The sequence below is a fragment of the Procambarus clarkii genome, chromosome 52, assembly GCF_040958095.1.
Source record: "Procambarus clarkii isolate CNS0578487 chromosome 52, FALCON_Pclarkii_2.0, whole genome shotgun sequence".
Classification (NCBI taxonomy): domain Eukaryota; kingdom Metazoa; phylum Arthropoda; class Malacostraca; order Decapoda; family Cambaridae; genus Procambarus; species Procambarus clarkii.
Genome location: NC_091201.1, coordinates 31,173,590 through 31,297,358, shown reverse-complemented (window position 1 = coordinate 31,297,358; position 123,769 = coordinate 31,173,590). Strand labels below are relative to the sequence as shown.

The 123,769-nt window shown below is 41.5% G+C and overlaps 3 protein-coding genes and 1 long non-coding RNA gene across 4 annotated transcripts; 2 read left to right on the top strand and 2 right to left on the bottom strand.

Annotated features, from left to right (window-relative positions):
• Positions 1–2,533: 2,533 nt before the first annotated feature.
• LOC123763526 (F-box only protein 21) lies at positions 2,534–48,032 on the bottom strand. The gene is made up of 9 exons (XM_045750660.2): positions 47,818–48,032; positions 43,556–43,822; positions 24,978–25,158; positions 23,646–23,828; positions 19,894–20,084; positions 14,576–14,851; positions 7,158–7,404; positions 6,867–6,973; positions 2,534–6,714 (listed from the first exon to the last, which is right to left on the bottom strand). The coding sequence occupies exons 1-9, from the start codon at positions 47,988–47,990 to the stop codon at positions 6,531–6,533; spliced, it is 1,809 nt and encodes a 602-aa protein (XP_045606616.1). The 5' UTR covers positions 47,991–48,032; the 3' UTR covers positions 2,534–6,530.
• A 348-nt stretch (positions 48,033–48,380) lies between these two features.
• LOC123763525 (leucine-rich repeat-containing protein 57) lies at positions 48,381–64,945 on the top strand. The gene is made up of 6 exons (XM_045750658.2): positions 48,381–48,663; positions 55,085–55,217; positions 59,313–59,436; positions 59,656–59,800; positions 59,976–60,161; positions 61,672–64,945. Exons 1-6 carry the CDS (start codon positions 48,571–48,573, stop codon positions 61,711–61,713), a joined length of 723 nt encoding a protein of 240 aa, XP_045606614.1. The 5' UTR covers positions 48,381–48,570; the 3' UTR covers positions 61,714–64,945.
• A 10,777-nt stretch (positions 64,946–75,722) lies between these two features.
• LOC123764149 (methyltransferase-like protein 27) lies at positions 75,723–115,843 on the top strand. The gene is made up of 3 exons (XM_069304204.1): positions 75,723–75,855; positions 98,615–98,727; positions 115,181–115,843. The coding sequence occupies exons 1-3, from the start codon at positions 75,753–75,755 to the stop codon at positions 115,256–115,258; spliced, it is 294 nt and encodes a 97-aa protein (XP_069160305.1). The 5' UTR covers positions 75,723–75,752; the 3' UTR covers positions 115,259–115,843.
• On the bottom strand, positions 94,283–96,612 carry LOC138352030 (uncharacterized). The gene is made up of 3 exons (XR_011222691.1): positions 95,873–96,612; positions 94,869–94,995; positions 94,283–94,488 (listed from the first exon to the last, which is right to left on the bottom strand). It is a non-coding gene; the product is annotated as an uncharacterized lncRNA (long non-coding RNA).
• Positions 115,844–123,769: the final 7,926 nt, after the last annotated feature.

Sequence of the window (123,769 nt, the reverse complement as noted above, 5' to 3'; positions counted from 1 at the left end):
TGGCCATTGTCACCCACAGGCGCATAAAAAAAAAAATCTTCTAACCCTGTTAATTTGTGTTCCCTGATCATGGAAAAAATAATAAAAACATTGTAGGTGGCATATTTTGCCCACTATAGGGAGGGGGAAGTCTGGCAAAAAGGAGTGTGGCATGCTGGCTGACACAGCGTGCGTCCGAGGCAGTCTGTCCAGCCCCAGCTGTCAGGCAGGAGTGGTCACAGAGAGATAATTACCTAATTGTTTCAATGTCCAATTTTTTTTTTTTTTTTTTTGCTGTAATATTATTCAAGTGTGTAGTGTAATATATTTATATAATAAAATGTGTGAATCATCGCTGTACTCAAAATTATGGTGTGCATATTATTGATTCAATTATTGGGTTCATAAAACAATAAACAAATACTTTGTCGGTTATTACACTATATACACAGGTCATATATACGTATCTGCACGTTTTGTTCACCATAACAAACCACTAAATTGGTATGCCGAGTGGCAGTGGCAGCCCGCCACTGACTGTCACTCCCTAACCTCACCTAACTCGCCACCCTTCTCCTCCCACCATATTGTTTTTGCTTTTATTCACTATATACAGACATTATATACAAGTATCTGCATGTTTTGTTCACCATAGTGAACAACTAAGCTGGTATAGTGAGTCCAGACAGTAAAAGGTGGTCACACAGAGTCGGGCAGATCATGCTACATCCCTCCCCACCAAGATTACTCCTCCCACTACAGCGCTAATTATCACAACAATCCTACTGTTATCAGAAACATGGTCATTTTTATCAAAGTAAAGGGGGTCTTCTGTAATACTATCATCGCTAAATAATAGCATTTACATAATATATTACGGCATTTTTAGACGATGCTGTGGTCACAAGCTGAACAGCAGTGCTGTGAGCTCATGCTACGTGCGCCAGCCTTGGTGGCTCACTCGGTACTGAGAAACTCACACCCGGGAATGTGGCCCATGATTTTTTTTTTAAATGGCATCTGTTTACAAGAGCCCTGATGAAGGTGAGGTGAACCCCATGTATCCGCGGGCCGTTTAAATCTTGCGTAGTACTCCAACATCTCATATGACGTGATGTGCAATTTATAGCAAGTTAATCAATATGTCATATGACGTGTTGTGTAGTTTTAGGGTTAAACCTCTTGGAAGAAGGCAGAAGCAAAAGGTGTTGTAGTAACCACCAAAGTTTGTGTCCTTTCAGGTGATGTGGTAGCCACCACTGGGAACTTGGAGGTCAAACCTGCCAAGGAAGACAATCCAAAGGGGTAACTAAAATCAAAGCCTGGTCTGGGTGCACCACAGTCAGAGCTATGGAGCCTGATCTTTCAACACAGTTTGACTTTGGGTCCTAGTCACAAACCCCATGAGTCCGAGGAGAAATCTGGGCAGAATTAAGCACAGTGAAATTAGACTTTGCTGCCCTGCACCCACCAGAGCCTAATAAGGGGAGGCACAAGTACGAGTACAACCTCAGGGGTAACTGGAACAGTATACATTGGTCACCATTGAAGGGTCCAAATGGTATCCCAGAGATACAACCCCACAATGGCCACCTGACCCGATGTCTAATTAGACAATTGATTCACGTGGGCCACACTGAACTTCCTGTTTTACCCCAGTCCCTCCACCAAAGCAATATGTTACCCCCAAGGGAGTACACCCCTTAGTAGGCTAAACTACCAGATGAGGGAACAGAGGAATGTACGAGTCACCATGCATGGCTAACACAAAGGAGGGCAATTTGCTTGTGCACCACCACATTAGGCTGGAGAGAGGAGCTAGAGTCACGCCCCACTTACCCGTGGGCGGTGCACAATTCTCCCCCCTACCTAAAATGTCAAACAAAATTCTCCAACAGTTCATTTTATGTGGGGATCTAGATCACACAAAATCTAAAGTGTGTGAACCAAGACACAATCATTCACTAGAACATTGCATCTTATAGTGAAAATTCAGCCATTTAGAGATAGATCTAAACTAATGTTGTATGAATAGCACATCACTTTATTGTTAACAATATAATAACTTCAATTCTTACACTGTATCCACATTTTCCCTTACTACGTACAATCAGAGCCAACTCTGACACACTATAAACAGCAATACTTTTGTTACCTTGTAATATCTAATGCTGAAAAGTATGTAAACATATTGCCTAAATGCCTTAGCTTACATGTGTAATAATATGATGAGTATGGAGAGCACAAACTGGCCCTCACTGGCTGCAACAATTAAAATAATAAAGTTCATACAGTGGAGAAAACTACTGACTTGCAGATTATGTGGATGACATAATTTACCTGCTTTATACCATCATTAAGGTAAGAATTTGAGTTAAATTGACAGACTGATGAATGCCTGGCCACTGGATATTCAAAACAAATATGCAATACCAAATACTGCAAGTCTGTCTTAATGGTATATTGAATCAAATGTCTGTACGGTAAGCATGTTGGGAACAAATGTAAGTACCACAGAACATTATTAACAAGGAAAAAATGAAAAATCAGTATATATATTTATATACATATAAATTTTCATAAACAGTAGCTTAAAAATGTACAAGGTTGAATTTATATTGTTACAGAGTAAACACACACATACACACATGGTCAGTTTCTGGACAAAATTATATACTGTATTATGTTTTTATAAACAAACATTATGACAGTAAAAATGATACAGGTTGAAAACCCTGTATATTGCAGGAAGCAAGTTATTTCAAACAGTAGTAATACACTACCAAATGCTTATTATTCAGATGACTGCATCACAAAGGCAGAACTGCTAATTCACTGAACCAATGACATAAGTTATGGTAGCTTATTGAAACATGAACTTGGGATACAGGCAATAAATCACATTCCAATAACAAAAGTATGGTAACAAATCATTGTAAAGAATGTATAGCATTTTTTCACTTGAAAATGTCCTACTCTTGATACCTATTCTAACCTAAGGTGACTAGACACTGATAAAACATCAGTATGATTGCCATCATGACAGCCAACCTCTTTCACTCTTACACAGAAACATTATGTAATTACTGTATCTAATTCATTGCAGAATGGTCAGTTTTAACTGACTAAACTTATTCACTGAAAGAATCTGAGAGAACTCATCACAGATGCAATGAACTTACTGGGAAGTTCAACCAATACCCAACATGAGGCAATTAATTAAGCTATCTTTAACAAAAAAAGGGACTAGTCCATAATTTTTAAATTGAGCCATTTTAATTAAACCATTAACACTGTTTCAAACGCATCTTGATATGTAAAACTATTGATACTAAACTTGCAACATACTTGACAACCTTTGGCCATACATACATATTAATAATAAATAAAATACTATAAGCAACTGGGTGGGGGTACTATTACTGTAACTGATAAAACAGATTTCCTGTTCTTATTTGTTTAAATTTTCTCTGAATATTTACTCAATTTCAGCACACTTATAATTTATATTAAATAAATGGTCTTAAAAAGGTAAAATTTTAGAATACTTTGAAGTATAAACAGCAAAATAACAAAAATTCTGAAGAAACAAATGGCCAAGTGATGAAGGCAGATGCTAAGTAATTGTAACTGTTGGCCAGTTGCTCCACCTCCACACACTTCTCAGTTTTTATTACACTGAATGCACCAACCATGAGCCGGGTAGCAACTTGCTTCTCTTATAATGTAAGACATCAACTTCACAGTAATAGTCTACTGGTTTATCAGTGGCATCCAAGACATGAAATACACAAACAAAATATCACATGACATTCATATGCAAGTGGCAAAGGTCCAGTTCTTTATTTTCCCACGTTGTACAGAACAATACCTATTTATATCATAGACTGGAGAAACCTCCACAAAACTTATTTTCTGGTATTTGAAACTTAAATAACAACATCTGGAATATTTGAAGGCTTATCATTGATATTTCAATAACAAGAAACCCTTATATATGTTATAAAATGAAGACACCCCTTTACATACATTTGTACAGTTTTGCCCATAATGCCTTCACCCAGAGAATGTACCTTTGCATTCCAAGCATCTGAATAGTATCAAAGCTATCATTCATTATGCCTTGTTCCCCCTAGAAACACCATTTTCTAGAGCCTTATTTTGAGTCTTCTCCATTCTTTTCAGGCAGTGTTCAACATATTTGTCTAATTATCATGTAAGTGAAGAAGTTGCCAACTGCTTGTACTGCGGTAACCACAAATTTGCACTGCTAAGCAAGAATATGTAAAAGGATTTCCTTTAGGAAGCATATAATACACATGAGAAAGTCTTTAGTGGGAAAAGCTAGAAGGACAAAATGAGAATAACTGGAAGAAAAAGCATGATACAATTAATAAAATGCAGTGCAGGATAAGATAGAACTGCATAGATAAGAAATTTTGACTGGAAGGCACAAGTGGGGTAGCACCAACAGGTGGACGGCAACTAATATTTATTGGTCTACCTACATGACACAGATGATTCGTTTCTATTTTCTTTCCCACTGAAGACAGGCTAGATCACTTCTACAATGTGTGTCCCTTTAACCTTCACAGAACAAGACTAGAAATTTACTTCTCAGCTTAAAAATGGTTATATTGGTACTGTAAACAAGAGCACATTAACCTCTAGGTTCTGGGGACAGACAGCTTCCCCCCCCCCCCCCCAACACACAAAGATCCAAACTTGACATCTTGTAGTTCCTTATTACAATAAGTTTTCTTGTTTATTACAAATCTTCATATATAGCTGTGCTACTAAATCCATTAATTTGGGCACAGGCTTATATGCAATATAAGCACCTTCTGCTGCCGTGATTAGTGCCTTAACACAACCCTCCTCACAAGTGAGACTGACTTATGTTCAAGCTATGGCCAGGGAGGAACAATTGGGCATAGTTTCTTCAATGTGTACTCCTATTTACCCAGCAGTGACTGAACACCTGGTTGTGAATCAATCAATGGATCAAGTTTTTGGGAAACTAATAGGGCTAGGCTTCACTAAGTTATGGGAAAGAGTGCTTAGTTGTGAATAAAAAGTCAGGAAGCCTGTACTCCTGTAACCTCTAGTAGTAACAAATCTGTGAGCACAATTTGTGTACAAACTAAGTACATTCAAAATGAAATACAGCTGTATATCAAAATTAATTACATTTTACAACTGTGCCCTTGCTCAGACAAACATTTTTTCACTATGATAACTGCTGTAAAGCTGTCATTCATAGCTAGATTATTCATTGCACATCTCATGTGTATACGAGTTGATATGCCATTGCAATGGTGGCAGTTGAAAAAGTAATACACAAGTTATACTTTTCATTGTCTGCCTACAGTACTACCTCCAGCTGCTATTTTTACACTCATTTACTATCCTTGTGCTCATCTATATTATGATGTGCCTTAATAATTTCATGCTTCTAAATTTTTACTTTCTGGCAGCATTAATGAATGATGAATCGACCATAAAATTGACCATAAATTGACTTTCTGATTGACCATAAAAGATGAACCCCGTAATGAACCTTCTGCATGATTATACAAGAAATATTTCAATTCCAAACATTTAAATTCTAAAATTATTAGTAAACAAATTTCTTTGGTACTGAAAGACAAGTGATTACATTCCAATATATTTTAGATAAGATTTTCCTTATCCCACATTGATTTCATAATTTAGATATTACTCCTAGAAACTAATGCCAAACATAAGGAGAGTATTTAGTCATCCGATTAAGGAATTGTCTTGAGTATTATACACAGCAAATGCTAGACCAGTCCTAGAAATTGCAACATCAGCATGAAACCCCCTCCGTGTGTAGGATAAGAACAAAACTTGAGAATCCGGAGAACTGCTACAATACCAACACCAGAGACAAAAGAACTGAACTCTGAGGACAGGCTTAAGAGGACTCTTCTAATAACACTAAAAGAAGAACCCAAGGGAATACATGAACAACATATAGGATGCAGAGGGAAACAGAAGTGGATATAGAAAGTCTGTTCCAGTTAAGGGCAGGCAAGGTAGGGTAACACACAAATAAGTTCAAAACACAAATTAGTCGTGTTGTGGATTGAGACACGCAAACCGAGACAGACAATCCTAAAGACAGAGACGAAGACAAAAATGCATGTCAACATGCAAAACTATGAAAATAATAACCCCCTATTTTGAAAACACGAGGAAATGTAGACTGATATCTATTTCCTCATGTTTTCAAAATATTGGGTTATTATTTCCCTTGATTAGTGCACTTCATTCTCATGCAAAACTATATTTACACAATGTTAAATTTATGGTTACATCATTTATTAATTATCAGTACTGTATTTGTATAAACCATTTATACAAGATGTTTACACCTCAACAAGATTATGCTAAATACAGCTAAGTCTTAGTTCAAGTACACTGTGGCTACAGTTTATAATACAATGCATAATTAATCTCTCTCAGTAAAATTGTATAAAATTATAGCATTGGTATGCTGTATTCTACTATTTTGTACTGAAGAGATGCTACAAGAGTCCTCTCGCTCTCAAGATCACATTTCTCACAGCCTCATCTTCTGGATATTCCTTTAACAGTTCAGCATTAGGTATGTAGTGCGTGCCTGTAAACACCTTAAAATACTTACCAACATCTGCATGAGTAACAGGTGTTGGTTGTAGTGCCACTTCTAAATTCTCCTGAGCTGCATACCTGGGGAATATCATGGCAATACATATATTTTGTCATAATCATATATTGTGGAACTGTACTTCAACCCAAGTGGAAAATATATTGCTGAGCATTCATAATTACAGTAGTTATGACAGACGTTGAGCACAAAGTACATAATTTCAGAAGCGTACCTGTGTGAGCCGTCATAGACAAGAACATTATAGAAGGGCTGCTTGGTCTTGTATTGAAGATTATGCACACCCATCCGATGGACCCACTCAGGTGGCATCTTGCACTCCTATAAGAGTTGTCACTCATAAAAAATGTTTCATCATTAAATAATGACTATTTCAATGTCATAATAACTAAATTTAAAAAAAATATGGGACATGAATTAAGAAAATTTTACTTGAACACTTACAGTAAGTGCACATTCAAATATTTTCTACAAAAAGGGGCATTAGAGAGAGAATTCCACTCACCTTATCCCATCCAAATATTACACAAGTATAGTTATAACGCTTGTGCTGCATCACTAGTCCTGTGGCATAAGCAATTTCTTTGCTTCTAAAATTTGGCTCAATGGGTTTTGGTGCTACACTCTGATTTTTCAATATCTGCTCACATTCTGACAACATTTCTTCATATATTGGAGAGGCATCTTGAGCCAGCAGACGTCGACACCCAGTCACAATGCGATCATAGTGAACCTCTAATGAGTAGTATATCCTATAAGCAAATAAAACCAGCATTGAATGTAATGAAACACCATTTTCTGGGCAAGCCCCGGAGGCTCCCAGAAGCTAAATGAACTGACATACGCTATATTAGTTTGGGGTCATCAGTCACAGGAGTCTTTATGCATACTGGGAACCACGAGTCAGAACCTGGACCCCTCAGAGAGGCGCAGGGAGCAATGGTCTACGAACACTTTACATTTAAAGTATGTCATAATTGGCATCAACCAGGAAAGCATTCAGAAACATAGGTAAAACAAAACAGACCACAATCTGGTGAAAATTGCGACCTACGTCTGAAAAGAGCAAAAGAACTCCCTCAGGAAGAAAACAAACAAGCAACACTTCATCCAACTAGCACTCCTGCTCATTAGTTCTTCCCCCACCAAAAGGGAAAGAGGGAGTCAGCAGCGCACCACTCTAGTTCTTGAATGATGAAAGAAGACCACCAACTAGAGGGAGGGAGGGTGTCAAGTGCCTCCTGGGCTCGCCCAGAGAATAGCGTTTAATTACATTCAACGCTGGTTTTTCTGTGGGGAGCCCTGTCGGCTTCCTGAAGCTAACTACCTGGCCCTCCAGTATTTTCCATGTGTATATTATTTGGTATCTCTCTCGTCTCCTTTCTAGAGAGTTTACTTGTGGAGAGCTTTGAGATGATCCCAATAATTTAGGTGTTTTATCTCGTCTATGCGTGCCGTATATGTTCTCTGTATTTCCTCTATTTCAGCAATCTCTCCTGCTCTGAAGAGGGAAGTGAGTACTGAGCAGTACTCGAGACGGGACAACACAAGTAACTAAGAGTACATCCATTGTGATGGGATCCCTGGATTTGAAAGTTCTCGTAATCCATCTGATCATTTTTCTGGCTGACGCGATATTTGCTTGGTTATGCTCCCTAAACGTTAGATCGTCAGACATCATTATTCCCAAATCCTTGACATGCTGTTTTTCTACTATGGGAAGATTCGATTGTGTTTTGTACCCTGTATTATGTTTCAGATCCTCATTTTTGCCGTACCTGAGTACCTGAAATTTATCACTGTTAAACATCATGTTATTTTCTGCTGCCCAATCAAAAACTTTGACATCTGCTTGTAGTTTTTCAATGTCTTCAGCAGAGGTAATTTTCATGCTGATTTTTGTGTCATCTGCAAAGGACGACACGAAGCTGTGACGTGTATTTTTGTCTATATCAGATATGAGAATAAGGAACAGTAGCGGTGCAAGGACTGTACCTTGAGGTACAGAGCTTTTAGCATCGCTTGGACTCGATATTATCTGATTGACTGTTACTCTTTGTGTTCTGTTCGACAGGAAATTGAGTATCCAGCATCCTACTTTTCCAGTTATTCCCATTGACCTCATTTTGTGAGCTATCACCCCATGGTCACATTTGTCGAACGCCTCTGCAAAGTCTGTGTATACAACATCTGCATTTTGCTTTTCTTCTAGGGCTTCTGTGATTTTGTCATAGTGGTTGAGTAACTGTGACAGACAGGATCTTCCTGCTCTAAATCCATGTTGTCCTGGAATGTGCAATTGTCCAATTGTCCAATTGTGCAAGGTCCAGGGGAAATCATCCCAGTGCCCAGCTCGAGAAGAAGCCAAACCTGGGACAACGTGGTCATCCGAAAGGAGGGGCAAGGAATCAACTAGTTCAGACGAGACAAGTCCAGAAAAACCCACGATCCGCACGGGCCCATTTCAGAATTGGAAACGGGCAGAAAACTCACGTGAGAGACGAGGTTGCTTCAACCACTCCCAAGCAAAGCTACTCCAAGACGACCCAACAGAGGGACGGGGAAGAAGCCTGACCCACGAGACCCGACACTCCTGATAGGAAAAAGGTCCGCCCAACGTCCCCAAAGGCTAGAAGAGACGACCCGAAAAGCTCATGAGTCGTGGGACCAAGCACAGGCAAAAAGAACCAGCCTCCCTTCCATTACCCCGCCAACAGGGCAACCTGCAAAAGAGCCGACGCTGACCCCAAGAAGCCAATCGCAGCACAGAGCAAGCACTGCGCTGACCAGATGAAGAAGGCCCTGGGGAACACACTGACGAAGAAACTGGCACCAAAGGCGTACCCTGACCAAAAGACACCAGAGCCCTGGCACGACCCAAATGAGAGGGCCTGGAATGACCCCCCCTCCCCCCGGAGTACAAGAAGTCTGATATGGAAAGACAGCAACTTGCTTAACCCACTGACAAAAATGGGGCAACTCCGTCCTCGGGGAACAACAAAGGACAGAATGGTGAAGAAGACTGCAGAGCCAGGGGCTCAAGCCGAATCCAAAGAGAGAGAGCAAGGACAGCCTGCCAACATGCAAGACGAGAGGTGAAAAACATAGAAACCGATCGGATCAGCGCAAAAAACTTCAGCAGGGCAGACGATGCCACTGCAGCAGCCAAAACCAGAACCCCATCCAAAGGTCCCTCACTCGATGCCCCCACATCCTCCGAAAGCCAATCTGAAGACAGCTCCAGAAGACCGAGATCAAATGACCCGAGTCTGAAGGTTATCAGCCAACAAAGTAGCTGAAAGAGTGGGGACCTGAACATGCAACTGAACCAGACCCACATCACGAAAAAGTGGAGGGGTGAAGAGGCACTCATTGAGGAACTCAAGCAAGCCCCTCCCCCCAAAAAATATACCTGCAACATAAGAGAGAGACCTCTTGTCACTCAAGCGTGCGGGTACAACAAAAGCCGCACCAATAGAGAAAAAGGAGCAGTCTGCCAGTCAAGTAGACTCTGGAACCTCATAATGCACCCAATATGGGAAAGAAGAACTGAACTCAAATAAAGCTGGATCCATCACAGAGGCGTAAACCAGGTCTCGCAGGAGGTACGCACCAAGGGCCTCTTGAACCTCCCCAGGAAAAATCCAAGAGGAAGGAGAATTCTGGAAGGACGAATCTGAATAAGCCTCCGGGGCCTCCAACCAGGCCACCAACCTGGCCCATTGCAACAAGGAAAATCAAGCATGCAATGCAGCCACTGCCTGATCCATGAAAGGATCAGACGAGGAATGGGTAAATAGAAGCACAAGCTGGGAACAAGTCCCGCAAGACTCCAGGTCATAGGTGTCACTGACCCAACAGGCAGCATGATGGAGGCAGTAAGAATGATTGTCTCCCTGAGGCAGGGGCAACGAACAACCTTCAACTTTGCACAAGGTAAGAAAAGACTGAACACACATCCATGAACCCCCCTGCCCCATCACTGGGGTTTTCCAGGGCCCATAGGGTGAGTAAGCCCTATGGAAAGCACAGGCACTGGGGGTAGCTAAGCCGGTTGTACCCTGTCAGTCAGCAGGCAAACCGACCACAAGCAGGAGCCGTGAAACCTCGGGGGCAACAGAGCAGGAACACCAAAACAACCAAGGTTTGCCTAATAATAAGCTAGGCAGACCACTTCCGTTAACAAAAAGCAAAAATGCTTGAAAAGAAAAAGAAAACCCCCGAAGACACAAAAACAAACTGGCAGCCAGACAGCATTGTCAGCCGCTGCATGTGCAAGTTGCACCAGCTACAGTGTGCCCCACTCAGCAATAACACTCCCCATGCGGGGCAAGATGGAAAGTCCGAGCCCCCCAACGTACACCAAGGGCGAAAGCAATGCCAAGCGACAAAGTCCTCAAATGGGAGCGAGTCCCGAACGCCCCACGGAAGTTAACCTTGAAACGCAAGGGTAGTATTTATGGAGCACCTAGGGAAGATCACCCTAGGCACATGCTGCTCCGCGTACAAGAAGACACCTGGCCACCATACCACACGCCAAACGACGCCAAAATTATGAGAAGGATTAAGACAGAGGAGGACAGCTTGAGGCTTCAAGAAGACCTGGACAAGCTGCAGGAATGGTCGAACAAATGGCTGTTAGAGTTTAATCCAAGCAAATGTAATGTAATGAAGATAGGGGTAGGAAGCAGGAGACCAGATACAAGGTATCACTTGGGAGATGAAATACTTCAAGAGTCCGAGAGGGAGAACCTGGGGGTTGATATCACGCCAGACCTGTCCCCTGAAGCTCATATCAAGAGGATAACAGCAGAAGCATATGCCAGGTTGGCTAACATAAGAACGGCCTTTAAAAACTTGTGTAAGGAATCTTTCAGAACGTTATATACCACATATGTCAGACCAATCCTGGAGTATGCGGCACCAGCATGGAGTCCATATCTAGTCAAGCATAAGACTAAAATGGAAAAGGTTCAAAGGTATGCCACCAGACTAGTACCCGAGCTGAGAGGTATGAGCTACGAGGAGAGACTACGGGAATTAAACCTCACTTCGCTGGAAGACAGAAGAGTTAGGGGGGACATGATCACCACATTCAAGATCCCCAAGGGAATCGACAGGGTTGATAAAGACAGGCTGTTTAACATAAGGGGCACACGCACTAGGGGACACAGGTGGAAACTGAGTGCCCAAATGAGCCACAGAGATATTAGAAAGAACTTTTTTAGTGTCAGAGTGGTTGACAAATGGAATGCATTAGGAAGTGATGTGGTGGAGGCTGACTCCATACACAGTTTCAAGTGTAGATATGATAGAGCCCTATAGGCTCAGGAACCTGTACACCAGTTGATTGACAGTTGAGAGGCAGGACCAAAGAGCCAGAGCTCAACCCCCGCAAGCACAACTAGGTGAGTACACACACACTGCTGGTACAGCTACACAGGGAAAAATCCAGAACAGGAAATTGAGGCCAGAAGAAACCAAGCTGACCCCAGCATATTCGATCAAGAACTGGCATGCTGGGCTGAGCCGGCTCCCCCTCCCTCCTTGGTTGGGGTGCACTAACGAGCGGGAGTGCTAGTCGGATGAAGTGCTGCTTTTTCTTCCTGGGAGAGTTCTTTTGCCCTTTTCGGACGTACAGTAGGTCGCAATTTTCACCAGATTGAGGTCTGTTTTGTTTTGCCTATCTTTCTGGGTGCTTCCCTGGTCGATGATAATTATGACATTTTAAATGTAAAGTGCTTGTAGGCCATTGGTCCCTGCGCTTCTCTGAGGGGACCAGGTTCTGACTCGTGGTTCCCAGTAGGCATAGGACTCCTGTGACTAATGACTCCAAACTAATATAGCGTATGAGTTCGGTTAGGTTCTGGGAGCCGACCGGGCTCCCCACAGAAAAATTTTGTTTATATACTTTGCAATTCAATACTGTATTTGATTATTACATAAAATCAGCTGCTATCCAAAGATAAGACTTTGTTGATACTCACGTCAACATTTTATAATTCAGCACTCTTACAACTCTCACAAAAACAATTCCAGCTTCTCCCAAAACAATGAATAGTGCAGGAACTGGGATCAATACAATTCCATGCACAAGAATCATCACATGTTGCTTCCCTTCTTTCTTTAAGGCTTTGTTTAAATTCACCATATAAATTTCTATTTAATAATAATAATAATAATAACAGGAAGCATTTATAATGACATTTGATAATCAAATCAAATAAGACCAGTTCAATCAATGTTTACATCTGAGCAAGTGAATTGTCCTTGCAAATCATGTATTTTCTCTAATTTAATTTACAAACATTTCTTAACATATTATTCAATGGTATCAGCATATAGGAATGATTATAATGTTTTACAATATAATTCAATAATTGTAAAGAGTATGCTTTTGTTTCCAAATATTCTAGTATCTGGCAATACCTATCATTCAGTAAAACAAAATGGAGTATGAAATAAGTGAACCCAAGTTACATTCAGTCAAAAAATTAGTGTACAGTACAACCTCAATTTAACTAAATGTATGGAACCAAATCCAATGCATTGCAACCAGAGATGCTTCCAGAATGCATTTTCCACTTCCTATGAGCTAATTTCACTTGGCAAAATTTTAATTTCAACCCATAACATAATAGACCAACCCGTCCTCCTAAAAATAACGTCACTTTTCGCCCGTATGCGCGCTATGGCCAAATTTGGACGTAATTTGAAATGAAATCGACTCACAAAAGTGACGTACTGTCCCGTTTTATGTTTGAGTCGTCCGGCTTACTCAGTAAGGTTAGGAGCGGAAACTTTCAATTAACGTTTTTCATAACGCTTTGAAACTTTATGAGAATTTCCTGCCCACCTAACCTACCAGAGGATCCATAACTTACTGTTGTCGAAAAAAAAAAATCCAAAATTTATTTTCATTTTTTTTTCATTTTCAAATTACGTCCACTTTCGGCCATACTGGTAAATGGCCAAAAGCGACATTAGTTTTAGGAGGACAGGTTGAATAGACAACTAACAAATGAACAGGTCTGCAAAAAATTTTAACCACATCTATCTTATTCCTTATGTCCCCCAGCCTCAAACTCATTTTCAAAAGGAAGCCGTGCTATACCTGAGAGAACAAAAACCTTGTGAACTCAAAATGAAAATATACCATAGAATTTGGTTTTAAATACAGTGGCACCTCGACATACGATTGCCCCTACTTACGATAATTTTGAGTTACTGCTACTGCTAACCGTTAGGCTCAAACTACCAAGAGAACTGCTAAAAATTGAACCCCTGTGATGTGTGCAATCACGGGGGCCTAGCAGAGGAACACTGATACAACAGAAGGTAGATCAGAACCAAGGGGGCAAATCCCCACCAGGCAAAAGAAACAAAAAGAAAAAGAAAACCCTGCCAAAGCACAACGTCCCTAGAAGGAACAGAACCGGTCGCTGTGTATAATGGGAGATAAGCTGCACAGTACCTACCAGCAATGACACCACCTCTTAGCCAAAGTCAAACAATGGCGATGAACACCCCAACAGTCCCCAAGGGTGGGCAATTGCCGTCCAGCCCCCTTCCCTTCCTTTCTGTTCGGTTTTCAGTAGCAATAAAAAAAATTTTTGTACCATGTGGGGTTTGTTTTGTTATGCCTACCTTTCTGGGTGCCAAACCCCAGTCGATGGCAGACATGGAATGCTTCCAAATACATGGGGGGGTTTCCATAGGCCCTTGCTTCATGTACCTCTCTGAGGGGGGTCAGGTTCTGGCTCATGATTCCCGGTAGGTAAGAACTCCAATCGACTGATGCCATGGTCTAATACATACTGTACACATCAGCTTGGTAAGCTCCGGGGAACCGTAATGGCTCCCCACACAAAAAATCTATGAACTCCTAAAGACATACATTGTACAACTATTATCAAAACGTACCTCAGTAATAATCCTTGGACACTACGATCAGCAGGGATCAGTAGACTCATCAGCTCTGTAGCAGGACAAAAAAGTTCAATATGTTCAAAGATATGACCTTGCATCTGGGCAACACTCATAATGTTTCTGATCATCCGATGAAATACTTGCATTGGCCCACATGATGTCAGGGGCATCTGATCTAGTCCAACACCTTCTGGCATCTCTCCCCGAAGCACTTTAGCAATAGGGCGTTGGCCCTTATTGAATGCATCTATATATTCATACTCATATGTTCTGTGAAACAGCAAAGAGATGAAATATTAATTTTGTAGGAAAATAACAATTCATCATACAAATTGTAAACACTTAAAAAGTAAATATCAACTTCCCTCCATTGTATTCCAGCTTCTTGTCCTCATATTTCTTCTCAGCTATATATATCTGGCTTAGCACTTTCTCCTCATAATTACTTTATTTAAATATTACAAAATGAGATTAAATACAAAAATGCATCAACTATAGAAAGGTGATGTGGCAATAATACAAAATTAAATAATTTGTTTCATGTGCACACAACAAGTCAAATCAACCAAACTGGAAATGAGACCTGCTAGATCCTTATTGTTTCAACTGCTGTTTAACCTTTCCACTGCTAAGGGGGTCTTGAGGACATTTACACCCCTGTGCGCAAGAAAAAAAAATCTAAAAAATTATTTCGTCTTCTAAAAATGTTAATTTGTGTTCCTTGAGCACGGGAAATATAAAAAAAAAATCGTAGGTGACATATTTTGGGCGCAATAGACTGAGGAAGTCTGGCAAAAAGTAGGCGTTGACAGAGCGGTCGTCAGAGCCGGTCAGCGTCACTTTAACTGACAGGTGGGAGTTGCCACAAAGATATTATCACCTAATTATTTCAATGTCTCTGATTGATTTTTTCTTAGCTTTTTTGCAGTAATATTATTCAATAGTGTGTATTGTAATATATTTATATAATAAAAGTGGTGAATAATTGCTATACTCAAAAGTATGGTGTGCATATTAGTGATTCAATTATTATGTTCATAAAACAATAAACAAATAGTTTTGCTGCTATTACACTCTATACACACGTTATATATAAGTATCTGCATGGTTTGTTCACAATAACGAACCACTAAGTTGGTATTATGAGTCAACAAGGAGTGACCACCACACACCAGCCGGCCACTCGTTGCCACTCCCTCAACAACGCCTCACTCGCCCACTTTCTCCCCCCACCATCCTGTTTTATATTTTATTCACAATATACAGACATTATATATAAGAATCTATATGTTTTTTCACCACAACTGTACAACTAAGCTGATATAGTTAGTTCTGGCACTAAGAGTCGTCGCTACACACAGTCAGCTGGCGGCTCCCTCACTCATTCAAGGTCACACGCACTAAACTTTTTCCCCCAATAATACTGTTTGCAGTGTTATTACACTATACACACAAACATTATATATAAGTACAGTATCTACATGTTGTATGCACTGTAACTGTACACCTAAGCTTGTAGAGTGCCCAAAGAGCACAGTGGCCACCCTCTACACCAGGGGTCTCCAAACTTTTCAATGTAAGGGCCACATTATATATTTCCCATATTTATGCGGGCCGGAGGAACAAAAAATGAAATTGCTATTTTGTATAACTAAGATAAAGGCATTGTCAAAGTACAGAGAAAAGAATATTGTACAGTGTTTGTGCTCCCTGAAACGGAAGCAGCGAAGCCCCACTCGCCCTCCATCCCCACAATATACAGTTATACACAACTGATTGGTTGTAATGCACAACACATACCTACCAGTATTAGTATCTGTGCGTCACACTATCGAGAGAGAGGAAAACTGACTCGGGTTGAGTGCCACCAGTCAGCAGCCCCAGCTTTGAATAATTCTGCGATGCCATTCGTACGATAATTATTTTTTCAAGGCCACCACACAGGGATTTGTTTGGAGGGCCGGATGAAATTATGTGGCGGGCCGGATGTGGCCCGCGGGCCATAGTTTAGAGACCCCTGCTCTACACAGCCAGACAAATCATACAGACGACGCCACCTCTGTCACCCAAATGGCTCCTCCCAGCATAATCCTTTTGCTGTTATTACAGCAAATAACATTATATATAAGTATCTACATTTGTGTTCACCATAGAAAACCACTGAGCTGGTATGGTGAATGCAGACAATAACAAGTGGGCCACACAATCAGCAAACGATGCAATCTCCCTCCGTCCCTCAGCATCACTCCTCCCACAGCGCTAATTATTACAACAATCCTGCTATTATCACAACCCTGGTTATTTTTATCACAGTCAGGGGTCATCTGTAATATTGTCATCACTAAATACAGTAAAAGCAATTATATATTTATTTTGACATTTTTCGGCGATGCTGTGGTCACAAGCTGAACAGCAATGCTGTTCGTTCATCCTGCGTGCGCCAGCCTTGGTTGCTCCAACAGTACTGTGGCTCTCACACCTGAGAATATTACCCACGATTTTATTTTTTAAATGGCGTCTGTTGACAAGAGCCCTGAGGAAGCTAATGTGAACCCCGTGTAGCCGCGGGCCATTTCAATCGTGCCTGGCACCCTATGGCGTATATATACGCCATGCGCACCGTGGGACATGTTACTCATGGCGTATATATACGCCATGCACAGTTTAAGGGTTAAAATATCATTTTCCTTTAAGCATCAAGGGGGCCTGACAGCTGAGTGGACAGTGCTTCAGAGTCGTAGTCCTGAGGTTCCGGGTTCAATCCTCGGTGGAGGCGGACACAAATGGGTAGAGTTTCATTCACCCCGATGCCCCTGTTACCTAGCAATATATAGGTACCTGGGCGTTAGACAGCTGTTAGGGCTGCTTCCTGGGGGGGTGGTGCAAAAAGGAGGCCTGGTCAAGGACCAGGCCGCGGGGACACTAAGCCCCAAAATCATCTCAAGATAACCTCCATGTCAGAAGTCTCCCTATCACCCCTCCAGCATATTCCAGTTTCCAGAACACCCTCTTGTGTGGGACTCTCTCAAAAGCCTTTTTTAGGTCTAGACAAACGCAGTCAACCAACCATCTCTTTCCTGTAGTATCTCTGTGGCTCTATCATAAAAACAAAGAGTTGTTACACAGGATCTTCCTGTTCGAAAACCATACTCTCTGTCTGTCATTATGTCATTACTTTCTAGGTGTTCAACCCATTTGTCTTTAACTATTTTTTTCTAGTGTTTTGACTAACACTATTCTGTTGTTCTAACGGACTAACACTCATGCTGGCTGTGTGGCGCACACGAGCCTCAACCTCGCCCCTTAACTCAACAGCCAATATTTCTTTGACACGTTTGTATTTCCAGCTTTCATTTATACAGTTTTGTCTACATTTCAATTAAAATAAACTATCCCTATCCACTTTGAGGATTGTGGTGGAGGAGGAAGGAGGAGGAAAATGAAAGGAGCAGGAGGAGAAAGGAAGGAGAAGGATGAGGAGGAAGAGAGGAGCAGGAAGTAAAGAGCAGGAAGAGAGGTGGTGGGTGAGGAGGAGGAAATGATATGGAGGTAATATCTATCAGTACTTACCTATCAGTGTCTACAAGGGAGAGGTCTAGCTAGTTCTTTATACCCTACCTATTAGTGTGCTGTACCTGTTGCATCACAATTGAACTGTTCCGACATTCAAATTCCTTATTGAATCTGGCCATAAATTGTGGATAGAGGTGGTGTCTACATCTACTACTTTCAGTGTGGGAAGGTGGTGCAAAAGAGGAGGTTGTAGGGGTGGGAGTGTACTGAGGTAGTCTCTTAACCTGATCTTACTTCCTCAGTCATACCACACCTTGTCCACTGATCACTTTCACCCACCATGAAACTCTTTTATCTTGATACATTAATGTTTTATTTGTGTCCCCTTCTGTTTGCTTTTTTATTTAAGCATTTGTGGAACATGTAAAGAAATCTTGGGAAAACTATTAATCCTTCCCCAGCCTCCACCTGTGATGGTCACATCAGATGGTGGGCAGTGTGGCGAGTGAGCACTTGCCACATTCGGTTACCAATCTACAGCATACACCTTAACTAATCAAAACACAAGATTTCTTTTTAACTTGGTTAGTTTCAATAATATAAATCCCCTTGACTTAGTGATAAAATGCTCGCCTGGCATTTCGCGAGCGTTTTGTCATGGCTTTGTATCCTGGCTGGGGAGGATTTACTGGGCACAAATCTTTAACTGTAGCCTATGTTTAATCCAACAGTAAAACAGGTACCTGGTTGTTAAAGGATTTGGTGGGGTCGTATCCTGGGAAACATAGGATTAAGGATTTGCCCAAAATGCTATGCGTGCTAGTGGCTGTACAAGAATGTAAGAACTCTTGTATATATATATATATATATATATAAATATATAAATATATAAATAAATAAATAAATAAATAAATAAATAAATAAATAAATAAATAAATATATAAAAATACAAAATTTATTCCCTGCCACCTAGAAATGTAGCCACAACTGGCTCGTGGGTAAAAATTAAGATTTACCTTCCTATTTCATTTTGTCTACAATAGTGATTCCAGCAACAGTAAATGAGTTGACTGAAGAAAAAGTGAAAATCAAATTGTAAAAATAAGTCTTGGCAATAAGTGCAAGCTCAGAAGAACTCTAAGAACAGATAGTAGTGGAAGGCACTTCCAGTCACAGTGTCAAGATCAAATACAACAATGAGCTTCAATGCACCAGCTCAGGTAGCTAGGAGATGGGGCCAAAGAGCTAGATCTCATCCCAGGTAACCATTATTTTAGATCAGCATCAGAATCAAGTACCTCATTCGTTTGATGATTCAGAAAGACTGTGAGGAATCTGTGATTGGACATACAGTAATACAAATTTTCTCCACTCCAGCCACATGCTCAAACTCTAAAGCAAGAGATTGTTGACGAGGCTCCACAGAGTTATGACCCACTAGACAATTCACAACCTAATGTCTACTCTCTTAAGAATATTTACAACGTGAAACTTTATTTAATTCATTTAGACCTCTTGCTAAACTGTTGTACACAAGTGTTTACAATACAGATAGCAAATTCATACATAAAAGTATCTCCCTGCCACTATTGTATAAATTTATAATGAAAGTCATCTTTATGACATCCTGCAAGCTAAACTGCAGGTACAAACAACCCAACTAACAGTAGTATGACTGCCTTACATTATCCACAAATTTGCCATAAATCTGGTTTTACAGACAAAGCAGCCTTAAAAGAATTTAAAGAAAACATTTGAATAAGATATATTCTTACACACCTGTCCAGAATGACACTTACCCTGGTATTTTCCATCTGATGACAAAATGAGAAGGATAGTTAACAGGCTCCAAATGCAGGCCCAGTCGATGACATACAGCCATGTATATTATGCACATGGTGATAGGAATTCCTTTTTTTGTACTAAGTACTTCATTTATGAGAGAGTTTTTGAGGTTGTAATAATCTTCACTGTTTCCAGTCATTTTCATCTACGGAAAAAAGAGAAAAAAGCTTATGCTATGTACTTCTGACAAAAGGTAATTAAATTTGACTTCATTACTGAATGAGGCAATGAGTGGAATAAGAGAAATGCCTTGCAACCAAAAATAATGTTTGTGATTAGAAGAATTGGTAAGTATAAGGAAAAGAATCACTCCTTAAGAGGGACCCTAAATGAAGCGAAACAAATGATGGAAGGGAGACAGGAATGCCAGAAAATTACAAAGTGACTAAGATGGGCACAATGGGTTTTAGGAAGTGACCAACAAAAACAAGGTTTAGGGACAGAGTGGGAAATACCTGCCTGGTTGACAGGTGGAAATAAGAATTTTATTCAATAAAATTTGCCCAAAGAGCATGGCCAAATCAGGTAATGAATGGCAATGCTGTAATATTGCTCAGATTGTATTTTTAAAACATTTCAGTAGATAGGTGCAACATTAGGAAAGATAGCTGGTATTGGAAACCCATCAAGAATATAGAATAATAAAAAAAATTTGAGTTTCTTTTTATTTGGAGTTGGTATAGTTTTTGGTTCACTTTGGTATGGACTGGGCTACCTTTGTAAAACATTGTTCAGAGCATTGGGCATGATACATAATCTAGACAAGGTGAATCTCCCTACAAACTTTTTTTTCCTGGTAGATATCCATTATATTGAAGTTAAAACTTTGTTCAATAAAATTGCCCACTGTGGGAAAAATTAGGATATGATGGGACAATATTGCTCTGAGGATATGAATAGTACACTCCCCAACCTTGCTATCAGACCTCGATCATTCGTTTGAGATCCAGCCCCGGAGAGGCCTATGTAGTTCCATGGCCGGCCACAAAGTTGCCGATGGCGCCGCTGTTTGTGTTTACCTGCAGCGGACAAAACCCTCCCTCTCTCTCTCTCTCTCTGTTTTATATCTCTGCATATTTTTTGCATCCTACTACTAGTGCATCTGGAAATGCAAGAAATATGTTGTTAAAGACTTCAACACGCAGTGAAGTTAAGAGAAAACATATTGCTATGATCTATTATCAAAGCATTCAGTTTATAAAGGAAGATGAATCTGGGATGTCTCCTGTGTGGTGGACAGACGTGCAGAGGAATGTGTCCAAATTTGAGATTGTGATTCACTTTCTCCTGAGCAAATTTATAATGCCAATGAAATAAGTTTGAACTGGCATATGTTAACACTATCACTCGCTTTAGACATCGCTCACGTCCACTTTTTTCTCGAGTCCTAGCCCTGGACAGCGCTTGCGTCAAATACAAAAATATTTGTGTAAAATTCATTTTTTATCCGATCGACTTCGGGATAGTTTCAAAATAAGCGCATTTAGATTGAGCACAATTTGATACCAAAATGAAAGATGTAACACGAAACTTGATGTTAGAACACTTGAAAGATTATAAATACGTTTTTGGTCAAAATTTTAAAATATTTGTTAAAATTCTATTTAATGTGCTAGCATTATGGGATTAGTTTTAAAATGCGCGCCTTTACATTGCGAACAATTTGATACCAAAAATGAAAGATGTAACGCAAAAATTTATGTCACAACACTGGAAAGATATAAATAATTTTGTGATGATGAGCATCCAAAATTAAAATATTTGTTCAAATTCCAGTTATTGCTTTATTATTATGGGACTAGTTTTAAAATACGCACCTTTATATTGCAAACAATTTGATACCAAAACGAGCGACGTAACACGAAAATTGATGTTATCAAACTGAACGAGTATACACATTAGGTTGCGGGTGTGATAATTGGTTCTCGTTCACGGGTAAATTTAGGCTTTGCTAAGGGGAGTCACGCTGGGCTTTTGGACAATATATGCACATACACCTGCAGGGAATTTATTTGCGAACACATTGATACCAAAATGAACGACGTAGCATGAGAATTAAAGTGAGAAAACTGAAACGATTATGGACATTTTACTGATTTTGTGCGCTCATGGATAACTTTTGCTGACATTAGGTTTTGCTGTGGGGAGTCAGGCTTGGCTGTTGGACCTTATATGCATATACACCTGTAGGGAATTCTATTGTGAACACAATGATACCAAAACGAGCAACGTAGCACGAGAATTATCATGGGCTACTTCATGCATATGCGCGGAGCGCACGCTTGGGGCGCGATAGTGTTAACCTAGCTAAACCCAACTATACCTAACCAAAGCTAACCTAATCAAAGCTACCCAAAACCAACCAAACCTAGCCAAACCAATCCTAACCAAAGCTACCTAAACCTAACCAAAAGAAAGCTAACCAAAGCAAACCTGACCTAACCTAACCAAATCTAGCCAAGCTAACAAAACCAAAGCTAACTAAACCAAACTTAACCTAACCTAACCATGCACAGGGCCTGACAGCTGAGTGGACAGTGCTTCGGATTTGTAGTCCTGAGGTTCCGGGTTCGATCCCCGGTGATGGTAGAAATAAAATGGTCAGTTTCTTTCACCCTGATGCCCCTGTTCACCTAGCAGTAAATAGGTACCTGGGAATTAGACACCTGCTACAGGCTACTTCCTGAGGGTGTGTAACAAAAAGGAGGCCTGGTTGAGGACCGGGCCACGGAAACGCTAAACCCTGAAATCATCTCAAGATAACCAAAGCTAACTAAACATAACCTAACCTAACCAAACAAAAACTCAACCCTAAGTTAACACCACCATATTCACACATTATTCCAAGATCATAATTATGAATTATTATTATTATATGGAGAGAAACATGTGGACACTTAGTGGGTATGTATATTTATTGTTGCTGTATTACCAGTATTCTATGGCATTTGGTTTAAAGTATTTAGTGAAACAACAATGTATTGTTACATACTTTTGTACATAGTTATTATTTTTCGTGTTGGGGGAGGGGGGGAAGGGGGAATTTGACTACTTATCGCATATCTAATCGCACTTGGGCCCCGAGGTGTCCGGAAGGGAGGATGTTGAGTACTCGCCTAGTTGTGCTTGTGGCTGATTGAGCTCTGGCTCTTTGGTCCTGCTTCTGAACTGTCAATCAACTGGTGTACAGATTCATGAGCCTACTGGGCTCTATCATATCTACATTTGAAACTGTGTACGTAGTCAGCCTACACCACATCACTGCCTAATGCATTCCATCTGTTAACTACTCTGACAATGAAAAGGTCTTTCTAACATCCCTGTGGCTCATTTGGGTACTCAGTTTCCACCTGTGTTCCACCTTGTTCGCGTACGACCTGTGTTAAACCATTGAGTGTCGTTGATACCATTAGTGCTACTTTGAATACATTTATAAAAAAAAAAAAAAACATTCATAGATATGTGCAACTTTAAAAGATAAACTTGGTGCCTGTTATGTATAGTTATAAAAAAAATTATATTTTGTTTTAATTATTAAGTTAAAATTAAGAATTTGGACAAATTTTGTTATACTGGTAAATAGGCAAAAATGGACATCAGGATGTAATGCAACTCCAAATTGGGTTTGAACTGATGTACATACAGTTATATGAAAATGGAAAGTCCACTGTCTAGTATCACAATTTAAATCCATTATTGTGCTTACCTGAGTAAACAACACATGGTTGATGCACTTGAAGAGTTGTCTACACCTCTCTGGTGACCATTTGGATTCTTGTAGGATTTGGCTGGGCAGAATTAGTGCAGCCGAGAGCATTGGATGGTCCGAGTGATTGACACGAAGCTCCTTAAGACATTCCTTTGCTATATCATCAATCTGACTTGTCACCTGTAATTTTTAACTCATCAGAAAGAACTTACACAAGAATATTAATTTCTAATAAAAACTTCATTAAAACTAAAGACAAATGATTCAGGACATTAACTGTAACTATGAAAAAATAAGTTTTCAAGTTAAAAAGAAAATCTTTTTTCTCTGCAGAATAATTTAGCTGATCCCCAAGGGTCCACCCATTATTGAGACATAAATGAAAAATACAATACAAATGGAACACATTTGAAACAAAGAAAGATTGTCATAATGGAGCAGCCTACCCGACAAACACTGAACGAACCTTTATGGCATTTATCCGTTTTTCAAATTGTTTCAACTGTTTTTTTATTTTTCGTTTTTTTTAAGAAACATGGAGCAGCCTACCTGCCGAACACCGAACGAACCTTTTTGACATTTGTTCTGTTTTCAAAATTTTTCATTTTTTTGTTATTTAAGAAACATGGAGCAACCTACCTCGCGAACACCAAACGAATCTTTTACTATAACAAAAATGAAAAAAAAAAAATATTGAACAAATTTGAAGACAGAAAAATGTCAAAGGTTTGTTCAGTGTATGTAAGGTAGGCTGCTCCAGTATTTAAAACATCGAATATCATATTGATGTTTTTCGGTGGTAGAACGAATTAATTTGATTTCCATTACTGACAATGAGGAAATTCGTTTTGTATGACATCCGTTTCACATGACGAGCACGGTGCCAGAACAGATTAAATTAGTTATTCGAGGTTTCACTGTATATATTTTGACATTACTCAGTATTAGGCGATACTGTGGCCACAAGCTGAACAGCAGTGCTGTGAGCCAATGCTGCGTGCGCCAGCCTTGGTCGCTCACTCAGTACTGAGGCTTTCACACCCGGGAACATTGCCCACGATTTTTTTTTTTTAAATGGTGTCTGTTTAGAAAAGCCCTGAGGAAGCTGATGTGAACCCAGTGTAGCCGTGGGAGTTTTGGATCATACACTAAAAATATAAGATCCCGGAGGTGCATTGCACACCCCCTCCCCCCCTGTTTAGGGCCTGCAGGTGCATTGCGCAGTTTAGTGGTTAATAAATCCATGAATTTTAACTACCTAAAATCTATAAACAAATTTTTACACACACAAAGTTATATACAATCATGAGAGTACTTGAACTGCCATACCTGCTTTACGCTAACATCTGCATGTGGTTGGAACCATCTTGCCATAAGTATTGCACCTGTTTCCAAAGACTGCTGAGCTGGTGGCCGTGCCATAAACTCCTCCCATTCACGTATGCATATTCCTTGATGAACATGACTCATTACCTTTAAAGCATAGTACTTCTCCGTCATGTTTTCATATCTGAACAGCAAAGAATAAGGTACAATTAGGAATGTGATATGGACCCAGGCATTGTATCTGATTAAATTAATCTATATATTTGCCGGCATACAAGACGCACTTTTTTATTTTTAAATGTATCAAAAAACCAGTATTGAATGTAATGAAACGCCATTTTTTGGGCGAGACCCGGAGGCTCCCTGGAGCTGTCGGGATAATATGTGATACATTAGACCGGGGCATTAGTCTCTGGAGTTCAGCCTACTGGGGACCATGAGCCAGATCCTTGCCCTCTCAGAGATGCAGGGAGCAATGGCCCTGGAAAAAGCCCCCTTTGGTTGGGAGGGGTTTTCCTTATCTGCCATCGACCAGGGTTGGGCACCCAGAAAGGTAGGCATAACAAAACAAACCCCACATGCTAAGAAAATTAAAAACCAAATAGAGGCAGAACTCCCTCTATTCCTAAGAAAACAAGGAAACGTCACACTCCACTGCCGCACGGCTCATCCGCACAGCCCTCCCTTCCCTGAGAGGAAGAGGGGGAAAGCCCCGGACCAGCTACCTAGCACTCCAGTTCGGAAGCTAAGCATCAAACAATGCGAATAACCGCCGACTGTGAGGGAGGGAGGGTTGCCAGGGAGCCTCTGGGGCTCACCCAGAAAATGGCACTTCATTACATTCAACGCTGGCTTTCTGTGGGGATCTCCTACGGCTCCCTGGGGCTACATAACCAAAGATAAGGAAAAGAGAGACTTGCCTGAGAGACGGCCGCCACATATGCCTCAATGCAAAATCGAGACAACTGGCTGCAACCTGCGACCCAAAGTAACACAGGAACGCCTAGGAGCAGGAACATTAACCAAATAATGGGCGACCATGGCCCTGTTCGACCTCCAAAAATCCCCGCAACCGAATATCAGCCCAGGACATGTCGCCAAACATGGCAGCCAACACAGCAAATGTCCTAACGTCATGGACACGAGGATAGACTGCAGGCTGGCTAGACTTAATAACCCTGCGGATGACCTGGGAGACCTGAGCCCTGGAACAGGGAACAAGGGAAACTGGATCAACCCAAAGCGCATACCCAGCCACTGAAGCCGAAGTGTGCAGATAACGGTGAAGAGCTGCAACTGGACACAACACACGATGCACCCGTGGCCTGACCAACCAAGCATCAATGACCAAAGGACCCCTCTGGAAAGCAGCAGTCTTGACCCCTCTGGAAAGCAGCAGTCTTGTTCTTCTCCAGAAAAGGAGGAGAAGACTGCAACTGAACAAACCGACCACCAGGACTGAAAGAGCATGAAGCTCACTGAACCTGCCTCCAGAGGCCAATGCCAACAGAAAAAGAGCTTTGGAAAAACAATCTTGAACTGATAGGACCACCATAAACCGAGGAGAGGAAAAATAGGAGAGCACCCTGTCCAAGAACCAGGACAGCTCAGGTGGTGCATGAGCAGGCCGGAGGTGAAATAAAGCACGAGAAAGCCTTCAGAACGGGGCAGTGACATCCACCCTGAATGCAAGCTGGAGCGGCTCACCAGCACCGCATGATATGAGGCGACAGTATTAGGTATCAAATGACGGTCCTAAAACAGCCAAGACAGACAGGACAAGACAACCCAATCAGAAATAGAAGACAACCTACGAAGAGAGAAAATGGCGGAAAGAACAGAAAACTTCATACTGTCGCCAAGACAAAGCTCTCAGGTGCAACACAATCAATGAAGCCACCTGATCACCATACAAATGGAGATAAACCCACTTCAAAAAGACCAGACGTGAAGAGAGGAGGAGAAGACCAAACCAGCCGTGTATACCGGATGGTCTGACCTGCTGGAAGAGACGGAGCTGCAAAAAACATCTCGGGTTCTCACACCGAGCAAGCTTAAAACTTAATTTTAACAAAACTTAACCTGGAACCAAGGCTGGGCCAGCCACCAAGGGGCCATGATGACTACTCTCCCTTGGTAGGACTCCAACAGAGCCAGAACCCAAAGCAATAGCTGGATCGAGGGGAAAAGGTACAGGTAACTCACCTTGACCAGTCCTTTTGAAAGGTATCCAACTCAACAGCCTTGCAGTCAGGAAAGGGCGCCACATAGTTCAGGAGACGCCGAGACCACACCGATGCGAAGAGGTCCATGTTTAGGAGTCCATACATCTGGCAGAACCAACGGAAGGAGTCGGTGTCGACCGTCCATTCCTTGGACAGGGTAATGGACCGACACAGACCATCCGCCAGGACACTGGACACTCCCCGAATATGAATCACAGAGCCAAACCTTGAAAAGCCAGCAGACAAGCCACTCAAAGCAACCAGCCCCAAGAAGGCACGGACCGAAGAGAACCCCTGCGGTTCAGGCAATGAACCACTGGAGAACAGTCCGAATGGAATCGGATAGTCGAACCCCGAGCGACCCGAACCCTGCGAAGAGAAAGCCAAACTGCCGCGAACTCCCACATCGTGCTGTGAGCCCGACGGAAAGATGGACCCTATGGCCAGCCTGGTGAGCACTGGTCACAAAACCCCAGCCAAGAGACGACGTGTCCATGAACACATCGAGCGAGGGCTCGGGTAGGCAACAAGGCACTGGAACCCCGAAAATGAGGAAGCCGGTGACGCAGCAACCGACGCAAGGCCCCCCAGAGTACGAACCCAGCGATCGCAAGATGGATGAGAAATGGGCATCCCTTCCACTTCTTTCGCAATTGCTGTGTTCGTACTCCGGGGCAAAACAGATGCTGAAGCCAAACCCGACCCAGCGGGTAGACCAGCGCAGCGAAGTTCAAATTCCCGCACAACTACTCGAGCAACCGCGGAGCGACCAGGGACACCCCTCCAGAAACAGCTGAAGGCATGACCGCAGCTTCAGCACCTCCAGAGGGAGAGACATGGAAGCAATTTGAGAATCCCAAACAAGACCCAGCCAGGTCCGAACCTGGGATGGAACCCGATGGGACTTCCTCCAGTTCACCAGGAACCCGAAACCGGAGAGCTGGGAAAGAACCACACCCCTGGCAAGCAGACAAGCGGACTGACTGGGAGCCCACACCAGCTAGTCGTCGAGGTAGGCCAGGAACCGAACCCCTAGCAGACGCAGATGAGTCACAATGACCTGAGTAAGATGCGTGAATAAGCGAGGTCCCAGATTCAAGCCAAATTGAAGGCAACAAAATCGGTAAGCCTGACGCCCCACCACGAAACTTAACCAGTATCCTGTGCCCCGGATGAATAAGAACGTGCCAAATACGCGTCCTTGAAGTCCAGGGACACCATCCAGGCACCTGGCTCAAAAAGAAGCCGGACCTGAGATAGAGTGGTCATCAGAAAGGAGGGGCAAGGTAATCCAGGGGCTCAGATGGGACAAGTCCAGAATGAACCTCAGATCCGCACAGTCCCGTTTCTGCACTGGAAACAGGCAGGAAACCCACCTGAGGGATGGGGTCGCTTCGACCACACCCAAGCGCACCCACTCCGAGATGACTTGACAAAGCGCAGGGGAAAAAGTTTGCCCCGGCAGCCCCGAACTCTCCAAAGTGAAAGGAGCCGCCCAATGCCACAACAGGCCGGATGACACGACCAAAAATGGAAACGAATCGTGGGACCAAGCACGAGCAAACAGAGTGAGCCTCCCCCCCCCCCCCATCAACAAGGCGAACCCTGAAAGGGCCGATGCCCCTTACAAGAAGCCAGCTGATGAACATCGTGCTAAGCAGATGACTCTGGCTCCGTAGACAACGTCCGCTCAGAAGCTGGCACCAATGGCCCATCTCAACCAGCGGAACCCCAAGCCTTGACATGATCGATCCTTGAAGGAAGGCCGAGAAGGCCAAGAACAGCTGCCATGGATAACCAACAAGTCCGACATAGGCCGAGAACGGCTGCCCTGGAGAGCCAACATTTCCAACATAGGACGACAACTATAGGAAGCGGCCTGCAGAAACTGAGTGACAGTAGATTCCACAAACAGCAATGGACAAAATGGCAATGAAAACCTAAGAGCCAGGGCCCAAGTGAATTCCAAAGAGAGAGCAAACACAGCCTGATGGCATGAGAGGCAAGAAGCAAAGAACAAACACAGCCTGATGGCATGAGAGGCGAGAAGCAAAGAACAAACACACAACACCGCCTCCTTCAGGATTGGTGCAAACAGCTTCAACAGTGTGGCTGATGCCCGAGCTGCCGAGGACAGTACACCAGAAGAAGGCCTTTCACTAAATGCCTCCACATCCTCCTCGAGCCAGGCCGAAGACAGCTCCAGCAGGGAAAAGAAGTGCAAGACCGAAGCCAAATGCCCACAGGCGCGCAAATCCTCAGCAACCAGGGACACTGAAAGGGAGGGAACCTGCACGTGAAGCTGTACCTGGCGGACATTGTGAGGATGCACAGGGAAGACCTGACAAACCTGAACGACCGTAGTCAACTCACACCATTCAAGCGTGCAGGTCCGATAAAACGAATACCATGCCCCCAATGAAAAGAAAGGGCAGTCTGCCAGCCAGGAAGACTACGGCACATCGTAACTCACCCAGTAAGGAAAAGAGGAGCCAAACTCAAAAGAAGAAGGATCCATTTTCGAGGCATAATCCGGGTCTCGCAGGATATAAGCCGCAATGGCCTCTGATCCTCCTTAGGCGGGATGCGGGAAGACGAAAACCTCTGGAAGGAGGAAACCGAAGAACACAAAGGAACCTGGAACCAAACCCGGGGAGGAGCAGAACTCATATCAAACTCGCACAGGGAGATACAAAAACCCATTCCCCTGTAACAACACTTCCCACGCCAAGGGTACCAAAATCCAAGCGGAGGTCAAATGTGGCCCAAGTCCCCCCAAGTCAACTCCTCCCCCAGCCTTGAGATCCTCTGGGGCAGAGCCATCCTCCAAACCCTCTGCCTTTGGTCGATGGACCGGGGAAGGTCCATTGGAAAAGCAGGGAAGGAGGAGGGTCCACTGGCATGACCTGAAAGCCCCGGCAGGAAGAACAGGCTTGAATGCCTCCGCCACCGATCTGAAAGGGGCAGTCCCCGAAGCTGCCTGAGTCTCACCACAAAGAAAGCCCTGCCCTGACCCAGAAACCCTCAGACGTTTGTGATCCGGGAGCAAGGGGGGAGGCGGAGGGCCAGCAGGGAAAAGACAAGGCAACGCGGATGAAACCAAAGTCGTGGTGACTAACGCCCCAAATCCGGGTACCTATAACCCAAGTGGGGCAGCCGCGAGGCATCCGGAAAGGCAACCAACCTAGCATGTTGCAGCAACCTAAACCTCACATGCAACGCGGAAGCTGCCTGCACCGGAATATCATTATCAGAGGACTGGGTGAACTGGAGTACAAGCATGGAACACCACTCACAGGACTGGTGTCAAAAATATCATTGACCCAACAGGCAGCATGGCAGAGGCAAAGACGGTGAGTGTCACCCTGAGACAAGGGGGGGGGGGGGGAACAGAGCAACCTTCAAACTCGCAGGAAGTGATATGGGACTCGGAGAACACATCAATTGGTCCAATGAGCCCCAAATGGGGTTTTCTAGGGTGCTTAGGCTGACTGCTATGGGAAGCCCAGGCAAGGTACTGCTAACCAGTTAACCCAAAACTACCAAGAGAAGAAACAAAAGCTGAACCTCTGCAACATGTGCAATCACAGGGACCTAGTGGAGGGCCACCAAAATAATACAAGTAGTCCTACAGCCACATCAGGCAGACCCCCACCAGGCAAACAAAAGAAAAAAAAAAGAAACACCTTGCAAAGGCACAACATCTCCAAGATAAACAGAATAATATAATACGCTATGCGTATTATAAGACGGCTCCACAGTACCTCATGCCCCAGCCAGCAACGATAATACCTCCTACCAAACAGTGTTGAGAAAAACCCCAGCTGACCCCAAGGGCAGTCAATCACCCAGCAGCAAAGAGAGCCCTGTGGAGGTAGTTCCCAAACAGTTCGTGGAAGGTAACCCCAAACTGCAAGGGCAGTACTTACAGGGCACCTAGGGAAGGTGACCCTAGTCACATGCTGCCCCAGGACTTCTTGAATTACACCTGGCTCGCACACCACCACACAGGAGAGGAGCACCGTTAAACACGGCACTGCTCAAAGGATGGAGCCAGTCGACTGACCGCCACTCAACACAACAGCCTCAGAACCGAGGTTGGGTAGTCGGCACAGGAGGTCTGGGCTGGTCTGTGCAGCTGTGGTGACATCATGCTTGTTTGCTTGTTTTCTGATTGGGGAGTTCTGCTTACTTGCTCAACTTTCAGTTTGCAATTCTTAATCAGCTGTAATTTGTTTTGGGATTCCTACCTTTCTGGGTTCTTGTCCTGGTAGATAGCAGACAGACTGCTTCCAACTACAACTACATGGGGGTGTCTATAGGCCATTGATCCTCGAGCCTCTCTGAGGGGGCCAAGGTTCTGGCTCATGGTCCCCGGTAGGCTAGCATTCCCTCGATTGACTGTTGCCACGGTCTAATATATTCACATCAGCCCGGTATGGCTCCAGGGAGCCGAAGGGGCTCTCCACATAAAATCTTTCAATAAATGTATGATGAAACATACTAAAATATTTTTTCCACAAAATATCCTTGTAAAATAGCGGTGCGTCTTATGTGAGGGTGCGTCTTTTATGCCGGCAAATATGGTGATACCATTCAATAACTACACAGCACACAACAATGAAAATGTTTGTGATATGTTTGGTGTGGGAACCATGACAATGGTTCTAATACGAGTCCCTCAAATCTTGTCACCTTACCAATTTATCATATCCTCACCCAAAAAGTTTAAATGTCCTGTAAATTACTCTATCTGACTATGCAAAATTAGTGAGGAATGCTAGTTATTGTTCATGGTCAATGGTAATGTGGTTAAATGTCTGTCTAACCAATTTCAATTGAAATTTCTGCTACATCACTGGTTATAATATTACAGTACGTGTATATGGAAACCTTTCAAAATCAGGGTTAATAAAAACATCTTTCAAAATAAATACAGGTCATGTGTTATGCAGCATTGGTTTACAAGCTTATTTTGATTTACTAACCAGAATCAATCCATGCATGCAAACTCTTGGTTATTCATACAAATGGCAAGGAGAGACCTTAATGATTACAGCAGCAAACATTTTCATGGTATCTAAAGATAAAATTTCCATTAAACTGTACACACATTCATTAGTTACATGGACAGAGAGAGAGCGAGCTACTGTATAAACCATTGTTTGAGTATCAGCTATCACTGCTGCAGAGTGGAGAGGGACCACACACAGGGTGACAAGCAGCAACGAATGTTTACAAGTTGCACTAACCATTACTGCCACAGTAATTGCTCATTATGAGTAATTTGTAAAAAGAGTATTTGTATTAAGAGTACAGTATTAGATTTAATTACAGCGGCATTATATTTTGCTATTTGAATCTGCTAGAAAAGCAAGAAAAGCAATAGTGAATTTTTTTTAATGATATTAAGAAATGCAGATTGCAACAAAGACAGGATTCACCATCGAGTCATAAGCTGGCATTACAAGTTATTCTTGGAGGGTGGGGGTGGGGGCATGTCAATTTAAGTCATTTTTGTTGGTATGTTGTTCATTTTATTACAGTATATTACCATTTTATTGCCTAGATTATTAGCTACATTTTGACCTTTATTTGAAAAAATCAGTCAACTAAGTATTTAAGATTTTTTAGTTGGAAGAAAAACGTGCAATAATGACGCGTTACCAACTAATATATTGTTTTGGATAATTTTTGGTGGGCTATGAAAACAAATTTAGGTCATATTAAGTAAATATAAGTACAGTAATTGGAAAGTATTTATGTGACGATGTCGACGCCATTTGTTGAGCGCACCCAACCCCATTTTCTGTTTCCCCAATGGAAGGCTGTGATCTTATTGACACCTGTGTAGTTTCCTTCTTACTATTCACCTTTCACTCCTCAGAAGTGATGTGGGTGGTACCTTGGTCAACAAGCATTAGTTCACCCAGGGCAATCCTGAACTCGAGACAAGTTCCAGTGGGAACAAGTAGGCCGAGTCGGTGTAGACTGTGATTTGTCTGTGATACCCAGCCAAGTATTGGTGATTGGACCAATGCATCCCGGGATGGCCAAGTTGAGTTACGAGATGGAATTAATGTCCGTCTGTTAAGGCTTGTTATAGTTAAAGCCTGTGTGGAAGCCAGACAGTGTGTTGCTGAAGAGTAGAATTCTTGTTTTGATACTGTGACGATATTGTAGAGGACTGACCCATGATTTATTGTGAAAGATAGACTCACTGGCATGAGCATTATAGATGACAGACTCAGGGAGGGGTACCTTTAGTGTTGAACAACATATTTATTTATTTATTTATTAATTTATTTATTTATTTACAAGAAGGTACATTGGGTTTGTGAGAATACATAGCATAGTATTTACAATCTTGTAAAGCCACTAGTACGCGCAGCATTTCGGGCAGGTCCTTAATCTAACAAATAATTTTAAGTAGGTAAATTCTAGCAGAATTAATAAAATGATAACAGATGCATTGCAAGAAAAAAAATGATATGAGAGAGATTAGTAGGTATATTAAAGCACATTAGTATATTAAAGCTCTGATTGATTGCATTGACAGCTTGATTGGTAATTTAAACAAAGATTAATAGGCACCATACAGCAAATTGATAGCACATAAGACAGCAATGATCACAATGGTTAAGTTGTTTGGATTGGGTACATAAAGATTAGGAGATTAGGTAGCACTAGATACAGTGCAATTTTAAAGCAACAAGGTAGAAAACTATGAAGATGAAATTAGGTACTTTTTAGTTTTGTTTTTGAATGACGCAAAAGTTTATATTTAAGAAGTACACGTAGTGACGGTATGGTTTCAGTGTTGTTTACCCCACCCCTTCATTCTTGTTGGATTGACTATTACCTCCAGTTCTGAATAACTTTCTTATGACTTTGGGTTGAATCTAATAAGAAGAGGCACTAAGGGCCCCATAGAAAATTTGATAAAAGTTTGAAATGAAAAGAACCCTTAACTGGCTAAGTGAGGCCGTAACAATTTACAAATTTGTATAATTAAAATGGACATTGTTGAGGATTAGTCTTGATACATTTTTATCTGGAAAATTCCAATATCAAAACCTCCAACTTTTACATTTTCTGTTTCAGTTTGTTAGTTTTCGTCCAATTTTGTTAACATTTTCAAATAATACACAACTCGGCTGGTTTCACATTTGTATCCGAGCTTTTTTGAATTTTTTTCTTTATTAAAGTTTTTTATACAAAAATCAAAACACCAGATTCACAATTTTTATTATTATTAGGAGACATTAATTAGATATTTCCTCTAGCACAACTATCAACTATAGAACTGTGTCTGGTCTTTCCAATGGCATCATCAAAATTTTTAAGTATGAAATAGATTAGCAACAAAATTATTTAAGATACTGCTTATTATTAATATTATTTTTTAATTTAGCTTTTAGTAACCACACTTGTTATAAATTAAGGCAAAGAAATGTATCAATCAATCAAAGAAATGTAACTCTAAACATCATTCTAAAGTTGACTTGGACACACAGACATCCAGAATGAGGAATGGCACCACAAAAACCTGTGGTTACACAGACGTTAACAGAAACAATAACGTCATTCAGAAAGTAGGGCATTGCCTATGTAAACAACCCATTTAACTTCAAAATTTAAAGAAAAATTACAACAAAGTACAGTACAGCCACACAAACTTATTGTAATAAATATTAGTGTCCAGCAAACCCACCAGCTTCCATTGCCTGGTTCACTTCAAAGGTGGTGGTGGTGGTGGCAATGGGCACTTGCCAGGATGCAAGTGGGCTAACATATTTTCATAGTTTTGCAACTCACACTGGCCAATACTGATTATAATGTCTACAATTTATTTTAGTAATGGATAAAGAAGACATCCATATTAATGAAAAAAAATCCACAATTCCAATATTATCGCATGCAACCCCCCTTATAGCATGACGGGATGAGGTCAACACTGGCAACACCCGCTGCCAATTAGGTCTTGGCTGAATAGCCTGCTGCTGCTGCTGCTGTTCTTGTGGATCGGACCTTGATGGTTCCCACGGGTGTCTTTCTCAATACAGGAGTTTTTAGTTAACTTGAAATGGTGAAAGCTATTCATATTTATTGATCTTACTAAGATCTGTACAGTACTACATTGTTTAAGGTAATTATGATATTGTACAAGTAGAGATAAATGGTAGAATACCTCAAAAGTGACATCATAATAGACATGCAGATTTGTTTTCAAACTGGAAGGTCACATGCAACAAATTTACTCAGTTTATATAGCAGGGTCACAGAAATCTTACAGGACTGATACAGTTAAGACATATGGTATCATCTGGACCAAAGAAAGGCACCACAAAGTCTCGCATAGAAGAATGTTCTGGAAGCTGAAAACCAGCAGATTAGCATGGATGAATAATTTCCAAATAGAAAGATGAGAGAAGTGGTAGAGACTTTGAAACAAACTGGAGGAATATCAGTAGTGGAGTCTCACAAGGCTAGGTACTAGCACCAGTAATGCTTATTTTCTGTATATATGATCTACATGAAGGAATATGGAGGCAGGTGAACATTAATAATAATAATAATATTTTATTTAGGAAAAGTACATACATAGATGCAGAGTTACAAACATACTGTTGGATTTATAGAGCTAGCACATACAATACCTAAAAGCCACTAATACGCATAGCGTTTCGGGCAAGGTGTGGAGGAAAAACACTTGGACTAAAACTTAATAGTAATTGGAAGTAAAGTATAAATTGTGTCGGGGGAGGGGGGAGGGGGGGAAACATGGTAAAAATCAACAATTGTACAAGTTGGTCAACAAACAGCATTGTTAAGAATAGCAAGACATGGGTTGACATTTAGGGGGTAAGGTAGGTTACAGGGAGTTAATTAGGTAGTACTTAGTTCTACTCTTAAAAACTGGTTGAGAGGTACAGCCTTTGACATGATTAGGGAGGTCATTCCACATTCTGGGTCCCTAGAGTTGTAGATCATTTCTAGTTTAAGTCACACTCTTGGAATATCAAAGTTGGTATTTGTTTTTGGTGTGGTGGTAACATGGGTTTTGTTACAACCTTCTAGGAAACTTTTAAGGTCAGGATTGATATTGCAGTTCAGAGATTTAAATATATAGAGTACACATGAGAGGATGTGTAGTGACTTAAAATCTAACATATTCAAAGATTTGAGTAAGGATACCGAGTGCTGTCTGGGGCCAGAGTTAGATATTGTTCTAATAACAGCTTTGTGTTGAGTAATTAGAGGACGTAAATGATTTTGTATAGTAGAACCTCAAGCACAAACACCATAATTGAGGTAAGGATATATTTATTTAAGGATAGATATATTTTGATATATTTAGAATGTGTCCCTGGAAATTCAGCTTGTTATCGATGAGAACACGAAGGAATTTGCCATCTACTCTATTACTAATTTGGATATTGTTTATTCTTAGATTAATTTGCTTTGAGGATTTATTACCCAACAAAATATAGGAAGTTTTGTCAATGTTAAGGGTGAGTTTGTTAGCAGTTAGCCAAAGATGGACTTTATTTAGTTCAGTATTCACTATGACACAACTTTCATTTTCTCCAGTCCTGACCCTCTTGCAAGAGGGTCAGGACTGGAGAAAATGAAAGTTGTGTCATCAGTAAATAGACTTAGTTTGAGGTGTTGAGAGGCATGTGGAAGGTCATTAATGTATATGAGAAAGAGGAGAGGGCCAAGTATGCTGCCCTGAGGAACACCAATGTTGATGAGTAGGGTGGGAGAAATGGAATTATTCACAGAAACATACTGGAGCCTGTCAGTAAGGTAAGACTGAAAATATTGGAGGGAGTGACCTCTGACTTCATAATGATGTAATTTAAGGTTTTGGTGGTTGACAGTGTCAAAAGCCTTACGTAGGTCAACAAATAATCCAACAGGAAACTCATTTTTATCAAGAGCTGCATGTATCAAGTTAATCATACTAATAAGTGCATCGTTAGTGATTTTTTGAGGTCTGAAGCCATATTGGCAAGAGCTAAGTATATTGTGTTTGTCTAGATAAGAGTAAAGCTTCTTGTAGATTATTTGTAGATGATGTTAAACTACTGGAAATAGAAAACACATATCTCATACCAAAGATAGCATAACTACCAAATTAACATTACCTTGCAGCAGACTGAAGGACCTTAGAATCAAAATCCAGCCTTCACCGAAAGTTGCATAAGTGGGAGCAGCAGAAAAAAACTAACCAAACCCTAGGAATACTGAAGGGAACCTTTGACTTTAAGGAAAAAAGGTAGTTATTCAACTGCGTATATATATATCTCTGGTGCACCCCACTTGGATTACTGTATTCAAACATGGAGACCTCATCTTCAGAAAGACAGCTGCTTAAGAGAACATTCAACACCAGGCAACAAAAATCATTCTAGAACCAAGTTGACTTTCCTTACCATGAACAGTTAAGGGCCACAGAGCTAACAACACTGCAAACTAGACATGACAGGGCATATCTCTTCAAAATTTTAAAATACTGAACAGTTTGGAGAATATTGATCCAAACAACTTCAAAATGTCAGATATAAAACAAACAAGGAGCAATGGTTTCAAGCTCAACAAGCCACAATGTAGGACAGAATACAGGAGATGCCTTTTTACCCAGAGCATTATAAACCCATAGAACTGCCTGTCCACTGTAGACAAAGGCCAAAACATTGCTGAATTTTAAAATCCAGATTGAAAAAAACATCAGGGCAAATGGGGGAACCTCTGACAACCCATCAGCTTTCTGTCCTCATCGAGGCCACTAGTGTTAGTCGCCCTCAGGTAAATTCAGGTAAGTACCCTTCAAAATGACAAAATAAGCACATGATGCTTATGATGGGATAAAAACACTTCCCTGGCATAGCAAATGGAATCCAATGGGATAAATACCACATAATGGACAGCAGAATAAGTAAAACTAAGCCATATTCGACCTACAAAGTACTGCATGTGAAAAGACCTTAACCCTTTAACTGCGCAATGCACTTGCAGGCCCACGTCTGGGGTGTACCTCCGGGTATTTGTATTTTTCACATTCCATTCAAAACGCCCGTGGCTACATGGGGTTCACATCAGCTTCCTCAGGGCTCTTGTAAACAGACACCATCTTTAAAAAAAATCATGGTCCATATTCCCGGGTGTGAGAGCCTCAGTAGTGAGTGAGCAACCAAGGCCGGCACACGCAGCATGAGCTCACAGCACTGCTGTTCAGCTTATGACCACAGCATGGCCTAATAATGTCAAAATAACTTGTATTATTTAGTCATGATAGTATTATAGAAGAGCCCGAGTGTGATAATGACTGTGTACAATGTTCAAATATTAGTGATTCAATGCTGTTCACGATGTTCACAGTGCTAGCCACAGCACTACGGCATTATTTTGTCCATCTAGGAATCTTCAAATGACTTCTTAGGTTCCTTTACAAAATAAACTTGTGGTCAATTATGTATTTACAGGATTTAGTGACCAGTATTGTGATAACAGCAGGATTGTGGTGATAATAAACACTGTGCGTAGTATTGTGGGAGGAGTAATTGTGGTGAGGGAGCGAGGGAGAGATTGAAGTAGCCTCACTGTGTGGCAGCCATTCTTGTTTTGCTCATCATACTAGCTTAGTGGTTCTCTATGGTGAACACATTTGTACATGGATATATACAATGTGTGTATATAGTGTAGTAACAGCAACAGGAGTATGTTGGGAGGAGCTATTTTGGTGAGGGAGGTGACGTAATAGTAGCGTCGTCTGCTGGCTGCTGTGTGATTTTTCATGCAGTGTATGGTGGCCACTGTAAAGTTTGGACACAATACCGGCTTACTTGCATATTTCTGGTGAATAAAACATGTAGATAGGTATACATAACATGTGTAAATAGTGTAATACAAACAATAACAGTATGGTGGGAGGAGCAATGTTGGCGAGTAAGATGTTGGAGGAGTGAGGGTGTGGTAGCTGACACTCGCATAGTTCTGAATGTGTACATGGTGAATGTATATAGTGTGTGATAGTGTGTAAATATACTGTATGTATACATAAATTAGCATAATACAATGGAAATATGTGCCAGATATGTGTACACTTGTGTCATGCACGTAACACAGTGTCTTCGGACAGTACGGATGTTCTACTGCCATAATATAGTGTTCGTGTTCATTATACATAGGATTGGCAGGTAAAAGCATATAAAATGTATTTGGAACTGTGCGCAGAAAATGAACAAAAATATATTCGCAGCAACTCGTGCATCCTGCCCCGAGCGCCCTACCGGCCCTCGGGGCGTATGCCACGGGCGACCAGGGAATGATGACATCACGCACAAATTTACGGACCCCATAGCAGCTAAAGTACTTACAATTATGACCTTCTGTTACTATACCCTTCCTTAGGGAAGGGTTTTTGACACTTTAAAAACAGAAAAGAATTTTTTCCAGATAGTTTATTTCCTGTGCACTGGGGGGTGGGTATCATGTTTGGAGGCTGTGGAGTTAAGGGGTTAAAATATCTCTGGCAAGGAAAGAGATATGAGGGTGGTCCTGAATAGTAAACTAATACCAATGCTCATATCATAGAGAGAAGTACTGTATATGCCAGCATACAAGTCGACATTTGAAGCCTTAAAAAATAAAGCAGCTTTGAATGTAATGAAATGCCATTTTCTAGGTGAGCCCGGGAGGCTCCCTGAAGCTATCTGAACTGATATGTGCTATATTAGTTTGGGGTCGTCAGTCACAGGGGTTCTTATGCCTACCGGGGACCACGAGCCAGAACCTGTTCCCCTCAGAGAGGTGCACTTCAGTTCTTGAACGATGAAAACTGCCAAACGAAGGGAAGGAAGGAAAGTATCAAGGAGCCTCCAGGGATCACTCAGAAACTGGTGTTTCATTACATTCAATGCTGTTTTTCTGTGGAACGCCCTGTTGGCTCCCTGAGGCTAACTACCCACATAGAAGGAAAACAGGGAAGAACCCTGGAGGTGGCAACTCCGCCAATCACAATTCGACAAAGGCAGCCGTCCGCTACAGAAGCTGCAGAGGGCCTGGTTGCCAGGACCGTGCAACCCGTTCTCGCAAATTTAATAAGTCAATATTGACTTATTAGTTGCGTGCATAGGTGACATACTAAACATAATAGTTTCCCTTGAAAAGCTTCATAGAAAACACCGACCTTACCTAACCTACTTAGTATGTTAAAATAAGCATCTTATAGCTTCGTAATTACAATTGTTACTTAACCTATTATAGGTATAGGTTAGGTAATAATTGTAATTACGAAGCAATAAGATGCTTATCTTAACAAACTAAGTAGGTTAGGTAAGGTCAGTGTTTTCTATAAAGCTTTTCAAGCGAAACTATTATGTTAAGTATGTCACCTATGCACATATTTAATAAGTCAATATTGACTTATTAAATTTGCGAGAACGGGTTGGACCGTGACCAAACTCCATAACCCGAGCCTGAAAACCAATCAAAGACAGTCGAAAGAGCAGCACACTTCCTAACATTATGGGCACGAGGATAAACCACAAGCCAGTTAAACATAATGACACTGCGGACAACCTCAGACACACGAGCCCTGGAACAGGGAACCAGGGAAACCGGATCAACCTACAGAACGTCCACCGACACAGAACTGGTGGCACGCTGGTAACAGCGTAAAGTGGCCACAGGACACCGCACGTGAGGCATCACGGCCTAACCAAGCATCCACAACCAACCTTACACCTTCGGAAGCCCGTCATCTCATTCGTTGCCAGAAAAGAAGGTGATGGCTGCAAACAAACAAAACAACTACCAGGACCAAAGGAACAAAACCCCTGGTGCCACAGAAGAGCATGAAGCTCCTCAGCCCAATTCCCAGGGCCAACAAAAATCATGTCAAACCAAAGGGGCCACCACAAACCGAGGTGAAAAAGGAAAGGAAAGAATCTAGTCCAAAGACCTAGAAGGCAGATCAGAGATGAAAAAATGCACGAATAAGCTTGCACAATGGAGCAGAAGTGATATCCACCCTAAACACAAGTTGCAGTGGCTCCGCCAATGCTAGCACGATAAGAAGCGTCAATATTCGGCATGAGATGCTGATCCAGGAAAAGCCAAGAGAGAAAGGACAAGACAACCACCATCCGGCATCGACAAAACCCAACAATGAGAAAAAAAATGGGGGAAAGCCCGAGAAGAATTTTCATATTGTCACTGAGAAGACCGCAGGTGGGACAACTTCAAAGAAGCCATTTGTCACCATTCATATGGGGATATACACACACATGCATCAGAAATACCTGACATGTATTGTGGAGCACTAAGTTGAAGCACCTAGTCCTAGAATCCTACACAAGGCCAACCAACTGGGACTTCCGCCAGTTTGCCAGGAACCCAGACCCGGAGAGCTGGGAAAGAATCCCTGGCTGCAGACAACCAGACCGACGACAACCAGCACCAGTCGTCGAGATAGGCCAAAACCCAAAGACCTAGCACACGAAGACGGGTCACCACGACCAGAGTCAAATGCATAAAAATGTGAGGTGCCCGATTCAGTCCAAAAGGGAGACATGGAAGCAGAAAGCCTGTTGCCCCACCACAAAACCTAACCAATCCCTGAACCCTGGATGGATAGGGATTTTTTCACCAGGGAAGTCATCGGACCTGGGACAACGCAGTCATCCGAAAGGAGAGGCAAGGAATCAACTGGTTCAAAAGAGATGAGTCCAGAATGTACCGGAGATCCACACAGTCCCGTTTTGGAACCGGAGACGGGTGGGAAACCCACCTGAGAGATTAAGTTGTTTCGACCACGCTCATGCGAACCCACTCAGAGAGGACCTGAGCAAATGGACGGGGAAGAGGCCTGATCCCCCCCCCCCCAGACCCGATCCCCCAAAAATAGGAAGGTCTGCCCAATGCCACTGAAGGCCACAAGAAACGGCCTAGAAGGCCAACGAATCGTGGAACCAAGTGCAGGCAAAAAGAGCCAGCCTCCCCCCCATCAATGAGGCAACCTACGAAAAGGGCCGACATGAACCCCGCGAGCCTTACCTCCATGCAGAGCAAACACCGTGCCAACCAGATGAAGAAGACACCGGGGACACCACCGACTCAGAAACTGGCACACAGGTTAATCGTTATACTTATTATATTATATAATTGTAGTTTCAAAGTGTTATAAGACAAAGAGTGTTGGGTAGACGGGACACCACGAGCGTAGCTTTCATCCTGTAACTACACTTACACTTAGGTAATTACACTTGGGTAATTACAGGCCTACCTCAACCCCACATAGCCTTGGTCCGTCCCTTCCGAGAGGGCTGGGAACAACACACCCCCTTCCCCAGAAAATCAATAAGTCAGAAATAGGCTGACAACTAGTTGAAGCTGCCAATAAAAGCCAAGACAGTCCTCAGAGAAAAAAAAAAAGAGAACAAAATGGCAGGGGGGAACTGGGAGGGTGGGGTTGTTAGGCAAACAATGCCCATCTGGGAAGGAAATGGAGGCACAGACTGAACCAAGGCCCAAGCTACCAACACCCCCAAATCCAAGTCCCTAAAACCCAAGCAGGGCAGCTCCGGGGCTTCCAAACATGCAACCAACCTGACCCGTTGCCATAGAGAACTGTTGTTGCAATGCAGCAGCTGCCTGATCACGAAGAATATCAGATAAGGGATGAGTAAATTGGAGCACTCGCCTAGTTGTGCATGCAGGGGTTGAGCTTTGGCTCTTTGGTCCTACCTCTCAACTGTCAATCAACTGGTGTACAGATTCCTAAGCCTACTTGGCTCTATCATATCTACTTTGAAACTGTGCATGGAGTCTGCCTGCACCACTTCACTGCCAAATGCATTCCATCTGTTAACTAAATCTGTTAACTAATCTGATAACCACAAACCGAGGTGAAATGTCCCTAAATGCATGCAGCTCCAGTACCCAGGAACTCGTGGCAAGCACACACCACGAGTGCAGGAACAGCCGTACAAGGCAAAAATCCCAAAACAAGAAATTGATGGCTGAGGCGACGTCTGACTGCCAGAACTTCTTCCTGCGGGGGTTCTTTTGCTCTTTTGAGGACATAGGTTGCATTTTTCAACCAGACAGTGGTCTGTTTCATTTTGCCTACCTTCCTGGGTGTCTTCCCTGGTCAATGGCAAGTATGATATACTTTAATGTATAGGATTCATAGGCCACTGCTCCCTACATACATACATACATACATTACATACATACATTACATACATACATACATACATATATATATTAGAATACTGTATATGGAAAATGTATGGATGGAATACACGTTTGAAATATGCAATGGTTAAACAAGAAAATACTTACTGTTCTCCATCTTCTACAATCATTCTTAATGCATTAAGAACATAATAGGGAGCATAGTTGGTTGATGCAACAAGTGCATCCACTTCATTGTAGACAGGTGTAGTAAGATGTAAGTTTGCCGTGAGGTGCAAGTCTTGGTACAGACGAGGGCTCAGGCCAGAAACTAATTTTCGTACTTGTTTACTAAAGCACATCAATTGTTTCACTTCATCATGCCAGTCGACGACTTCGTGTTTACATGGGAGTTCGTCCCATACTTTAGGCCAGCTGTAATAATGAGTTTGAATGATGATTATTGTATAGGGGACCATAAAATTTACAATAATAATTTAAAATAACATAATAAATTTAATTATACCTCATCTGTTAATAATATTAATATCCTTTGATTTATTCAATAGGAATTTTCCCCCTTTGAACGTGTTTTGTACAGGTCTACCTTCCCCAATCTACCCACAGCCAAGACTCTTGTATATTCCCCAGGACAAGATCACAAGGTCCCTGGTGCAACAGGGAATTTTTCTAACATCTCTGTCGGGTCATACTATTATTAGGAGGGGACTGGAGAATAGCTCTATTCAGCTCATAATGACTACTGAAATTCTCTCATTAATACTCAAATGTTAAGTAATATTATAATTCATTTTTGTTGGGGACAGGAAGCATGTATTCACCTAGTTGTGTTTGTGGGGGGTTGAGCTTTGCTCTTTCGACCCGCCTCTCAACTGTCAATCAACTGTACTAACTACTTTTTTTTCACACCACACACACACACACACACACACCAGGAAGCAGCCCATGACAGCTGACTAACTCCCAGGTACCTATTTACTGCTAGGTAACAGGGGCATTCAGGGTGAAAGAAACTTTGCCCATTTGTTTCTGCCTGGTGCGGGAATCGAACCCACGCCACAGAATTACGAGTCCTGCGTGCTATCCCTCAGGCTACCAGGCCCCCTATATACATACCATGTATGTAGGTATGTGTGCATGCATGCATGTAATTACCTAAATGTAGTTACAGGATGAGAGCTACGCTCGTGGTGTCCCGTCTACCCAGCAGTCTTTGTCTTATAACGCTTTGAAACTACAGACGGTTTTGGCCTCCACCACCTTCTCACTTAACTTATTCCAAATGTCTACCACTGTTTGCGAAAGCAAATTTTTTCATATTTCTTCGGCATCTTTGTTTAATTATTTTAAATCTATGAGCTCTTGTTCTTGAAGTTCCAGGTCTCAGGAAATCTTCCCTGTTGATTTTATCAATTCCTGTTACTATTTTGTACATAGTGATCATATCACCTCTTTTTCCTGTCTTCTAGTTTTGGCATATTTAATGCCTCTAACCTCTCCTCGTAGCTCTTGCCCTTCAGTTCTGGGAGCCACTTAGTAGCATGTCTTAGCACCTTTTCCAGTTTGTTGATGTGCTTCTTAAAATATGTATGCATGCATGCATGCATGCATGTATGTATGTATGTATGTATGTATGTATGTATGTATGTATGTATGTATGTATGTATGTATGCATGTACTCACTATTTGTACTCACCTATTTGTGCTTGTGGGGGTTGAGCTTTGGCTCTTTGGTCCCGCCTCTTGACTGTCAATCAACTGGTGTACAGATTCCTGAGCCTACTGGGCTCTATCATATCTACATTTAAAACTGTGCATGGAGTCAGCCTCCACCACATTGCTTCCTAATGCATTCCACCTGTTAACTACTCTGACACTAAAAAAGTTCTTTCTAACATCCCTGTGGCTCATTTGGGTACTCGGTTTCCACCTGTGTCCCCTTGTTCGCGTACCACCAGTGGTGAATACATATGTATGTATGTATGCATGTATATGACCAGGTCGTGGTTTAGTTGACTAGGGTGTATGTGTTGAGGTTATCTTGAGATGATTTCTGGGATTAGCGTTCCCGCTACCAAGTCCTCAACCAGGACTCCTTTTTGTTACACACCCACAGGAAGCAGCACGTAGCAGCTGTTATTCCCAGGTACCTATTTACTGCTAGGTGAACAAGATCATCAGGGTTAAAGAAACTCTGCCCATTTGCTTCCGCCTCCACCGGGGATCAAACTCGGAACCTTAGGACTACGCGTCTCAAGTGCTGTCCACTCAGCTGTCAGGCCCTGGGGGGAAAACCCACTGCATAGGTTCGAACTCTCATCATGGCTCCTATGGATTTTCTCATAATATAAATAATAATACCTGTATTATCATCAATAATAATAATAATAATAATACAGTGGTACCTCAGTTTACGAATGCCCCTCTTTAAGAACTTTTCGGATTACGAGCCCGATTTTCTTCGGAAAATTGGAATCTGGTTACGAACTTTACCTCGGAATACGAGTTTGCTGATACCCGTATGACCGATCTAGCGTGCGGTGGCAAGGCAATCGCGCCTCAGTTTCCCAGTGCCTCCCGCCTAGTGACTATCCCACCTGAATTCTTTGCACGGATTTACATTTTTTGGGGGGATTTTTGACTATTTGAACATAAAAGTTGTTGTTATATATCTCGCCATGGGCCCCAAGAAAGCCAGTGGTAAGGTTCAAGGCAAGAAAACACACGTGAGAATGAAAAAGGAAACATTGAGGAAAAACAAGAGATCATTCGTAAACATGAAAATGGTACACGTGTTGTTGAACTAGCTAGGCAGTACAACAAATCTTCAGGGGAGGAGGAGGCAGTGGAGGATGTCCCTTCCTCATTAATTAAGAAAATGTGTGCAGTATAGGAAGAACTGCAAAGTTTTACTGAAAAGAATCGCCCAGATAAAGCTTTACAAGGAGAGACTGGAGGTGTTAAACATGCCAAAACTAGAAGACATAAGAAAAAGAGGTGATATGATCACCACTTACAAAATACTAACAGTAATTGACCAAATTGACAAAAGGAATTCCTGAAACCAGCAACATCACAAAATTGACACAGCGGTATGGAGGTATGCCACTAGGCTAGTCCTAGAACTAAGAGGCACGAGTTACGAGGACAGGCTGCGTGAAATGCACCTCACAACACTGGAAAACAAGAGTAAGAGGAGACATGATCATTACCTACAAAATGCTCAGAGGAATTGACGGTAGATAAAGATACTGTTTAACACGGGTGGTACGCGAAGGAGGCCTGACAGCCGAGAGGACAGCACTGCGGATTCGTAGTCCTGAGGGTCCGGGATCCACAGTGGAGGTGGAAACAAATTAGCAGGGTTTCTTTCACCCTGATGCCCCTGTTACCTAGCAGTAAATAGGTACCTGGAAGTTAGACAGCTGCTATGGGCTGCTTCCTGGGGGTGTGTAACAAAAAGGAGGCCTGATCGAGGACCGGGCTGCGGGGACGCTAAGCCCCGAAATCATTTCAAGAAGGGAAGATAACTTCTGTCTATAATTACCCTTTTGTAATGACAAAAGAGTAATTTTCCGCCAACACAACAAATGAAAGGATAATAGAATAGCTGCCGCCTGTGGCCTCCAAGTGACCGTAACGGGTGATTTATATCTTGTGAGATACCTTTACAAGAAATGGCCTTCCAGGAACTAGTACAGATGGGCTTAGCCTCAAACTCAAATCAAATGTTTATTTAGGTAAAAGTACATACATAGAGGATTAGTTACAAACATAATGTTGGATTTTTAGATAGAGCTAGTACATACAATACCTAAAGCCACTAATATGCATAGCATTTCGGGCAAAGTGAGGTGGGAAAAAAACAATTAGACTAAAACTTAATAGTAATTGATCTTAAAGTATAAATTGCATTGAAATAAAAAAAATAAAAAATAAAAGATAAAAAAAAAGGGGGAAACATGGTAGAAAATAGCCAATATACAAGTTGGTCAACAAACAGCATTGTTTAAAAATACTGTAGTAAGACATGGGTTGACATTTAGGGGTAAGGTAGGTTACATGGAGTTAATTACAACTCTTACAACAACATTCACTTAGGTACTCTTTTTCACCAATAAAAATTTTGAATTGCAAGATTGACCAATCAGGTTATCATACAGCTTGGTCAGACCCACCTAGTGGTAATTAATGCCATTATATAAAAAAGAAAGTACCATAGACAAAAAATACAATATAGTAAAATTACTAAAATGGATAAGCCAAAAATAAAAATAAAATATTTTATTTGAGAAAGAATTCATGAGTTGTTGTACCAGCTGGCCCAAAATTGAATGGCATCAAGAAGCTACTGTATTATTATACATTATGAGCCCGACTACAGTACTGTAGTCCAGGAGGACACGTACTGGGACTTAACCTTCACACGCCACAGCCTCTGCGTCTCCACGATATTCCTGAGTCTGGAGCAGGAAGCCGCAGCGGTGGCCAGGTCGTGGACTGTAATACAGTCACAGGAGAGTATCCTGAGGAGGAGCTCGTCAGGGAGGCGGTGAAGGATGCAGGAGGTGGAGCCGTCCATGGCGACGCTGGCAGCCCCTCGCCATACTGACCTCCCCCCCCCATACCCCCTACCCCTCCCACCACTGGTAAACACCTCTCATAACATCTTCAATACCTCCACTATTCTCTCTCCTAACTCATATATTCCTTCCCTTGTCTACTTGTTGTTGTAATCCGTCTTTTTCTGGACTCTTATCCTGCTTTTTTTTGCTTATAACAAGATATAGAACGAAAAAAGAGAGCAAGGTTAAATAAATTAAGAAAGGTATTTATACAGTAATATATATACATATATCTCAATAACTTAGTTTAAAATTAAATTAATTTTAGATACCAAAATAATCATTAGTAGTATGTATCTTTCATATTTGACAAAATAAACATTGTGCTGGCGCCAGGCTGTGTTGACACTTGAAGTCAGCTGATGGTGTCAGAGTTGTCAACTGGGGCTCGAGCGGTGTCAGCTGGGGTCCAATTGGTGTCAACTGGGGTCCAATTGGTGTTAACTGGAGTCTAATTGGTGTCAACTGGGGTTCAATTTGTGTCAGAGGTACTTACCTATCAGTGACTGAGAGCAGTAGTGTCAACCGCATCTCAATATGGGTCAAACCTCCTCCAGCGGGGTCAAGGCCCACTTGGAGACGGCTCAGAAGACAGGCATACTGGTTTTGTCCAACAGGAAGCTAGCAGAGGTAAGAGTAGGTTTCTCAGAAATATTTTCTATCTTAACGAGAACAAACTCGATAAAAGAAGGTACACAGTATGTGCAGAAATAATATACAAGTTTAAGTGTGTATCTTCTGTGGTTCCCAATATTATTATAATTTATTGTCAGGGGGACAGGTAGCCAGTGTATATAATATATAATTAATATGATAATATATTTACATATTACGCTTATATCAAAGTTTCCTCCAAGATCAAACTACTGACCTTTCCCAGGTGGTCGAGCCTGGCCTCAGGCCAGGCTTGGGGAGTAAAACTCCGGAAACCCTCTCCAGGTATGCTCTCCAGATGCAACCCCACAAGCTGACTAACTCCTGGGTACCTAGTTACTGCTAGATGAACAGGGGCATTAGGTGATAGGAAATGTGCCCAACCATTTCTGTCCCACAGTTGAATTCATGAGTGTAAATGGGACATTAAGTCCCTATACAAAACGTACTTCAATAACCATTTCACATAGCTTCAATCCGTCTAATTACCGCAAGCTACCACAAGCTACCACAAGCTTCACAAAGCTTCCTGGCAATACGTTACTAATGAATAAATATGATATATTTACTCATTATAATGTTTGTGCTGAATGTACAACACGAAAAAACATAATTTTAATCTGAAAAAGTATCTTTTAATAAAGAAATTATACGAAAATAAAGAGCTGGTGATGCCAAATCAAGTCGACGATCCAAGCGTCGGTTAGGTTAGATTAGGTTAGGTTAGGTTAGGTTTGGTTTGGTTGTTAGGTTTGGTTTGGTTGTTAGGTTAGGTCAGGTTATGTTAGGTCAGCCTAACATATCATATTTATTCATTACTAACGTATTGACAGGAAGCTTTGTGAAGCTTGTGTAGCTTGTGGTAGCTTGTGGTAATTAGATGGACCCCATAGCTTTTTCTATCATGCTGGCATTTTCTCACCTTTCTTTATCTTTAATTTACCTAGCTACTATCTCTCTAGTGGCCTTGGCAAAGACAGGAAGCAGGTGGCTTGTCAAAGGTCCCTTCATTTGTCGTGATGACCTTATCTAGCTGGTTTATAAAATTCAACAGTGTTTTGGCATTTACAGCATTTACCTCTCACTTTGTATTCATAAAATCATGTAGTTCAATGGATTACATTGTTGTAGGATAGAAGCACTTGGGTATGTGCTTCTTACATTGGGTAATGTTTCCTTTCACCTGGCAGTAAATACGTACTTAGGAGTTAGGCAGCTGATATGGGTGGCATCCTGAGGAAGGTTAGTAACTGTACTAGGGGGAAATCTTGATAAGCCTAACAGGCTTCCTGGCCCCAACTATGAGGATCCATAAGGTGAATGTGGTGATCAGGATTCAGTTATACATATTTATGCTACCATCTAGTTTTAATAAACTCAGCTCACTACATAGTATCTGAAATGATATAGAGCAAATGTAAAAAATACAGTACAGTATCTCAAAAGTAAGTTACAGGTAAGCAAATGTAACAATATCTCAGAAGTGAATTACAGTTATCATAATGATGCCTACAAACAAGAACATAGTACTATATACTAGTATTAAGTGATATTCAGAAATGTCACATTCTACCCTTCTTTATATTGTATGCTAATAATAAGTGAACACAGCAGATAAATACATACTTCTCATCACCACACTAATTTACTATACATGATCTTAATCTCAGCCATAATCATAAGGCCTTGGTACCAGTGCAGACTTTCTGGGTCTTCCTGAAGAAGGTGGAACATTGTCACTGGGTAATTTTTTGCTTGACAATTTGCAATCTTTAATACTAGGTGTAGTGGGGGGTCCATCATTCTCATCCCAGTGACACGGACTGGAGAAGGCTGACTCGTGTGAATCAGACTCGACAAGTTGTTCCATGGGAGTTGTCAGACTCGTTGAATATGGAGCCAAATCACACAGATACTGTAAATTCATGTCCATCTGGATACCTAATGCTTGCACAAGTTGGATTTACATCAGTGAGCTCAACCTGGTCAACTAGAGGGTCATCTTTATAAGACCGAACAAAATGTCAAAGTAGCACTAGACCAGGGGACATAAGTCAGGATGGTGATTACTTTCTGTAAGTTGAGTATCACCGAAATCTAAACAATTCTTGTGTGGGGTTTATTAGTTGAAGTAGATCTAATGGAATGTAATGCATCTGAAAGCATGAATGGTATTACCATGTGATACCATTGTACCATTCTACCTGTTCATATCCTGTGGGATGGTTTGGCATTGTCTTGCTTGTTGTGACTTGCTTTTAAGTATGCCTTGAGGATCTAGAACATAAAATGAAGTACTGTACCTCTGAGTGGATAAAGTTGGGCATTCCACAAAGACTACATATCACTTCAAGGCATTTGATCACAGTTATCATGTGGATATTTGGGCACAGAAATTCACAAGGAAAGCATAAATACCCATCAGCAACTGTGAACATATAAGGATTGCTGGTTGCTGATGTAGAGGACCATTGAAATACTGTAAATGCTGAGTTGCTCCATAGGTTGAATAGCTTTAATGAGTGTCCTTTCTGATGGGTTGTAGAACTGGGGCTTTAATTTGGCTGCCTCTGTGCAAACCTTGCAAGAAGCAAATGTTCTTTTTACATTTTCTCTTGTGTATGAAAAGTTTTTGATCTCACAAAGTATAGGAGCAGAGTCACTCCAGGACAGCAGAGTTTATTATGAATTTCACGGAGTGATTTAGGAAATGTTGAACAGCTTAATGTTCTTTTAGTCAGCTTATCACAAACTACATTTTCGTTTCCAGAATTATACTGTATATTATAGCTGAGTGATGTTAACTCTAACCTCCATTCTTGCATTTTATTATTCTATATTTTAGGTTGCCTTCTGTTATCCAGCAGGAATGTTACAGTGCATTAGTCAGTAATCAGTACAAAATTATGCCTGGCTAGGAAATGGCTCCATTTATGCACTGCTTCTATAATGACAGTAGTCTCTTTCTCTGCTGCTGGATAATAGTTTACTACCCTGCATGGTCGTGGATATGAATACAACAGGATGGCCACCTTTGCTCAAAACTGTTGAAATGGTAACTTCTGAGGCATTCCACACCACAAATAGCAGGTCTCTGACAGATTGTAGAATTACATTGACAAGTCATTTTTTTAAAACTTCAGATGCTATCAAGACTGCTTCACCAGTGGAAACATCCTACTCTCTACTTAAGGTTGAATTACCAGTATATCTGAAAAACTAAGGATCTATTTAGCATAATAGGCAAACATTCCCTGTGCTCTCCTCAAAGGTTCCACATTCATAGGTGATGGTAATTCCTGAAGGGGATGCACCCTCTCAAGTTCAGGATTTATGGTACCATTCCCTACACAATAGCCAAGAACATTGACAGAGGATACTGATTTTATGGATTTTAGATTCATTAATATCAGGTTTCTGAGCCTGCCACTTCTAGAAATTTGTGAAGGTGTTCAGCATGTAAACTACAGTAAATGGTGATAAATGATATACTTGAATACAATTTTCCAGCTTTATTCAACTTGGTTCCCTATATGAAATAACACAAATCAAGTGTATCAAAAGGGAATTACAAATCATCATAATAATGAATCTTACAACAAGAATAAATGAATATAGCGGTAATCTAATGAATGTGATATTTATAAATATCACAGCCTGGGTATGTCCAGTGATTGTAATGTTGTCCAAGTATTGAAAAGCTTTCTTGAGATGTTCTTCTACAAGTTTGTCCATCAAGCACTGAAAAGCAGCAACTTGATTTTTTACACTAAATGGTATTCTACAGAAGTGATACAACCTCCAGCCAGATTTTAAAGTTGTATACTTCTTGTAACATTCCTTGATTGGAACTTGGTGATATTCTTCAAGTCAACTGTAGAAAACACTGTAATTAGCAGAATTATTGACTATGTCATCTATGCTTGGCAATAGATAAGAATCTAGTTGTGTGTATTGTTTAATGGTCTGAGAATAATCAGTGTTGTCGTTTTGTGTCTTTAACCCTTAAGCTGCTAAGGGCCTTTTGGCCTTCATCACCCATAGGCGCAACACAAAAAAAATACCAAAAAATTCTTTCGTCTTATAAAAGTGTTCATTTGTGTTCCCTGATCACGGGAAAAATATAAAAAAATTGTAGGGGGCATATTTTGGCCACAATAAGGTGGGGAAGTCTGGCAAAAATGAGGTGTTGACAGAGCAGGCGCCAGACAAGGTCTGCTTCACCCCAGCTGTCAGGCAGGAGTTGCCACAAAGATATTATTACCTAATTATTTCAATGTCTTGTTCACCATAACTGTACATCTAAGCTTGTATGGTGATTTCAGGCAATAAGAGACGTAGCTACACACACAGTCAGCTGGTGGCTGCAGCCCTCGCTGGTTCAAGGCCAGACACACTAATATTTCTCCTCCAACAATACTGTTTGTGATGTTATTACACTATATACACATATTACATATAGGTATCTGCATGTTTTATTCAACATAACTGTACAAATAAGCTGGTATGGTGCCCAAAGACCATAGTGGCCACCAGTACACAACATGACATGTCATGCAGACAATGCCACCTTCCTCACCAAAATGGCTGCTCCCAACATACTCCTTTTGCTGTTATTACACTATATACACAGATTATATATAAGTATACACATTTGTGTTCAACATAGCGAACACCACTAAGCTGGTATAGTGAGTCCAGACAGTAAAAGGTGGTCACACAGAGTCAGCAGACAATGCTACCTCCCTCCCCACCAAGATTACTCCTCCCACTGCAGCGCTAATTATCACCACAATCCTGCTATTATCAGAATCTTGGTCATTTTATATCACAGGGATTTTCTGTAATACTATCGCTAAATAATAGCATGTACATATATATTTTGACATTTTTAGGCGATGCTGTGGTCACAAGCTGAACAGCGGTGCTGTGAGCTCATGCTGCGTGCGCCAGCCTTGGTGGCTCACTCAGTACTGAGGCTCTCACACCCACGATTTTTTTTCTAGGTGGCGTCTGTTAACTATCGGTCATGGCTGGACTATAGCTGCCCCTATCCCTCGTGGGGCATTTAAAATCGTGCGCTAGAGCCCTAATCGTCTATATGTGTATTGCGTGGTTTCGGTAAAGTTACTCCAATCATCTGTATATGTATTGCATGGTCTAAGGGTTAAGAGCTATGGATATGAGCTTGCTTCATTTATCCCTTCAGACATTAAAAAGACATTGGATGCTTAATAAATAAGAGGTCATCCTTATTGAAATGCTGTAACTTGTATTTACTATTTGTACCTGCAGAATCAAGCTATTAGCTCTTGGACCCCACCTTTCTAACCATTCTATTTTTCCTTTGTTGCAATGGGTTTGGAAAATGGATGCAGGTTTTGAAAAAGTGATGGCTCATCTATCAAAGCTTCTAAGGGTGACCAGACTGAATTGGTACTAGCAGTTGTAAGCTTTGGTTTGTCCCTGCCATACTTGAATGTCAGATTTGTCTTTTTCTGAAACTTTTGGGCCAAAAAGTAAGTCATAAGTCAGGTCTTTTAATATCCCAAGGCTGGTAGATGGATAAGTTTGGCCACTGAGCTTCAAAACTACATTAGAAAACCCCCACAAGAGCTAATACTTAATGACTTTATGCCTCAGATCTCCTTAACTAATGGATAAACAGTCACATTTATTTTTCTTGTGCTTTCACTTCTAAAACTACAGTATATGAATCAGTCAATGTTTTCAGGGAATTACAGTTATCATAATAATAAAGCTTACAAACAAGAACATAATACTACTGTATAATATTAATTATAATATTCAGAAATATCACAGTAAATCAACTGCTCTTGCCATTCCTCATCTCTCCAAGCTGTTCTTCGATTGTAATCAAAATAAATTTTGTTACGCAGCTGAGTAGTAGAAACTGGGCCAAATTGCAGACGTTTTGCTTTTCCCAGTGGCTGCGATTTGGCCTCTGGGTTTTTCCATAATTTCCCAGCGGCTGTGATTTGTCCCCGGAGGTTCTCCATATTTTCTCCAGCAGCTGCGATTTGGCCCCGGGGTAGTTTTCCATATTTTCCCCAACGGTTGTGAGTTTGGCCCAGGGGTGTTTTATAATTTTTGTTTTTGTATCATTTCTCAAGTGCTTCCTTTCATCATATACAGTATACATAATTTTGCAAAATAGGAATATAAAGGTACCTTTCTAGGTCCTGCCATTTCGCTCAAGGGGAATAAGAGGCCGCCTCCAGTCTAAAATACTGTATGACTATTGTCTCTGTTAAATACAACTGCTGATTGTACTTCTGTTTGAATGTTTCCACACCTAACAATTATAAGCTGTTGGAACTTAGTAATTATGAATGCTGCAGACACTGAAAAACTGACTAATTTTTAACTTTTGCAGTTACCTGACTTATCAAGCATAAGCAAGGTCGTCAGGACTCTGGACCTTTCTCAGAACAAGTTAAATGTATTGCCACCAACTGTATGTGACCTCTCCAATCTCAAGCACTTGAATTTAAATTCAAACAAAATTAGTAAGTTATGTACTTTTACTTCTGAACGAATGCACAAGGGCCGTGATGAGGGTTTGAACCTACACACGGGATGTTCCCAGCTGTGCCTTATTCAACTGTGCCACTTGTGAATTTGTTCATTTGATATATCACGATCTTGTGATTTCTGCATGTACTTTTACTTCTGTTTCAAATGCACAGTAAAAAATCATTAATAATGGCCACCTTGGAATTTACTAGTTATCAGGTCCAACAGTGCTGTTAATCCAAATCCAATCCAAAAACCTTGCTAATATTTTAAGTGCAAGTTGTTATAACATAATTAAATTTGTGAGGACCTTAGTGCTGTTTCTAAGTACAGGTACTCGACATACCATTCACAGTATCAGTAATGAATCATGCACTAGGCCCAAGAAAAGTTTTACAGGATTCTTTACTGCAGTTTTTCTTGAGATCTTTTTAGTAGGAAGATATTAAATTCAACAAAATGGGTTTTATATTGCAGCTCACTGTACAATTTGGTTTTATATTGCAGTTCACTATAAAATTTGGTTTTATATTGGAGTTCACTGTAAAATTTGGTGTTATATTACAGGTCACTGTAGTTCATTTGGTGTTACATTACAGTTCACTGTAAAATTATGCTGAACTCAAAGTATTATAAAGTAGAATGAGTGGAAAAAACATGTAAATTGCCCATAAGAAATTACAGCTCTGGTATAGGTTTGCAACTTTTTAACCTAGCACAAATTTTGACTTACTATTACAAAAGTATAAAATGCTTTTAAAGACTATACATCCACAACTTGCCTAAATGAGTAAAACTGGATGAGAATGTGCAGTATTATAAAAATCACTAATCGTGATAACTGATCACAAATTACTAATCATTTTTATGAATGCTCATTGTGGATAGCATTATTGGATTCACGCACACACACACACACTCGCTCATAAATTCCACTGTACATCCATACAAGCTGTGCATCATGAATCACTACACATCTGTTAAAACCTCTTAGACCAACATTAAAACCATTGACCAACAGTTGTCTTACCTATCCCTGACGTGGTGAGCAGCATCAGTGAATATACATTCTGTTAGTCATTCCAGGCTGGATTGAGCTTATCGTCAGTGGTCCCCGAGCCTATTTTATAACCCTGCAGGAACTGTTTGAAAGCTTTCCTGTAGAGCTGATGCCAAAAATGTCACCAGAGACTTTATAATCCTTGTCTAAAATGTCTAAATATGCATGAGCAAACATAGGGGGAATGGCATTCAGTTGGGTCACTGAATGATTTATGCTCATAAAGGAACTTATCATGTTTACTCAAAGCCATATTTCTGGGGGTAGCCCCTTTAGCTTCCTGGAGCTAACCGGGTTGATATGAATGTATTAGACCCTGACATCAGTCAATGCACATGGAGTTCTAGGTCTACTGAGGACCACGGGCCAGAACCTGGCCCCCCTCAGAGAGGCACAAGGAGCAATGGCCTATAGAAACCCCTGGGTGGTTGGAAGCATTCTATGTCTGCCATCAACCGGGTCAGGCAACCAGAAAGGTAAGCGCCCTAAAACAAACCCCTATTCTGGTTAAAATATTGCTATTGAAAGCCGAACTAGTGGGCAGAACTCCCCCAAATGAAAACGAGCAAACGAGCATGATGTCACCGCACCACTGTCTACACAACCTCCTCCATCCCCGGGAGGGGGGGAGGTTGTTCAGGTGGGAGCCTGAACTTTCCCATGATGGTCTACCCGCCAGGTCGGGTTTGGCCTCATTGGCTGTTTCTGGTTCCTTTGGGGATATCCCTTCTGCCTCTCTCTCGCGATTGCTGGATTCAGCCTCCGAGGGCCTTGCGACAATTGCTGCGGCTCCGACTTCCTCTTCTGGTTTTTTGGGGTTCAGTGCCTTGATGTTCACGGACGCATCGTCTCTTGACTGGAGCTTTGTGACCAGTGCTCACCTGGCTGGCCAGTGGGTGGTGGGGTCCGTCGTTCCATCAGGCCCACAGGTCGGTGCAGGAGTTTGCAGCTGTGTGGATGTCACTTTGAAAGGTTCGGGTCGCTTGCAGATCGACGATCAGACTCCGGTTGGACTGCTCCCAGGTGGTTCATTGCCTGAACCATGGGAGTTCGATGCGGTCCTTGGCTCTTTGGGACTGGTCGCTTCAGGTGACTCGTCTGCTGAGTTCTCAGGATTTGGCTCTCCTGGCCGTTTACGTTCGGGGGGGGGGGGGGTCCAACGTCCTGGCGGACGGCCTGTCTTGGTTCATTCCCCTGCCCACGGAATGGATGGTCGACACCGAGTCATTCAGTTGGCTCTGCCGGATGTTCGGGCCTCTGGAGATGGATCTCTTCGCGTCGGTGTCATCGCGGCGTCTCCCAGTGTATGTGTGGCGCCCTTTCCTGACCGCAAGGCCGTCAGGGTCGATGCCTTCAAGCAGGACTGGTTGAGGTGGGGTTACCTGTACCTCTATTCCCCGGTTACACTATTGCTCCAAGTCCTAACTCGCTTGGAGACTTACCATGGGAGAGTTGTTCTTCTGGCCCCTTGATGGCCGGTCCAGCCTTGGTTTCAGGCACTGCTTGCTCGGTGTCTGAACCTGAAGGTCTTCCCGTGGCTCTGCCTCTTTCAGCAGATTGGTCCGGTTGGTTACATGGCTGGTTCGATCTTCTCGAATCTTCGCGTCTGGTCTTTCTGACTCGAGCCTATCACCACTTGTATGGTGAGCAGGTGGCTTTGTTGATGGTGTCCTACCTGCATGCTTCGTCTAGGTGGTAGTATGAAGTTTCCTGGTGGTCCTTCTGTTATTTCTTATCCCTTTGTAGGTTACTTATGTCTCTAAAAAAGTTGTTTTTCCTTTCATGGTTGTTCCAGGACCGTTATTTTTACGCCGAATACTGTTGCCTCGTATCATGCGGTGCTGGCAGAGCTGCTGCAAGCTTGCGTTTGGCATTGATGTTACTTCTGCACCATTCCACAAGCTGTCTCGTGCTTTGTTTCACCACCGGCCTGCTCATGCGTGAGCTGTCCTGGTCGTTGGACTGGGTGCTCACTTTTCTATCTTCTCCTCAGTTGTGGTGGCCCCTTTGGTTTAGGATTGTTTTTCCAAGTCTCTTTCCTGTAGGCATTGGCCTCTGGGGGTCAGGTCAGGGAGCTTCATGCTCTCCTTCGGCATAGGGATTTCTGCTCTTTTTCTCCTGGTGGTAGGCTTGTTCGTTTGCAGCCCCTTGATAGCCCCTTCGCCTTTTTCTGGCGAAGAATGAGCCTGCTACTTTCCGGAGGGGGTCCTCGGATTGTGGATGCTTGGTTAGTTATGCCGGGAGTGCATCATGTGTTGTGTCTGGTTGTGGCTCTCTGCCTTTACCCTGCGCGCCACTGCCTCAGTGGACAGGGACACGCGTTTGGCTGACCCGGTTTTTTCTTTTTCCCTGTTCCAGGGGTCAGGTCTCCCAGGCGTTCGCAGGGTTATTCGGTCCCAGCCAGCCTGTAATCTATCCTTGTGCCCACAACGCATTTCAAAGTTTTGTTTGCGTTGGCTGCCGTCTTCGGTAATATTGTCTTGAGCTGACATTCGGGCACGAGGTTTTTTGGAGGTCGAAACAGGGTCCTGGCTGCTCGCTACCTTGTTAATGTTCCTGGGGTCTAGTCGGGCCTGTGTGGCATTGGGTCGGCGGTTGCAGCCAGTTGTCTCAACTTCACGTTGAGGAGCAGGGGTTGACTGCCTCCCGGGTAAGTTCCCCCTCATGTTTTGTCTTTGGGGTAAGTAACTCTGGGGAGCCAAAAGGGCTTCCCCCAGAAAACCAGCATTGAATGTAATCATATCAGGCCGGTAGCTCCGGGGAGCCTCCGGGTCCTCACCCAGAAAATGGCGTTTCATTACATTCACCGCCGGTTTTTTAATGATTGCTGTAATTTTAGGGAAACCTAAATGAAATTATTTAGTTGATCATGAGACACTGAAGAGATTTGTATAATTTACATTCATCCAAAATTACAAAAGGAAGACTTCAAGTTTAATAGAAGAAAGTATTGTAAGTAAAATCTATACTGTATAATGTACTGTATGATATAGTACTGTACAGCACTTCCTTTTTCTGTATGTCTCAGGTAATCTCCCAGAAGAAACAGGAAGCCTGACAAAACTGGAATCATTGTCTTTGATGTCAAACCTCATTGTTTCCCTGCCAGCATCAATGTCTGATCTCAAGCATCTTAAATCTGTCATACTCAGGTAGTATATGTTATATATTCTCTTTATTCATACAAAGTTTGTTTTTTATCTAATAATACACTCTAGTAGTAATATTTGTATAAGGAAACAAATTATTTCCAATCAAGATTTGTTTAAATATTGAAGAATAAGATGACTCAATTAGAGACATTTCCTTATTTCATTTGCAAACATAATGGAGATTTGCAGCACGTAATTTAGTACTTCTTTTGCTTGAAGCGATAACAAGATTACAGAGTTCCCATTGGCACTGTGTGGGCTGCCCCAGCTAGATGTTGTAGATCTGAGTGGCAATCATATCACAGTTATTCCTGATGGCATAGATGAACTGCAGACAGTGGAACTAAATCTAAATATGAATCAGGTAGGTAATTGTTTATACATATATTGATGAAATTCTGTGATTTCCACATACAGTTTTCTTCCTTAGCTATCTATCACTTAGGTTTGAATTACTGAATAAAGTAACTGTAATCCCTGTTATTAATTTGTTGGTGTATAGTACCATATATAGTTACAGTAATCATAAACTTCAACAGATATCTACAATATCTCCGTCTGTGGCCGTATGTCCCCGCTTGAAGACTCTACGCTTGGAGGAGAATTGCTTAACACTAACCAGTTTACCTGTAGAGCTCCTGGTTGACTCTCAAGTATCACTCCTCTGTGTGGATGGCAATTTGTTCAAAATGAAAGAATTTGAAGAAGTGGAAGGATATGCCAAGGTACAGTATCTTTTTACTGAAAAAGTAATGAATATTAATGATAATTGGAATTCAGAGTCTATCACTTAGGGATCTTGCATAGTTTACCATGTATTTTAATTGAGATTTTTCAAATGAACAGGTAGCTTATAAGTAGTTGCACGAGGAGGAGAGTGTGTGAAATACAGAAAATGCAAACTAAAATCTCAGTCATTCAACTTTTACTGCATTACGATTGGTAAAGAAGCTACAGGCATATAGGTCCTCCCCCACCCACCCCATAAAAAAAAAAAAGTTAATACAAATTTTAATTAAACATTCAAAATAATAGAGAATATGGCACATGCAGTATGTTTAGTTTAAAGCATACTGCATATGTACTGTATATGCAAGTAAAAAATACAAAATACTGTACTGTAGCAATACTGTATTATTTTAATTTCCATTTTTGCATAAAAAAATCATCATGATACACTATGATTGATGAGTTTGATCCTTGAGGATGAAAATGTTGTGTTTGACAGCCAGGGAGGTTCAAAGTGGCTCCTGCAGTCTGAAAGTAAACTAGAATAACCTGCATATTGTATAACACAGTATTGGTCCAGTAGTGTCTTAATATACTTCATTTTCTATGTGATGCCTCCAATTTCATTTAAATTTTAAAATATAGAGCAGGAAGAAGTAATGAATTTAAATCATAACAAAATATATGCAGTGTTAAGAATCCATTAAAAACACAATACCCTGTATCAATGAGAATCAATTTGAGCAGTGCGGGAGATTTGAACCCTTGACAAACTGCTCACCTTACCTCTGGCCCACAACATGGGCTTTGTTATACAACCTAGGATTTCACCGAATCCACAGGACATCTGGAGGCCCCTTACTAAAGCCAGTCCAGGTTTTATGCATACTGTATTTGTATAATTTATACCATGTCGTGGTCCAAAGGAAAGGTGTGCAGCTTGGGAATACACAACTTGAGGGTTTGAATCCCCCTGCATTGCTCTAATAGATTTTCTTATAGAATCGGTAAAATAAAATTAAAAGTGCAGTAAACAATATTCACCACCAGATTTTCCCTCCAAAATTCATATTTATAAAAAATCCAGATTTTGCATAATTATTTATGCACAAAAAATCATTATTTATATATAAGTAGAATGTCTAAATATGCACGAGCAAACATAGGCAAGCAATACTATATTATTTGTTGTAAGAAAAATTCAGAAAATTTAGTGATAACCAAAACATGGCAATGTTTCAGAAATCTGGTTTGTCACGTAACCTGGATTGGATCTGGAACGATATGATTTGGATTTTTTAAAGTGCCACTGTAATCACAAAATCACTTTTATGAATTAAAAAACAGTCTGTCAACTGTGTAGTCACTCCTTGTATATCATGAATAGTCTCAGATCTCCTTGGGGATGGGGGGGTATAACTTAATAACTTGATACATTTGTACAGCTTTCCCTTATGTACAATACATATTAAATTAAGTGCATAACTCATTCTTTGGTCATTTCAGTATATGGAGAGATACACAGCAGTTAAGAAGAAGATGTTCTAAACCAATGCCTTAAAAAATAAGTTGCAGCTGGGTGTGTGTGATGCAGTCTGCAAACAAACATGAAGAAGAGGAAAAATAGAGGTACACAGTCATCAAGATGTTAAACAACTTTCTAAAAGTTTTAAATCTTTCTGTTTCTGGATGCATTCTTTCTTTATAGGGTTCAGTAGGTTGTAGCACAACTGAAGAACTAGCTCTCTTATTAATATTTTTTTCATATTTTGGATCCTTGTGTTAGTTGTCTTAATATTTTGTTCATTTTTATTTTCATACAAAAATTCTTTGTGAAGATAGCCCATATTATGCTAAAGAGGTATTGAAAACAAATACATGCCGTGCTGTAGGTTACTATACTGTACGTCAGTTGCTGTTTAAGTACAGTACTGTACAGTGCATCATTACCGTACACTAATTTAATATTGAATTCCTGTTGTACCTGTGAGAAATAAGATCTGGGTTACATTCATTGTATTTAATACATGGTGTCATTACTGTTCATTATATTAAAGATTTTGTGGGTGCCAGTAATGAAGCACAGCGCTAGGATCATATAGTCAGTTAAATATCCTGAATTTTGCTGCCCTTCTCCTGTCATGGCACTTGAAGGTTACAGGGGTATGAATGGTAAGCGGTGTGTTTTGTAAACTGTATAATCTTACTCTCTCCTATACAGTGTGTTTTATAAGCTGTATAATCTTACTCTCTCCTATACAGTGTGCTTTGTAAGCTGTATAATCTTACTCTCTCCTATACAGTGTGTTTTGTAAGCTGTATAATCTTACTCTCTCCTATACAGTGTGTTTTGTAAGCTGTATAATCTTACTCTCTCCTATACAGTGTGTTTTGTAAGCTGTATAATCTTACTTTCTCCTATACAGTGTCAGTTCAATTTTAAATGTCAAAATTACAAAAGGGCACTGTGGTCTATGAATACCATGGTGATAATGCAGTGCTATTCCAGTATGGGAATAAAGTTACACTTGCTTCCCAAGAGTGAATATAATATTTAATTTTCTTCTTTAAATCTGCCTTGGAAATGTCGCTGAAATCAAATCTGTCACTGCAGTGTGATTGTGCAATTGAATGTGCCATCTGCTTGTGATCATCGGGTAAAATCTAATGCCCTGGTATGTTCAAGGTATGTTTTTAATAGCGCATACAGCAGTTTTTTTTCCATTAGCTTTACCAGTACAGTACAATTTTAAATATTTTATTACAACTTCAAAATACTGAAAACTTTGCATCTTAATTAGGACCTGATCTTGTACAATATATTAATCAGAATTTGTAATTAATAATGCTAGTGAGAATCTACTTTACTATTGTATAAGTTCAGTGAAAAGATGATGCCAATATTTGGGAGCTTCCTCTGTGATTCCAAGTTTTTAAATTAATTAAATTAAGCAGGGCAAATTTTCATAGTGTCTCTTGGGTATCTAAAATATTGATGTTAGATGGAATAAAAATGCCTTGCATAGCTGGGGAGCCACTTACAAAGATTTTGTCTAAGACAATGGCTTTTCAAAAGTAACACAAACAAAAAATAAACAATACCAACAATCCAAAAGGTCAAGTACTGTGTTTACACAATAGTTCAGTGGCTACTAATCACCCCCTAAATGTCAAATTTTGTGCCGATTCTTCAACAACAACAATGCAAGAAGGTCTGTAATTTTAAAGTTTGATCAGTGCTGTTGCTGATTAATATACAAATTGGCTTTCCAACATCTGTCCTTCATTTAGCTCTGTTAATGTATAAGCAATTTAGCTTCTCCATACTGAATATAATGCCTGGAATAACTTTTATGATCAACTAATATCTTTGAATACAAAAATGTTCTAGTTATATTTGTGATCACTTTATTTTATTTCCAAACCTTTAAAAAAGTTATTACATCCACTGCAAGGCATACAATAAACACCATGATTGAAAACCTCATCTTTCCTCATTGTCTTAACCATATTACTGATAGACAAGTCAGAGGGCCTGATTCACGAAGCAGTTATGCAAGCACTTACGGACCTGTACATCTTTTTTCTCGATCTTTGACGGCTTTGTTTGCAATTATAAAACAGTTAATGAGCTCTGAAGCACCAGATGGCTGTTTATAACAATAACAACAGTTGATTGAGACGTTTTCATGCTTGTAAACTGTTTAATAAACGTAACCAAAGCCGTCAAAGATTGAGGAAAGATGTACATGTTCGTAAATACTTGCGTAACTGCTTCGGGAATCTGGTCCCATTTTCACTACATTTTTGACTCCTCCTTTTGATAATTTTACTACATTCACATCAACTACAGTACATTCATACACAAAGAAACACTAACACAAATTAAGCATCTGTGGAGTATAAGTTATTTTATGGCATCCTGGTGTTTACTTTTCAAAATATCCTGTCCTTTAAAAACTCTCTTGTATATTGTAAATGCTCTAATGGTCACTCTGACTAGAATTCTGTCATATTTGGTTGGAATATGCATTTGTAAAATTACTTTTACAAATTGGCCTTCTTTAAAACTTTAAGTTTAAGAATACAATATTAAAATGTCTCAGTTAAAGAACATTAAAAAGGATAACTGATTTGTTTCTGTCTTTGATGTGAATTGTACAGTATACTAACTAAACTTCAACTGTATTTAGCCTCTATCTAACACACTTTAAAGGTAACATTTTTGAGAGGTAATGTCAACTTATGAAAGCAGAGACTTGTTTAAGGAGGATTAGATAGCCACTGAACTAGCATGTAAACATTACCTGGGTATTTTAGCTGTTACTTTTTTTGGTACTCTCTAGAAAATAGGCAACACTGACTAGTGTAAAGAGTAAAGACTTCTTGAATTAATGAACATTATCCATAGACTTCTGTATCATTTTTACATTGATCATTATCATTGATATATTGATCATCACAGTAATTACTACTTGATGAATATGAACTGCCTAACATGTAAATTAACAACCAAGCTTTTTCAGACACAAATACATTACTGATAATTTTCAGATTTAACTCTGCACTGATCTTTTATAAAATATTTTGTGCCAATTTTACAAGCACCTACATACTCTGCTGATCAGCCATTAAAACGTTTGACACATGTACATTATTTACTGAATTATTAGTGTCGAGGCATTTTAGCAATCTACTTGAGTACCAAGAGAGAGAGAGAGATTCTCGTCCATGTTAGAAATGAAACTTGTTGAATAAATCAAATATGTTCATATTTTCATGTTATTTATTTTATTTTCCATACAGTAGCTTTTCCCTCTTAATTTTTGGTCTTCAGTTTTTTTCAGGGAAATGTGTTTCTCATCTGAGATTAAAGAGGATTAAGTTCATTTATATTATGCAGTATGAGAATGTCTGCCATTCTTAAGTCATGAAACATTTATTAGTCTTTACTTAATTATCCTACATTTGTGCTATATTGAAGTCTTTGGTACTATATATCTAGTCTTCCCAGACATTAGCTATTACTTTCTTAATCATGTACTGTACCTGTGCTTCCTTTTATTTCAGTATATATGTGCCATTTTTCTCTGGAACTCTTTATCACATAAGCTTTCGTCACATGTTGATCACTTTATATTTTGGACACACCATCATCTCTGGAAGCTTTCCTTAATGTGGTGACCTAATGCATCACCTGTTAAGGCATTTCAAGTACATTCAAGTAATGAAAGGTTTAGGGGTCATGATACAGAATATGCCTAGTGTAAATATAATTGAAATGAGTTAGAGTTGGCAAAGAGGATAATTGAAGCCAGATTTTTAACAGAAGTTGAAGCAGGTCAGGAGGCTGGAGATGACATGTCAGCATGTTCAGAGGTGTAAGGAAAAAACATGTCCTACTGTTCAACAATTTCCCCAGTGTTTGTGCAGTAAATGAATCGGTGTCATAATAGAGTAAATGAAGCTGTTTGTGTGCAAATGTAGAAGCACCTAGTCCCACTGTATGATGGCCTGTGTTGTGTTCTGTGTCTCGTGGATTGGACTTTGGTAACCTCAAGACAGCACTTTGCTCAACTCATTATCCAAGTGTTCACATGATTATGTTATCTTGCAGATAATTGCCAAAATTCATCAAATTTGGACCTCTTGATTATCTTGAGAAATGTTTTGAGTTTTTTTTTCAGTTTACTTTGTGAACACAAAGCTAAGATTCTGAGAAGTTGGCAGTATCATACCAGACAACTTTTGAAGTAGCACTTGAGATAAACAAAAACTGAGTTGCTAATTATCAGTTTTTAAGCCTCATTCTGAAGGTGGGAAGTTGCAATTTTCAAGCATGGGCATCCTTCCTAAAGTATTCTGTGTAGGGGCACCATCTCCAATGGATGCGTATATCGTCTTAAACTTTCTGTATTTTTCTTTTTCTTAACCCTTATGTTTTTATTTAAGTAGTACAACTCTCCTTAATCTATATCACCAGATTATATGAGGAACACTGTATTGTTTCTCAAGAGAGAGAAATTACAGAACTAATTTATATAAAGTAATGCACATGAATATAGGAGGAGCCTTCTCACTCAACCATCCACATGCCACACTTTCTCACCCATGAACAGTGTTAACGTCTCTTTAGATTAACACCACGAATTAGACTGCATGAGGTAAAACAAGTACAGTATCATCATCATCATTGCCCCATCTCTAGATTTTTCGGGTGAAGAGGCATACAACTGGAAGAAGTAGTCAAAGATTTTTTTTGTTTAAAAGATGCTCAAAAAGACAACCCACCTATTCCATACTACATAGCATGACATGGCCTCTGTACTGTCACACAAAGCAGTGTCCCACCAGTTCATATAACTGGGTATAAAGTTCTTTCTGTACCGTCATTTAAAAAGCAGTATGTCACTCCCTTGCTGATTCCGTCTAACCTCGTGCCTCACATTCTTGTCTGCTGCTCTCGCACAATCCTTGCTTCCTCACAGTCAGTCAGTCAGTCACCCTGAGTACCCATCTTGACATTCCCTTCCTCTTACTACTAGCAAATTAATTTCACTGCATTGTTTTTCCACTATCATACATTTATTAAATTTTCCAAACCATTATTGTACAATTTCCTCAATCTCATTACTAACCAGCTTTTGCACTACACATCTTTCCACCTCATTTTTATTCCTTGCTCCATCTGCCTTCCAAACAACTAAATACATCTCAGGTTGTCCATTTCTACCTCTCTAACTCCTGCATTTTCATTCACTTGCCATACTAGCATCTCAACTGTCAAAGGAATAAGACATACAGTAGAATAAAAAGATGATGGTTGGTGTTTAGATTAACATACTGTAATGTTTTATCTGTCTCTTAATGTAAGGAAAACAATTATGTTGTGTCTGCATGTATATGATGGTAAATTCCCAAGAACAAATGGTCTGCATTTATACTTAATGTTTACATCTTACGGTAGCTTTCTATTTTATCACGCATGTTATTGTTTACAGCACCTTGGCTCCAAGGCAACACTATAAATATTATAAGAATGTTGGTATGAAAAGCAAGAGTGTTTTGCACACCTGAGGTGGTGTCAAAACAAAGCATCCAAGAAACAAGCTATAAAATTGGCCTCAACATGAAAAGGTTAATAATATATTACTCTAAATATAATTTGTACTGTATTTATAATAATACTACATTACATCAAATAATAGGATTATTTTACATACATAATTGTATTATAAAAACCCTTATTAAATCATACAATTAAGTTAAAATAAATAATTTGTCAATTATTCCTAGACTTAGCAATTGGTTTAATGCAGATTTTCTTCAGTGATGACCAGGTCATTTCTGTTGAACACATTTAGTGATAAGCCTGCAGTAAATATAAGCCTACTTTTAATACAGTATTGTTTTATATTATTGTACTACACTATATTTAAAAAAAAGTAATTTCTTGGAGGGACCTTCTTGGCAGCTCCCCACCCTTACCTACTGGGAATCAGGACCAGATTTTAGCGCACACTACAAGGTGACTAGAGTTTGGGGACCAAAGATCAACCCAAAATTTATAAATCCACAAGAAGGCCCAGGTGCAAAGAAAAAAAAAAATTACCTGCTTGAAGAAAATTATGTAGCCAAAAGTAACATGGCAGAAGATCATTGCCACATCCAGGGCATCCAAAAACTCACTTTCTCACCTGGTCTCAGCCCGAGACTCAGCCTCGGGAGAGGTATGGAACCTCCCGATTGTATAATGGGTGAGCATTACAGCATCTTCATAAGTACTTGCTCTCGAGATTCCTGAGTATATTGTGCAATCTCAAGCTCGGTGTATCTGTTTGTGTTCAGTCCAGTGTCTCAGGGCCTGCTGATCTGTGTTCTTATTACTCCACAGCATCATTTCTGATTTATTGAACAAGGGTGTGCTCATGGAAACTCCATCCTTGTAGAGGGTGTCCCAGTTCTACTTCATACCCTGGATTTATCAGAACTCAATGGAGTTTTTCTTTAACTTGGATCTTTGAGAAGCCTATTAGCACAATTCCATACACCTAGAGCTCAACAACTTAGGCTAGACATTAGATCGACGGTCTCGCTTCATGCAGGTTGGTGTTCAATCACCGACCGTCCAAGTTGTTGGGCACCGTTCCTTTCCCCCGTCCCATCCCAAATCTTTATCCTTACCATTTCCCAGTGCTATATAGTCGTAATGGCTTGACGCTTCTCCTGATAGTTCCCTCCCCTCCCTCCATGCACCTGGAATTCAGGGATTGACTATGGTTCAGAGTAGAGTGTCCTTTGTACCCCTTTCAGGCTCTGCTGTTTGGTCTCAACCTGACACTCCAGAATTTTTATCAGACTATCTAGTGTGACCTTTAGACACCTTCATCTTCACGGGATCCAAGTTCTGGCCTACCAAGTTAATTTGTAAGTGTGTGTCCCAGTTGTTCAATTTGTCTGCTAGCCATGGATCTGGTTCTTACCTAGATGGCCTGCTTTTGTTTTCTGGTCAACTGGTAGAAGTCTTTGTTGGTGCCCTCTCAGATCCTGACAAGGCTGGGATTGGTCTGGGATATCAGGAGAGCTGCCTCCTCTCTCTCTCTCTCTCATGGTTGCTCCTGCTGCAGCTGCACTGCTGTCTCTAGCAGGTGCTGGGAAGGTCTCTTGTTTTACGCTTGAGACAGTTAATGCTTTTTTTGGATACCCTGAACTTTGCCTCTGTAGTTTACTCTCTGGACCATATGTGGTTAAATGATCTTTACTGCATTCTCCAGTGGGTGTTCTTTCAACATGGTTGGGACTGTGCAGTGCATGTTCCACTTCACCTGAGGGGAAATCTTGTATCACTATTTTTCTTTTTGGATTTTTTGGGGTTCAGATCCATGGCACCCTCCTCCTCCTACATTACTTAAGCCTATAAAGACTCACTCTCTCTCATTTAGAGTGGTGGTGTCACCCACCCTTCTTCCAGCTGGCATTACTGTTTTTTCACCTCTGGCCAACTTGTGCTCCTCTCCAGAGAGCTACATTTTGGTCCTGGCTCCCAATAGGCAACAGTCTCAGAGTCCCGGTGCATCTTCCTAAAGCATAGCTTCTGTAAACAATGTAGTGTGGCAAGATTGTTTTCTTATGAATATTTTGTATACATAAATAAATAATGCAGGTGATAAAAATCTAGCTAGAAAAGTCTCCATTTCCCTACTGGTATCCACCACGACGACTTCCAGCGAAAATTCATAATAATTTTACTTATAACGGCAAATTTCAGTGTTTCATACTACTGTAAAATTTATTAGTTGAGAGTTCAAATGCTGAGCATTGAAACCAGTATCCACATTCCTAATGTATTTGGAATGAATTGCATTTTTACAGCCCATCCTCCTGTTTTAATAGTACTTATAGGAAGGATGAGGACCATAGTATTTATACCTATGTACAACGCAATTAGAAAGTAGACATCGGTACTACTGAATTTGGACAAACTGGAAAATGATTTTCTAATGTTGCAAAGACAAACTAAACTAACCTAACCTTCCTAGGCCTAATACATGCTATCTGAGGCTAATATAGCACATGTGTGTGCTGTACTAGGCCTAGGAATATTTATGTTTGTGTTTAGCTTCATTTTTTTAGGACTATAAAGTGAATAGTACAAAATTTTACAATCTAATTGCTTAGTACATCAATATTTGTGCTATGGTGCACATGGTTACAAAAAGTACTATTTAAACAGGAGGATGGGTCGGATTTTATCACTTGTTTAAGCAACATTTTTTCATTAATAAAGGAGCCATCTGTAATTATAGTATACATGTTAGAGTACACATATGTAGGATTGACATTTCTATGGTTTTAGGATATGACGTACATGTTTATAAGAGATAATTGCTTTAATATGCCACAATGATATGTACCATTTGGTTTACATATTTGAAACTAACCTGCAAGCAAATATTTTAGATGATGTATATAATGAAATGCCTTGTTCCAAGGTTGGCCATTTTTATGTACTACTATTCTGTATAGAGATAAATATAAATCTAGCATATTTTTGCATAAGCCATTTTGTAAGTGTGCGATTAACTTATATATATACATTTCACTCTAATATCTGTATGACTGTACTTTAGTTTGACTTAGTGATGTATAATTATTATTGGTTAACATTATAGTTTCCCATAGTCAGGGACAAGAAGCCTATTAGGCTTATCCTGGTCTCCTAGGTCTGATGACCTTCCCCAGAATGCAACCCACAACAGCTGCCTAACTCCAAAGAATCTAATTACTGTTAGATAAATAGAGGCATCAAATGAAAGTACTGTAAACATGCCTAGGAATCGAACCTGGAATCTTTGGTTGCGAGTTGAAGACGTAGTCCACTGTACATGGATGATACTGATGTCAGTTTTTTATATATAAAGTCTGAAGCAGTATTTCTGTTCTTGGAAACTGTATCTTCATACTGTATATAGTATATTATAATTTATAATTCCTATTGTTGTGGACAAGAAGACTGTACTATACATAAGCTTGTATTGAGGCCTCTCCCTTCCCCCAAGGTTAAAGTACTCACCTTTCCCAGGATGCAACCCACAACAGCTACCTAATGCCTGAGTACATATTTACCACTGCTAGGTGAATAGAATCATTAGGTGATTGGAAACATGCCCAACCATTTTGGCCCCCACCCATGTATTAAACCCAGGGATTGCGAGTTAAGAACATAGACCACTGTACTTTTGTGGCAGGTCCCCAGTGCACTGATTCTTGCTATCATAGATACCCACAAAACTACCAGGCCTCTGGACTTGTGTAAGCCTATTATTAACCAGGAACAGAATTTAGTGTGCTCAAAGAGACAAGGGGGAGCACTGGGGTCTGAGATCACCAAAACTGAGTAAAGCCATCCAGAGCAAGAAACAAAAAACTACATATCCTGATTAGAGAGCAAAATGGAAACAACTGAAGTGGTAATGTGTCAATTATCAACAAACCATGCACCAGTGTCCAAGTGCACCACCAGATGGCAGCTGAGGTCACACAAGGGTTCAACCAGCCTGAACCTCCTTACTGCGCACACATTCCTCTCCCATCCTATCTAAACTCAATTATGGTTGCCCTGCTTACTCGTCTGCATCTCCTACTCTTCACCGTCTTGATGCTTTGCACCATACTGGCTTGCGCCTCAGCAAGCCTTTCGTTCGACTCCCGCCCTCAGCATTTATGTTGACACTGGCTTCCTATCTCTTCAGGACCGCCGTGATCGCTACTGTCTTCACTATCTTGCGCAGTCCTTGCAACATCCTTACTCTCACCTCTATAGTGCTTTGATATTTACCCCTCCTGTAGTTCCTGTTCCTCACCACCACCACCCTCTTTCTGTCCGGTTATCTCGCTTACAGGATTCTCTTTCGATTCGTATTACCAATGTTTCTCCTCGTATTGTTCCGTCCTTGCCCCCGTGGAGGGTCCCCCTTCCTAAATTTTGTACATCCCAGACCTGTATTACTAAAGCTTTTACCCCTCCTACAGTTCTGAAACGCCTTTTCCTTGAACACTTTTCTTCACACTTCCACTCCGTTTCCATCTTCACCAATGGGTCTAAGTCTGTGGACGGTGTAGGCTTCTCTGTTGTTTTTCCTGACCACACTTATATGTGTCGCCTGCCTCCGGAGACTAGCATCTTCACAACAGAACTTTATGCTATTGTCTATGCTCTTCGTCTCTTGCTTTCTCATTGTCAATCCTCCTTTGTGGTTGTAGTTGACTCTCGTAGTGTTCTCATGGCTCTAGAGTCCTTTAACACAGTCCATCCGGTGGTCGTCGAGATTCAACATTGGCTGTTTCTTACCTCCAGTAAATTTTAATCAGTAGTTTTGCTGGGTTCCCAGCCATATCGGCATTTCTTTAAATGAGCGTGTGGATGTTGCCGCTAGGGAATCTACCCACTCGTGTCCCATCTCCCGTAAAGGTATACCTTATTCCGACTTTTACCCAGTTATTCATTCCTCCATCCTTGCCCATTGGCAGGGTTGTTGATAACAAACTGCGTACAGTACTCTTAAGCGTAGTGTGTCTCCATGGCCATTCTCTTACCACCATAACCGGTGATGGGAAATGGCTCTGGCGAGGGCGTATTGGCCATACACGCTTAACTTAATGGAGTGCCGCCCTGCTCCTTATTGTCCAAATTGCATTGTCCCTCTTACAGTCACGCACATCCTTGTTGAATGTCCCGACTTCCAAAACGAGCGTGTATCTTGCTTTCCGACCATTCCTCACGGTCACTTGTCCTTCAATAGAGTTCTTGGCGAATCTGATACTTTTGATATCGTTCGCCTTATGTGTTTCTGTTCTCGTATTGGCATCCTTGGTGATATTTAGTGCCCTCTGATTATTCCACACATTTGTTGGTGCTACATAGTCTTCCCTGTTTGGTGCCTTCTTATGATAATTACTTACTGCGCACATATGCCTGGTGCTAAACTCGCAAATCTTCCCTTCCTTGCCAGGTGACTCCGGTTCCTTCTCATCCTTCTATCTCTATCCTCTGTACTACCATTCAGTTGTTGGACAAGACTTTCATTGCAGTTACTTAATCCCACTGGATGCTTCCTGAATGTTTATGGCTCCGAGGAAGGACTCTATGGATCCGAGGTTTATCCTTGCTACAATATTTCCTTTCTCAATGCTGGCAAGAAATGTCCAATTTTCTGAATGTCCACTGTTTACCAGATTTCAACTTAGACTTTGCTCTTTCCCCTAGCTCTGTGAGACACTGTTATGTTCTGGGTCACCCACAATTCAGGGATTGACTATGGTTCAAAGTGAGCTATATCTGATACCATCTTTTGAACTCTTCCCTCTGGGTTAAACATTTCACTCAGAATCTTTAGACTTTCTCGGGTGATGCTTTGCCATTTCCAGGCTCTGGTGTATCTCAGTGACTGGCTAGTTTGGGTTCCCAGTCATCAGAGTTGACTGTTACCTAGGTATATGATATGGTGCTTATACAATTACAATGATTTGGGTTCCAAATCAACTTGTAAAAGCATCATTTGACTCCTTCCTTCCTTCCTTCCTGGTCATTGATATTGTTGGGGTAGGTCTGTTACTTAACCTCTCAATTGCGCCAGCCAACAAATGTCCTTTTGAGAGTTGTCTCTTTTTTTTTTTAATCAGGCTATATTTTAATGTTTTTTAATGTTTTCATCACTCTTTGTGTTTTGAAATGAAAATAGTTTAGTTTGGAAACATTTTGACCTTAACACTATCTGAACATTTAGAAAAAAAAAAATGTCCTTAACAATTGCACTTTGAAGTTTTTGCCAATAACAGGTGGGCAGGGCAGGGGTTAAGGACTGTGGCACCATCTCTAGCTAGTATTACAAGGCCCTTGTCTTTTCTGTCAGAACTTTGAGTGCTTTCTTGGTTACCTGAACTACACTTGCATGGTCTTTCCATTAGGTTGGATTGACTGTAGCTGAGAGCATTCTAAAACTTTCTGCATAGATTAGTGTTTTACCACTATTAAAACTATGTAATACAACCACAGAGGCTGTGTGATACAGCCTCCATGTGCCTTACAGAGGCTTGTACATCATTACAGTACTTTCTTCTTTGGGCATCGGTCCTGTATTATCCCTCACTTTCCTTGCTAGAGTTGTTCATCAACATGTTGGGTCTTGGCCTTAGTTTTATCTCCATGTCTCACTGTGCCAGAACACAGGTTGTGGTACCCTTGCCTGCAGCCAGCCCATACCATAATGAGGGAAAGTTACAACAGTTTGGGTAGTGTTTCATCACATCCCTCTCCTACAGGGCTCTGCGATTTGGCTTCACTCAAATTGCACGTCAGTGCTCTACTGCCTCAATAGAGGGGGAGGCTCCTGTTGCTCCCTTCTCTTATGGGAGGCTTCTCTCTTGATAGTCTCATTTCTGTACTCTTGGGATTTTCTCCTCAGTGTGGTCCACAGTCGGAAAATGTCCAATGTTCTCGCTAATGGACTCTTCCATTTCCTCAGGTGGATCTACTCACCTCTGCATGGAGTCATTAGTTGCCTTTACATGTCACAAGTTGGCCCTCTGAAAAATCTATTTCTGTTAGGCAGCAAAGGGAGTCATGGAGTTTTATCAACAACGCATATAAGAAATATTGCCGGAACAACCGTGGACATCTTCAAGAGGAAACTAGATTTATTCCTCCAAGGAGTGCCGGACCAACCGGGCTGTGGTGGGTATGTGGGCCTGCGGGCCGCTCCAAGCAACAGCCTAGTGGACCAAACTCTCACAAGTCAAGCCTGGCCTCGGGCCGGGCTTGGGGAGTAGAAGAACTCCCAGAACCCCATCAACCAGGTATCAACCAGGTATATCCTGCCATCCTTAAGTATATCATACCATACTCAAGAACATCGTACCATCCTCAAGTTCATCCTGCCATCCTCAAGTACATCCTACCATCCTCAAGTACAAGGAGCCGACCGAGGGAGTCGGTCGGCCGAGCGGACAGCACGCGGGACTTGTGATTCTATGGTCCTGGGTTCGATCCCAGGCGCCGGTGAGAAACAATGGGCAGAGTTTCTTTCACCCTATGCCCCTGTTACCTAGCAGTAAAATAGGTACCTGGGTGTTAGTCAGCTGTCACAGGCTGCTTCCTGGGGGTGGAGGCCTGGTCGAGGACCGGGCCGCGGGCCACTAAAAGCCCCGAAATCATCTCAAGGTTACATACTTCCTACCACCATCGACAAGAACATCGTACTATATTCAAGTACATTCTAAAATACTCAAGTACATCCTACTATCCTCAAGTGCATCCTACCATTCTGTAGTACTTTCAGCCATTCTCAAGTACATCTGTAAATACTCAATTACATCATACCATCCTCAAGTACATCCTACCCTCCTCAAGTATATCTTACCTTTTTCAAGTTCATCCTAGAATCCTCAAATACATCCTAGAATCCTCAAGTACATCCTATCATCTTCAAGTATATTCTAGCATCATCAAGTATACGCCTACCATCCTCAGGTACATCCTACAATACTCATGTACATCCTAAATTTCTCAAGTACATCCTACAATCCTCAAGTACATCCCTCCATATTTAAGTGAATCCTCCCATACTTAACTACATCCTACCAACCTTTAGTACATCCCACATACTTTCTACCATCTTCAAGTACATCCTACAATCCTCAAGTACATCCTACCATCCTCATGTACATCATACACTCTCCAAATACATCCTACCATCCTCAAGTACATCCTACCTTACACAAGTACGTCCTTTCTCAAAATATACTTTAATGTTAAAATGTAATAATTTGACAAATTGAATATAATAACGATGTTTTGAGTACTTTGTCAAGGGTAGAAATGTCCACTTATATATAATAAGCTGACTGAAAAATTCTGTATAATTATTATATTTATATTAAATATGATGTTTTATTTAAATGTCTCCTGTTTGATTTATATTTTTTTTATTTTTTAGGATTTCAGTGCAACTCATGTAATGACATCATGTATGATCATGTCGCAATACTTGTGTTGATAATGTTGCTGCTGATTATGTTTATCTTGTGTGATGTTGCCAGACACATATGATGTGGTGGTGACCACTGGCAGCTTGGCTGAGAACCATATGCCTGTTCAATCCATCGATGAATTTATCCGGATCACCAAGCCAGGTGAGAAGCCTTAAACTGTATTCCCAACCCACCCAATAACCATTACATAATACAGTGTCAGAAGTAGATAATAAATAAATAGTTGCAGTACCACAACACTGAGATATCGCTCCTTGTTTGTAATTTTTTATCGCCTTTACGTGACCGTAAGGCGGATAAAGTTCACTGTCCATCTACGGTGTTTCATTAATTTTATGTGAAATGATTGATAACTGTGGATAAATCTTTCATATGCGCCCACTTCACCTCGGGGCTCCCTGAGTGGGTTATACCTCAGGGGCTCCCTGAGTGTGACTAGACACCAGGGCTCACTGATTGGGTTCTAGACATCAGGGCTCATTGAGGGGGGTCACACACCAGGGTTCACTGAGTGGGACTAGACATCAGGGCTCACTGAGTGGGACTAGACATCAGGGCTCACTGAGTGGGACTAGACATCAGGGCTCACTGAGTGGGACTAGACATCAGGGCTCACTGAGTGGGACTAGACACCAGTGCTCACTGAGTGGGACTAGACACCAGTGCTCACTGAGTGGGACTAGACACCAGTGCTCACTGAGTGGGACTAGACACCAGTGCTCACTGAGTGGGACTAGACATCAGGGCTCACTGAGTGGGACTAGACATCAAGGTTCACTGAGTGGGACTACACACCAGTGCTCACTGAGTGGGAATACACACCACTGCTCACTGATTTGGACTACACACCAGTGCTCACTGAGTGGGACTACACACCAGTGCTCACTGAGTGGGACTACACACCAGTGCTCACTGAGTGGGACTAGACATCAGGATTCACTGAGTGGAACTACACCTCAGGATTCAGTGAGTGCAAACAGACATTAGAGCTCCCTGAGTGGCGCTATTCATCAGGGTTTTTTGTGTGTGTGTGTATGGGACTACACATCAGGGCTCCCTAAGGATGCTTATTGTTACGTGGACCATCATGCTCCGAATATTAACCACTGCTCTGTGCAGGGCGCCTTATGGCGCTGGATCGAGGCTGCACAGAGCGCCATAAGGCGATCTTAGGCATATTTTTAGGATTCAAAACTAGCACATGGAATCTTGGGTACGAGATAGAGGCATCAGGCCTCCAGTGAGCCTCCGACATTTTTTTCTATTCCCAGCAAGCCCCACAGCAGTGTGGAGTCTCAGTTTCAAAGTAGCAACCATGTCTGACTCATCAGATATGGAAATACAGGACATATTGTTTGATGATGACCATATCAGTGATACTGAAGACTAGAAAAAAGACCTAACACAGGCGTCGGACACTAGTGATACAGACATTGAACTGGACAATGTGGGAGAGTGTGGGCACAGCCCGGCCTGCCGCACCGAACTGGGTCAACACCAGTGTTGGTACCATCCTCCTAGTAAAGTGCGACTAGAACCGCGCGCACCACCTGCGCAGGTGAGCCCAAAGGGTTCACCTGCACAGGTAGCTAGTCGCACGGTGTTTTGGGTGGTTCCCAGGGTGTTTGGCACGTGTCGGTGCATGGCGTGTGGGTGCACAGGGCCTTTGACCGAGGGTTGTGTTGGAGTGGGGGCGGGAGGCTATGTGGTTGTATGTGGTCATGAAGGGAGAGTAAAGGAAGAGGAGGAGAAAAGGAGAGGAATAGTAGTAGATGAATATGTATGAGTAAGTGCCATAGAGTTAATCCTGTGTGTAGATAGATAGATGGGAGTATGTAGGTTATGTAGAGGAGGGAGGGGCCCCCCTACCTGGCAAGGATATGTTGAGGAGGGAGAAGGTCCCACCCCCCTGAGAGGGCAGGAGATCAGGCTCTTAAGATGGGTAAGGGGTGGGAGAAGTAGGGGAAAGGGAAGGGAACAGGTGGCGGCGGCTTTGACTGATAGCGCGGGTCTCTGTTTTATGTAGTATAAATATTTCTTACCAATTCTTTGCCTGTGGTGGGGGTCTCCAATATCTTCATGTTGCAGGCAAGAGGTGTACACGGATGGAGGTCACAGTAACAAATGAGGGTGTGAATTTACCCATACTGTTTTTGTAATCAGGGTGGGTGGGGCATCCCTCTCCATCCACTCCCTGACTTTCTAGAGTGGTAAGAAGCAGGACCACATACCGCCACATAGACCTGAGAAGTGTCACCACATGGCACATGGATGAGTGCAGAAGTCAATGTTTTGAACCGTTCTCCTCTTGAAGAGTGAGACGCATCTGCCGGAAATGACAGCAATACGGTGCACCATACTCACTCCTGTCACAGCTCTCTCTGCCACATAGCAGCAGCGGCACATAGGCCATGAGGCAGCCCACATACCTCAATATAGGAGAACTGTACTGGTGTGTGGTCTTTGATGCCCCGCGCGTTAAAGTGGTGTTATATGTCGCACCCTCCCACCACCCCCCTCCCGTGCAGGTGACAGTTATCGATTCCCCACTTCAGATTTTCCCAGGCTGGCATAAACGAGGTAAACACACACACACATATATATATATATATATATATATATATATATATATATATATATATATATATATATATTATTAAATATGACCGAAAAAGTAAGATTAATAATTCTAACACGAATTTTCTCAATCTTTCGTACATTTCTTTTCACTGTTGGAGGTAATTCAAAAATCAATTCTGCAAAATTCATTTTTATTTCTAGTCTGACGCGACACTTGAGCGCGTTTCGTGAAACTTATTACATTTTCAAAGACTTTAGTTAACAAATACACAACTCAATAGAACTTACACATCTCCGATTTTGTTTATATCTACATTTGAGTGAGGTGGATGGGGTGAGGTGGTATTTAATAAGGTATTAATTTCATCAACACAAGCCAGAACATGAAACAATGGGTATTGAATAGAAGTGATTGTAGAAAGCCTATTGGTCCATATTTCTTGATGCTTCTATATTGGAGCAGAGTCTTGAGGTGGGTAGAATAAAGTTGTGCATTAATTGGCTGTTGATTGCTGGTGTTGACTTCTTGATGTGTAATGCCTCGCAAACGTCAAGCCGCCTGCTATCGCTGTATCTATCGATGATTTCTGTGTTGTTTACTAGGATTTCTCTGGCGATGGTTTGGTTGTGGGAAGAGATTATATGTTCCTTAATGGAGCCCTGTTGCTTATGCATCGTTAAACGCCTACAAAGAGATGTTGTTGTCTTGCCTATATACTGGGTTTTTTGGAGCTTACAGTCCCCAAGAGGGCATTTGAAGGCATAGACGACGTTAGTCTCTTTTAAAGCGTTCTGTTTTGTGTCTGGAGAGTTTCTCATGAGTAGGCTGGCCGTTTTTCTGGTTTTATAGTAAATCGTCAGTTGTATCCTCTGATTTTTGTCTGTAGGGATAACGTTTCTATTAACAATATCTTTCAGGACCCTTTCCTCCGTTTTATGAGCTGTGGAAAAGAAGTTCCTGTAAAATAGTCTAATAGGGGGTATAGGTGTTGTGTTAGTTGTCTCTTCAGAGGTTGCATGGCGTTTCACTTTCCTTCTTATGATGTCTTCGACGAAACCATTGGAGAAGCCGTTGTTGACTAGGACCTGCCTTACCCTACAGAGTTCTTCGTCGACTTGCTTCCATTCTGAGCTGTGGCTGAGAGCACGGTCGACATATGCGTTAACAACACTCCTCTTGTACCTATCTGGGCAGTCGCTTTTGGCATCTAGGCACATTCCTATGTTCGTTTCCTTAGTGTAGACTGCAGTGTGGAAACCTCCGCTCTTTTCCATGACTGTTACATCTAGAAAGGGCAGCTTCCCATCCTTTTCCATCTCGTAAGTGAAACGCAGCACGGAACTCCGCTCAAATGCCTCCTTCAACTCCTGCAGATGTCTGACATCAGGTACCTGTGTAAAAATGTCGTCAACATACCTGCAGTATATGGCCGGTTTCATGTTCATGTCGACTAAGACTTTTTGCTCGATGGTACCCATGTAGAAGTTTGCAAACAGGACACCTAGGGGAGAACCCATGGCGACCCCATCTACTTGCTTATACATGTGCCCATCCGGGCTCAAGAAGAGTGCCTCTTTAGTACAAGCTTGGAGTAGTTTCCTTAGGATATTTTCTGGTATGTCAAGAGGAGTACATGCTGGATCACGATACACTCTGTCGGCTATCATCCCGATTGTCTCGTCCACTGGTACGTTAGTGAACAGCGATTCTACGTCCAACGAGGCTCTTATCCCTGTGGCCCGTGTGCCCCACAGTAAGTCAACAAATTCCTTTGGAGACTTCAGGCTGAAAGCGCAAGGAACATAAGGAGTCAGCAGGCCGTTAAGTCGCTTCGCCAGTCTGTACGTGGGTGTGGGTATCTGGCTAATGATTGGCCGAAGTGGGTTTCCAGGCTTGTGTGTCTTGACATTTCCATACGCATATCCAGGTTTATATTCCCCAATGATCTTTGGCAGGTGGAGTCCGGATTTCTTGGCGTTCACAGTTTCGATTAGTTTGTTGACCTTTGCTTTCAATTCGGCTGTAGTGTCCTTCGTTACCCTTTGGAACTTAGTTTGGTCAGAGAGTATGACGTTCATTTTCGCCAGATATTCGTCTTTTTTAAGAATGACATATATTGGCGACTTGTCACCTCTCCTGACAACTATCTCCTTGTTCTCACGAAGGCTTTTAGCTGCCGCTTTGAGCTCGGGGGACAGTATGGTGCTTCTGTAATTGCCTCGATTCTTTCCTCCTTCTGCAATAAGTTCTGCTTGTAAGGTATCTTTGGTAGTGACCTTCTTTTGTGTCTCGAGGTTGAATATGTCGTCCAACAGAATTTCCAACTCTACTTTCCGGGCCATCTCACTCGGTCTGGACATAACGTGACAGTTTATGCCCAGATTTAGGAGAGTGACTTGGTCCTCAGTGAGGTTAATTCCTGCAAGGTTCAGGAAGCCATCTCTTGGTCGTGGAATTGCCATAGGTCCTCCATATAATGTTGTTAGTTTCTTGATAATCCTTGTTTCAGTGCTGAGGTGATGTCGGTCTGTGAGGATGTCGAGGTGTTGTTCAATGCGGGTACGGATACTTTCGTCGATGTTGCTATTTCTCCACTCGTTTGTAGCATGAAGTAGTTGCGTTTTGTTGTCTTTGATTTCATTCTCTGCCTTGTATATCTGATCACGAATCAGATCCTGGCGATATTTTATCGTAAAGGCTTGATTCCTTGCTGCTGGGTCGTGCGCTTTAATATTAGTATATTTTGGTAGCAGTCTTTCCTGTAGACATATATTATTAAATATGACCGAAAAAGTAAGATTAATAATTCTAACACGAATTTTCTCAATCTTTCGTACATTTCTTTTCACTGTTGGAGGTAATTCAAAAATCAATTCTCCAAAATTCATTTTTATTTCTAGTCTGACGCGACACTTGAGCGCGTTTCGTAAAACTTATTACATTTTCAAAGACTTTAGCTAACAAATACACAACTGAATAGAACTTACACCATCGAGCAAAAAGTCTTTGTCGACATGAACATGAAACCGGCCATATACTGCAGGTATGTTGACGACATTTTTACACAGGTACCTGATGTCAGACATCTGCAGGAGTTGAAGGAGGCATTTGAGCGGAGTTCCGTGCTGCGTTTCACTTACGAGATGGAAAAGGATGGGAAGCTGCCCTTTCTAGATGTAACAGTCATGGAAAAGAGCGGAGGTTTCCACACTGCAGTCTACACTAAGGAAACGAACATAGGAATGTGCCTAGATGCCAAAAGCGACTGCCCAGATAGGTACAAGAGGAGTGTTGTTAACGCATATGTCGACCGTGCTCTCAGCCACAGCTCAGAATGGAAGCAAGTCGATGAAGAACTCTGTAGGGTAAGGCAGGTCCTAGTCAACAACGGCTTCTCCAATGGTTTCGTCGAAGACATCATAAGAAGGAAAGTGAAACGCCATGCAACCTCTGAAGAGACAACCAACACAACACCTATACCCCCCTATTAGGCTATTTTACAGGAACTTCTTTTCCACAGCTCATAAAACGGAGGAAAGGGTCCTGAAAGATATTGTTAATAGAAACGTTATCCCTACAGACAAAAATCAGAGGATACAACTGACGATTTACTATAAAACCAGAAAAACGGCCAGCCTACTCATGAGAAACTCTCCAGACACAAAACAGAACGCTTTAAAAGAGACTAACGTCGTCTATGCCTTCAAATGCCCTCTTGGGGACTGTAAGCTCCAAAAAACCCAGTATATAGGCAAGACAACAACATCTCTTTCTAGGCGTTTAACGATGCATAAGCAACAGGGCTCCATTAAGGAACATATAATCTCTTCCCACAACCAAACCATCACCAGAGAAATCCTAGTAAACAACACAGAAATCATCGATAGATACAGCGATAGCAGGCGGCTTGACGTTTGCGAGGCATTACACATCAAGAAGTCAACACCAGCAATCAACAGCCAATTAATGCACAACTTTATTCTACCCACCTCAAGACTCCGCTCCAATATAGAAGCATCAAGAAATATGGACCAATAGGCTTTCTACAATCACTTCTATTCAATACCCATTGTTTCATGTTCTGGCTTGTGTTGATGAAATTAATACCTTATTAAATACCACCTCACCCCATCCACCTCACTCAAATGTAGATATAAACAAAATCGGAGATGTGTAAGTTCTATTCAGTTGTGTATTTGTTAAGTAAAGTCTTTGAAAATGTAATAAGTTTCACGAAACGCGCTCAAGTGTCGCATCAGACTAGAAATAAAAATGAATTTTGGAGAATTGATTTTTGAATTACCTCCAACAGTGAAAAGAAATATACGAAAGATTGAGAAAATTCGTGTTAGAATTATTAATCTTACTTTTTCGGTCATATTTAATAATATATGCCTACAGGAAAGACTGCTACCAAAATATACTAATTACATATATATATATATATATATATATATATATATATATATATATATATATATATATATAACTGAAAACTCACACCCCATTGTATATAGATAGATTGTATATAGTCCTGGGGACCATTCAGGCTTGTTTGCATATATATATATATATATATATATAATTAGTATATTTTGGTAGCAGTCTTTCCTGTAGACATATATTATTAAATATGACCGAAAAAGTAAGATTAATAATTCTAACACGAATTTTCTCAATCTTTCGTACGTTTCTTTTCACTGTTGGAGGTAATTCAAAAATCAATTCTCCAAAATTCATTTTTATTTTTAGTCTAACGCGACACTTGAACGCGTTTTGTAACAACTTATTACATTTTCAAAGACTTTAGTTTACACACACACAACTATAACCTGCAAACAGATTTCTTACTATGCTACAATTCAAACGGTTTTAATTTTATATACCTGCATTTGGGTGAGGTGATATGTTACAACAGTTTTGGATGAAGTGAAAACAAACTTTCAACACAAGATAGAACACGAAATATTGGGTAATACTGGATAAAGTTAAAAGGGGAAGAATGGAAGTAAATGCAAAGGGCCTATTGGACCATATTTCTTGATGCTTCTATATTGGTGAGGAGTCTTGAAGTGGGTAGAATATAGTTATGAAATAATTGGCTGTTGATTGCTGGTGTTGACTTCTTAATGTGTAGTGCCTCGCAGATATCAAGCCGCCTGCTTTCGCTGTATATATCGATGATTTCCGTGTTTTTTGTTAAGACTTCTCAGGTGATGGTCTGGTTGTGGGAAGAGATTATATGTTCCTTAATGGAGCCCTGTTGCATAAGCATATATATGCAACAGCCCTGTTGCATAAGCAACAGGGCTACAGCAACAGCATCATGAGCAACAGGGCTCAAGTCGAGGACATTCTCATCGACTTGAGAATGGTCCAGGACGGACCGAAACGTCGTCGTCCCTTCAACTTCTAGTGTGTGGTCTGGTCAATATATATATATATATATATATATATATATATATATATATATATATATATATATATATATATATATATATATATATATGTGTCTTTGTATTCATATCAAATGAAGTTTATAGCCTGAGGTAGAGATCTTTTTTGAGTCTCGCTTATAATTTTGCTTGGACTCTGAGTAACGAACCTCCTCGTAGCATTGAGTGTGTCATTGTTCTTTCTCAAAGGTGAGCCATGACCTCAACATACAAATTCCAAATGCAGGCCTGGGCGGAGAGAGAGCCTTTGTGGGCGGCTCCCCTCTTAGGAGTTAGACACATAACTGGGGGTAAATGAGGTAATACCGCTCACCCAACCCATGCTCCAGCAGGCCCCCCACCCCTCTCCCTCTACACCTAGTACTCAAGTCTGTTTACTTTCCCCCTCAGAGGTTAAGGGGGGCTTACATGCATGTCTCTAAGTAAACTCAGTCAAAGTCAGTAGGTTAGCGTTTAATGAATTTTCTTCTATCTATCAAAATACTGCCCCCATTTAGCATCACTCAGTAAACTCAGTCAAACAAAGTCTGTAGGTTAGCGTTTACTGAATGAGGGAACCATTTTTAAAAGATGTCTACCTCTCTATCTCTCTCTCAGTGGTGTATCTCTCTCTCTCTCAGTGGATCGGAGATCTGCTAAGAGGGTTGACATTAGTTCATGTCTTAAAACACCCGTTCCTTTCCAATGACCCGTGAGCTCTCTCCCATAGGTGAGCCATCTTCCCCACATACAAAGTCCAACCATTTTTTTTTATCTTAAAGGTGACTACCAGTCTTCACTTTTCTTATAACAAATCCTACATGCTTTTCTCTCTCTCTATTCGTCAAAGTCAGTAGGTAGCCGTTTACTGAATGAATGAGGGAAACATTTTTAGTGGGGTTTGAGGTGTAGTGAGATGGGCGAGGTCGGCAAACACATCGCTGTCTGACCTCCGCTATACCTCAAACGCGCCAATCATTCTCTCTCTCTCTCTCTCCCATAGGTGAGCAATGTTACCCACACAAATTCCAAGCATGCGCTGCTAGCAAGTAAGCATATATATGACTAATGTGGAAAAACGCAGACAGAAGGGGAGAGTCATTCATCCACTCCATCGAACCATCTTGTCATCCTAGTCAACCATCCAATCTGTAGAAAGGGTTTAGCTAGTACACAGATGGGGGAGTTATCTCCATTTCATCTCTCTTACCAAATAAATATTACTGTGTTCACCATTACACACATCTAGGGCGGTTGTTTGAGGTGTACTGAGATGAGCGAGGTATTTGGGTGACCTTACCCTTGTTACCTATCGTTCGTTACGGCTCGTGACCCTACAGCAGCCAAGCTTTAGTTACGTCAAGGGATACGAGAAAACTGCTGTTCTCAAGAGCGGGTCACCAGTATAACCCCTTGATAAGTAATGAGCACATAAATAAAAATCTTCCTTTAGGACTGAAGAATAGATGCAAAATATTATATAGATATATATTCAAGACAGTATAATATAAAAACACAGATGGTAAAGTTAACTTATACAACAAACCAAAGTATTGTCATTTCACTTAATATAATATAATAAAATATGGCACAACAAGAAGTAACAGACTTATCTCCCACATGTTACTCCTCCTGGTTCCCCGAAGCTACTGAACTCACGCTCTGTCGCCACCCACATTCTCACCTCCCGTCTGCCTCATCCCAGGATGAGGGATGGAAACTAAAGACTTTTTAATATTTAAAACTAATTGAACAACCACTTGTTCTCAAAACACATAAGAATGCAAATTACAGATAATAGTTACTTACAAAATATATAAGTACAATGCCACCTGTTTAATTACAGAAAATAAACAATTACCTAAACTAAATAAAAGTGACATCTGGAACTTCCAAACTGAACAGGTCCAGCTTTCCCGTATCAGACAGGTACTAGACGTGTGCAACGCAACCGCGCTCCTGTCTCCACTAACGCTGCCACACCACACGATAATTTACAACCCAATATGTGTACATATACAGGCAATGATATAATGGAACATAAAAGTTTTTTTAAATTTATATACGTATTCTGCTAGGAGTACGTAACACTTCCACCTCCAAGAAAAAAAATGCAATAGATTGAAGATCAATGGCATTTTTTCAAAGGAAAATGTATGACACTTGAGATTTATGGTAGTAATTACACCAAACATGTAAAAGTAATTAGAACACATTTCTGGACAAAAATGAAAACACGCCATATATAGTCTTACAGGAAACTCAGAAATTTCAGTCTTAAGACTATGTTCTACATATGTGTCACTGGAGTATGCAAATTTATCTCTCCAAGGTACTATCTCATTTATTTCACTTTGTTTCTGATCATATTTCACACTCCTATCTACATTATTATTATTAGCATGAATAGAATTGTCAATAAAGGTAGCTGCTTTCACACAGTTATCATGGCAATTTAGCTTTTCATATGTTTCTACTATTTCTCCAAGATCAGTTCCATTTTTCCATGTGATTCCTTTTCCACATGGTGAATTTTTCCAAAACAGACTCCATTTTCCATTTCTCCCCTTTTCTGGAGCTGAACTGCTTAAGTGAAGCTGACTGGATGTTGAGTAGATTTGGGACTTCTCCTGGGTATGCTCTGACACAGACATCTGCTCTTCATCACTCTGGATCCTCTGTGGAACACATACTCTCGCCCAATGGATAGTAAAATTAGAGAAATTAGCATTAAACCTCACAATTATGCATAAAACTTTCCCATTCATAGAACCTTCCGAAACACAAGACACCGACTTAGCAAACCGTTGACTTTCAAACCAAGAAATACAACCCAAGATAAGTGCAAAGACTACCTGATCGAACTGACTCAGATGATCCATAAGGAACACAGAAATCAATTTCCTCATAACTCTGTCATAACGATCAGTGAAAGAAAACAGGCATATGCCTAGGCACCATATCTCAATCATAACTCTCAAGACAAGTTCACACCCTCTGATGGTGAACTTGAACACAACACACACTATCATCAACCGTCTAGTCTTCCAAAAGACTAAATAAAACATGCCGAAAACTTTACAACCCTCACCATCACTTCCCAAGTGATTTACGTCTGATGACAACCAATCAACCAAGAGGTTTAAGGGTCTTAACATCTTTAAGATGCACAGCAGATTACCTGAGAAATGCCCAAGGACAATCTGAAACCCTTCACAATGATTAACACTAGGTAGGATAACCTTTTCCTCCAACTTGAAATACACACCTGGAGCCTCAAACATCTGCTCCCCAGTATGATTTAATCCTTCACCCACAATATGACTCTGAAAGTCAACACCACACTTAAGTGGAACATACACTTTTATCACTCGTGCATCAAAATAACCTGGATCTGAATATAGAGACACTGCTCTAGCATGACTCACCACTTCCTCAGAACTGGATGCACAACCTACTTGAGTAAACTCTCTCTGCTCAACCACAAGGCTTGACAAAGATGTCCCACAGTCCATTACTTCACAAGAAAATGGCTCCTGCAGAATAAAAGTAGATTTCAACATCCTACACACACTCTGACTCAATGTACCCAATGAGAAATACTTACTCCACATGGAATAAGAATCACAACTCCGCAACTTAGATCCAATTGCTACTTTACCACTCTCAATGATTTTGCCAAAATTTCCTCCCATGACTTCTGGAGCTGCTTGGAGTACTGTCTGCTCACAATCAATAATATCACTACCAAGCTGGGTCACATCCTCACAGACAACTGAAGAGGGAGGGTCAATGGGTCTCCATCTACTCAACAGAAGCTGATCCTCTGGCTGCTTTCCCACACTCTCCAAAACTGGATCTACAGTACAGACTGTCTCCTTGCTTCTCTCTGAAATCTTAGGGTCAGTTCTACTCAATGCACATAAATTAAGGGAATCTGAAACGAGCGGGCAAGTAACAGGTAGTTTGACCTCCTCCCCTATTATATCACCTTGACTAGGGTGAGGCGGGGCCTCTACAACAGACTTACTCTCGACAACTGATTCTAAACTTGGAGTGAGCGGGAATACTTCTGCCAACCCGACATCTGGTCCTAAACCATTCACTTGGCTGGAATACAATAGAGTCGTGGCTTTTAAGTTTCTCTCAACTCCTGGCACAACGTTCGTAGTGAGCGGGCAAGACAATGGTACATGGACATCCTTTCCCAATTTATTGGAATAAAGCAGAGTCATAGTATCAGGCTTACTCTCAACAACTAAATCGGCTACACAGGAATCTGGAACAACCACATCCCACTTCTCCACTGAAGGGGTACTGGTTACTGGAACAAATGCTTGAGTAACATCAGAACTGACAACTGGATTTATAATAGTACTGACATCAGCACAGGTAGAATGGACAAAACCATCTTCTACAACAGGTTCATTCATAGAACTAACTTCAGCACAGGCAGAATAAACATGGTCTGCAACTGGCTGTTTACACAAACGGGGATCAATCTCACCCACAACATGATTTATGGCCACATCATTACCCAATATAACATCCACACCTGGGATGGGCAACTGTGTACTAACACCCACAGTGCATAAACGTGGTGTAATGGTGGATCTGAAATTAATGTCTATTAGAGGTACAGTTTTACATACTGCAACACTCTGAAGAACAACAAACTTTCCAGTATCTCTCTTTTCAACATCAGAAAGAATACTGGATGAAATTATGGTTTGGGAAGCACCTGTATCACGAAGAATAACCACTGGCTTCCACTTCCCATTAATACACAAAACTTCACCTGAAGACATATATGGTGAATACTGTTTCACCCAATTGGGGTTTACAGTTACATGTTTATTAGTAAGTTTATTTTGCACACCTCTGCAATAAATGAGACCAGTTAGTCGTAACTCAGGGTGCAATATAAAACATGAATTAATTCCATGGCCTTTTCTCTTACAATGGGAACAGAACCTTACAGTGGACACACTGGTAGAACCAACTGTAGGTTTAGAAATAACCTTATTATTATTTGACATTCCTGACAAGGAAGTAGCAGGGTTAGGTTTTGTAAGAGGAGAGCTCATGGGAGTAACTGGAGCACTAGGACGGGATGGATTCTGATAAGGAGTTCGGGGAGCATTATAATTTACTCTACGACTAGGCTTAGGTGAAGTGGCCGTAAACTGGGCCCTAGTCAACAACTCATGCTCATCCGCGAGCTTTGACAGCTCATAAATGTCTGTTACATTCTTTTGTTCTGCCATAAAAGTAGACAACTGGTCTGGGAGACATGACAATACTTCTTCCATTATAAGAAGATTCTTTAGAGCATCAAAGTCAGTGACTGAAAGTGACTTTAACCATCTGTTGCAAAAATTCGTCTTCTGACGAGTAAAATCTGCTATTGTCTGATCACTTATCCTCCTTAGATTCCTAAACTTTTGCCTGTGTGCCTCTGGATTTAACTGATAAGCATTTAAGATGCTTTTCTTTACAAATTCGTAATCAAAACTATGAGCGTCAGGTAGGGATGTAAAAACCTCCTGACTACGCCCCTTAAATTGAGACTGCATAATGGCTACCCACTGATCCCTTGGCCAGTTCATACTGATGGCAATTTTATAAAAATGTGCAAAGAAAACCTCAGGATCCTCCTCATTGAACTTTGGTAACTCTATATACTTATGCGTCCTGATGGGATTATTATCACTATTTATTGAAACATTACTAGTATTTCCATGCCCAGCTGCCATACGCTGTGTTTCAAGCCTGAAGTTAGTGTCAGCCATTTGTTGTTGAATCTCTAATTGTTGCCTTTTTGTGGATTCTATTTGCAACTGTGCCTCAATTTCTAAACGTCTAGTCTCAAGCTCCCTCTGCTGAGCTTCAGCCTCTAATATTTGCTGTTGCTGTTGAGCTTCAATCTCTCTTTGACGAGCTTCAGCCTCTAATATTTTCTGTTGCTGTTGAGCTTCAATCTCTCTTTGACGAGCTTCAGCCTCTAATATTTTTTGTTCTTTTTGAGCTTCAAGTTCTAATATTCTCTGTTCTTTTTGAGCTTCAAGCTTAGCATTGGCTATTTGCGCTTCTAACTCAAGACGCTTTAACGTCATCTGATCACTCGACTCCTCTTTTAACTCTTCTAGAATTTCTTCATCTAACTCTCCATTCTCAACAAAATGTGTCACAATGACTTTCAATATTTGGGCTTTAACCATTCTATTGTTGGCTGTCAAATCCAACTGATTTGCCATTTGTATTAACTCAGTCTTTTTAAGGCTCTGAATCCCTTCAAAGTCTGGGTGAGCCACCAACGCTGCAACTTTCTCCTCCATCGTTACTAACGCTTGGCACTTGATTCACAACAATAATTAAAAACAATGGCACTGCACTACACTTCACTGTAAAATTGTCACCACACTGAAAATTCGCTTGGCCTCACTGCACAAACAAAATATATAGGATGACTTACCTCAAAATCGTGAAACGTTGTTACTTGACACACAGGAAGGCTTGCTTGGCACATGGAATAGTTCTTATAAAACACACAGACACTTAACACACTGGTACCTAGGAAGGCAAGGTTAGATTAGCATAGTTAAGATTAAGTGGGAACAATATATCCCGGACAGGCCCCCATAACTCTTTGTTACCTATCGTTCGTTACGGCTCGTGACCCTACAGCAGCCAAGCTTTAGTTACGTCTAGGGATACGAGAAAACTTCTGTTCTCAAGAGCGGGTCACCAGTATAACCCCTTGATAAGTAATGAGCACATAAATAAAACTCTTCCTTTAGGACTGAAGAATAGATGCAAAATATTATATAGATATATATTCAAGACAGTATAATATAAAAACACAGATGGTAAAGTTAACTTATACAACAAACCAAAGTATTGTCATTTCACTTAATATAATATAATAAAATATGGCACAACAAGAAGTAACAGACTTATCTCCCACATGTTACTCCTCCTGGTTCCCCGAAGCTACTGAACTCACGCTCTGTCGCCACCCACATTCTCACCTCCCGTCTGCCTCATCCCAGGATGAGGGATGGAAACTAAAGACTTTTTAATATTTAAAACTAATTGAACAACCACTTGTTCTCAAAACACATAAGAATGCAAATTACAGATAATAGTTACTTACAAAATATATAAGTACAATGCCACCTGTTTAATTACAGAAAATAAACAATTACCTAAACTAAATAAAAGTGACATCTGGAACTTCCAAACTGAACAGGTCCAGCTTTCCCGTATCTGACAGGTACTAGACGTGTGCAACGCAACCGCGCTCCTGTCTCCACTAACGCTGCCACACCACACGATAATTTACAACCCAATATGTGTACATATACAGGCAATGATATAATGGAACATAAATGTTTTTTTAAATTTATATACGTATTCTGCTAGGAGTACGTAACAACCTTCACCCCCATCCACCCACACCACAACCCCCCACCCCAGCCCAAACCATCAAGCATCACTTCACTCTTCCCAGACCGGATGTTCAATGCAAAGCCTTTAGTAGTAGTATTATTTCTGTTCATATGTAGAGTAGTGACCCAGTTCACAAACACACAGATGCCATCCCAATCCACACGTGCTCACCAGAGGACATACCACGCTGGAAGACAGAAGAGTTTGGGGAGACGTGATCACTACCTACAAACTCTAATATTTTTTGTTAACTGTGTGATTACCACATATACCTTACGAATCTTAGTCTAGATATTATTATTATTATTATTATTATTATTATTACTATATTTTAAAACCATCCCTCAGTAAGTCAAACAGCAACAGTGGACTGAAGACTCTAATATGTTATGGGATAGACTGCTTCTCTCTCGAGTTGAGCCATTAATGAAATACCCGGCTTCAATTTGGTAGAACATAGGATCTACAGTTTCGTCAAGTTGACCTTATGCCATTAGCACTTTATGATAGTTTAGTTCACTTATTATGCACCCCATACCCATCTTGCGGGCGGTATTGGAAAGGGTTACAGAGGCACATAATGGGCTCAAGGACTGAACACCACAATTCATTTAGCTAAGCAAGTTACAATCTTAATGAGCTAGTTACAAAATTCAATATAAGTCGGCGCATCGACAATGGGTTCGAGATCGACCGCCCTCGACCCACCACAAGTACAGTTTCTAAATTAAGCAGTGTCAATTTCACTTTGCCTCAGATCTACAGGATCTTGGTGAAGTTCTCGGTGTACTGCTGCTCTCAGATTGCTCATTGACAGTCCAAGGTAACACTCAACTCCTCCTCCTTTAAAGGCAGATTCTTTGGCTAACTTATCAGCTCTATCATGCATTCGGAGGCCAACATGAGATGGAGACCACATGAAATGGACTCTGTTACCATCGTTAATAATTTTGTTGTATTTTGTGTCTAGCTTCGGACACGATCATGTTACAGTTATGTCTTAAAGAGTTGAGAGCATTTAAGGATGATAAGGAGTCACTTACAATTAATGTATCAAGTTTGGAGACTTGTACACATTTCAGTGCAAGGAGCAAGGCAAATAGTTCAGTCTGAAGGGTAGAGGCCCAGTTGTTTATACGGACTCCCCATTCAAAGTACAAGCCATCGCCCATTGTCAGAACAACTGCACTTCCAGCTGCACCCGTGGTGCGGTGTAGGGAACCATCAGTGTATATGATTTGAGAGAGAGAGTGCTCTGTGGACAGAGCATCAATATGGCTTAAGGCGTTGAGCTTTGCCTCAAGACACAGCTTGGGCTCATCTCTAATTTGCTTCTTGGGTGGAAAGGGTGTAATCTCCCACGGTGCAGGAAAGTGCTGTTGTTGTTTCTCTTGGTGCAAATCATGAACCTGATACATTCTGAGTCGAGTTCCAGTTTTTTGTTATCCATTTGGAACAATGCTGATCTTCAATAAAGAAATTCTGGAGGGCTTCTATACAAGGGTTAGGATGAGTTAGCCTAAGCATTTTTTTATACCAATTTGACATAAGTTCCTTTCTCATACTAAGTATCTTTGTGGTACGAGACCACCCAAGGCTTTTCCTCAAGGCTTCGTTCTGCAATTTTTCAAACCCTCCAAGCTTTCTTACAGACATCAAACAAGCAGAGGTGCAGCATAATCCACTAAACATCTGATGTATGCAAGGTACATCATTTTGACAATTCTGACACCGACCCGCCTTAGCAAGAGGACTATGCGCAACAGTAGCCCCAGCGAAAACGTAGACTTTTAATATCGAAGCAAGACAATGACACAGAATGTTCACCACTCTTAATATTTTTATTCAAGCACTGATAACATAGCATAATTTGAGATTTTTTCTCATTTCATATCGCGTGTGTAGATTTAGTTTAAACAAAAAGTGAAACACGGGAACATGAACTAATAGGGTTGAGATAGGAGGAAAGACTGCGGAAGATAAAAGAGCTGAGGAGACATGTTCGCTACCTACATTTCTTCATGTGAGTTCATTTTAGTTTAATTTGTTCAATCGTAAAATAAAATACTACTGTCATAAACCTTGTATTGGGTGGCTCAGACATTCAGTTTGCAACTCAGTGTTTACTGAACGTGGAAATCACTTCATGTGTAATTATTTAGTTTAGTTTAAAGTTTGCCAATCTTAAAATATTACTATCAACAACAACAACGTATTGGGTGTCTTAGACATTCAGTTTACAACTCAGTAAGTGTTTACTGAACGTGGGAATCACTTCGTGTGTGGTCATTTTTGTTTAGTTTTAAGTATTTCCATCGTAAAATAAAATACTACTTGCATCAGCCCTGTATTGGGTGGCTCAGACATTCAGTTTACAACTCAGTAAATGTTCACTGAACGTGGAAAATCACTTCATGTGTGCTCATTTACTTTAGTTTAAAGTTTCCCAATCTTAAAATATTACTATCATCATCAACCATGTATTGGGTGACTTAGACATTCAGTTTACAACTCAGTAAGTGTTTACTGAACGTGGGAATCACTTCATGTGGGTTCATTTCTGTTTAGTTTAAAGCTTTTCCATCTTAAATTAAATACAACCATCATCACCCATGCATTGGGTTTCTGAGTCATTCAGTTATCATCATCTCAGCAAGTGTTTACTGAATGGGGAAATCACTTCTCGCGAGTTCATTTTTAGTTTAGTTTAAAGTTTTCCATCGTAAAATAAAATACTACTAACATCAACCATGTATTGGGGTCTCAGGCATTCGGTTAACCGCTCAGTAAGTGCTTACTGAACATCGAAATCATTTCATGTGAGCCCATTTTTAGTTGAACCCGTCTCCACTCCAAACCGGACCGGAGGTCCGAGTCTGGACCTACAGTCCTGACTGGTTTGGAGTGGAGAAGCAAAATTATAAGTGAGATTAAAAAAAGATCTCTACCTCGGGCTATAAACTTTATTTGATATAAATACAGAGACATTATATATATATATATATATATATATATATATATAATATATATATATATATATATATATATATATATATTATGCATATATATATATATATAAATATATATATAATGTGTTTACCTCGTTTATGCCAGCCTGGGAAAATCTGAAGTGGGGAATTAATAACTGTCACCTGCACGGGAGGGGGGTGGTGGGAGGATGCGACATATAACACCACTTGGGGGCATATCAAAACGCAAATTACAAATGTTCCGATTTTTTTGAAAATTTATTCATGGAATGGTTATAGAAGGGGCTGCCACGAGTCCAAGTTTCAGCATCACACCCTAAATAGAAATGGAGAAAGGAAATACAGAACGTATTATGCAACGAATTTTCAACATTTTCAAAAAATTTCAGGGAACACATGTGTCAACTAAAATCATTTCTATAACACTCAGATGTTAAAATTAGCATATAATAAAGGATTGATGTGAGCAATTTTATCAAAGAAGTGTTTAGTGCAATAATATAATTATTCAAAGTTACCCTTCCAAAAATATGCAGTATATGATTATAAATTTTTATAAAATCAACAAATGGACTTTTGACTAAAATGTCTACATAGGGCTGTAGAAGCACAAACTCTACATATAAGGAGTAATTTGCATGTAAATTGATTAATAAATGAAAGCTGTGAAACACCTTGAAGTTGTAAATTACTTACCTGAGTAAAATAAGATCAAAGTTCGGCCACCTGTAGCTGAGTTTGACATCGACCTATTTCGTTCATAATTGGCACCCTTGCAGATAGGCATCCATTGAGCAAGGTATGCAAGTTCCAGGCAGATCCCCTGATAACAAACGAAAAAAAAAATTGAAAAAAATTGTAAAAATATATATATATATATATATATATATATATATATATATATATATATATATATATATATATATTCTATTTTATTTTATTTTTTATTCTATTTTATTTCTATTTTACACAGAAGACAATGTCCAACATAATAGGCCAATTACACTGGATTAATCTTTGTGTTTAGATAGGAGCTGCCTCGTATGGGCCAATAAGCCTTCTGCAGTTACCCCTATGTTTCACCTCACATTTATCCCATATTATATATATATATATATATATATATATATATATATATATATATATATATATATATATATATATATATGCGAACAAGCCTGAATGGTCCCCAGGACAATATGCAACTGAAAACTCACACCCCAGAAGTGACTCGAACCCATACTCCCAGAAGCAACGCAACTGGTATGTACAAGACGCCTTAATCCACTTGACCATCACGACCGGACATAATGAGGGACCATTCAGGCTTGTTCGCATTTGTGTTCCTCACGTGTGCCCCAAAGAATGAGGTGATTTGGTAAAATGCTATGCCCAAGATTACTATCCGAGTGCCGGCGGTGGGGTGGTTCAAATAGCCTCGGCTATCACCTCATTATGTCCGGTCGTGATGGTCAAGTGGATTAAGGCGTCTTGTACATACCAGTTGCATTGCTTCTGGGAGTATGGGTTCGAGTCACTTCTGGGGTGTGAGTTTTCAGTTATATATATATATATATATATATATATAATATATATATATATATATAATATATATATATATATATATATATATATATATCCTGCACATACATATTACAATTATTACAAAATACCAAATTATAACACTAAAACATACTAACCTATTGACATTGGTCCGAATTGTGGGTCCTCAAGGTGGCACTGCATTGGGCACTAGTAGGCACCTGCATGATTGCTGGATCACCTTCCTCAGGAGCCTGTCTCGGCTTGTTGGAGGGAGGGAGGTCTAGGAAGGTGTGTGAGGAGGGTCTAGGAGGGTTGAGGAAGGTGTGTGAGGAAGGTTGAGAAGGTGTGTGAGGAAGGTTGAGGTGGTGTGTGAGGAAGGTTGAGGTGTGTGAGGAAGGTTGAGGTGGTGTGTGAGGAAGGTTGAGGTGGTGTCGGTGCGCCACCATCTCTCACTGGATATTACTCTTCGCGCTAAAGCGGCTTTCTTTCACTGATAAAGACGGCGACCGAGTGCCAGATTTGTTGCTCTTATCTTCTGGCACTATCTCTTTATAAGAGTTTGTGCAGTAGACGCAACAATGCGCTATTCCAGGAACGTTAATGGAGCGCGCGTCAGAACAGTGCGCACTCTATCGGACACACGAGGTGACTGGGGGCTGGGAGCTCCCTATAGCCCAACAAGGGATGAGAAGGTTGCCAATGAGTGTATATTTACTCCTTATGCATACATCGATATTTACGACGTTATTACGAAAATTTTGACGTTTAGAACGTACGACGCAATACTCTTGGCGCGCCACAGCCGCGGGGCACCGGATTCTGCACAATTAAGCATGCAAATGTACCATAAATACTTTAATTTATATCATAACATTATCCGGTTTGCGCCAAAGTATTGCTAGAACGTTGTAGTCTTTTTATAAATATTTCAGAAATATTAGATTTTTTTCCGAATTTTTGCGTTTGATATGCCCCCTTCGCGCGGGGCATTAAAGACCACACACCAGTACAGTTCTCCTACATTAAGGTATGTGGGCTGCCTCATGGCCTATGTGCCGCTGCTGCTATGTGGCAGAGAGAGCTGTGACAGGAGTGAGTATGGTGCACCGTATTGCTGTCATTTCCGGCAGATGCGTCTCACTCTTCAAGAGGAGAACGGTTCAAAACATTGACTTCTGCACTCATCCTTGTGCCATGTGGTGACACTTCTCAGGTCTATGTGGCGGTATGTGGTCCTGCTTCTTACCACTCTAGAAAGTCAGGGAGTGGAGGGAGAGGGATGCCCCACCCACCCTGATTACAAAAACAGTATGGGTAAATTCACACCCTCATTTGTTACTGTGACCTCCATCCGTGTACACCTCTTGCCTGCAACATGAAGATATTGGAGACCCCCACCACAGGCAAAGAATTGGTAAGAAATATTTACACTACATAAAACAGAGACCCGCGCTATCAGTCAAAGCCGCCGCCACCTGTTCCCTTCCCTTTCCCCTCCTTCTCCCACCCCTTACCCATCTTAAGAGCCTGATCTCCTGCCCTCTCAGGGGGGTGGGACCTCCTCCCTCCTCAACATATCCTTGCCAGGTAGGGGGGCCCCTCCCTCCTCTACATAACCTACATACTCCCATCTATCTATCTACACACAGGATTAACTCTATGGCACTTACTCATACATATTCATCTACTACTATTCCTCTCCTTTTCTCCTCCTCTTCCTTTACTCTCCCTTCATGACCACATACAACCACATAGCCTCCCGCCCCCACTCCAACACAACCCTCGGTCAAAGGCCCTGTGCACCCACACGCCATGCACCGACACGTGCCAAACACCCTGGGAACCCCCCAAAACACCGTGCGACTAGCTACCTGTGCATCACCTGTGCAGGTGAACCCTTTGGGCTCACCTGCGCAGGTGGTGCGAGCGGTTCTAGTCGCACTTTACTCTACTCCTAACACAGCGTCATATGACTTGGTGGCCCGTCCCCCTAACACAGCGTCACATGACAAGGTGGCCCGTCCCCCTAACACAGCGTCACATGACTAGGTGGCCCGTCCCCCTAACACAGCGTCACATGACTAGGTGGCCCGTCCCCCTAACACAGCCTCACATGACTGGGTGACCCGTCCCCCTAACACAGCATCACATGACTTGGTGACCCATCCTCCTAACAGAGCGTCACATGACTGGGTGACCCATCCCCCCTAACACAGCGTCACATAACTGGGTGACCCGCCCTCCTAACACAGCGTCACATGACTGGGTGACCCTCCCTCCTAACACAGCGTCACATGACTAGGTGGCCCGCCCTCCTAACACAGCGTCACATGACTGGGTGACCCGTCCTCCTAACACAGCGTCACATGACTGGGTGACCCGTCCTCCTAACACAGCGTCACATGACTGGGTGACCCGTCTTCCTAACACAGCGTCACATGACTGGGTGACCCGTCCTCCTAACACAGCGTCACATGACTGGGTGACCCGTCCTCCTAACACAGCGTCACATGACTGGGTGACCCGTCTTCCTAACACAGCGTCACATGTTGATGTATACTCTGTTAAAACCAAAAATTGTTGTTAGAGAAAATGGAAGCGGCTCGCAATATTGACATATTATCTCGTTTTCTTTTTTGGGTCCTGTGGTAGGTTAGGATAAGACACCTCAGTATGACAGTTCCTTGACGTTGGGAACGCCCACAAGAACGGGCGGGACCACCACCCGAAATGATTGAGAATTGTTGGACAGCATCTTCCACACTCACCAGTGGTGGTGGACAACACCGTCCACGCTCACGAACACTGTCAGGCAGGTCTAGTGCGCAGCGCCTACTAGCACTGGGTGTTGAAAGGCAACACCTTTTTTAGGTACTAATACTCATCCTGTCCCGCAGGTGGTCTGGTGATAATTGTGACGGATGTGAAGTACCTGACGACAGTGGAGGCTTACAAGGACAAGCTGGAGCCACACATGGAGCGCCTCGAACAACAGGGATTGTGGCACAAGGTAATATTTCCTCTAGTGTTGTTGTAGTTGTTGCTGGTTGAGGGCGACGACCTAGGGGTCAGAGGCGCCCCGGTTGCCCGGGACCCGGAATATCCTCAAATGTTGTGGTCTTATTAGGAACAAAATGTACCATTCGTGAAAGATGGCAAGACGTAAACAAGCTAAATACATTTTATTATTCTGCATATATATATATTATATATATATATATATATATATATATATATATATATATATATATATATATATATAATAAAATATATAGTGAGGGTACCACCACTGGTGCCAATGTGGGGACCCATAGCCTCGGAGAAGAAAATAAAAAGTATTCAGAGGAGACCTTGTGGTTTCTCACCGAACGCTAATATTATCTTCTCCTACCACCCCCATTCTTTTGTATGTACACATATATATTTGCTTTATTTGAACTTTGTTACAAAAAAGGAGTTACATATAGGTTACAAAGATGGTTATCATAGGTTGTCGAGTTCCTCCAGCTCCTCAGATGGCGGGCAGGAACCCTGGATGCAGTGCGCATTTCCCCTCTGTATCGCCATGCTGAGGCGCTGGAAAAGAAAGCTGGCAGCTCTAGGGTCCCTTGTTTCAATGAGCCTAGAACCCAGTTCCTTCAAAAAACTGGTAGCACTTTTACCCCAGGAGCCGAGTGTCTCAGAAGCAATGGGGACAAAATTGTAGTGGTGATCCAGTTCTCTATACTTACGGGATTTGGCTGCTTCCCTGTGGGTGGCAGCGCCACCTGGTTGTGCAACACTGAGGTCAATGTAGGTGTTAGCCAGGGTTGATACGCACGTGTAGTCCCATACCAACTGCTTGCCATTCTTCCAGGGGTTCACTGTGATACCATCCGGGCAACCAATATGAGCATCAGAGTTACGGGGCGTTAGGTAACGGGGCTCTCTTTCAGCTGGGCATCCAGCTGTGGTGAGGCTCCTCTTGATGATGTCATTAACTTCACTGTGCCTCGAGTGCCATCCCCCTGTGCTTTGGCAGAGTAGGCCATGGTGGCCGTACCTGTCAGCCACCACCTCGCCGCAAATACACCTATATCTGGTGTGGATTGGGGCAGCAAGGCGGAGGGCCGCAGCAATTCTGAGGGCGTGTGGTGTGAGACGCGTGCCAGTGGCCGACATTGGGGTTGCTAACAGGAAATCCCCTGCATGTGAGGCTGCTACTGCTGTGAGGCGAGCAATGTCGTGTTGTGTTGTCGCCGCACCCAGGCACTCTGCAGCAACTTGGTCTACAATGGAGCCATCCCAGCTGGATTGCTTGTGGGCTTTTGGGGATGGTGGTTGTGGTGATGGCCCTGCACGAGATGCCCACTCTGTGGCACAGCGTGTAAAATTGAGATCATGTACACCTGCCAGCTGATGTAAGTGTATATTATATATATATATATATATATATATATATATATATATATATATATATATATATATATATATATATACTAGCAGTACCCACCACGCGTTAATGTGGCTCAGTCTGGGTAAGTGGGAAAGAAAGAAAAAGGAAAGCGCAACTTTCTAATATGTTTAATTTTACAATGTTTGTGGGTATACAATATTTTTTGTTGTTCCGTTATCTGTAGAAATATAGAAACTGTCTGGTTTGCCAACTCTAGAACACACGAAATATAATTTTCTATGTGAGAAGCAATCCGTGTCTAAATATAAACTGCACAATTCTGAAGATTGGCCCTAAGCTTTGTTGATGGTGATTGCAAACGCCAATCGAATTGGAAATTACAATATCTTAAATTGAAATGGCATATCTGTTGGAATCATAAGAATGCGAGGAATAAGGACATCTCCACTTGTGAAAAGTCCTGTCAAGATTGTTGCTTCTACGACGTCGCTGATCAATTTTTTACAGCAAGCCGCGTGGCGTTGCGAAGTTTTGGCTGGTTGATATTTCGCAACATGATAATTGGCACGCCGATTTTCAATTGAAAAAAATTTCAAAGCAATCGGAAAAGAACTTTCAGAGTTTACAGCATGTGTTGCTCTTCCATCCTACAGATGGTGCTGATTTTCCAAAAAATCCTATTTTTCCTATCACTGGTAAAGCATGTATAGTAGGTAAATAAAAACGCTCCTCTATTCGAATGCAACGTTGCGTCAAAATTTCAAAGCAATCGGTAAAGAGGATTCGAAGATTTCCCTCACATGAAAAACACATTAAAATTAAAGTTTTAAAGCGGATTAAGGCGCCCTGTAGTTACCAGTTGCGTTGCTCCTGGGAGTATGGGTTCGAGTCACTTCTGGGGTGTGAGTTTTCAGTCGCATATAGTCCTGGGGACCATTCAGGCTTGTTCGCATTTGTGTTCCTCACGTGTGCCCCAAAGAATGAGGTGATTTGGTGAAATGCTATGCCCAAGATTACCATCCGAGTTGCCGGCGCGGAAGTGGTTCAAATAGCTTCGGCTATCACTTTCTTTTGTCCGGCCGTGATGGTCAAGCGGATTAAGGCACCTTGTAGTTACCAGTTGCGTTGCTCCTGGGAGTATGGGTTCGAGTCACTTCTGGGGTGTGAGTTTTCAGTCGCATATAGTCCTGGGGACCATTCAGGCTTGTTCGCATTTGTGTTCCTCACGTGTGCCCCAAAGAATGAGGTGATTTGGTGAAATGCTATGCCCAAGATTACCATCCGAGTTGCCGGCGGGGAAGTGGTTCAAATAGCTTCGGCTATCACTTCCTTTTGTCCGGCCGTGATGGTCAAGCGGATTAAGGCGCCCTGTAGTTACCAGTTGTGTTGCTCCTGGGAGTATGGGTTCGAGTCACTTCGGGGGTGTGAGTTTTCAGTCGCATATAGTCCTGGGGACCATTCAGGCTTGTTCGCATTTGTGTTCCTCACGTGTGCCCCAAAGAATGAGGTGATTTGGTGAAATGCTATGCCCAAGATTACCATCCGAATTGCCGGCGGGGAATTGGCTCAAATAGCTTCGGCTATCACTTCCTTTTGTCCGGCCGTGATGGTCAAGTGGATTAAGGCGCCCTGTAGTTACCAGTTGCGTTGCTCCTGGGAGTATGGGTTCGAGTCACTTCTGGGGTGTGAGTTTTCAGTCGCATATAGTCCTGGGGACCATTCAGGCTTGTTCGCATTTGTGTTCCTCACGTGTGCCCCAAAGAATGAGGTGATTTGGTGAAATGCTATGCCCAAGATTACCATCCGAGTTGCCGGCGGGGAAGTGGTTCAAATAGCTTCGGCTATCACTTCCTTTTGTCCGGCCGTGATGGTCAAGCGGATTAAGGCGCCCTGTAGTTACCAGTTGCGTTGCTCCTGGGAGTATGGGTTCGAGTCACTTCTGGGGTGTGAGTTTTCAGTCGCATATAGTCCTGGGGACCATTCAGGCTTGTTCGCATTTGTGTTCCTCACGTGTGCCCCAAAGAATGAGGTGATTTGGTGAAATGCTATGCCCAAGATTACCATCCGAGTTGCCGGCGGGGAAGTAAGTAAGTAAGTAATTATCAAAAGAAGGCACCAAACCGGGAAGGCTATGTAGCACCATCAAATACGCAAAATAATCAGAGGGCGCTAAATATCACCAAGGATGCCAATACGAGAACAAAAACGCATAAGGCGAACGATATCAAAAGTATCCGAGTCACCAAGAATTCTATCGAGGGACAGGTGACCGCGAGGGGCGGTCGGAAAGCAAGACACACGCTCGTCCTGGAAGTCAGGACATTCAAGAAGGACATGCACGACCGTAAGAGGGACAATGCAACTAGGACAATAAGGAGCAGGGCGGCGCTCCATCAAGTGACCATGGGTTAAGCGAGTATGGCCAATACGCAACCTCGCTAGAGCTGTTTCCCACCGCCGGTTACGGTGGAAGGAGGACGGCCACGAGGAAACACAACATTTAAGAGTACGTAGCTTGTTACCAGTAACAGACAACCAAGAAGCCTGCCAACGGGTAAGGACTGAGGAATGGATAACCGGGTAAAAGTCGGAATACGGAATGCCTTTACGAGAGATGGGACAAGAGCGGACAGCTTCCTTAGCGGCAGCATCCGCACGCTCATTTAAAGACACGCCAATATGGCTGGGAACCCAACAAAACTCAACCGACTTAAATTTACTGTGAACGAGAAACAGCCAATGCTGGATCTCGACAACTACCGGATGAACTGGATTAAAGCACCCGAGAGCCATGAGGGCACTACGAGAGTCAACAACAACCACAAACGAAGACTGACAACGAGAAAGCAGGAGACGAAGAGCATAGAGAATAGCATAAAGTTCCGCTGTAAAGATGCTAGTCTCCGGAGGCAAGCGACACATATAAGTGCGATCAGGAAAAACAACAGAGTAGCCAACACCGTCCGCTGACTTAGACCCATCGGTGAAGACAGAAACGGAGCGGGAGTGAGAAGAAAAGTGCTCGAGGAAAAGGCGTTTTAGAACTGTAGGAGGGGTAAAAGCTTTAGTGATACGAGTCAAGGATGTACAAAACCGCGGAAGAGGGACCCTCCACGGGGGCAAAGAAGGAACAACACGAGGAGAAACATCAGAAATACGAATGGAAAGAGAATCCTGCAGGCGAGATAACCGGACAGAAAGAGGGAGGTGGTGAAGAGGAACAGGAACCGCAGGAGGGGTAAAAGTTAAAGCACGACAGAGACGAGAGGAAGGATGTTGCAAGGACCGCGCAAGATAGCGAAGACAGTAGCGATCACGGCGGTCCTGGAGAGACAGGAAGCCAGTGTCAACATACAAGCTAAGGACGGGAGTCGAACGAAAGGCACCAGAACTGAGGCGCAACCCAGTATGGTGCAAAGCATCAAGACGGCGAAGAGTAGAAGGAGAAGCAGACGAGTAAGCAGGGCAACCATAATCGAGCTTAGACAGGACGAGAGAGGAATGTAAAGCAAGGAGAGTGCGCCTATCTGCCCCCCAAGAAGTATGGGACAAGACCCGAAGGAGGGTAAGGGACTTAGAGCACTCAACACGGAGGAAAGAGATATGGGGAGACCAAGACAAACGAGTGTCAAGGAATAACCCCAAAAGCTTCGCGGAATCTTTGTATTCAAGGGGATGACCATAAAGTGACAAAGAGGGACGAAGAACAACCCGTTTCCGCGTAAAAGTCATGGCACAAGTCTTAGAAGTAGAGAACTTGAAGCCATGACCTGTGGCCCAAGACGACACGGCATCAATCGCAAGTTGAAGCCGGCGTTGAAGGAGAGGCGAATCATCACCCTGACAACAAAGGGTAAGATCATCGACATAGAGAGCGGAGAAGACACCAGAAGGAAGAGAGGAAAGAAGACCATTGAGGGCAACCAGAAAAAGAGTAGTGCTCAGAACACTACCCTGGGGCACACCTTCGTATTGCTGAAAAGGGGGAGAGAGAGCGGTACCAAGGCGCACCCGAAAGGAACGACGAGAGAGGAAGCTGCGGAGAAAGAGAGGGAGATGACCACGAAGGCCAAAAGAATGAAGTTGAGATAGGATATGATAACGCCAAGTGGTGTCGTAAGCCTTTTCTAGGTCAAAAAGGACGGCAACAACGGAGGTCTTCGCAGCAAAAGCAGTACGTATATAGACCTCCAAGTTCACCAGGACATCTGTCGTGCTGCGGCACTTGCGGAAACCAAATTGAGAAGGGGAGAGGAGGTGATGGTGTTCCAGGAACCACATCAGACGAACGTTAACCATACGTTCAAAGAGTTTGCAGACACAACTTGTGAGAGCAATAGGGCGAAAGTCCTTAGGGGAAGTACCCAGAGACCCTGGTTTGCGAACAGGGAGGACAACGGCATCGAGCCAGTCCTCAGGGACTGACGACGACTCCCAGATCCGATTATACAGACTCAGTAAATACTGAGACGTGCTCGGAGGGAGATGGCGAAGCATCTCATAATGAATACCATCGGAGCCCGCCGCCGTAGAACCGCAGAGGGCCAGGGCAGAACGAAGTTCAGAGAGAGAGAAGGGATCATTATAGGGAAGCTGAAGATGAGTGCAGAAATCTAAAGGACGAGACTCAAGGACAGGTTTACGAAGAAGGAAAGATTGGGGAAGATGAAGACCAGAGCTAACAGAAGAAAAGTGGGAACCCAGTTCGGAAGCGACCTGCAACGGGTCCGCCACAAGAGTATCATGGAGGTGAAGGACCGGTGAAACATCGGGAACGAACTTACCCGCTATCTTGCGGATACGCTTCCAGATCTGGGCCAGAGGGGTTTCGGACGTAATTGTCGAGACATAAGATGCCCAACATTCACGTTTAGCCGTACGGATGGCCCAACGGGCCACCGCACTCGCTTTCCGAAAGAAAAGAAAAGAATCGGTCGTCTGCCTACGGCGGTGCTTCTTCCAGGCTGCACGCTTACAGCGGACAGCCCGAGCACAGTCCGCATTCCACCAGGGAACGCACTTCCGTGGACCCCGAGAGGAAGAGCGAGGAATAGAGCGGAGGGCAGCGTCGAAGACAGTGTCATGAAAAAGGAGGAGAGCGCGAGAGAGGGGCAGAAGGGAGAGGTCAGAGAGAGTAGCACTGAGGGAAAACAGGGTCCAGTCCGCCTTAGCAAACTGCCACCTAGGGAAAGAGAGGGAAGGGCGAAAAGAGAAAAAGGAAACAAGGATGGGGAAATGATCACTTCCATGGAGGTCATCAAGAACCTGCCATGTGAAATCTAAGTAAAGAGAAGAAGAGCAGAGAGAAAGATCAAGACAAGAAAGGGTGCGAGTTCGAGAGTCCAAATGAGTGGGCTCACCAGAATTCAGAAGAGACAGGGAAGAAGAGAGGAGAAACGGCTCAAGGAGGCGACCCCGGGTATTCGTCAGAACGTCACCCCAAAGAGAATGACGACAATTGAAGTCACCCAGCAGGAGCACAGGCTCCGGCAAGGAGTCTAGGAGGTGTTTCAAATCAGGAAGAGAGAGCGGGACACCCGGGGGGAGATAAATGGAACAAACTGTGTACCATTTCCCCACAAAGATACGAGCAGCAGAACAATGGAGAGGCGAAGGAAAAAGTAAAGGAACAAAGGGAACATCAGCCCGAATCAAGAGAGCAGAAGAATTAGAAGCCCCAGCAATGGCTGGGGGGGGGGAGAGAAAGGAATAGCCACGAAAACGACCAGGACGAGCACCAAGCATCGGCTCCTGGAGACAGACACAAAGGGGCGAAAACCGCGAAACCAGAAGTTGGAGTTCGAGGAAATTGGCGTAATAACCTCGAACGTTCCATTGAAGAATGGACAACGACGAGAAGAGAAAGGACAAAAACAGAGAACAAGGAAGAAACAAAGGCGAAAGACCAACAGAGCACGTTAAAGAATATCAGGGTCGGGATCAGGGTCAGCAAAGTCAGGGTTAGGGGGCATGGGTAAACTGAGCAAAGACGGAGGGAAGGAAACGGGAGAACAGATCAGAGGTGGGCGGGCAGGGTCCGGAGGAGGAGGAGGAGGAGGAGGAGGAGGAGGAGACAACGGAGAGGAGCAGTCAAGGACAGCAGCAGGAAGAGGGGGAGTAGAAAGAGAGGAGCGCACCCCAGCAAGAGCAGCAACCGAAAGGGAAGCAGGGGCCAAAGAAACCTCCATAGCAGGAACAGGGGGCGCAAGCACTGAAACGGGAGTGGAAGGAGCAACAGAGCCAGAAGGAGGAGCTGAGGAAGAAAGCGAAGCCTTCTTACCCGCCGGGGAAGAGGAAGGAGAGGAGCCAGGCTTACGCTTCTGACTTAAAGAGACCGGTGTCCCAGCAACTACGTACCGGGCAACGGATTCCAGTGTCTCAACAGGAGAAGCCGAACGAGAGCACACACGACGGCCGTTAGGAGAGCGATGGACATCCGCCCGCACAGACAGGCGGCGGGGAGAGCCGATAGATGGAGGAAGAGGATGGGAAGGAGGATCGGAGGGGGACGAGGAAGGAGACACAGAAGACACGACAGACCGGGTAGAAGGAAGGGGAACCCCAGACAGAGGACCAGGAGGAGGATCCTTCGGGAGAAAACCCAAAGGGACAGAGGAGGGGGCAGTGGGCGCATCAGGGTCCAAGGCCTGGAAACGGTTGTGAGTCTGAGGAAGGCGGGAAGGACGAGGAGAGGAAGAGCGCAACACGCGAGCATAAGAGATATTAGCATAAGGCGGGAGCCGGCGAACCTGGCGCCTCGCCTCAGGAAAAGATAAACGCTCCCGGTGCTTCAAGTTGAGGACGGCTGCCTCAAGCTTGTAATGGACACACGCACGGGAGAAGGTAGGATGGGCCTCACCGCAGTTGAGGCAACGAGCCTGGGGAGAAGCGCACTCCGACTTAGAGTGACCTTCGCCACCACACAAAGGACAGAGAGAGACAGTCCCGGAGCAGCGGAGGGCACCATGCCCAAACCTCCAGCACTTGTTGCAGAGCCGAGGAGAAGGAATGTACTCCTGGACAGAGCACCTGGCACCAGCAAGAATGACAGAGGGTGGAAGGGTCCTACCATCAAAGGTAATCTTCACAACCCGGAGGGGTTGACGGCGACTACCACGAGGGGGACGAGTAAACGTGTCCACCTGGAGAATAGAATGGCCCTGGGCAGCGAGGATATGTCGAATATCGTCGTGGCAGTCGCGTAGGTCCCGAACACCGGTCGCAACATGGGGCGGGAGCAAAATAGTGCCAACACTGGCATTCAACTGGACGTTCTTCGAGACCCGAACGGGGGTCTCGCCAAGGCAGGATAAGGCAGCCAAGCGGGAAGCAGCATCCTGAGAAGGAGCAGCAACGACACGCGTACCGAGACGAGTGGGGTTAAAAGTAATGGAGGCATCCACGGAATCAATGAGATGTCGATGAAGGGAGAAATCGTCAGGAGGCGCAGAATCAAGAGGGAGGAGATCAAAATATTTGGCCCACGAAGCGGGACCAAACAAGGCTTGATAGGTAGCAGAACTGGAAGGAATCGAGCGAGGGCGGCCGTGACGAGAACGGCGGTGAGAACCCCCAGAGAGAGAGGGGTTAAAAGGCGCAGTAGTAACAACTAGAGAAGGAGCCGCGCCAGGGGACGAGGTAGTCACCACTGGGGGCTTGGGGCTCGACCCAACCACAGAGGAGGGAGGGGAGCCAGGGGAAGGAGTCAGAGAGGCCAAAGGAGGAGCAAGGTCGGGGCCCAATGCAGCGGAGGCTACAGAGCCCGGTCTTCCAATACGGACCGACTCGGGGGCTTGGTCGCCCACCCCACGAGCCTGAAAAGGTAAGCCAGAAACAGCCGAAACAGGGGTTATCATCTTGACGAAATTACGAATTCACTCACGAATGTGCCCCCACACCCACCATGGAGCCACAATTAGAGGCAGGACACCCAACAAGAAGCTATCGCCGATCTTGTCGGGGCCTCCTAGGGGTGCGTCGTGAGTATACGCCCCACAAACGCCACCTTAAGAAACCGACAGTCCGTCGAGATCGGGTTCAGTGACGAAGTGGGGATTGACAATAAAAGGTTCCCCTCGCTCTCGACGTCGGGTACCGCAGTTCTACGGGTGCAAGAGTATGCCTCCTCAAGCACCCGGGCGTCAAAGTAGAAGAAGTCCAAGGGAAGAACCAGAACGAGCAAAAGGTCGGCAGGAAACGGCAAGCAGATAGGAGAAGAGGGGGGAGAAAAACGAAACAGAAGGAAAAGGAAAAGATGCCCAGCAGAATTGGAGAGGACGGCAGCAGGAGCACAAGGCTAGAAAAGGACAAAGGACTGTCCCAAGGAGCATCACACTCCGGCAGCCGCCCACTAAGCCCCCAGACGGCGACAACGAGCTGAGCGGGGAGGGGGTGCCGGCGGGGAAGTGGTTCAAATAGCTTCGGCTATCACTTCCTTTTGTCCGGCCGTGATGGTCAAGCGGATTAAGGCGCCCTGTAGTTACCAGTTGCGTTGCTCCTGGGAGTATGGGTTCGAGTCACTTCTGGGGTGTGAGTTTTCAGTCATTATATATATATATATATATATATATATATATATATATATATATATATATATATATATATATATATATATATATGTATATTGTTAAATATGACCGAAAAAGCAAGATTAATAATTCTAACACGAATTTTCCTCTATGTTTCTTATATTTCTTTTCACTGTTGATGGTAACTGAAAAATCAATTCTCCATAATTCATTTTTTTTTCTAGTCTGATGCGACACTTGAACGCGTTTCGTAAAACATATTACATTTTCAAAGACTTTAGTTTACACACACACAACTGTAACTGAACAAAGTTCAAACAGCTTCGATTTTATATCTGCATTTGGGTGAGGTGATATGTTACAACAGTTTTGGATGAGGTGAAAACAAACTTTCAACACAAGACAGAACACGAAACAATGGGTATAATATTTTATAAGTTAACGGGAAGAATGAAAGTAACTGCAAAGGGCCTATTGGCCCATATTTCTTGATGTTTCTATATTGGTGCGGAGTCTTGAAGTGGGTAGGATATAGTTGTGCATTAATTAGCTGTTGATTGCTGGTGTCGACTTCTTAATGTGTAGTGCCTTGCAGATATCAAGCCGCCTGCTATTGCTGTATCTATCGATGATTTCTGTGTTTTTTGTTAAGACTTCTCTGGTGATGGACTGGTTGTGGGAAGAGATTATATGTTCTCTTTTAAAGCGTTCTGCTTTGTGTCTGGAGAGTTTCTCATGAGTAGGTTGGCCGTTTTTTTGGTTTTATAGTAAATCGTCAATTGTTACTTCTGATTTTTGTCTGTAGGGATAACGTTTCTATTAACAATATCTTTCAGGACCCCTTCCTCCGTTTTATGAGCTGTGGAAAAGAGGTTCCTGTAAAATAGTCTAATAGGGGGTACAGGTGTTGTGTTTGTTGTCTCCTCAGTGGTTGCATGGCGTTTAACCTTCCTTCTTATGATGTCTTCAACGAAACCATTGGAGAAGCCTTTGTTAACTAGGACCTGCCTTACGCTGCAGAGTTCTTCATCGACTTGCTTCCATCCTGAGCTGTGGCTGAGAGCACGGTCGACGTAAGCATTAACAACACTCCTCTTGTACCTGTCTGGGCAGTCACTGTTGGCATTGAGGCACATTCCTATGTTTGTTTCCTTAGTGTAGACTGCAGTGTGGAAACCTCCATGACATGTCCATACTCGTATCCAGGATTATATTCCCCAATAATTTTTGGCAGGTGGTGTCCGGATCTGTGAACGCCAAGAAATCCGGACTCCACCTGCCAAAGATTATTGGGGAATATAAACCTGGATACGCGTATGGAAATGTCAAGACACATAAGCCTGGAAACCTACTTCGGCCAATCATCAGCCAGATACCCACACCCACGTACAGACTGGCGAAACGACTCAACGGCTTGCTGACTCCTTATGTCACTTGCGCCTTCAGCCTGAAGTCTCCAAAGGAATTTGTTGACTTACTGCGGGCAACACGGGCCACAGGAATAAGAGCCTCATTGGACGTAGAATCACTGTTTACCAACGTACCTGTGGATGAAACAATCGGGATGATAGCGGACAGAGTGTATCGTGATCCGTCCTCTACTCCTCTTGAGATACCAGAAAACATTCTAAGGAAACTACTCCAAGCTTGATGGGGTCGCCATGGGTTCTCCCTTAAGTGTCCTGTTTGCAAACTTCTACTTGAGTACCATTGAGCAAAAAGTCTTAGTCAACATGAACTTGAAACCGGCCATATACTGCAGGTATGTTGACGACATTTTTACACAGGTACCTGATGTCAAACATCTGCAGGAGCTGAAGGAGGCATTTGAGCAGAATTGTGTGTTGTGTTTCACTTACGAGATGGAGAAAGATGGGAAGCTGCCCTTTCTAGATGTAACAGTCATGGAAAAGAGTGGAGGTTTCCACACTGCAGTCTACACTAAGGAAACAAACATAGAAATGTACCTAAATGCCAACAGTGACTGCCCAGACAGGTACAAGAGGAGTGTTGTTAACGCTTATGTCGACCGTGCTCTCAGCCACAGCTCAGGATGGAAGCAAGTCGACGAAGAACTCTATAGGGTAAGGCAGGTCCTATTCAACAACAGCTTCTCCAATGGTTTCATTGAAGACATCATAAGAAGGAAAGTGAAACGCCATGCAACCTCTGAAAAGACAGCTAACACAACACCTATACCCCCTATTAGACTATTTTACAGGAACTTCTTTTCCACAGCTACTGACGATTTACTATAAAACCAAGAAAACGGCCAGTTTACTCATGAGAAACTCTCCAGACACAAAGCAGAACGCTTTAAAAGAGACCAACGTCGTCTATGCCTTCAAATGCCCACTTGGGGACTGTAAGCTCCAAAAAACCCAGTATATAGGCAAGACGACAACATCTCTTTCTAGGCGTTTAACGATGCATAAGCAACAGGGCTCTATTAAGGAACATATAATCTCTTCCCACAACCAAACCATCACCAGAGAATTCCTAGTAAACAACACAGAAATCATCGATAGATACAGCGATAGCAGGCGGCTTGACGTTTGCGAGGCACTACACATCAAGAAGTCAACACCAGCAATCAACAGCCAATTATTGCACAACTATATTCTACCCACCTCAAGACTCCGCTCCAATATAGAAGCATCAAGAAATATGGACCAATAGGCTTTCTACAAACACTTCTATTCAATATCCATTGTTTCGTGTTCTGTCTTGTGTTGATGAAATTAATACCCAATTAATACCCTTGTTCAATCTTGTGTTGATGAAATTAATACCCTATTAATACCACATTTTGTTCTGTCTTGTGTTAATGCCATATCACCCCTTCCACCTCACTCAAATGTAGATATAAAATCGGAGATACGTAAGTTCTATTCAGTTGTGTATTTGTGAACTAAAGTCTTTGAAAATGTAATAAGTTTTACGAAACGCGCCCGTGTCGCGTCAGACTAGAAATAAAAATGAATTTTGGAGAATTGATTTTTGATTTACCTCCAACAATGAAGCGTAATGTACGAAAGATTGAGAAAATTCGTGTTAGAATTATTAATCCTACTTTTTCGGTCATATTTAATAATATATATATATATATATATATATATATATATATATATATATATATATATATGTCGTACCTAGTAGCCAGAACGCACTTCTCAGCCTACTATGCAAGGCCCAATTTGCCTAATAAGCCAAGTTTTCATGAAATAATTGTTTTTCGACTACCTAACTTACCTAACCTAACCTAACCTAACTTTTTCGGCAACCTAACCTAACTTAACCTATAAAGATAGGTTAGGTTAGGTAGGGTTGGTTAGGTTCGGTCATATATCTACGTTAATTTTAACTCTAATAAAAAAAAATTGATGTCATACATAATGAAATGGGTAGCTTTATCATTTCATAAGAAAAAAATTAGAGAAAATATATTAATTCAGGATAACTTGGCTTATTAGGCAAATCGGGCCTTGCATATTAGGCCAAAAGTGTGTTCTGGCTACTAGGTACGACATATATATATATATATATATATATATATATATATATATATATATATATATATATATATATATATATATATATATATATTATTAAATATGACCGAAAAAGTAAGATTAATAATTCTAACACGAATTTTCTCAATCTTTCGTACATTTCTTTTCACTGTTGGAGGTAATTCAAAAATCAATTCTCCAAAATTCATTTTTATTTCTAGTCTGACGCGACACGAGCGCGTTTTGTAAAACTTATTACATTTTGTAAAGACTTTAGTTTACAAATACACAACTGAAAAGAACTTACGCATCTCCGATTTTATATCTACATTTGAGTGAGGTGGTTGGGGTGAGGTGGCATTAATAGGGTATTAATTTTATCAACACAAGACAGAACAAGAGGTGGTATTAATAGGGTATTAATTTCATCAACACAAGACAGAACACGAAACAATGGGTATTGAACAGAAGTGTTTGTAGAAAGCCTATTGGTCCATATTTCTTGATGCTTCTATATTGGAGCGGAGTCTTGAGGTGGGTAGAATATAGTTGTGCATTAATTGGCTGTTGATTGCTGGTGTTGACTTCTTGATGTGTAGTGCCTCGCAAACGTCAAGCCGCCTGCTATCGCTGTATCTATCGATGATTTCTGTGTTGTTTACTAGGATTTCTAGTAAATTGGAGAATTGATCCTAGGCTCCAGGTTTCAGTGCTCCCTGACATCCTCACAGACCAACATCACCTCAGCACTGAAACAAGGATTATCAAGAAACTAACAACATTATATGGAGGACCTATGGCAATTCCCCGACCAAGAGATGGCTTCCTGAACCTTGCAGGAATTAACCTCACTGAGGACCAAGTCACTCTCCTAAATCTGGGCATAAACTGTCATGTTATGTCCAGACCGAGTGAGATGGCCCGGAAAGTAGAGTTGGAAATTCTGTTGGACGACATATTCGACCTCGAGACACAAAAGAAGGTCACTACCAAAGATACCTTGCAAGCAGAACTTATTGCAGAAGGAGGAAAGAATCGAGGCAATTACAGAAGCACCATACTGTCCCCCGAGCTCAAAGCGGCAGCTAAAAGCCTTCGTGAGAACAAGGAGATAGTTGTCAGGAGAGGTGACAAGTCGCCAATATATGTAATTCTTAAAAAAGACGAATATCTGGCGAAAATGAACATCATACTCTCTGACCAAACTAAGTTCCAAAGGGTAACGAAGGACACTACAGCCGAATTAAAAGCAAAGGTCAACAAACTGATCCCAACTGTGAACGCCAAGAAATCCGGACTCCACCTGCCAAAGATCATTGGGGAATATAAACCTGGATATGCGTATGGAAATGTCAAGACACACAAGCCTGGAAACCCACTTCGGCCAATCATTAGCCAGATACCCACACCCATGTACAGACTGGCAAAGCGACTCAACGGCCTGCTGACTCCTTATGTTCCTTGCGCTTTCAGCCTGAAGTCTCCAAAGGAATTTGTTGACTTACTGCGGGGCACACGGGCCACAGGGATAAGAGCCTCGTTGGACGTAGAATCGCTGTTTACCAACGTACCTGTGGACGAGACAATCGGGATGATAGCCGACAGAGTGTATCGTGATCCAGCCTGTACTCCTCTTGACATACCAGAAAATATTCTGAGGAAACTACTCCAAGCTTGTACTAAAGAGGCACCCTTCTTGAGCCCGGATGGGCACATGTATCAGCAAGTAGATGGGGTCGCCATGGGTTCTCCCATAGGTGTAATGTTTGCAAACTTCTACATGGCTACCATCGAGCAAAAAGTCTTAGTCGACATGAACTTGAAACCGGCCATATACTGCAGGTATGTTGACGACATTTTTACACAGGTACCTGATGTCAGACATCTGCAGGAGCTGAAGGAGGCGTTTGAGCAGAGTTCCGTGCTGCGTTTCACTTACGAGATGGAAAAGGATGGGAAGCTGCCCTTTCTAGATGTAACAGTCATGGAAAAGAGCGGAGGTTTCCACATTGCAGTCTACACTAAGGAAACGAACATAGGAATGTGCCTAAATGCCAACAGCGACTGCCCAGACAGGTACAAGAGGAGTGTTGTTAACGCATATGTCGACCGTGCTCTCAGCCACAGCTCAGAATGGAAGCAAGTCGACGAAGAACTGTGTAGGGTAAGGCAGGTCCTAGTCAACAACGGCTTCTCAAATGGTTTCGTCGAAGACATCATAAGAAGGAAAGTGAAACGCCATGCAACCTCTGAAGAGACAACTAACACAACACCTGTACCCCCTATTAGACTATTTTACAGGAACTTCTTTTCCATAGCTCATAAAACAGAGGAAAGGGTCCTGAAAGATATTGTTAATAGAAACGTTATCCCTACAGACAAAAATCAGAGGATACAACTGACGATTTTCTATAAAACCAGAAAAACGGCCAGCCTACTCATGAGAAACTCTCCAGACACTAAACAGAACGCTTTATAAGAGACTAACGTCGTCTATGCCTTCAAATGCCCTCTTGGGGACTGTAAGCTCCAAAAAACCCAGTATATAGGCAAGACAACATCTCTTTCTAGGCGTTTAACGATGCATAAGCAACAGGGCTCCATTAAGGAACATATAATCTCTTCCCACAACCAAACCATCGCCAGAGAAATCCTAGTAAACAACACAGAAATCATCGATAGATACAGCGATGGCAGGCGGCTTGACGTTTGCGAGGCACTACACATCAAGAAGTCAACACCAGCAATCAAAAGCCAATTAATGCACAACTATATTCTACACACCTCAAGACTCCGCTCCAATATAGAAGCATCAAGAAATATGGACCAATAGGCTTTCTACAAACACTTCTATTCAATACCCATTGTTTCGTGTTCTGTCTTGTGTTGATGAAATTAGAACATTCAGGTTCAGGTATAAGTTTTCCCTTAACACTCTACCTCTATCCAATTGACTTTGTTACCAGAGTAATGTTCTCATATCATTTACTGTCAAAAGGTAAACTTTTGCGTTTTTGTGTTCAACAGGAAGTAAGGACGGTGGTGCCAAACTATGGCAATACGTGTGATGCAGTGGTGTACATCTATCGTGTTGTGAGGAACTAGGTCCCAGCCAACAGCTGCGACGTTTACTGTGTTCCTCAAGACTAACTTCAATACTATATTCAGTAATTGTTTCAAGCAACTTCCCCACTATGGACATTTAACTAACTGGTCGATAGGTGGTGGATGTGACCTTCATCCAACTGTACCAGAAGTATCACCACGTTGTCAGAGGCCAGGTCACAGACCGAGCCGCAAGGACAGTGATCCCCGGAATCCCAGTAGTCACGTTTGCAGCCCTCCATGATTCAGGCGGCCTGCATGCCACTAGTGACTTATTAATATTTGACTGGGCTTACTATGCTAATGTCAAACCTTTTCTGAATGTTTATAAATACTCCAACTGGTACTGGAGTTCCTGTTTTTCTTGTGAGTTTAAAAATATTCTGAGTTATGTTTAACTTTGTAAGTTATATTTTTGGTTTATAGATATCCTGAGTTATGCTTAACTTTTTCAGTTACATCTTTTTTGCTTATAGAAATCCTGAGTTATGCCTAACTTTGCCAGTTATATCTTTTTCAATGCATCTGCAAATTTATTGAATCAAATCTTCAACTGTAAAGACTAAAATAAAAAAAATCAATTTATTTTTGCCTCCATTACACCTTTATGATATCTTAAGGCTATATTTTATTTTAGGAAAACTCTATATGAATGGAATAAAAACCATCAGAGTTCTCATTTCCACATTCAGAGAGTTTAGTACAAATTTTAAATTTATGTTCATTATCACATGATTTAGTTAAACAAGTAGGAACTAGTTGGCTCATGAATCGAATATATAACGCAGGTACAAATGTTGTATGTTGAATCTAGAGAATGGAATAATGTAGCGAGAGGTTGAGTGCGCCCAGTTGATCTCGCCGAAATCCTTCCCCAGTCGTATGTAATAAGCTCAACGAATATCTTGAACGCCAACGGATTTCTACTTCGTATATTATGTCAAAAGAACATTTACAATGTGTCAAAAAGAACAACATATACAATTTAATCGTAATCACACGATGAAATCATGTAAATAACTATTATTCCCAGCGACACCAGGATGTGGCGTTATCAGTAATTATCCCAAGTATCACCAGGGTGTGGTGTTTTCAACCATTATTCCCAGTATCACCAGGGTGTGGTGTTATCAACCATTGTTCCCAGTATCACCAGGATGTAGTGTTATCAACCATTGTTCCCAGTATCACCAGGGTGTGGTGTTATCAACCATTGTTCTCAGTATCACCAGGGTGTGGTGTTATCAACCATTGTTCCCAGTATCACCAGGGTGTGGTGTTATCAACCATTGTCCCAGTATCACCAGGGTGTGGTGTAATCAACCATTGCTCCCTTTATCACTAGGGTGTGGTAAAGAGAACACTCAAGATAGCATTTACGCACAAAGCATTTCCACACTAAATTCATTTACACAGAAAATACAACATTTACACAACAAATATGCCCTTTATGCACAAAATGTATTATTTTCACTCATAATATGCCATTCACACATAAAATGTGTCGTTTATAGATATAGTATGTCATATACATACAAAATACACACACAAAAATATACCATTTACACAAATATTACATGAACGCTCAAAGTATAACATTTACACAAAGTATGATATTTGCACAAATAAAGTAATTGTTTTTACATTTAGACAATCAAAATGCGCTTTCACTAAAATTACACAATTTCACAATTTTCACAAAATACCCACACATTCTCTGATAAACCAAAATACTCTTCCACACGTGCACATGAAGATTTATTTTTTTCAGATTACATATATATAACTTACACAATTACTCAATTTTGTATATATATATATATATATATATATATATATATATATATATATATATATATATATATATATATATATATATATATATATTGGAAGGGAGTACCACCTCTAGCTGGAAGAAGGGGAACCCATAGCCTCGGAGGAAACCACGCATAACGCATTAGAGGGAATGTTTAGATCCCCTCCAATACAGTTTCTGTGTGCATTTCTCCTACCACCCCCTTCCTTTTTTTATTTTTTGTGCTTTATTATGCATATTATTATGCATATATATATATATATATATATATATATATATATATATATATATATATATATATACATATATCATATGTATAGCACAAAAACTACAGTTGCACCAGTTCCACTTCAGCAAATTAAAAACACGACTTGCGTAGATACACTCTTCACACAAAACATTATAAAACATGGACAATTATTACTCAAATTGTGTAATTATTACATATCTTTGCACAATTAATGCAAGCAAACTTGCTATATAATTACATAGTCTTGTGCATTGACAATCAATGCACAACAGGTGTAAATACACACTTCGTCCACATACATAACATGCGCAATTATTACATAAATTGCACAAATATTTTACATCTTTCATAATTATTATTACACAGCTTGCATAAATACAATCAAATACGTATCCAGTACTAATACGTACAAATACGTAACTGGCCAAAATATGTAAATTCGCAATTATCACAAATACCCAAATCACAAAAATATAATTACAACAAGTACACAATTAATACACAACTTGCACAAAATATAATCAATACACAGCTAGGCGAAATATTAACAATACATAACTAGTGCATATACATTAAATAAACAACTACACAATTCCACAAATACACATACAAAACATGTATAATTAATACACAACTTGCACAAACAATACACAATTTGGATGAATTTAATGAATACATAAGTGCAATCATCATACAGCTTATGCAAAATACATAACATGCACAATTAATACACAAATTGCACATTAAAATAATTGTGCTATATGTACAAATATAATCACACCCAACTTTGTCAAACAATACTCAATTTGCATAAAATTTGTCTAGGTATGATTAGTACGTCATTTACAATATGCTGAGCTTAATCAACTCCCCAAAAGTCAGTATTTCACATATATGAATGGTACATCTGACTTCCTATGAGCTCAGTATAAAACACACATACATTTTCCATCAATGTTTCAACATTATTAGTGCTAAATTATTCATCTGGCGCTTGTTCATTGTGTTTAATACCTTATTAATACCCCCTTGTTACATCCTCTCCTATCATGTCATCCATATTAAATTTAAGCAAACCATCCAACTTACTTATTGGTTCTAGACTTAGTTATGATAGGGCAGGTGGGGGTTAGATGAAGGCAGAAATTTCTAAGATAATTTAAGCAAATTTACTATAACCCATCAAAATGCATCCTAATAAAATCTAAATTCATATAAATCTATCACAAATTGTACTTATACTACACAAATTTAACCAAATTCAATCTAGTAAAAGGTAAACTAACTAAATATGAGCATCTCATATCCTCACATACAAGCCTATGTCACCTCTGTCCATGCTTTACATGATTTGGCTATAGCTCAAACACCCAAATAGGTATTTTTACACTGTTTATGAACGTGCTAGTTCATTACCTCTAAGATATTACATATCCTACCCTACATAACCTCACCTAACCTGGCCTAGCATATTCAAAGCTAGATTTGATTAAAGTTGGCGAAATTTGAACTATCCCACCTAAATTCAACCTAATTTAAGACAATTTCGATAAAATATACCAATAATTTTATGTAACATAGCACAGACAAAGCCCATTTTACCAACATTTTCACCTATTCCAACCTACCCTACACAACCTTACCTAACCTGACCTAGCAGATCCTCAGCTAGATTTGATTAAAGTTGGTGAAATTTAAGTTATCCCACCTAATTTAAGACAATTTCCACCAAATATACCAAAATGTTTTGTATCATAGCAAAGCCAAAGCCCATTTTTAGCCAAGTTTTCACCTATTGCATCCTACCCTAGACAACCTCACCTAACCTAATCTGACCCAACATATCCAAAACTAGATTTCATTAAAGTGGTTATGTGTTAAAGATCTTTGCACAGCTCGGGGAATACCCTTAGCGGTGATGGAATTTTTATTGTCAAGCAAAAGCACACTATACATTTTGGGCTTGAGTGCCACAACTTGAAGGATGTGTTTATCTGATACCTCTGACTTTAACAGCCCTAAAACACCCTTTTTAGAAGGATCATACAAGGGGTGAGTTTCAGGAAAATTACTCGTATCCATCCACAAACTAAGGGGTTCTTTCCCCATCTCATTAAAGACATCTTCAGCTAGTAAGCTGAAAATGAAACTGTCGGTATCACTATGCAGCAGTTGTACCCTATCTGAATAGTGGTTCTTAAGTACCCTGTACCAAAAATGGTACAAACTGTATTTTGCTAGCTCAAGAATCTGGAACCCAATGTAATTAGGATGAGTAATTTTAATGAATGGTCTGGAACTGACAGACAATAATTTATTGTCACCTAAATGCACCATACGTTTAAAGCATGGATTCTTCACCTCTCGTAAAAAGACCCTAGCTGAAGTCACTAGTTTGGTGTCAATGGCATAACGGGCTGGGTTCAGTAGTGTTTTACCAAAAACACTGTTCGTCAGTAATTTGAAGAGTGTTTTCCTATCGTTACTGGTGGAGGCATTTCTATTGTTAACGTTTGTGTTAACAAATTCTGCCATAAAATCTGACTGACTGAACTCGTAAATTGCATGTATAGTTTCCACTTCAAGTCCTATCTCAATAAATAGTTGTAAAAGGTGAAGAGATATGAAATAATGTTTCTTGGGGAGATGATCTCCAACCAGTTTAATATTTTTTTTAGGGAGATTTGTAATGTTATTTGTTTCCAGAAGTCCCCTACTAAATGGTGAGATATCCTCTATACTTATCCCCCTATGGTGTAAACAAAGGGGTAGATCGTCTGTTAGTCTAGCTATTTCAGGTCTTGTGTGTTTGGTGTCAATTAAGAGCCAGTACCCTTTGTTAGAAGAGAATGGCTGTTCTGTCATTATCTTCCCTCCACTAATGAAGGAGTTCATCTCATCAGATGATAGTCTCCTTAGTCCCCCATAGGGCAATTTCTTAGTAATACAACTCCCGTAGAGGGAGTTGAAATCTAGATAGAGTAAGAATGAAGACCTATCCTCCTGGGGGTTAAAAGATGGATTGACATAGCGGTTGTTAGCTCTGACATAACTCCTAACTGCAGTTGTAAAACCCCCTCGTATGTTTTGTGATAAGAGATTGTGCAACGTCACATCTGCACTTAACTCCAATGATATTTTGCTACTTTTCAGGAAGCAGTCGTAGGAGTATCCTGGGAGGCTACAATAGTGTGTCAATTCTAAAGAATATATATCATTTAGAATTGCCCTGTGGTGTGTAAAAATGTCAGCCAGTAATCCTACATCACACCTCAAATAAATGAGGATGTAGTCTTTTAATGTCCTACACCCTGTAGCCTCCCATACTAATTTAGAATGAATATATTCTTCCAAAGTTATATCTGATTTGTTTAGGGAGCTGTAGAACATTTCAATAGGAGGGAGTGTTGTGTCATTAAAGCAGCTGATTTTTGTGGTATATTCATAAGGGAAAAACTGCTTACCCTTTAAGAGTAGGTGGTGACTCTTTTTGGGCAAACCTTCTATCATTGAGTGAGTGAATGTTAAGGGGCTGGCTGAATCAATGTGGGTCTTTGCTAGGGATGAAAGACTACCTGTAATAAAAGCCAGTGAATAAAGAAATTTAAGCTTCCCTATTTCTACCTTAAGATATTTCGTCCCGTCTCATGAGGATATTGCTCTTAATATTTGAACCCATGGCAAACTCCCTCAAAATTAAGCCCATGTCATAAGACATATTGTGAGCAATTAGGACTAAAGTCTCTAGAGCGTTCTTGTGGCGGAGGTTGCAGTAATTACATTGAGCTCCAATATAATTGAGTTTTTCCCTAAGGTGATCATGATGTTGAACCTTGAAATTGGAGGGTGTAAATACCTCCTCACAAAACTGGTAGTGAGTGTCTCCTAAAATGAACCATATCCTCAAGAGACATGTCTAATTCATAATGGGGGAGAGTGGATCTGATAATTTCCCATTTGGTAGCAACCTAATGGGAAATTATCCTTCCTTTCCACCATGCCCCACTCCCCTGTCCCTTTGTCCTCCCCACCATTCTCCATTCTCCTATCCCCTCGTCCCCTCCATAACCAAATATCCCCATCCCCTCGTCCTTTCCCACCATTACCCTCTCCCTTGTCCCCTTGTCTTCCCCACGATCTCTCACTTCCATCCCCTCGTCATCCCCACCAATCCCCACTCCCTCGTCCAATGCCTTCCCAAATGGTCTGACGCTCCCATCAGAAAATTGGGAACAGCAAGTGATCTGATGTTCCCATCACTGAAATATAAGAAAAACAGTTAAAAAATTAAATGAAAATATGAAAAAATATAAAAATAAACCATACTCACGAAATGAACGTTATGGTAAACAACACATAAAAATAAACCATACTCACGAAATGAACGTTATGGTAAACAACACAGCTCAATTCGAATGCAATTCACACAAAATAATTAAATCAAAATGAAAATAAATCAAAATTTATGAAAATTCAATATATCAATGCAATCAGAAACACTGAAATGGAATTGTAACATATTTAGTATAAAATGTGTGTTGCTCTTACTTGCAACAGATGGCGCTGTTTTTCAAGAAAGGCATAGGTTTACCTGTTACAGGTGTGGCATTTGTACCTTTACTTACAAAATGAACGGTATGGTAAACAACGCAGTTCAATTCCAACACAATATCACACAAAATAATTAAATACAAAACAAAATATATCGAAATCTGTGAAAATAAAATTTATCAATGCAATCGGAAACATTGAAATGAAATTCGTGACATATTTATTATAGCGTGCATGTTGCTATTATGTGCAACAGATGGCGCTGTTTTTTAAAACGCATGTTTTTACCTGTCATAGGGGTGGCATCTATATAGTAGGTATGTAAAAAGACGAGCCTGTTTGAATGCAGCGTTGTGTCAAAATTTCAAAGCAATCGGTGGAGAACATTCGGAGATTAGCGATTTTGAACAAACAAACATTTCCATTTTTATTTATATAGATTATTATTATTATTATTGTCGTTGTAAATGTCTTAAGTGTTTAATAAAATAATAATATTATATATCAATGGATTTACTTCCCTTAACTATTTATTGTTCTGAATACAGAGAAATGCATGTAGGCTGGTAACCTGGAGGGATCAAGTGAATGGTGGGTGGTTATTGCAGGGGGGGGGGGGGTGTAGGGGGAGGGAGCTGCCATGAGTGCCTATAGTGGTAATATGCCTCCCGGAGGTAAACAAACATTGGTGTTGTTTCAAGTATGGTAGTGGTAACAGGACCCAGATGTGAAACCTGCTGCTGCTGCTGCCACCCACCAGGTGTTAAACTCACTCACATACCTCGGAAGAGATGACGCCTTGTGTGTTATAGTGTGGGGCGGCAGTCAAGTCTATGAGGATGTAATACACACAACTCCTTCTCCTTCATAAAAATAAGAGAGACGCTGACGAACAGATGCCTCTCACGGTCCCCTATTACATCATATTACCCCGTCTCCTTGCCATGTGGTGTGTGCCATGTGCCCGTCATGTGGAACTCCCAATGCTTCTAGCTCTTAAACCCATAGTGGTTCAAGGGTGAAGGGGAGGGTGAGGGGGCCATAGTTTACCTAACCTAACCTAACCTATCTCTATAGGTTAGGTTAGGTAGCCGAAAAAGTTAGGTTAGGTAGGTTAGGTAGTCGAAAAACAATTAATTCATGAAAACGTGGCTTATTAGGCAAACTTGGCCTTGCATAGTAGGCTGAGAAGTGCGTTCTGGCTATTAGGTACGACATATTATATATAATATATATAATATATATATATATATATATATATATATATATATATATATATATATATATATATATATATATATATATATATATATATTGTGAAGATAATCTCCTTCAAGAGATTGAGCCTGCTCTTCCCTAAAAAAATACGTCGCTACCAATATATAAAACTACTATGGAAGAAATGTCCAACAACGACAACAACATCTCCAAGGTTTGCCAGAGCACAAAACGTATGCAGCCAGGAACACCTGCTCCACCTCAAACCGCCAAACTACCTGTCTTGTTGCCGGCTCCTCGCTGATTGGCCGCCGGTCTAGCTGCAACTGCACTCCACCCACCATACTACTTGATGTCTGGGGCCGCCACGACCTCAGTCTTCAGAATATTCAGTGCTTTCATACGGTTAACACGTCTTCTTGGTAGACTGAGCTGTGGCTTACGTGTACTAAGAGAGGTGATAGCTTAAAGCCAATATTCCTGCACCTCTCATTTTATTGTATATTGCACAGCTTGTTATTGCTCACTTGTCTTAACGTAACTTTTCATTTTGTCATTTAATTATTCTTATTATTTTGATTGATTGATTTTATTATACGAATTTGTGTGTCCATTTTATTCATGTTTTGTTTTTCTAACGTAATTAAAATTGCATTGTTAAAATTTACTTGTGTTT

What these genes read in the sequence shown, in the direction of transcription:
- LOC123763526 (XM_045750660.2), bottom strand. Translation starts at nt 47,990, where the DNA reads ATGGACGGCTCCACCTCCTGCATCCTTCACCGCCTCCCTGACGAGCTC. An exon ending in ATTGTAGAAGATGGAGAACA is followed by an intron (nt 25,159 to 43,555) that starts GTAAGTATTTTC and finishes TTTGCTGTTCAG; the next exon opens with ATATGAAAACATGACGGAGA. An exon ending in ATCAGATGGAAAATACCAGG is followed by an intron (nt 14,852 to 19,893) that starts GTAAGTGTCATT and finishes GCTGTTTCACAG; the next exon opens with AACATATGAGTATGAATATA.
- LOC123763525 (XM_045750658.2), top strand. Translation starts at nt 48,571, where the DNA reads ATGGGTCAAACCTCCTCCAGCGGGGTCAAGGCCCACTTGGAGACGGCT. An exon ending in TTTAAATTCAAACAAAATTA is followed by an intron (nt 55,218 to 59,312) that starts GTAAGTTATGTA and finishes TGTATGTCTCAG; the next exon opens with GTAATCTCCCAGAAGAAACA. An exon ending in AAGTGGAAGGATATGCCAAG is followed by an intron (nt 60,162 to 61,671) that starts GTACAGTATCTT and finishes TGGTCATTTCAG; the next exon opens with TATATGGAGAGATACACAGC.
- LOC123764149 (XM_069304204.1), top strand. Translation starts at nt 75,753, where the DNA reads ATGTTGCCAGACACATATGATGTGGTGGTGACCACTGGCAGCTTGGCT. An exon ending in TATCCGGATCACCAAGCCAG is followed by an intron (nt 75,856 to 98,614) that starts GTGAGAAGCCTT and finishes CCTGTCCCGCAG; the next exon opens with GTGGTCTGGTGATAATTGTG. An exon ending in AACAGGGATTGTGGCACAAG is followed by an intron (nt 98,728 to 115,180) that starts GTAATATTTCCT and finishes TGTGTTCAACAG; the next exon opens with GAAGTAAGGACGGTGGTGCC.